Source organism: Pyrus communis, chromosome 8 (genome assembly GCF_963583255.1).
Source record: "Pyrus communis chromosome 8, drPyrComm1.1, whole genome shotgun sequence".
NCBI lineage: Eukaryota > Viridiplantae > Streptophyta > Magnoliopsida > Rosales > Rosaceae > Pyrus > Pyrus communis.
The window spans coordinates 1,623,275-1,763,378 of record NC_084810.1 but is presented as its reverse complement, the minus strand read 5'-3'; the positions used below and the strand labels follow the sequence as shown (position 1 = coordinate 1,763,378).

At 37.3% G+C, this 140,104-nt stretch overlaps 19 protein-coding genes and 4 pseudogenes across 22 annotated transcripts; 7 read left to right on the top strand and 16 right to left on the bottom strand.

Annotated features, from left to right (window-relative positions):
* The first annotated feature begins 8,597 nt into the window (after positions 1-8,597).
* Positions 8,598-9,620, top strand: LOC137741485 (aluminum-activated malate transporter 7-like). The gene is made up of 3 exons (XM_068481191.1): positions 8,598-8,671; positions 8,912-9,055; positions 9,175-9,620. The coding sequence occupies exons 1-3, from the start codon at positions 8,603-8,605 to the stop codon at positions 9,496-9,498; spliced, it is 537 nt and encodes a 178-aa protein (XP_068337292.1). The 5' UTR covers positions 8,598-8,602; the 3' UTR covers positions 9,499-9,620.
* Positions 9,621-11,141: 1,521 nt separating this feature from the next.
* Positions 11,142-11,558, top strand: LOC137741819 (antifungal protein ginkbilobin-like protein). The gene has a single exon (XM_068481534.1). It carries the CDS (start codon positions 11,142-11,144, stop codon positions 11,556-11,558), a length of 417 nt encoding a protein of 138 aa, XP_068337635.1.
* Positions 11,559-14,586: 3,028 nt separating this feature from the next.
* Positions 14,587-18,271, bottom strand: LOC137742199 (protein trichome birefringence-like 11). Its single transcript, XM_068481990.1, has 4 exons — positions 17,512-18,271; positions 16,114-16,503; positions 15,706-15,864; positions 14,587-15,463 (listed from the first exon to the last, which is right to left on the bottom strand). Exons 1-4 carry the CDS (start codon positions 17,925-17,927, stop codon positions 15,124-15,126), a joined length of 1,305 nt encoding a protein of 434 aa, XP_068338091.1. The 5' UTR covers positions 17,928-18,271; the 3' UTR covers positions 14,587-15,123.
* Positions 18,272-19,671: 1,400 nt separating this feature from the next.
* Positions 19,672-20,758, bottom strand: LOC137741635 (probable F-box protein At2g36090; annotated as a pseudogene).
* A 5,881-nt stretch (positions 20,759-26,639) lies between these two features.
* LOC137743700 (outer envelope membrane protein 7-like) lies at positions 26,640-27,150 on the bottom strand. Its single transcript, XM_068483632.1, has one exon. The coding sequence runs from the start codon at positions 27,050-27,052 to the stop codon at positions 26,825-26,827; it is 228 nt and encodes a 75-aa protein (XP_068339733.1). The 5' UTR covers positions 27,053-27,150; the 3' UTR covers positions 26,640-26,824.
* A 1,221-nt stretch (positions 27,151-28,371) lies between these two features.
* On the bottom strand, positions 28,372-30,664 carry LOC137742370 (small nuclear ribonucleoprotein SmD1a). The gene is made up of 4 exons (XM_068482224.1): positions 30,519-30,664; positions 30,332-30,408; positions 28,814-29,005; positions 28,372-28,695 (listed from the first exon to the last, which is right to left on the bottom strand). The coding sequence occupies exons 1-4, from the start codon at positions 30,530-30,532 to the stop codon at positions 28,634-28,636; spliced, it is 345 nt and encodes a 114-aa protein (XP_068338325.1). The 5' UTR covers positions 30,533-30,664; the 3' UTR covers positions 28,372-28,633.
* Positions 30,665-31,644: 980 nt separating this feature from the next.
* On the top strand, positions 31,645-36,920 carry LOC137742718 (uncharacterized). Its single transcript, XM_068482656.1, has 17 exons — positions 31,645-31,777; positions 31,954-32,062; positions 32,174-32,322; positions 32,404-32,487; positions 32,570-32,632; positions 32,731-32,862; positions 32,963-33,142; positions 33,779-33,898; positions 34,033-34,082; positions 34,312-34,474; positions 34,576-34,713; positions 35,125-35,247; positions 35,343-35,441; positions 35,759-35,848; positions 35,998-36,082; positions 36,323-36,453; positions 36,551-36,920. The coding sequence occupies exons 1-17, from the start codon at positions 31,775-31,777 to the stop codon at positions 36,692-36,694; spliced, it is 1,863 nt and encodes a 620-aa protein (XP_068338757.1). The 5' UTR covers positions 31,645-31,774; the 3' UTR covers positions 36,695-36,920.
* Positions 36,921-41,735: 4,815 nt separating this feature from the next.
* Positions 41,736-42,852, top strand: LOC137741818 (uncharacterized). Its single transcript, XM_068481533.1, has 2 exons — positions 41,736-42,402; positions 42,509-42,852. Exons 1-2 carry the CDS (start codon positions 41,736-41,738, stop codon positions 42,850-42,852), a joined length of 1,011 nt encoding a protein of 336 aa, XP_068337634.1.
* Positions 42,853-43,508: 656 nt separating this feature from the next.
* LOC137742529 (probable aspartic proteinase GIP2) lies at positions 43,509-45,017 on the bottom strand. The gene has a single exon (XM_068482420.1). It carries the CDS (start codon positions 44,989-44,991, stop codon positions 43,672-43,674), a length of 1,320 nt encoding a protein of 439 aa, XP_068338521.1. The 5' UTR covers positions 44,992-45,017; the 3' UTR covers positions 43,509-43,671.
* Positions 45,018-52,450: 7,433 nt separating this feature from the next.
* Positions 52,451-54,099, bottom strand: LOC137741817 (uncharacterized; annotated as a pseudogene).
* A 133-nt stretch (positions 54,100-54,232) lies between these two features.
* Positions 54,233-57,011, bottom strand: LOC137742265 (uncharacterized). The gene is made up of 6 exons (XM_068482086.1): positions 56,762-57,011; positions 56,485-56,679; positions 55,280-55,591; positions 54,958-55,122; positions 54,548-54,631; positions 54,233-54,468 (listed from the first exon to the last, which is right to left on the bottom strand). Exons 1-6 carry the CDS (start codon positions 56,789-56,791, stop codon positions 54,361-54,363), a joined length of 894 nt encoding a protein of 297 aa, XP_068338187.1. The 5' UTR covers positions 56,792-57,011; the 3' UTR covers positions 54,233-54,360.
* A 492-nt stretch (positions 57,012-57,503) lies between these two features.
* LOC137741816 (uncharacterized) lies at positions 57,504-58,617 on the bottom strand (annotated as a pseudogene).
* Positions 58,618-58,774: 157 nt separating this feature from the next.
* LOC137742096 (uncharacterized) lies at positions 58,775-61,285 on the bottom strand. The gene is made up of 6 exons (XM_068481842.1): positions 61,178-61,285; positions 60,893-61,087; positions 59,806-60,117; positions 59,484-59,648; positions 59,080-59,163; positions 58,775-58,990 (listed from the first exon to the last, which is right to left on the bottom strand). The coding sequence occupies exons 1-6, from the start codon at positions 61,205-61,207 to the stop codon at positions 58,883-58,885; spliced, it is 894 nt and encodes a 297-aa protein (XP_068337943.1). The 5' UTR covers positions 61,208-61,285; the 3' UTR covers positions 58,775-58,882.
* A 415-nt stretch (positions 61,286-61,700) lies between these two features.
* On the bottom strand, positions 61,701-64,633 carry LOC137742097 (uncharacterized). Its single transcript, XM_068481844.1, has 7 exons — positions 64,366-64,633; positions 64,010-64,080; positions 63,452-63,560; positions 63,002-63,084; positions 62,544-62,702; positions 62,251-62,358; positions 61,701-62,073 (listed from the first exon to the last, which is right to left on the bottom strand). The coding sequence occupies exons 1-7, from the start codon at positions 64,436-64,438 to the stop codon at positions 61,921-61,923; spliced, it is 756 nt and encodes a 251-aa protein (XP_068337945.1). The 5' UTR covers positions 64,439-64,633; the 3' UTR covers positions 61,701-61,920.
* A 3,896-nt stretch (positions 64,634-68,529) lies between these two features.
* On the bottom strand, positions 68,530-71,477 carry LOC137741815 (uncharacterized; annotated as a pseudogene).
* An 8,522-nt stretch (positions 71,478-79,999) lies between these two features.
* Positions 80,000-81,375, top strand: LOC137741358 (adenylate isopentenyltransferase 3, chloroplastic-like). Its single transcript, XM_068481079.1, has 2 exons — positions 80,000-80,180; positions 80,284-81,375. Exon 2 carries the CDS (start codon positions 80,342-80,344, stop codon positions 81,272-81,274), a length of 933 nt encoding a protein of 310 aa, XP_068337180.1. The 5' UTR covers positions 80,000-80,180; positions 80,284-80,341; the 3' UTR covers positions 81,275-81,375.
* A 1,809-nt stretch (positions 81,376-83,184) lies between these two features.
* Positions 83,185-92,305, bottom strand: LOC137741813 (uncharacterized). Its single transcript, XM_068481530.1, has 4 exons — positions 92,209-92,305; positions 84,026-84,952; positions 83,673-83,911; positions 83,185-83,229 (listed from the first exon to the last, which is right to left on the bottom strand). The coding sequence occupies exons 1-4, from the start codon at positions 92,303-92,305 to the stop codon at positions 83,185-83,187; spliced, it is 1,308 nt and encodes a 435-aa protein (XP_068337631.1).
* A 3,724-nt stretch (positions 92,306-96,029) lies between these two features.
* LOC137742723 (protein WHAT'S THIS FACTOR 1 homolog, chloroplastic-like) lies at positions 96,030-99,276 on the bottom strand. 2 transcript variants are annotated; one of them, XM_068482664.1, is made up of 4 exons: positions 98,007-99,276; positions 96,975-97,013; positions 96,751-96,881; positions 96,030-96,508 (listed from the first exon to the last, which is right to left on the bottom strand). In XM_068482664.1, the coding sequence occupies exons 1-2, from the start codon at positions 99,187-99,189 to the stop codon at positions 97,006-97,008; spliced, it is 1,191 nt and encodes a 396-aa protein (XP_068338765.1). In that variant the 5' UTR covers positions 99,190-99,276; the 3' UTR covers positions 96,030-96,508; positions 96,751-96,881; positions 96,975-97,005. The 2 variants fall into 2 exon arrangements, with proteins under 2 accessions (XP_068338765.1, XP_068338766.1); XM_068482665.1 differs by lacking the exon at positions 96,975-97,013.
* Positions 96,051-96,554, bottom strand: LOC137741812 (uncharacterized). Its single transcript, XM_068481529.1, has one exon. It carries the CDS (start codon positions 96,552-96,554, stop codon positions 96,051-96,053), a length of 504 nt encoding a protein of 167 aa, XP_068337630.1.
* A 112-nt stretch (positions 99,277-99,388) lies between the features above and the next one.
* Positions 99,389-103,934, top strand: LOC137742026 (DUF21 domain-containing protein At4g14240-like). Its single transcript, XM_068481758.1, has 13 exons — positions 99,389-99,716; positions 99,833-99,909; positions 100,110-100,193; positions 100,299-100,412; positions 100,715-100,798; positions 100,953-101,024; positions 101,424-101,491; positions 101,767-101,854; positions 101,991-102,064; positions 102,160-102,514; positions 102,671-102,717; positions 102,816-102,885; positions 103,357-103,934. Exons 1-13 carry the CDS (start codon positions 99,503-99,505, stop codon positions 103,465-103,467), a joined length of 1,458 nt encoding a protein of 485 aa, XP_068337859.1. The 5' UTR covers positions 99,389-99,502; the 3' UTR covers positions 103,468-103,934.
* Positions 103,935-104,613: 679 nt separating this feature from the next.
* On the top strand, positions 104,614-110,317 carry LOC137742421 (uncharacterized). Of its 3 annotated transcripts, XM_068482283.1 has the most exons (11): positions 104,614-104,709; positions 105,271-105,335; positions 105,811-105,973; positions 106,168-106,557; positions 106,609-106,823; positions 107,117-107,686; positions 108,180-108,353; positions 108,460-108,576; positions 108,911-109,090; positions 109,175-109,221; positions 109,769-110,317. In XM_068482283.1, the coding sequence occupies exons 2-11, from the start codon at positions 105,288-105,290 to the stop codon at positions 110,088-110,090; spliced, it is 2,226 nt and encodes a 741-aa protein (XP_068338384.1). In that variant the 5' UTR covers positions 104,614-104,709; positions 105,271-105,287; the 3' UTR covers positions 110,091-110,317. The 3 variants fall into 3 exon arrangements, with proteins under 3 accessions (XP_068338384.1, XP_068338382.1, XP_068338383.1); XM_068482281.1 differs by having other exon boundaries at positions 106,168-106,823; XM_068482282.1 differs by having other exon boundaries at positions 104,676-104,817; positions 106,168-106,823.
* Positions 110,318-112,412: 2,095 nt separating this feature from the next.
* LOC137743377 (small polypeptide DEVIL 14-like) lies at positions 112,413-113,119 on the bottom strand. Its single transcript, XM_068483259.1, has one exon. The coding sequence runs from the start codon at positions 112,960-112,962 to the stop codon at positions 112,804-112,806; it is 159 nt and encodes a 52-aa protein (XP_068339360.1). The 5' UTR covers positions 112,963-113,119; the 3' UTR covers positions 112,413-112,803.
* A 12,068-nt stretch (positions 113,120-125,187) lies between these two features.
* On the bottom strand, positions 125,188-138,938 carry LOC137741810 (protein HUA2-LIKE 2-like). The gene is made up of 17 exons (XM_068481528.1): positions 138,508-138,938; positions 137,780-137,856; positions 133,021-135,114; positions 132,300-132,762; positions 131,847-131,955; positions 131,619-131,731; positions 131,255-131,439; positions 130,680-131,172; positions 130,152-130,584; positions 129,875-130,054; positions 129,424-129,568; positions 127,565-127,664; positions 127,366-127,442; positions 127,209-127,270; positions 126,494-126,612; positions 125,528-125,695; positions 125,188-125,427 (listed from the first exon to the last, which is right to left on the bottom strand). The coding sequence occupies exons 1-17, from the start codon at positions 138,628-138,630 to the stop codon at positions 125,395-125,397; spliced, it is 4,974 nt and encodes a 1,657-aa protein (XP_068337629.1). The 5' UTR covers positions 138,631-138,938; the 3' UTR covers positions 125,188-125,394.
* Between the last annotated feature and the right edge of the window lie 1,166 nt (positions 138,939-140,104).

Below are 140,104 nucleotides of genomic sequence, written 5' to 3'. Positions count from 1 at the left end.
ATGGAAAGGATCTCTTTCCATCCGATGACGATGTACCAGTAAGAGGAAATCAGAACAAAAGGCAAAGAAAGAGACAAGAGTTTGACGTACGACTCAAACGAATGTACGGCTGATGGTTTCCGCGGCACGGACTTAAAAGATAAAAAGTTGTTTGCCTAGTGGTAATTTGGCTGGTTCATGTCCCCTGTCGCCACCAAAACTTATTAAAGTACCTTCATCATGTCTCCCAAATCCTAATTGCTTTGTTGACGCATCAGAAGTTATAGATAAAAGAGATTACGGATGGTCATTTTTTAATAGAATTCTGAAACACCAAAGAATTAAGAAAAATTCTCGAATTTTGATTAATCATATAAAAGATGAATGAAAATACCACCCTAAAGGTGTTTGTATAGTTTTAGGGAAAACCCTACAGGCAAATGGATATTACAAAAGGCCTAAAAACACCTTATAACATAAAATCTGTTTTTAACCCTTATACGTTGTTAAAACGTCAAAATTGAATACCGAAAAAGTGAGTCCAAATTAGACACCAAAAATCCAAAAGACTGTACCGCAACTAGCCCGAAATTGTTGTTCGAATAAGCTTTTCCAGCCCCTCCTTATTTGCTCTTTTTGTGTTGTATACAATGTAAGTGATTGAAACATGCCCAAAATAAAAAAGATTAAGGATTCATATTCACTCAATTGAATAGCTTTGAAATAACTTATATTATAAGGTTTATATTCTTATATTACATGAGAGCGATAAACACAAAGATGTATATACCGTAAATTTGATATTCACGAGTATGTATACATAATACATGAAGATATATCTGATGTGTATTCCTTGAAATATATATCAATCTTTGTGATGATTGGAAGCCATACATTTCTTGTTAATTTGAATACAAATTCGGGACATGATTTCAAGAAAAATTATATAACATAGGAATTCAAACTTAAAACTTCTACTAACATTACAATATAAAAATATCACAGAAAGTTCATCAGTGGTTGTGACCATCATCACTCGTCAATCGTCTTCAACCCCGCGTTGGATTCGTGTCCAATTAGCTTATAGATAGTGATTCTTGTGGAAGGTACAACAATCGTACTTGAACAAATATCAAAGGTGCATGCATCATTATTCCAACCAAAGTTCAAACTTTTCCAACAAAACTAGTTTTAAATTAAGAGCGCCAATCGTACTATATATGGTTCCAAAACTTAATTAATTAGAGCTAAATATAGTTTTACCTTTTGTTCACTAGTCAATTCATCTGTGATAATATGTGGTTGGATGTTAAGATTATTTATATGAGTGATAAAAATTTTAGGCCTAGCATATGGTTCACTATCAACATCAATATTGTCTCTAATTTAATCACTTATTACTAGGTGTAGGATTTTAATTATAACAAAAAACTTCGATGATATTAGGAGTGAAATTTCTTATATATGTCATTTTGTTAAATTTTCGATGTGAGATTTTATTATCCAACAGAGAGGATAGTGTGCATTCAAATGACGTTGTAATTTAAAGGCTCTGGTTAGCCAGCTCAATGATGAGAGTGGGTACGTAGAATGATGATTTATGAGTATGAGCATGCTAGTTCTAGAATTTGAAAACCCTCCAACCTTAAAAAAAAAGAAAAATGGACATGATCAATTCAATTTTGAACGCATGGTCATTTCAAATTTTACCCCCATCTTCCCTCTTTCACTCATTACTCTCCTCTAGTGCTGGACAATAACGATTTTAATTAATTTGGTGGAGGTCAAGTCTTTAATGGAAGAGCTCCACGCATTGTCTTGCCATTCTTAGTCAAGAGGTGTCATAGTCCAAAAGGTTAACAAAATATGTTTTGACCCTTGAGAACTCGTACTAGTATAGTTATAATCAAAGAGACACTGAGTGGCTTTATGAATTCAATCCATGCGATTCAAGAAGATATTTCAGTTTTGTCTACAATTGATTAATCAAATTTTTAGGGACGTTTATTAAATGATACAGTTCAAAATAAAGGGTTTCGAAAATTCAAAATTCTTTAATAATCTCATATAAATTTTGGATTACAACTTGAACACTTAATTATTTTCTGTAATAGCCACTTAGTACAACGGTCTAGTGATATTCTTCTTCACTTGTAAGTGAGAGATCTTAAGTTTGATTCTCGCTAAGGGCGAATTTGAATCACATTATTGCTAGCCCATTGTAAGACTAAGGCCATCGCCAACCGAAGGAGGGCCAACACTCCAAGAAATTAATATTTTAATGAACAGTGTAGAGACCATATTTCTTACCATCTCCAACCGAGGGCTAAAGGGCCATAGGGCTAAACATATCCCTGTGACAAAAAACCATCTCCAACCGAGGGCTAAAGGGTCATAGGGCCAAATGTAATTTATTATTTAAATTTAAAAACCACGACAATTTAGATTTAAAACTACAACTTAAATTTAAAAACTATAATTTAAATTTAAAAACTACAACAACTTAAATTTAAAAAGTACAACTTAAATTTAAAAACTATAACTAAAACTTAAATTTAAAAACTACAACAACTTAAATTTAAAAACTACAACAACTTAAATTTATAGGAAAAAATGTTGTTTAAGTTTCATGTTGTTGAATGTTTTTTTTTATGTTGTATAATGTTATTTAATGTTGTTTAACATTGTTTAATGTTGTTTCATATTACTTAATGTTATTTAATGTTGTTTAATGGCTTATGAAGTTATAGGAAAAAAAATATAATTTAATTTTTTTTTAATTTGTAAAAACAAAATTCAAATATAACGGCTAGTTGACGTCAACTAGCCATTGCATTCAAATTTGTGGCCGGCCTCGGGGCTGGCTGGCTAGATGGGTTAGGCCAGCTGGTTGGCTCTTTGGCCCTTTTTTGTCTCGTGGGGCCCACGAGCCCTTTGGTCTAGCCCTCGGTTGGAGACGGCTTTCAGGCTATTTTCGGCCATTTGGCCCTCTAGACCTTTCAGTTGGAGATGGCCTAAGCTTCCCATCTCCCTTAGTTTAGATAATATCATTTGTTAAAAAAACAAAAAAAACAAAAAAAAAAAAAAACTCTTCTTCATAACAAGGTATTTATAAGAATACAACAGAGCAATACGAGACAAGAAAACCTAGACCAAATCAAATTAAATCATATCAAATGTACAATTTGTCGGAACTAATGTCTCTTTTCGAATGCTGAACTGAAACTAGAGCCAATATTTTCGAGAGCCCAACTAAAGCAAACACCTCAAATGCCCCAACTACCAAATCATTTCTTTTTTCTTTATTTTATTTTTTTTATTTTTTTTATCTTCTTCTCGTACAACACCACTTTTTCTTATCATTCTTCTTTTTTTCTTCCTTCGTAGCAACGGTAATCAACAATTCTTCTCTTTTTTTTTTCTTTTTTTTTTTTTTTTTTCCTTTAGATCAATATTCCCTTCCACCATGAGAACACGTGACAAGTTGAAAATAAAGGGCTTCCGGAAAATTTAGAATTCTCTAGAAATTTCACAAACTTAAGAATACAACTTTAAACTTTATTCTTATCCATAAGAAGATATTTATAATAATACAACCAATAATAAGAAATAAATTAAAACAACCATTCGTGCACAAGAGAAAACCTAGACCAAATCATATCAATACTTAATTAACTCATGTCAAACTTAAATCAAATCTCTACAATATTTTCCTTTATATTTTCCGACAAATACTCCATCCTACACACGCTGTTTGTTAAGTGAAAGATCCATTTAACAAGAATTAATTGGACAAGGTGATGCTAATTTAAATAGTGATTAAGTATAAGAACAGATTCATAAATTACAAATTGCGGCTAGTTCAACGTAAGCAAATTGTTGACCATTGAAATGTATGTGTCGAGCTTAGCCATAACTGAATTAGGTAATGTTCATGTTATCTAACTAAAATTAGGTCATTAATTTCTTAATTTAAGTTCCAAGCTTTTTATTCATAGTTTCATCATCCTTTCTTTGTCCAGCCAAATTTATTGGTTTTTGCTTCTCTCTTGTCTTGCTACCTTCTTGAGAATGCATGGGATAGTTTGAGCATGCATGCGTGATGCGTGCAAACCCATGCACTATGTATAACTATTGCTACAAGCCTACAACCTTATGAGAATTAATCGTAGTGATCTTCAATCATGGGGGAATTTTAATTCATATGCTTTGAACATACTGAAATAACTATATGTATAAACAATAAGATAGACCATTGTGGTTATCTAAGTGGTGAAAAGGTATGTAAAATGATACATAAGAGTAGGTTATGTTCAGAATTCAAAACCCACCAATATAACTGAAAATAAAATGAACTATAACATATATAGTGTCCATTAATTTTGAAAGTAAACAAATCATCTTAGAAGAAGCTAGCCAATCATGCAAAGAACGACATTGTACAGGGCCAATATAAATAAAATAAAAGATGTTTACCAAAAAAAAATGCCATAAGAAAACCATAGACAATAGAGGGTGTCATCTCCACTATAACGTGGTCATTTTCTATTTAATCATCACAGGTGACTTAGTTTTTAGCATTTTTTAAATGGTCATTTTGGTTTTGGTCAGCTTAATTGTTAGATTGAAACTTTATTGTTTTTTCAATTTTTTTTATCAAAATCCTTTAACTTTGTACACCTCAACATTTTAGTATTTATTTAATTATATTTCCATGTCATGTTTTTGTTTTAAATTAAAAATTGTTGATTGAGTCCAACATTTAAAACACTTTGTCTTGTTGATTTTTAATTTGAAAGTGGCTCTAATTAAAAATATTTAAGGGATTTAAATCAAATAATTATTGTAACTCATATCTCATGGATTTAAAGGATTTAAATCCAAGATCAGCAACTTAGTACTATGGTTTAATAGTATTCATCTTTACTTGTAAGTTAGAGGTCTTAGGTTTGATTCTCGTCAAAGGTGAGTTTGAATAGCATTATTGCTAGCTCATTGTAAGGCCAAATCCACCCCCTCTCCCTTAATGTAGATAATATCATTTGTTAAAAAAATCCAAGATCAAATCTAAAAAATCATGAAATTTAAAATTCCCAAAATTTACTGGATTATAGATCTATAAATCTTACTGATTATGAGACTAAACAAAATGTCTACAATAAAAAATAGTGCCCATGTTTATGCAAATTTTATCTAGTAGTATTAAGGGAAATAATGTACCCCATTACATTGAGGACATTGTTATTGGCACTCCAAAAATATTATTTCGCACTCCAAACTTTCTATAATTAGTAAGAAAATTACACTTGTGAGGATTGTAGAATGAGAGTTTTGGAGTGTTAATAACAATTCCCTACATTTATTGTGGGTACATACAAAAACAACGTACCCATGAACTTGACAAGAAAAAGTACCAACGAACATAAACAAATGTATGTACCCACAACAATAAATACCAAATGTGTACATATTACTAAATTTACAAAAAAACAAAAAAAAAAAATTATAATTAACACTTGTACCCAAATAAAAATAAATATAAGAGAAAAAAATTCAAGGGTACATGTTTCAACTCAAAGAAAAGAATGTACCACATTATTTAGTAAGTATACATATGGTACATAGAAAATGCAGCAACCACAACCATGTTACCTAATTTTCTCCAAAAAAAATTGTGCCCATATCAATATGTATAACGAAATTGTACTCACAAAATATATTGTACCAATAGATATATTAGAATGAAGTAACATGTAGAATAAAATTGTACCCATGAAATACAAAAGTATAGCCAATCATATATTGAACATAATCTTCAAAAAAAAAAAAAATAATATTCAATAATAAAGGAAAAAAATTAAAAAGAAGAAAAGAGTAGACTACATAAATATACTGGTCTAGGGGCGCTAGCTGCTGCTACGCGCGGAGAGGGAGAGAGTCTAGGTAGGTTTGGCGTCTAGACGATGAACAAGCACGATGAGTTGAGTTTGGAGGTGATGTGTGTGAGGGATGGGATGAAAAAGAATGAAGGAGTTTAAATGGCTGTTTATTTGACTTAAATATAGGAAGGGATAAGATTTCAATTATCAGTCTGGACAAAGCAATTAATATTAATTCCAACAAAAAATGGCTAATACTTTAACCAAAAATTATAAATAATTAGCAAAGTGTAGACGTGAAATTTTTCAAATTCTAAAATATATGATGGTGTGGACAAAGTTAAAGGATCTTGATAAAAAATAAATAATAAAAAAATAATAAAGTTTCAATTAATGTAATATGAAAATGATGATGAAAATCTAATTTTTCCTTCTTTTTTTTCAACCTAATTTTTCCTTTTTTAAATCTAAGATGTTCCAGATTTTCCGGTTTCTCTATCCTGTTTTACTCATTTTCAGACATTTTTTTAAGAATAATTGGTTCATTATTTCTCCCCTTATTTATGATATCCAATTAATATACTTCATCACAAGATCAGCGGCATCAGCCACACGTTTTCTGATTCCAACCTAACTTTCTAAGTATTTTACTGTTCAAATGCATACAAGTATAAATTTTATAAATAAAATAATAATATATGCAATGACAGACACTCATGCATAGAAATAATAACTCTGAAATAATACATGAGTTTTTTCTTTTGTGAAATGAATACATGAATTTTACTGTCAAGTCTACATGTATTCACGATTTGTTGATCAACCCTGCATGATATGGCACTGCAACCATGCATGTTTTTTTTTCTTTGGTAAAGAACCATGCATATATGTTTGTGAGCTGCGAGCACTAAGCTTGGTGATCAACCACCACAATGAAAATGCGATAACAATTCATTTGGCATTGGCACAATATATATTGCATGTAGAAATATGTTGTTGCCAAAAGACAATTCTCCATATATATTATATGCTGAATTGGCATTGCACCTTGCATAGAAGGTACTCTCGTGCCTGCAAGCGTGTTCCACTAAGGTGACTATAATTTTGGCCACAAACATGAGGTAGTAAAGAATTTATAAAGAATCTATTTTTGAGAGAGTCTTCTTAATGTTTCTATTAAATTAAGTGTAAAACCCCTGGTAGCTAGGCCCACTTTAGGTCAATAGGTACCATATATGTTCCCACTTTGGCTACTTTTCATGGGAAAGCCGTTTATATATAAACACGATATCTCCCTTCCAAGTTTCACAACTACAAAGTGAGTGATTTGTATTAATTAGTCTAGCTAAAACAAGAAAAAATAAACTAAGAGAATATTTCTATTAATATTTCTTATTAGTGATTATGGGTTCGACCGTGATAACTATTCCGGCAGATGTGGAGCTTGATCTTCCCAAAAATATTCAAGACAAAGATGAGAGGCAGAAGTTTTCTATTTTTGGAATTATTTCCAATCCTACAGTTAGAGTACTTGATCAGAAAAGCAAGCAAGATATGAGAAAGCTGCTTCACTGCATCAAGGTTGGAGTTGCCCTAGTTTTGGTTTCACTTCTGTATCTTCTCGACCCTCTCTATGAACAAGTTGGAGAGAATGCCATGTGGGCTATCATGACCGTCGTCGTCATTTTTGAGTTCTATGCAGGTTGGCTCTACTTTTCTGGGTTACATTGGAGAGTTTCGCTCTTTTTTATCCAACGAAAAAAAGTTCATTAAGTTATTGTGTATGGTAACATTTTTTTGTTTTCAGGTGCTACACTTAGTAAGGGCTTAAACCGTGGAATGGGTACAATTTTAGGAGGTGTATTGGGGTGTTCAGCTGCAACTTTTGCTCAAGAAGTTGGTGGAATGGGCAAGGGCAACGCCGTAATGATCGGTTGTTGGGTGTTTGTCATGGGTAAGATATATAATGTTAGGCCATCCATTAATTTTGATCTTTCAAGAGTAATGCTCATATATAATTTCGTAAAGAACTTTTATAATGCATATATAGTCTAATATTGTACAAAGTTGGTCCTAGAGAATTTGGAACTTCCATCCCTATAAGTCTAGAAGATTATGGCGCATTATCAACGTGCCGTGCATTATGCGGATTTGAATGGTTGATGATGAATTGTGATCAAATACTACATACACATACATACATATATATTAGAAATTTTGGACAAAATGAACAAAAATTTTATTGAATAAGAAAAATGAAAGAATGAGAGCAAAAAAAGATAAACTGTTTACGAAGTAAATCTTACATTTTATTATATTTCAGGTGCAATTGCGACATATTTTAGATTAGTGCCTAGCATCAAGAAAAGATACGATTATGGAGTCCTGATCTTCATCTTAACCTTCAACTTAGTAATTGTATCGGGTTTACGTGCCGGTAAAGTGTTGGAAATAGCTCGTGATCGTCTTTCAACAATCGCAATGGGATTTGTAGTATGCATATTCGTAAGCTTGCTAGTCTTCCCAACATGGACTAGTGATGAACTTCATGACTCTACAGCTCATAAATTTCAACTCCTTGCTGACTCAATTGAAGGTAATAATTAAAGCATGCACTAAGTTGTGTTAGTGATTAAAGTAAACGCATGACCCATCTAATTAAGTGAATAGTTAACCATCTTAATTTGTTGAATGATTGATTTGCAGGATGCTTAGAGAATTACTTCAGATTGGACAAGGAAAATATGAAGGATGATTCCATTTCTAGTAGTTGCAAGTCGGTATTGAACTCCAAGTCAAAGGATGAGACACTGGTATATATAATACTTCCATACACATTTTAGCGAGAACATTGTTATTTGTACAGCATATAGTTATTGACGGCCTCTCTACTAATGGAATAATATAACTCACATGTATGTAATTCATTTCTTATTAAAAAAAAAAAAAAAAAAAAGTAGTTCATCAAATATGATACGAATAACACTATCCTTGTTAAATTTATAAACAAAAACATGAGCTCACGGTGTTCTATAATTAATTATGTATGACAGGCAAATTTTGCGAAATGGGAACCATGGCATGGAAAGTTTGGTCTCAAGTACCCATGGACAAAATACCTACAAGTTGGAGAGCTTCTTCGAGAGTTAGCTACCATTGTCATTTCCCTCAAAGGTTGTCTTCAATCTCCTAGACAGGTACACATGTACATATGTACATATATAACATGCACACTTGGCCTTTGCTTGAATTAATTTTGGTTCATCTTCTTTCCAAGAAAAATTCTTAAGCTGGTTCAAATTATGTGTGATTTTAGCCGTCGTGGAGTCTGAGGCAGTCTATCGAAGAGCCTAGTGAAGCTGTAGGATTGACACTTGCTTGGAGCCTAAGAGAGCTTGGAGAGAGCCTTGTGAAGATGAGAAGATGCAACCGGGAGGCTGTGATAATTCCCAAATTGAAGTCAATGAGACTAGAACTGAGCTCGATTGTTTCTCCTTCAAAGTTTGGACCAATAGAGAATGTTGATGGACTTGCAATTGCAAGCTTTGTCTTCTTGTTGACAGAGATGATTGAAAAGTTGGAAGAATTGGCGAAGGAGATTGAAGAACTTGGAGAGCTTGCTGGTTTTCATGCTAAATAGCTATAGCTATGCCTATATATAGACTTTAATATTCTTAACTATGGTGCATAAACATTTTCCCATTTTTGGCCTACAAAACTCCACGTATGTTCTGAAATTATGGGAGTTTGGAGAGGATGCGTAGCTAGCTAGATGTATGGTATATATTAATTAACCGAGTAACTGAAACTATGATTACTTTATCATATGATGTGATCTTATGCATGCGAATTGTTAGGACCGGCCTTGAGAATTTAGGAGCTCTATGTGAGCCTTCGAAGTAGGGCTTTAAAGTTCGTTGATCTCCGGTTCTTTGTACATTGGTATGTATAAAAAAGAATTTGCTAAATACATAAAAAATTCTATTTCCACATTAAATATCATTAAAAATTAATATCAAAAGAAGATAAATATAAAAACATTACTTAAACATTACACTCTCAAATTTTTAGACACAAATGTATTAAATGTTTGCAGTCAATAGTCTAAGATTGAGAGTGAAGAACAATAAAACTTGATGAACAAGAGAATAAAGAACAATAAAACTTGATCGACGAGTATAATAAATTCAACAATGCCAATTGTTTCTCTTGTGTGTGTGTGTTTTTTTTTCCTTCTAAAATCAACATCACACTAACGAATTGAATATTAAAATAATCCATTAAATAAAAAATTATTGAAAAGAAAAATATAAATTTAAAGTTTTGATTACCTTAAAGTACAATCTTCAAAATCATGTGATATCGAGTGTAGTGAAGTAAAGGTGCTTATTTGTCAACTTTTTCTGTTATCATCCTAAAAATACAAATTTGCCTTGCCTAAAGTTGTTAAAGCTAGTATGCTTAAGCCCTGGATTTATCCAGTGTAAAATTTCACACCTTATGAATGTGTTCCCGTGTAAACAGCTGCTCCCATATAAAATTTTCTCCTAACTTAGATTTGATCATCACACCATAGCAAAATATATACAAAATAGATCAATAGGCTTGGCCTTAATCTCTACCAAGGTCCCTTCACAAAGCTGCAGGCCAAATAAGATAAAGGACCTTTGTCAGAAGTCATTTGACATAGTTGTCAGAGGCACAAAAGGATCTTTATTTGTGCTTATCTTTTTGAGCACCACATATTTTATTGTGCTCCTTGATCAAAGGGCACGTCCATAGAGGGTGTAAATACCATTTTAGTCACTGCATTGTTACTATTGGTCTATGCGCACATTATATGTTGGTGCTCTTTGGCCTCAAAGGGCACAAATAATTTATTGCGCACATTGTCCATATTTTTTTGTAGTGATAGGATGGAGTGGTCATCATCCTATATATCTTATTTGGCCTGCAGCTTTGTGAAGGGACCTTGGCAGAGATTAAGGCCAAACCCATTGATCTATTTTGTATATATTTTGGATCACCAGCTCAGGCCTTAAATAATATCATGATAATTTCTGTTAAAAGAAGACAAATGTATAAGCCATTGGAATAGGATAATCAACATAAGACCATTCAAGTAAGACAAATAAAAGTATAAAATTAAGGATGCCGACGGAGAAACATACATAATTATAGTGCTCATGATTAAGATAAACCATAAAAAAGAGAATCCAAAGTTAAAAAGCTTCAACTCTGATAAGATCAGGAGACATCACAACAACAAGAAACAGAGAAAAAATGGGCATTCATCTCATGAAAATTGCAGTAACCCTAACCCTAATCGGATTCGCAGGGTTTTTCTTCTGCAGTGTGGTAAGATGCACTCCAGACACAAACGTGACAAACGTTCTATGCAACGGAGGGTTGTACACAGCTGGTGATCCTTTTGCTGTAAGCCTAGCCTATGTTCTTCAAGAATTGGAAACTGCCGCACCAGCTCACAAGAACTATGATTACTACAACATATCTCCTTACCCTAATGCGTTTGCGTACGGCCATGCTTCTTGTGGCAAAAACATCACAGCCCCAGATTGCACTACTTGTCTTGGTGCTGCAAAAACAGACATGTCAGTGACGTGTCAAAATGCGATAGGCGGTCGTGCAGTTCTGGTTGATTGTGCAGTAAGGTATGAGCAATACCCATTTACTGACTGATCAGCCTCCACCCATTAGCTATAGTTTGATTTCCACTAGTTACTAAATGTTGCTGCTGCAATAACATTATATAATTTCAGTGTACTAAAAATCTTCCTTTCGTGAAGCATTATGGGATAGCTAGCTTTTCATGGTTCAGTCTTCACCTTTTGGAGATTTCAATTCTGCGTTTGTGGTTGTTGCACATGAATGCGCTGATTGGTAGAGTTCTACACATCAAGGCACCATTTTTTAGTTCTTTTTTAGGCACATTTATTTCATCAAGAAACCAGAAATGAGATCGGCACTTGCACATGTCTTAGTAGCAGGGTCTAGAATATAGCCAGAACGGATTTTCTGTTGGAATTTTATGGGGCGTTTCAAATTACAAACCATGCTCATTGTGACAATTCATTTTCCTTCAAATCCTTTTTTTTTTTTTTTTTTTTTTTTTTTTTGTCGAACGATAGATTTGTTAGATTAGATGTTAAATTAGAAAGTCAACGCGATTCGTTAGATGTTAAATTAGAAAGTCGACGGGACTCAAACCCACGTCATAGTACAAGGGCAACACTCATCTTCACCACTGTGCTAAAGGGTCACTTGTCTTCAAATAAGGTTGGCATTATTACTCATAATTTCAGAAGAATTGGGACGCTGCGCACTTTTGCAACCTTTTTCCTCTTTATTTGATTATTAATATGACAGTTATTTCTTTAATTCTCCAACGTTATATACATAGTAAATAACCAACGTTGATCCAACGTGTGTCTATATACATCTTTTCTTTCCTATGAACCTTACGGATTTGAAAGGAACTTAACAGATTTGACATTTTCTTTCCTACAAACCTCACCAATTTGGAATAATACTAAAAGGTTAGGGGGGCGGCGTGCAAGAGGCAGAGGCGGAGTGCTGAGAGAGGAGGGTGAGTAGTGTAGGAAAAGAGAGATGAGAATGAGATAGAGTATGAGCATGGCTCCCAATTACTTCATTTGTCTCTACAATGACTCTTTCTTCAACGGTCTCCTATGCGCATACTTGCAGATAAGTACTAGTGGAGCTCATAACATAACCAAAACAGAGTTCCGTCGGCATGCCATCAAACTCTGCCTACTTGCATCCCCAAATCATGGCATGCCTTCTCTAGCTTCAGTGTCTGGCAATCATAAATTTGCTGCAAAGAGTTCCCCTTACCTGTGTTAGCCCTGCGAATCTGTCACCACGACTCCAACAAAAACAACAACAAGGCCTTATGTCATTAAGTGGGGTTGGCTATATGAATCCTAGAACGCTATTGCGCTTGGTTTTGTGCCATGTCTTCTGTTAGATCCAAGTAGTCCAAATATTTTCTTAAAGTCTCTTTCTAAGTCTTCCTAGGTCTTTCTCTATGTCTTTGACCCTGGGCCTCTATCTCGTACTCGCATGTTCTAACCAGAACATTTGTAGGTCTTTGTTTCACATGTTCAAACCACCTTACCGATTATCTCTCATCTTATCTTCAATTTCGACTACTCCTAATTTGCCTCGTATATCCTCATTCCTAATCTTGTCATTTCCCGTGTGCCCACACATCCAACAAAACATTCTCATCTCCACTACACTCATTTTGGGTACGTGTTGATACTTCACCGCCCAACATTCCATGCCATAAAGCATTGCCGACCTTATTGCCATCCTATAAAATTTTCCCTTGATCTTCAGTGTCATATGACGGTCGCACAACACACCCGATGCACTCTTCCATTTCATCCATCCAACTTGTAGCCTATGATTGAGGTCTCCATCTAATTCTCTGTTCTTTTGTAAGATAGATCCAAGATAGCGAAAGGGTTCGCTCTTTGGTACTTTTTGATCTTCAATCCTCACTCTTAACTCATTTGCACCTTTGTTCCCACTGAATATGCGCTCCATATACTATGTCTTTGACCTACTTGGGCGAAATCCTTTAGATTCCAACACTTCCCGCCAAAGGTTGAGCTTCGCACTTACTCCCTCATGAGTTTTATCTATCAATACTATATCATATGCGAAAAGCATACACCAAGCAATATCATCTTGAATATGTCTCGTTAACTCATCCATTACCAATGCAAAAAGTAAGGACTTAAAGATGAGGCTTGGTGTAACCCTACAGTTATAGGCAAACTTTCGGTTTGTCCTTCATGAGTTCTTACAACAGTTTTTGCTCCATCATATATATCTTTTATAGCTTGAATAAATGCTCCTCGTACTCCTTTCTTCTCTAAAATCCTCCAAAGAATCTCTCTTGGGACCCTATCATACGCTTTTTCCAAATCCATAAATGCCATGTGCAAATCCTTTTTCATATCTCTAAATCTTTCCGTTGATCTTTGTAAGAAATAGATTGCCTCCATGGTTGAGTGTCCTGGTATGAATCCGAATCGATTGTCTGAGACCCTATCACCACGACTCGAAGGTCCAAAATTTCAAATCATTTCACCCTCCTTTCTCATGTTCCTCTTGTTAAGAACAATCCCTCCAATTCTCGAGCAGATCATGGTTGAACAAAATGTTCCGTCAAATTTCCCTCCGCAGCCCTTTCCGTGATTATCATGCTAGCGTACTCAGGAAGCTGCACGATGGACTCGTGTTCAAGGAAAAGCGCATAGAGAAGCTCGTTCCATGAATCGGGGACACCCGGTAGGCACCAGTGGCTTCAGTCTGGGACTCTTGATGGTGGATAGAGGCTGGTTTGTTGTCAAATAGGTTCATGTTCATATTCATCTTCACCTCATCTCCTTCTTGGAAGTATCAACCCCTAACAGAGAATGCAAGTCCAAAGATCAATCATCCTATAGGTTATGGGCATATAGTACTCTCCACATGAAAACCTTAAGAATTTTATTAAAATTTCATCGCTAGTCACGAGCTTCGCCAGAAAGCGTCTTTTTTACTCCAAAAGCATTTTAAGTGTTTCCACCAAACCTGTCTAAAAACGGAAGCGTTTTAATCATAGTCAAAATAAAATCCCTTTCATCAACTTTGGATATTATGAGCAACTTCATTTTCTGTTTAAGAACTAAAATGAGAGCTGTAAATTTCAAAAATTTTGCTGTAAACTTGTGTGATTACATTCTGTAAATATAAGTAAAACCATGTGTACATGTATAACTAGTATCACGCTTGCCTCATCATCTCTTTCTACTTGCATCCCGCGAGTTTAGCGTGCTCCGTAAATCAACTTCCGTCCTTCGGGTCCAGAGACGACGCATCTACTGCAAACAATTATCCTACAAAAGCATCCAAAGTGACTTGAATTCTTACCGATCAATGAATCCCAGCTTTACATGTTAGCTTAGCAAACATCCAGTAATCTCGTGTTCTAATCTTCCCCTCGTTAAGCAAAAACCGTCTAATGCTCAAGAAAAATGAAGATGCTAACAGTACCACCGAACTCTCATTGTTACATGCCAGAGTTCTTCCGGTGAACGTGAAAGCAAGAGCGTCAACAAAATGTTCCCATTTTTTCCACCCTTTTGTGTGCTGAAGTACTTATGTGATCATCATCGCAGGAAGTTTTTAATACTACTCACAATGTAAATTCCGAAGATTTGGTTGAGTTTCATGCGCAACTGGATTCCCGTTTAAGGAAGAGTGCATACAGTAGCTCGTTCCATGAATCAGGCACACCTGGGAGGCACCAGTGGCTGCAGTCTTGATGGTGGACGGAGGCTGGTCCAGTCTCAGGCCCTAGATAGTATATAGAGGCATGGCCATCTTTTCTCCACAAAGACATGTTCGTCACATTGAGCAAATCCAGTTTCCTAACATGTGACTCATTTGAACGCTCTGATATGAGATCAAAGACAGTCTTGTAAACACTTTCAGATGAATTGGGCGACAAACTTAATCCAGGTAGTTTCTCCAACTGACAACCACCACCAGTATTCCAATCACCACCACTGTTACATCCACATCCTATTCATCAGTGCTCGGTTATGCATATGCGGTAAAAACTAAAAGCAACATTTCCCTTAACACATTAAGTGAAAATGTGTTAACGTTTACGGTATTGCTATATGTTCTGATGCCTAAAGCGTATACAAGCAAATGAAAAAATACAGAGAACCCTAAAGTGCAAAGTCAAATTGAAAGGAAAAAATGATCTATCAATGAGACTGGCAACAAAAATGACGGAGCAAACCTGAAATGCACGGGAGCATAAGTTCGAAAGAGGACATAAGACTTGCTCATGTTCACTTCATTGCCAATCCAATCAATCACAGTATCTAACGATCTACGAAATGCTGTTTCCACAGTCATATTCATCTTCACCTCCTTCCCTTCTTGGAAGTAGCAACCACTGACAAGTCATGAAATTCCAAAGATCAGACATGACCTTATGAATCATACACATACACTTCTCTCCGCTTGAGAATTATGAATCCTTATTCAACCAAACAATTAAAATTTAAAAGTTCCTTAAATCACAAAATCGTTGTAAACTTTCCACCTCTAGTTTGTGTGAAAAGTTTGCATAGGCTATCAATAAGAACTAGATATGTAATGAAAACTAACAAAAAAGTTGTAGGAGAAAGTATGCAGGATTTACTCTCGTATGGTCTTTTCATAATTCCACCAATGCCCTGCGTTGAGAATCAGCATATCCGCATCTCTCCACTGCCTGGAAGTCCTTTCCAGTTGATCCACCCTTAAGGTCATCTTCACGTTTTCTGGAGCGCCAGCAGGAGGGTGGCCCTGAAAGACTAAAAATGGTGCTCTGTAGTATTCCACAGTGCAGTTGAAGTCCTCAAACTTGAATACCAAGAACCCCGAATGCTTTGTGATTGGATTCCCATTCACTTCATAGATTGAAGTCTTGTTAGTAACTGCAGAGGAGAGCATGCAGAGAAGAGACTCCCATTGGTTCCTTCCAATTGAGTCACCAACAAATACAACACGCCGGTTCCGAAGCTTGTCCAACATCTTCCCTGCATCGAACCTGTTCTTAAGACAAGAGAGAAACCGAACATAAGATCTTGTCCAATCTAATTTGTTAGAAGAGCATTCAAATTACAGACAACCATTAAAAACCCTTTGGTTTGAAGAACCAAGAGGTTGATCATAGTAAGAAACCATTAGTACAGACAACCATTAAAAACCCTTTGGTTTGAAATTGAAGTTGAACCGCAACATTAATGAAACCGAACGGAACAACTACAATGTACTCAGTTAGAGAGTATTCGGTGTACCATCATCATTATCATCATCTTAAATACTAAAGGTCACTCAATTATCGTTGTAGTTATGATTAAACTTCGCGATTATAGACGAAAATATCTAATATAATCTTCTGTAATCTTTTTCGACTCACTCGAATTGTAATCAAATGAAAACAAAACCTCCAAATTGGAAAAGCATAAAATGAAACCAGATGACAAAACAAAAGGGAAAACAGAGAACTTACTCACAAATTGAACAGTTTGAACACTGAAAAAGTTGACAAAGCCGAAAGGCAATAATGGTTCACGGATGAGCAGCTAGTAAACAAAAGAGGCACACCCACCAACCTCCACAAAAAATCAAATTCATTCACACAGAAAATAACAAGAACGTCAATTGAGAATGGTACCAATCCAAGTTCGAATCACCTCCGCGTGGTTTGGATTAATTAGAATATCGCTCGATTAAAAGAAATTAACAAAAAAATAAACAGGGAACCAACCCAAAATTCCAAATTAGTAATGGACAAATGAATAAATTAAATTCCAGTTAGTGATAAAATTTATCTGTTCACCAAATCAATGAACTAAATTCCAATTAGGCTGCTGATTCCAGGAAGCTTCTACGAGCACTGAACCTTTAATCTAAACATCACCAAAACCAACATAGACATGATACTTAATCAATTTTCTTTCTTTATCTTCCGACAACGCGATATTCTAAACTACTCTGATATACGATGAGGCGATTCGGACACGGTTAAAGAAACAGAATGGTAAAGTAGTACCTGGGCAAGGTGCAATCTTTGGGCTGCCAACGCCACTTGGTGTAGAAATTATCAGGCCTGCCATTCTCAGAACATCTGAACCCTTCATCTAAAAAGCTACAGTTCTGTGACTCGTACAACGGATAGCTCTCATCCCAAACCCAATTCCCATCAAACACATCACACCCGTCAGCGCCTTCGTCAAGAAATCCAAACCGTCCATTCCCTTTTGATGGCAGCCCCAAAATCCCACTGAAAACTGTACGGTAATCCAAGTAGGACAAGCAGCCGACGAAGAGAAGAGCGACCAGGAAGAACCCAAGAATTCCCAGAAAAGGTTCCAGAGGGTTGGAGCTTTTGAGTTTCTTTAAGAAGTCCAAGCGAGTCACTGTGTTTTCCTCTGTTTGGTGCGGAGGCGTGGGATTGTTATCCGCCATTTCTGTGCAAAATGGAGCATTGAGAGTTAGTGGGCGTGGTGGGGGTTGGAGAAATGGTCCAATAAGAAAAGGGGTTTTGAAAAGATGGGAACTTTAGACTTCTAGAGAGAGAAAGGAAGAAGAAGTGGGGTCTGAAAGAGAGGAGGAGAGAGAAACTGAGAAGGTATGCATTAGTGGCTAAAGGAAGACATTTTTCGAATTGGTTTTTCTTCTGATCACATCAAAGTTAATATTTTGAGTGTATTGCAGGAAGAATGGGAGGATTGAAGCGTTTGAAATGGTGGCGGTGGTTTTTTACCGGTTGGTTTAGAGAGAGAAAGAAATGGGTAGTTTCAGAAATTCAGATTCTTGGTAACGGTAGTGGGAAACTTTTTAAAATGTCATAAAAATTTATTTATATTTTTTTAATTTATTATATAAATAAAAATTTTAAGCGATTTTGTTATTTTAACGTTGTGACACTAATTCATTAACCCACTCTAATTTTGTTAAATCTTTCATTTAAAGTAAGTAATGATGTTTTGTTCAAAAAAAAAAAAGTAATGACGTATGTTCATGGTTATTTTAGATATTTCAACACCTCATTACTCTGTTAAGCTCAAAATTAATTTGTCGTATCACCCTATTATATTTTATTATCTTTGAAAATTATGGAATTTGATGGAAATCAGTTGAAAATGTTGTGCATTTAAACAAGATTTGCTCATTACTTAGTGCCTTTGATTTTGAACACGATTACGCAATCGACATATTTTTATAAGGTACCAATGAATGAAAAAGATGGCCTTGATTGTTGACGTTTTTTATGGACATGATTGATTATGTTGAATTTTCAAAGTTTACAATTAGCCATAATTTTATATTATTAAGTCTAATATACTTTTTAGTAGTTCACCGTAAGCTTTTTAAACGAACACGACATGTTTTTTAATTAGCTAAAATTTAAGAGTTTGTATTAAAGAAAAGTACATTACTTGTGCAAAGAAGGTCAAAAGTTCGAAATAACCTTAAACACAAATCATGTACGAGACACATGATGTATTTTGGATAAAAAAAAAAATTAAGCAGCATCAGGATGATGATAAATTAATTTCGAAAAATCAATAAGACAAAATTGTTTAAAATTTTAATTCATGAGAAATTAAAAGATAATTTAGCTATGGGGGCCACGTTTAGACATGAATGGAGACTTTTCATTCATGTGAATATGTGATTCTCTTATTGTCTAGGCATCCTTCTACTTTATCAATAATAGTGAATGGACCTGTCTTTCTCAAAAATTGACAAACAAGGACAATGATGACAAATTAGGACACTACAATAAATTTATCTAAATTATCTAAATTATAAAATGATGACAAACAAGGCTACTAGTATTTTCATATACGAGCGATAATCTACAATAAATTTATCTAAATTATAAAATAAATAAAAAATTCAAACTTGAGTGAAGAGTAAAGTACACTACTTTAACCAACTTAGTTATGAACTTTTAATTAAAAAACAAAACTCGGAAATAGTATAAACTAAAAAATAAACCGTATACAAATTGAAGTTCAGTGTCCATTCAATTTATTTTTCGATTATTATCAACAAGTCTATTTATGCTTATTTTTCCTTTGCTCAATCACGAGGTTCGTATGCATAGGAACAATTATAAGAACAAAAACCTTCCATTTTTAGAAACAAAATTTCAATCGAAGAGTACGAACGTGGAATGTTTTCTTAGAGCACTTTTGTTTGTTCACAAAACATAGTAACAGAACGATACCAACGCGGCAATGCCGGTCAAGATACAAAGCCCATCTAACCGGCTCTCGTTCCTCATCTTCTCCTCTTTCAGCTCGTTCTGTACCTTCAGTACAAGTGACAGGACTCGAGAACTTCGCTGTAGTTTTTGTTTCGCGGCAGCTCAGCGCTTCCTTGAGCATATAAGCAAACTGTTTCTTCCGTTGAAGTAGTTGTCTTCCATGTCTTCGAACTGCATGCTTAGTTACGTTAACTTGAGAGTTGTCTGAACACCTTCACCTTCGGTGCAAATCACTCTGAGCTTCAAACTGAGGATGCATTTTACCACTTGGCAAGGAAGGATGTCTATGGCGGGAAGAAGGGATCCAAACAGCATCACGAAATCCTTGTCCGTTGGCCAATGTCTTTGACCGCCAAGAGGGTAACAGCAAGCAAGATTAGCGGCTTGCTTTATTTTTCTATGTGCAACAATCCAACTAAGCCGGAGTCCATCTCGCAGCCCCCTCCATAACTTCCCATCCCTCTTTTCTGTCTCCATTGATGCGATCGGTGGTAGATCCATTAGCAGCGGAGAGGAAAACTTCACCATCGTTGTCATAATCTGTATCTGCATGAGTTAGAAGATCGCAGTTGTAGAAACAACCATTGAAGCCATCTGTATTCGGAATGCCCCAAAGAACATTGAGCCGATTATTTTGTCCTTATACGTGATGTCCACAAGAGAACCAAAATCCGATGGTGAAATACTTTCGAATTCATACAAGTCACCGTAGTGTTCATCATCAGTCCATTCTTCAGGATACTCGAGGTAGCCATTCCGTCGATACTTGGAAACTTCCTCGTTAAAGTAAGGGGGAAAACAATCTGCATAGAACTTTCTGGAATCCACCAATGGATAGAATCAAACTCTTGACGTCTTCCCGATTAGTGGAAGGCCACTTAGAAGAGCAGACATATTCCCACAATCTTTCTTCCTTTGAGATGGAACAGAATGCTGCACAGGCGCATGCTGCACTAGCCAAAGCTGGTCGGTCAAGACGCTTCAATACTTCGTAGGAAAGGTCTGTGTTCAAAGATGCCATATTCTCGACTTATGCAACTGACGTTTGCAACAGATCTCTGATCATCACGGAAACAAAGCAAATGTCAAAATTCAACAAGATCTCTCGAGACAATCACAGTTTATGTGTTATCTGACACGAAGATAATCACAAAATAGTAAGACAAGTTGTATCATCAATTGCCATAAAAATCAAGTGGCAAAACGTAATGTGCTTCACCTGGAGTTTTTGGAAAGTAACAAGAGCTGATCAACAACCGCCATGGGACTTGTTACAGGTTCTATGACTATGAGTAACCTCGTCTAGTTGTAATTGTGTTGGATAATGGCCAAATGTTTCCTTGTTTTGTGGCTTAAATTGCTCCATGTTTTGTGGCTTTTTCAAAGCCATGTTTTGTGGTTTTTTCAAAGCCATGTTTTGTGGCTTTTTCAAAGCCATGTTTTGTGGGAGAAGGCTTGGATTAAGAAAAGCATAAAAAGAGAGCATTTGGCAAAACAAGGATACGATGAGAGAAGGAAAGCATCCAAAAGAGATGGTGTGAGCATTTGGCTCTACCATGGGCATGGGTGAGAGAAATCAAGAGAGTTAGAGTGAAAGATCTCTTGTGAAAGAACTCTTGGGGTAGAGTGAGGCTCTTGGGAAAATTCTGTGAGTGGGTGTACAAGGGTTATGGGATTGGGTTATGTCGATTTAACTCATGTGTAACTTGTACTGTTTTTCTCATAGTGAAGAGCAATATCTCTCCGAGAACATAGGCAGTTTTTTGCCGAACCTCGTAAATTTCTCGGTGTCTTTATTTCTTGTATTTTATTTTGTTCAACTGTGTGTGATTTGGTGAGGTTGTAATCTGAATCTCGGTTCCGCACTAACGAACGGGCCAAGGCACAACAATTGGTATCAGAGCATCGTTGGGGGCTTTGGTTCGTTGGAGGTCTAGATTTGTTGTTCACCATGAAATTTTCAGTTGAGCAGTTTAAAGGGAGAGGCGGTTTTGCTCTTGGTAAAGGAGAGTAATGGAAGCCTGAAGAAATGGAAGCCGTGTTTAGGGATGCTTGGATCAACTGCGAAAGTTGATGTTGAGGAAGAAGACAAAGACCTCTTTCTTCTTACCTCACTTTCAGATTTGTACGAGAACCTTGTGAAACTTTACTGCAAGGAAAGAAACAGTAAGTTTGGAGCAGGTGCAAGCTTCTTTGGTGTGGAATGATACACAAAAGAGACCATGGATGATGGTGGGCACAAGACTGCTTAAGCTATTCAAGGTTGAAATCGTGGAAGAAAATTGGAAAGAGGATTTGAGAGAGACAGCAGGTTCAGATCCTGTTCCGGAGGCAAGGGTCCACAGTGCTACGGGTGCAAGGCCGGGTTAGCAAGTTTGTGGTGGAAGACTTTGAGTATGCCCTGTAGGTACTCGAAGCAACACTTCTCCTGGTGATGTTTAGTCTCAAGTGTTGCAGGGGTTTTGCAGCAGGTGGAGCTATGGGATTCACAGGTGATGAGAAGGTCCTGAGGTAGGAAGAAGTGTGGGAATTTTGTCTGGCTCGATGGGTTGTTGCTGGAAATAGGCGCGCTGACGAGTTTCCAGGTTGCAAACAATGAAGAGGAGGAAAACCTGCTAGAGGAGACGAGGATGTGTTGAGATCCTGTCTGAAGCTAAATGGTGATTTTTAGCTTGCAGCAGCTGCACATGCATTGGCAGTAACTGAATCGGAACATGACCAACGAGGTGGATTCAGAGTGTGCATGCTGGTACGTAAGGCCAATGGACTTTGGTACAATTTGGCCAAGGTGGAGATTGTTGGATAATGGCCAAATGTTTCCTTGTTTTGTGGCTTGTTTTGTGGCTTAAATTGCTCCATGTTTTGTGGCTTTTTCAAAGCCATGTTTTGTGGTTTTTTCAAAGCCATGTTTTGTGGCTTTTTCAAAGCCATGTTTTGTGGGAGAATGCTTGGATTAAGAAAAGCATAAAAAGAGAGCATTTGGCAAAACAAGGATACGGATGAGAGAAGGAAAGCATCCAAAAGAGATGGTGTGAGCATTTGGCTCTACCATGGGCATGGGTGAGAGAAATCAAGAGAGCTAGAGTGAAAGATCTCTTGTGAAAGAACTCTTGGGGTAGAGTGAGGCTCTTGGGAAAATTCTGTGAGTGGGTGTACAAGTTATGGGATTGGGTTATGTCGATTTAACTCATGTGTAACTTGTACTGTTTTTCTCATAGTGAAGAGCAATATCTCTCCGAGGACGTAGGCAGTTTTTTGCCGAACCTCGTAAATTTCTCGATGTCTTTATTTCTTGTATTTTATTTTGTTCAACTGTGGGTGATTTTGGTGAGGTTGTAATCTGAATCTCGGTTCCGCACTAACGAACGGGCCAAGGCACAACAAATTGAAGTGCTGCCGAAGAAAGAAGCATCGAAAAACAAAGAAACTAGACAACAAGAAAAGGAGAAAACAGAAAATCACACAAAAATTCAAATATTCTCTAGAGTTTCAAGCCTGAAAGTTCTTTAAGCAGAAGATTTGTAACCAAGAATTACATTCCTTTCAATATTAAGAACTCCCCGACTAAATCTAATATCCAACCGTTGTTCTCTTCACTATCGAAAGTGAAGTAAAAACGACGGAGATACAAGAGAGGAGCAAAGGCCACTTACATCGTGTTACAAACCGATCATGAAAACAGTAAAGCAACAAGGTTAAGGGGTTATGAGGATAAGTAGATGTTAGTGCCTAAGTTGCCAACGTGCAAGTGATTACAAGAAAACTTTAGGAAAGAAAATACTTGCATATTGAACGAGGGACGTTGTTGTGCGATTAAGTGTAGCCATAAAGTCGCGAAACATTACAAATCCGGATTTAGGGAAGAACAAAAATCACGAAATGTCTCTCTCGAAAATACTGTTCTTCATCACCAAAGCCTCTAAAGATGCACGTACGCATTCACAAACACGACCAGTTGCAATACACTAAAATTTGGATCAAGAAGTAACCCATGAACATTTTGTTCTTTAGCTTTTAAAAGCTCATGACCCAAAATATAAGGAGAAACAAGAACAACATGGATTTGATCATACCTCGGGCACATGAGGGATCTACTTCATCGTTTTGATGCATGAGATATTTTACTTTAAACTAATCTACACTACAAGAAGGTAATTCAAACTCACGTGCATAGGAGAAGCAAATCCGCTATAATCAATGTAGTACGCGCATGCTTGCGACATATATGATCAAGTACTACAACTAGTAAAGACCAAACCCAATTAGAAGGTGGACAGGCTGGAAATCTTGATGGGCAAGAAAACAGCTCTGGTCCTTCGGACAAAGTGCCAAGTTATAATCTCGATGCTTTCTATGCTTTCTCGTGTTTTGATCAGTTATATGCTTTCTTGTTGCTCCCTTTTGTTATATAAGTTAAAATAAGAAACTACTCATTTGCCTAATCAACATTCAGAAACAGGGAGAGGGGAACTGGGTTTTGTTGTACTAACCTCATTGATCAGCCATGAGCTCACACAAACAACAAAGAAGCTCCAAACATAATCAAAGATTCAACCTTTGATTTTTTTGAGGTTTCTAACGTGAGAAAGGCAGGAACCCAGATGGCAGAATCCGACAATATCTTGTTAATCAAATCGAACAGGTTTGTGCGTCACTTTTCATGTTAACAATTTTCATATGTTTTCGGTGGAAGGTTACTGCTGAACTCACTGTGCCATTGTCCACTATCAATTATATTAGTTCATTCCATAAAAAAAAATTTGTTAATTAAGAATCAAAATAATAAAAATATCCTCAATTTAATAAACAATGATACAAAAATACCCTCAATTTTTGTCATTTTATCCTTATTTAAAAGAAATTTAATGCACCGAACATCACCAGTTGGTATAGTGACATCGATCTTTATTTGCTTGAAAATGCCCTAAGCTCAGATTGCACGAAGGATAACGGATGATTACGTTTTCCGTTTTGAGGGTTTAGCGTAGAGATTGTTATGGCCCCTTTCAGCCTTCGCGTAGCTCCATGTAATTGGCTTACCAAATTAAACTTTCATGTAATTATGCCAGAAAATAGTGGTATGAATTGAATAACACTATTGGATTCGATTTTGCGTCAAGTCTTTCGTTAGTTTTTAGTATTTCATATTTTTTTAATTCTTTTTCCCTCCCTTTTGCCCTAAGCCTCTGTCACATAATCAAATTTTCAAACCGGAGCATCTCTAAGTTTTCATTTCATATGTCCAAACCAAATTAATCAATTTTCTTTCATCTCATCATATCCTCACATCTCATTCTTGACATAGGAAAGAAATTTCAATGCGTCTCTTCCTTGCCCTAACTCACTTTTGCAAAAACAATAACCCCCTCTTGCTCTTAAGTAAATCCGACCCCACTCGTGCCAACGTAGTTGTAAGCCTAATTATGTGGCTCTCCTATGTAAGATTCTTCACTTGTGATATCATGCGTTTACTATCACATGTGGCATGGCTCACATTAATATCAGTTATCCTATATCTATATAATCCGGTATCAGATCGTCATAGTAGTTTATTCCATGCATGAACTCATTTCAAGTAAGTAAACATGCTCTTAAGTTAGTTATCAATTCCCACTTGATTTCTTCCTATTTACCTTGAACTTTCAATTTTGTCATGAGCTCCATAATCTTTCAAAATATGTCGATGTGTCCCTATCGTCTAATTTGTCCAGCTATCCTAAAAATAAGGGTTATTCTCGTCATTCCGAATGGCATTGCCAATAGAAACAACTGAAAATTCAACCACTTTAACAATTGATGCGAGGAGGAAGGGAGAAGAGGAATTGACACGTTTTAAAAGATTAGAGGGTTCAGAAGTTGAGTTGTCAAATAGGAATTAGATCATTAGTCTGGGCCAAAGCCAATTTTTCTGATCAATTTCTTATCTACGATAAATTTAGTAACTCAAACATAACTTTTAGACAATAAATTTCAACACCTAAATAGTGAAAGTAAATGTCGTGAAAATAATTGGTTTTGTTCGACAAACTTATAACCCAAGTGACTAAAATCATCTACAATGGAAAGGGCTAAAGAACTATAAGATCAAAATATAACCTGATTTGAACAATATTCATCTCTAACTAAAAGCTGGGCTAAAAATTAATGAAACCCACCAGGCTAAAACTTTGTCTAAGGGCTATCGGGTTGGCCAAAGTTGGCTGGTACCCAACCCATTTTATGGGCCCCACAGCTACAGCTACAAGGAATTGGACAAATCCCACGACCAGGGTTGAGTTTTTGTCATGTACTTTGGGACTGTCGAGCAATTAACCCCCCTTTTTAGCTCCGAATAATTATTCGTAGTTTAATTAAATTAATTAATCAATTTGAAAAATAAATTTAAAATTAATAAATTATTAAAGAATTATGTTTTACCTATTCAATTGACGATGATATATAAATATGATCTGATACTGTTCATTAAAAAACTAATTTTTTGAAAAATTATAATCTAAAAAGAGACTAAACATTGCCGATTCGGTTAGAAAAGGTCTAAAAGATAAATGGAAATGTCGGTGTTCGAGTCCCCTTCCCAACTCGCACAAAACATAAGCGGCAGGCTCCAGGTTCTTATGGGCTTTAGGGATAGTGTGACGAGACGTGGGCCTCAGTACAACAAACCCATCATCACAGAGGGCCCAAACATATACCCAAGTCAACTGAGTCCAAACAACCCAGGGATTTCTGTAAAACCATGGGTTTCTAGAACAATCTACCTCTCTTCCACGAAACGTCGCCCCCGACTCCTCGTTCAGTAAAAATTGCAATTACAGCAACCAAATCCAAAACCCTAAAATCGAAAATTTAGAATCTAATTATAATTAACAAGCACTAATTCATAGTGATTAAACAGAAAGAAAAATTCAAAAGCCAGTAATTCCCTCGATTCTAAAATTCCAACAATTTTCGAATTCACACAGTAAATAGTAACAAAGCTCTTAAAATTTGATTAATATGAGATCGTAATATTCCAAAACCCCCATCGTTATTGCCTATCGATTCGGTGTAGACTGTACTAGTAGTAGTAGTGTTCGAGTCTGCTACCTTACAGATGTGCAGAGGCTTCGTCGACGGCGATCTCTGCAGCTTTAACGGTGGCCTCGGCAGCCGTGACGGCATCGTCTTCGTCGGGATCGCGGGCCGGGTCGGACTTGTTCATGGCGGAGCGGGCTTTGTCGAGGAAGGGCTTGAAGGCGAGCTCGATGGCCAGCCACCCGACGGCCAGGGCTCCGAACACCACCGCCGCTTGCTTCGCTCCCGATGCTTTTCCCATCCCCGGTTTCTTTTTCTTCTGTTGAAAATGTTTGACGAATTTGAAATATTTGTGGCGTTGATCTCTCGGGTCTCGTTGCAGGTGCCTCGGAATATTGATATATATATATATATATATATATATATATATTTATACACATACACGGTTTGTTTGGATTTTGGGGTTAAGGCCCCGTGTTTGGTGACAAGTGGATCAGTAAACCAGGATAGGAATACGATGTCGAGTTACTCCTCCTTTATTTATAAGGGCTTGTTTGGATTGCTTATGGAGTAAAAGTGATTTTTAGGTGCTTCTAAATGCGTTTGACCAAATTGTCAGAATCAGGAGAGTTTTACACAGAAGCACAGGCTTCAAAAAACACTACTATAAAAACAGTCGAAAACATGCCTGAACAAGAAGGTAGTTTACTTGGTCGACTACAGGGAGAGGGAGCTTGCTTACTTAGTGCTTATGTTAGGGAGGAACTATTAGGTTTAGTCACTAACAAATTGCTTATATCTCTACTAATTAATAAAACACTCATTATCAATCAAAATCTTATAAAATTACCAGTTTAACCCTCTAATTAAAACACAACAAGAATAAGAAATATGGAGCATAAATGTAATTTCACACAATCAAATTTTGCTGTTTTTTTCTTCAAAACTTCACTTATATGTAATTCTAGCATATCTTTAATTATAAAAAATAAAAATAAAAAAAACTTATCACTCTCACATTCTATATCACTCTCTTCCTCTCTCCTTCCATTTCAAAAACAAAAAATAAAAAATTTTCTCACACACTTTGTGTGTACCCATATGCTAGTATTTATAAAGAAAAGCCAACTCTAGAGAACACTACTAGCCATTTTGTAAAAAACTTTCGGTTCATTTTGGAATTGCTTCTTGAAAATATACTTATGCTCAGAATCACTATCAGGAAAAGCGCTTCTATTAGAAGCACTTTGAAATTTTGCATAAAAAAGCAAGTGCGCACTGGGCAAATACTTAATTAAGTGCTTACTCAAAGAAGTGTTTTAGGATTAAAACTTTTTGTCACACATGGCAAAAACCACTTCTGGTGATCTAAAAATACATTTAATTGTTTTAAATGTACTTCCAAACATACTCCGAGTCATTGCATATAAATAGCCACCCATTTTCAGACTACAAATGGCTTTTGAGTAGTCCGCTTAACAACTTGTAACTCAAGTAGTTAAAAACAATTCGTCGGTCATCCGAGATTCTACAGTCAAACCCAATCATAACAAAATTAACAGTAGTTTTTACACTACCAGGATTCGTTACGAATTTTAATCCACGCAAAAACAGCACAGCTAAGCCAACATTTTATATTCATATACTATCAAATCTCAGTAAAACATTCATCAACTTCACACAATGCCTCGACAGTCGACACCCAAATTGAAAATGAAGAACTAGATATGAGATGTCAAAAGCATATTTGATCAGCTTCTTAACAAAACTTAAAGAATTCGCTCGGCATAGACAACAAATTAAAGTACCGTACCGCAACAAGATCACAATGACAAGTTCCTTCCTACAGAGGTTGTGTCTAAATAACCAGGTGCCACAAAAATTAACGCCCACGGCCACGTCCGCGACCACGTCCACGGCCACGTCCCCGTCCCATAGGCCTCCCTGTAATTGAAAATAAACAGAGGAAATATATTTACATGATTAATGGCAAGTTCAAGCGTGATAGCAGAGGAATGAATACATTTTGAAAGTTTTTATGACAAACAAAAGTTTGCAGTACCTGCAGTTGGCTTCTTGGGCTTGACCCTAGGTGTCTCTTCAACCAGCAAAGTCTCGAGATTCAGGCTGTCAGGAAGGATATAGTATCGAATGTTGTTACCCCTCACGCTGAGATGATCCAGAGTCACTGGGTTCTTCCCCTTGAGTGTAAGTTTCACCGTCTTCAAATGAGTATTCATACTGATATCCACACCTGTAACAATAAGCAAAGTTACCAATCAGAATAGCTACTTTTTCGTCCCTGTTAAGTAGTTGAAAACAACCCATGTGGAAGTGTGCATCCAAATCAAGATTACAATCTATTTACGAAGTTTAAGTTAAAAACTCTAAATTTATCCCTACAAGGCAGTCCAGTTGCAGAAAGCTGAAGCTTCTTCAACCTTTACTGGATGATATTATTCACTACACAGTGATCTCCTTTGGTGACTAATAACACAACCAGAGCTGTTTCGCCGATGTATTTATACTACGCATGTAAAGAAATGGTCATACTTTTCATTACAAACATTGTCTAATGTTTGAAAAGCCATAATAAGCTTTCAGTGTCTGTAACGTGAGCATCAAACTTAAAAGCATATTCTTGCCAGTCCACATTTTAAACTCAAATGTTGTGCGGATATTCTGAAGCTTCTGCTGAGATAAGGAATTGATTATCATGCAATAAACGGAAGTAATCATGGGTGCTCGTGCAGATTACATGCTGAAAATGGCATCCATAGTTTAGAGATAAAGCAAAACTACATCCCAACTCTCAGGAATCCAATGCTGAGCACACTTCTAAGCCTTGAGTCTCCGGACTCTCTGAGCCAGCAACTTTAAAAGGAAAATAGAAGCATGTTGTAGTACACAACAGATTTTGACATATGTTTGTTCTCAGCATAAAGGATAAGAATTCCCCAGGAATTCTATCCATCAGAAATCACAATGATATAGATGCCCAGAAAATGAACATATATACGATAATAATCAATTGTGGAAACCTGTCAATTTTGTGTGCTACAACTACTTCATAATACCAAGTAAGAAAATCATTCAAGTAGTCTCCAACTCTACCGAGTAATTTAGGCAAGCAGAAAAACTACAATTACTGAATAAGACATTACCAACTCAACAAAATTAGACTTAATTGCATCCCTGGTATACTTTAAACTCGCACCGACTCAATGTTTGAGCAATGCTTCCACACGGTCCATTTATACGAAATGGTAGCACCGGATGAGCAAAACCATATTTCTAGAAATCTCCAGAGGGAACAAAGCTCCCAGCTTCGTTCACTGGAGATGCTCCACAAGGAGAAAAATAAATAAAAAAATTATGCATTCCATATTTCACTATAAAAATCGAAGTCTTCGTGCGCAGTATAACTGATACGAAACCGAAATTAAACCTAAACAAGACCCACTTCTTCTACAAACAAGAAAATCAAAATCCAAACCAAACAAAAACCCTATTATCCAAAAACCTCACCTAATTCAACAAACTAGAAAGAAAGAGAGTACAGCGAGGAAACGAGAAGTACCCGTGATGGTTCCGTTCACAACGGTGCCGTTTTTGAGCTCGATCGACACTGTCTCGTTGTTCAACTTCATCAAAAACCTGGCAAAATTTCCCCCAAAAAAAAAAAAAAAAAAGGCATATCAGTACAAAATCAACTGCGCAGTTAACTGAGGAAGAAGAGGAATTAGGGTTTTAGGAGGAAGACGAACCTTACGAGCTTCATTGTGGCGAGAGAGAGAGAGAGAGAAATGACAGCTAGGGCTTCGAAGCTTCTTCAACCAAACAAACGAAGCGGGAGAGTGAGAGGGGGATCTGTATGTGTGCCGCACAGGAAGATTTAACTTTAGGGCTCGAAATCGGGGCAAGGGTCTTTTAAGTTTTACTGCACACGATACGGTGTGCTTTGTAAGATACCGTCTAACTACTGGACCGGCCAGCAAGATGGGCTTATGTGGACCCATTATTGTTAAGTTGACTCATGAAATTCAAGCCCAAAACATGAATAACTCAAAAGTTGTTTTTTTTTTCTCGTTTATATATAATTCATGTGAATATACATGTATTTAATGAAATTATTATTAAGATATGATTGTATTAAATGCATGTAAGTATTTTTTTTTTTTTAATACTCCTTAAATTTGGTGCAAATACACTTTCACTCTTTTATGGAACAGCATTGATTGATTTTGAGATTGAGTTGTCAAAATGATGAGTTAAGTCAATTTTAGACACTACTTATGATAAAAACTGTACATGAATAATAGTGACGTATTATTCATGTCATGTCACATAAATGATTCATGAGGCCATCTATCCATTTTACTAGTAGTAGAGTATGTTAATTATCTTATCAATGTTTTACTTCTGGTACAAATGAAATTGATTTAACTAATCATTTTGGCAACTCAATCTGAAAAATTGATCAATGTTGTACCAGAAGTAAAACATTAATTAACATACTCTACTATTAGTGAAATGGATGGATGGTCTAACGAGTTATCTATGTGACGTGACGTGAATAATGCGTCACTCTTATTCATACGTATTTTTTATCATACGTTACGTCACATAGATAATTCATGAGGCCATCTATCCATTTCACTAGTAGTAGAGTATGTTAATTATCTTATCAATGTTTTACTTCTAGTACAATTCGATCGATGATTTTTTATTTTTTAAATCATTAAAGTAGTGTGGTCTTCCAAAAAAACCAGAAGTATGAACACAAATTGGTGCAAAGTAGTGGCGGTTCCTCAAGCTTTATAAACGCATCGTTTCATTGTAACCGTTTAATTTGTTGGCTCTCTCTCTCTCTCTCTCTCTCTCTCTCTCTCTCTCTCTCTCCCTCCCTCCTGTTTCCATCTCTCTCAACTTGTCTCTCAAGTCAGTCTGATCCATCCAAACCCAAAACCCTGATTACTGTCTGAGTCCCATCGATTCAGCAGATTGAAGAAACCCTAGTCAAATGGTAACACACACAGATCAACATCGCTCTTTAATTATGCTCTATCTTCAAAATCCCAATCCTAAAAAGTGGGATAAAAATTGAATACAAAAAACGAAAATTGGGATTTAATTGTGTAATCACATCATTTCGATTTGTTAATTGCTTCATTTGTTGGGTTGTGCTTGATTTTTAATTAGGATGGAGAAGAAAGAAAATTGGGATTCAAGAGAAAAAACCCATATCAGGATTCTGGGTTTCAGAACAGAAATCATCATCAAGCTTTTGATCAACACATGCTCCCTGAAGGTAGGCAATGCTAAAACTGACTAGTGATTGGATTACTGTGATTGGTAATCATGGATTAATCATGTGGTATTAGTAGTTAATTGGGTTTTCGGGTTTTCGGTCGCGGTGTAGGTTGGGTTGGTTGCCCTGCAAATGGTGGAGAAATAAGCTGTATAATTCCATCAAAAGTACCTCTTGGTGAGTCTTTCAATGACCATATTGCTGGTGAAACATACACTCCAAAGCAAGTCATTCATCAGCAAAGACTGCTAGGAAGAGAAGTAATTATATTCCTTTTTTCGTAAAGTACTGTACTTTATCTTGTACGAAGTTGTTATGCTGATTGATTTTTACGTTTCCAGCTCGGTTTAGTGATTGATTTAACGAACACTACTCGTTACTATCCCCTTTCGGATTGGACAAAAGAAGGCATTCGGCATGTTAAGGCAAGTGTATTTGTGTTTTCTGGTCCTAGTTAGTGAGGTAAGTTTACTTCTTTACCTATGTCCTCAAATTTGTTTGCGCCAGATACAATGCAGAGGAAGGGATTCCGCACCCGATAATGCAGCTGTAGATAAATTTCTTTATGAGGTGAGCTGCCTGCACTAGTTTTACGATTTCATGGGACCCCCAATTGAAAGTCAAGAAGGAACATGTCTGATTTTGTGATTTTTTTTTTTTTCGCATAGGTATCACAATTTTTCTCCCATAGCACAAACCCAATGAGGTATATACTTGTTCACTGTACGCATGGGCATAACCGCACAGGCTTCATGATTGTTCATTTTCTTGTACGCAACGAATCAATTTCAGTTACCCAGGTAAGTACTTGGTTGTGTGGTAGTTACTTTTGTTCTGATTGAATGTATGCTATGATTCAAGAAATTTCCATTACATCTTTCTGGACTGACAATTCTGCAGGCAATAGATACATTTGCCAGGGCACGTCCTCCAGGGATATACAAACAGGACTATATTGATGAACTGTACAAGTTTTATCAAGAAAGAAAGCCGGAATCAGTTGTTTGCCCTCAAACTCCTGAGTGGAAGAGAGTTTCCCATCTTGATGAAAAAGCAGAAGCTGTGATGCATCAGGACAATGTATGTATTGTTTAACTTATATGCAGATTATTTGTTAGAAACCGCGGTTGTGATATTTTTTGATGATGAAATTCAAACTGCGGTACAGGCAATAATAATACACTAGTAGTTGTGTATGTGTCTGCATGAATTGAGACTGCATTTGCTTGGTAATGCAAAATGGCTTAAGCTTAGGGAATTGTAGTGATACATGACAAATAAATTTGGCAATGATTTTTCCTTTTTCTAAATACTTTAGGATAATGTAATTAGAAGGGAAGCCTACGTAGATTTTTTATGGTTTAATACACACACTTAATTGTCGGGAACTGGAAGCATTACGTTGTTGTTGGCTGTCTTTTTAGTTGTTTATGATTCTTCTGAGTGGTTTTGTTAGTAATGAAGTGAAACATCGGTGCTGCTATTGGCACTCCAATCTATCTATATTTAGAAAGAAAAATACACTTATGAGGAGTGCACAATGAGATTTTTGGAGTGCCAATAATAGTACCCCTTAAAGAACCAGTTGCAGTTAAACACTTCTAAGTTCTTTGCCCGGAAAACAAATTGCACCTGCCACTTTTGCTGATTGTGACTGAAAGTGGATTTTTCCTTTTGTTTATTTATTTTTATTATTATTATTTTTGAATGTATTAGGGGTATCATGCAAGAAATGAAGCAATGACGATTGATGATGTTTTGGGCGAACGAATACCTTATAACCAGCAAAAATCGATGCAAGAAGCTGTTTATGATTTACTCAAGATGGAGAAAAGGGTAGGTACTCAAGTCTAGTTCCTTGTGTTATGATTTGTATATTAAGATGAAACATGAACATTTTATTGCTTCACCTTCTTCATGATGTTGCTGTTATTATATTGTGATGAATTTATTTCTGGCTGTGTTTTCAGGGTAAAGGAAATTTACAATTTCCTGGGTCGCATCCTGTTTCGCTCAACAGGTTTGTTCCAACAATAGCTGTGTCAATGATAGTTCTGTACTTCTAGTGGTTTTGACTCTTTTGCTTTTAGCATTATAAACTGAAGGTGGTATTTTCATTTCAGTACGTAATTTAACTGGACGGATGAAGGTTATAATTGAAAATGTATTAACGTGGATATTTTCAGTTTGTAATTAGGAAGTTCAGTACCAATTTTAGGCGAATGAAGTTATCACTTTGTACTCTGTAGGGACAACCAACAACTATTACGACAGCGCTATTACTATGCCACGTGGAAAGCTGATGGAACACGTTATATGATGCTAATTACGTGGGACGGCTGTTATTTGATTGATAGGAAATTTTTTTTCCGACGGGTCCAGATGCGGTTCCCCTGCAAATTCTCAAATAAGGTGTGTATGTGCTTGCAGTTTTGATACATGGAACACGTCTAGTATCATTTGCAGTTATCTGCAATTGACTCCCTACCATTTTTGTAATTGTTCTTCATAAGGTTATACCTGATAAGACCCACAACTTCACTTTACTTGATGGAGAGATGATAATCGACACTGACCCAAACACTCAAAAGCAAGACCGAAGATACCTCATTTATGACGTCATTGCAATCAACCAAGTCTCTCTTGTAGAGGTTAGATATATGATAATGCTGTGGAAGTCCGTCTTGAAAGGGCCCCCTTCCCACTTCTTTTCGTTTGGATTGTTTATTTTCTACTCCCTGCATTTCCGGGAGTCTCCTGCATTGAACTCCCCTTTTCTGTCTATTTTCCAATCAACCAAGTCTCTCTCGTAGAGGTTAGATATATGATAATCCTGTAGGAATCTGTCTTGAAAGGGCCCCCTCCCACTTTTTTTCGTTTAGATTGTTTATCCTGCATTGAACTCCCCTTTTCTGTTTATTTTCCAATCCCATTAGGCTTTACGTAAATTTTTTGGTTTGTTACAAAATGTGTCTGCTTTAAGTTAAGATTTTCTTTTTTAATGAATTTCGTTATAAGGATACTTCAATATACTGATAAGTTTGTAACCAAAAATGGTTCAGCTGCAATTCCATGAACGGTGGAGGATGCTTGAAAAAGAAGTGATCGAGCCTCGAAATATGGAACGTGATACTCTTTCCAAGAGTGTAGAGCCTTATTACAGATATGACTTTGAACTGTTCAGTGTATGTATACTAACAATTAGAGATTACACCAGACGTTTTTAATTGTGCATGTTCTGTTAAGATTGGTGATTTACTTTGTTATAGATGTTCATCAGGTGAGGAGGAAGGGTTTTTGGTTGCTGTCTACGGTTACCAAGCTTTTGAGGAAATTCATTCCTGGGCTTTCACATGCATCAGACGGTCTGATATTCCAGGTGATTGAGGGGTGATTTTTTGGTTATGTCGTGTTATAAAAAGAAGTTATGTGATTATATGTGGATGAGGAACAAAGGAAACGAGTAATTTGGTAAATTTAGAAAAGCAGAATTGTGTTTGATGCTGAATTGCCTGTTTTGTTTTACAATAACCCTTTGGTTACTGTTTGGGACTAGCTGCGCTGATTTGTGCTCCTGTGAAGTAATTTGTTCGTTCTGCTTTACGTCATAAGTGTTTCAATTCAAAAATTGATTCTCCTATGATGAGATATCACTGGATTCTAGAGAACAATTTGTTGATGATCCGTCTTTTTCAGGGCTGGGACGATGCATATGTACCCCGAACGCATGAAGGTCTTTTGAAGTGGAAGTTTCCTGAAATGAATTCAGTTGATTTTCTCTTTGAGGTTATACGATGACTTTTTTCTTTCAAACTGCACCTTGTCTTATTTTAATTTAGTTTCTCAGTTGCAGCCTTGCAGGTTACGGTTTTCTCTTTCACTCTCATCTGTATGAACTTGCAGACAATAAGCTAAAACGAGTTTTGTGTTGACAGTTAGGAGTTGATGGCCGTGAGCTACTTTTTCTGAATGAGCGCGGAAAGAAGAAGCTAATGGGAGGTTATAGGGTTGTTTTTAAAGGTCGAAATTTTCACACTTCTCTATTTCTTTTATATTTACCATCCGGTTTTGTTTAACGTAATTGTAAAGATTAGACATGCGCGATGGATGACGTTTTAGTTCCAGCTCCAAATGTCGGGTGGTTTGTAGTGAACTGCAGGATTCTGCGTTCTCGACAATCATAATTCCACACTTCAGTAGCTCTCTAGTTGTCAGATTAGCTTGGATCTAATACCTTGGTGTTCCAAATTCAACTTGCAGATGAATTGGACCCTGCTTTTTGTTCGGGGAAGATTGTAGAGTGTGCGTGGGATGCCGAGCAAAATGTATGGGTGTGTATGCGGACTAGGCCGGACAAATCAACCCCGAATGAGTTCAATACCTATAAGAAGGTACTAATATCATGTTGCTATGTTTTGTTTTGTTCTTTTTTCCCCTGAGATCAGTTTTTGTTTAGGACTGGTGAAACTGTGTTCTCATCCCAAACAGGTAATGCGAAGCATAAACGATAATATTACGGAGCAAGTGCTGTTGAAGGAGATTGAGGAGATTGTCCGGCTACCCATGTACGCTGACCGAATACGCAACGACATTAAGGCGCACGAGCACACATCGTCTTCCCGGCGCCGGTGATTTGGGGTGCCAAATAAACATACCACCAAACAAAAGTCACAAGAAAGGGGAATGCAGATTCGGTTGAACCGTAATTTCATCAACCGCCTGATCATGTGGTTTATGTTTTTGCCATCCCATCACATAATTAATTTGTAATCATGATTAGCAAAAGCATCATGGTTTTTGTTGTTATAGATACAATGTACATTAGCAATGTGTTGATCAATCAATTTTATTCTATTGATTACTCGTTTCTAATTAGTGGGTGTAATGTTTATTAGGCGGATTCGATGGACATTATTTTGGGGGTCAAATGTCTCCAAAAAGGCTTGGGTTTTCACTAGCCAACCCTAATTTTTGTCCAAAATGGAACAATAATACTGCAGCAATTGTCCGCTTATTTAGAAGTGTTTTTAAAATGATTAAAACATTTTTAGAGAACATATTTTAGTGTTTCAAAAGGGTAATGTTAGGGAGCCTACATTTGAAGACAAAATTTTGTAAACTAAATGACATAAAAATTAATAATTGAATTATTACTTAAGTGTTAATTAATGTACTTATTTCTTATTAGTGACACATCATTTAATTTGCAAATTCAGTCTTCCTAGCATTACCCATTCCGAAAATATTAAAAGTGCTTTCAAGTGTTTTCAAATGCTTTTTCACGATTCGCGTGCATTTTACTAAACATTGATTTCAAAAATATTTTCATAAAATGTTTTTAACTATTTGAAAAACACTTTCAAACGAGTATTAAACGAGTACAGTATTTTTTACATTTACTAGAATAGATGGAAACTCAACCACCAATAGAATTTAAAAAACAAATGGACAAGTGTTGCAGTACTTTTGATTTTTTTTTTTTTTTTTTTTTTCCAAACTAGTCAAGACCTTTTTCAGCTGCAAACTTTCCCTCTTGAACCACCGCAGCAGTATTGAGTATTTTTTTTCACCTGCTTTTTGATCTCTCTCTTGCAGCGGAACCAGCGTCACCACAACTCCCCATTCTTTCAACTCCGATTGTGGGTGAGCCTTGGGGCACCCAAATCCAGCGAGTCGACGAATTCCAAACCAAATTCTAGCGCCGTAGCGGCCTCCAATTGCGTTGTTTTCCTAAACCCTCTTCACTTAAGGTAAGCAATTAAGAGTTTTGGTCTCGTTATTACAATAGGAGTGCTATTATTTGACATTGTCAATTTCTCAACAAATGACATATTAGGATGTCACATGAGTAGGAAAGAAAAAGAGAGTGATTTTCGAACATCAATCTTTGATTTATTAAATTAAAAAAAATAACTAAATTGTGTAGAGGGAGAAAAATAGAGAAAATCAGTTTGAGGTAAAAATTGGGTGAAAAATATTTAGGTATAAATTGAAAATGTAATGGCAATGTTAAATCTTTAGTTTATTGTGTCATCACCTAGGAAAACCAAAGAAATGAAATTACAAATAAAACCCAATATATTAATTGAAATAGTGGAATTCGGCCACTTAATTATTATTATTTTTTTTTTTTTAACTTTCAGTAAAACGACCGTCCGTAAATTAGAATCGCTTTTACTTCCCTAAAACCACATCCTATTAGCACTAGGAACCGATCCCTATATATATAAACGAGCTAACTGTTTTGTGCTTTTGGCAAAACTTGGCAAGTCTTTCTGTTACTTGAGACTCACGTCTTTGTGTGTTCTTTGTTGTGCACGTTGCGGAAGAAGAAGTATTCGACGACAATGGTGAAGTCAGTTCCAAGCAGGGAGAACGAGGAGCAGAAAAGCCGACCCGAAACTTCTTTGAAGCCGTATCAAAGAACATCGTTCAAGAAGACGAGGGAATCCAGCAAGAGTTTTGAGGGTTTTGAGAACGACAGCGTGGATTTTGAAATAATGTTTAATCTCGAAGAGTTTCTGCCGGAGTTGCGTGAGGGTTTGGAAGAAGAACAACCTGCTCCTAAAGTGATGGATCCAATCGTTGAAGCCGCCGCTGACGATGGTATTGATAAGTTTCTGTCTGACAACATCGATTTCATGGCGGACGACATCTTTAGCCACGTTAGTTTTGACGGGGTTGATGCTGCTACTGCGGACTCATCGTCGCCAAGCTTTGAGGCATTGATGGACAACGTTATTGCTGATTACTTGACGGAATTGTTTGATAATTCCAACAGCAACGAGAGTCCCGATGGAGTGGAAAACCGCGAAGATGTTGGTGAATTGTTGGAAAAATGTTGTTTTTCCTTAATTCCTTTTTTTCCTTATGCATGAGTTGTTTCGAGATGGAAGGGGGAATTTCTTGTGGGGCTTGTGCTTCAAAGATGGAAGGTTTGGAAGCTAGCTAGACATGGTGGCTTTTTGGACCAAAAGCCTGGGAGGGAGAGGACTTTTCTTAGATTGTTTTGGTCCTCCAATTCTTAAATGATACCAGTTCATTCTCAATTCAGTTTCTCCGGTGAAGCTCCAACATGTAAGCTAAACGCGAGGCTAATTAATGGGGTTACTCATAGACTTGCCCGGCATGGATTGACGGTGGATTTGAGGACCCATCCGATTTTATTAGTGATTTGTTATTAGAGGATAGTCATAATCTGTAGTTTTTTATTGGACAAACGAGTCATAATCTGTAGTTTGGTGCATGAAATTCTTTTTTCTTTTCTTCGGGTTGAAATCTTGGAAAAAGTTTTATCTAGACCTACATAAATGCACCATATTCTAGTTGTATTTGCTATGTTGATGACTATAGTACTTTAGAAAGAAAAAAAGGTCCCTCAGTATTACAGTTTAGTGATATTATTCTTCACTTGTAAGTGAGAGGTCTTAGGTTCGAATCTCGTGGATGGCGAATTCGATACCAAATTAGGCTATCCATTGTGTGGCTTAGCCGAACTCCCCCCTCCCTATGGTGTAAAATATATTGTTGTACCATAAAAAAAAAAAAGCGTTTGATAGCTAGTGTAATTGGGGTTCAAAATCTTGGTAAAGTTTTCATTAATTTGTTAATGTATGTACCAATTACCACTTAGTACTACAGTTTAGTAATTCGATTCTCATTAAAGGTGAATTCAAACCAAATTAACATTTCTAGCACATTGTGAGGTTTAGCCCACTCTCAACTGTTAGTGTAGATGATAACATCAAAATGTTAAAAAAAAAAAAAAAAAAAAATCCAAATTAGGTTCTCATCCCTCATTTTACTTTCTCATTATTCAGGTCATTCGACTCTTTTTTCACATCATTACTGGAATATTAAATAATTTATATGTCAACCTATTTCAATTTTAAAATTTAAAACTTATTTAATCACTCTTCTAAATATATTCTTTTAGTATTTTTCATATATTTCTATTTTTAGTTTGTAGCTATTTTTTTTTTAATTTGTACCAATATTCATTTTAGTTTTAATTAGTACCCATTTTGATTTTTTGTGCCCATATTTATTTATTTATTTTTTATTTGTACTCCATAATTTTAATTTTTAATATGTATTAATTTAATTTGTGCTGATATTTATTTTTGTGCTGAATATACTCATACTAATTACATGCATTTGTTTTATGTTCTAAAATATTAACAATTGCATGGGTATATTAATTTTTTGCATGAACTATGTGAAGAAAATATTATCTAATTAATCATTATATTTTCAAAATATTATTTAATTTTATTTGAATTTTTTTTTAAATATCATAATTTGTGAGATACTGAATCCATAAATGCAGGAGTTATAATGATTCTAAGGACTTCAACCAAAATATTATAAGAAAATTTTCAAGTAAAAAAAAACAGATAAAAAGGGGAAATGAATTAGAACCAGCGCGCTCAATTAATAAGAGAAACGAATGCGACAAAATATAAGGGCAAGTGTTGAGGACATGGATCCTCTCCGGATCCATTGGTCTTATAATCCACCAAATCACATTATCCGGAACATTGAAATTTGATCCAAGAACAAAGTTATTATAACTTTTAAAGTGGATCATTGTTTGTAGCCGTTGCATCAAATTTCAATAGCCAAGATGATATGACTTGGTGGATTATGACACATGGATCCGGAGAGGATCCATGTCCCAAGTGTTGATACTTCGGGTTTGGGTTCTATGAATCCGATTAGTTAAATTAACTACTCATCTCTTGCTGCAATGGGAGAGATTTTTTTAGGGGGTGTATTTAATTGGGATTTTAAGGGAGTTTAATTCTTTTAATGAATCTAGGGCCATTCAATTAGGATTTTAAGTGATTATCTGAAATTCAAGGTGTATTCAATTAGAATTTTAAGATAGTTTATTAAAATCCTTAGAAATCGGAGTGTATTCAATTAGAATTTTAAAGAAGTTTATAACATTCCATTTGTATTCAATTAGAAATTGATTTTAAAGAATTTGAGAAAGTTGAGGAATTATAGGGAATTAGAGAGATTTCGTAATGTATTTTAAGCATCCACAAATCTCACCTCTTCCCATGAGATGTCGAGAGAATTGAATCAAAATTTTATATGGAATCTCTACAAATCAATTGAACTCCATAAAAATCCACGGATTTATAAATCTATTAAAGTCTTTCAAATTCTCAATTGAATACACTATCCTTAGTTTGTCAGAAATACAGTTCGGTAAACATAATGTCATAATACAAATGATTGGATGCTTGAAAAAAAAATTTCAAACACTTATTATGACACTTGATGTACCTAGTCGTATTTGGGTGCACAGAAATTTTTTTCCTGTAATGGAGTTCAAAAATTAATATTTTATTCCCTTGTTTTCTTAGACCAAATTAACATCCGAACCATAAGAACAAGCTTAATTAATTTGCGTCAGTCAGTGAAACGACACCCACTGAGATTAGGAGAAAAATAAAATTTTTTTTACTTTTCGCATGAGGAAGATTTAGAGAGATTTTCAAAAGTTCACTAGGAACCCTATCAATCTATATATTTACCATAACCTTCCTTGTTTTTTTCAACAAGCTCTTCAACTATTCAGCTCCTCAAATTTAAATCTCTCTGTTCTCTGTTTTCCTCGGTTTTCGATCACTTTCTCCTCGTTCCATTGCCGGTGAAGTCAATGGCGGGACAGAAGGAGAACCGGAAGCGCAAACAACCCTGCGAAATCAGTTCGCTGTGCCACAGAAGGCACCAGACGCTGCATAAGAAAGCTGAGGAGCTCGAGGAGATCGATGTGAAAGTTTGTATTGTTTCTTATGATACCGATGGTAATTTAGGGCTCTGGCCGGAAGACAAGCGCGAGGCTCGAGCCATCATGATGCAGTTCAAAGAAGCTGATAAGAGAGCAAAGTTATCACGAATGCGTGGATCGGAGGTCAGGATTTCAGATATGTTGGGAGGCAAGATAAATAAGATGAAGGGAAAAAAGAAGGGAAAGATGGAAGGACAAAAGAAGGATTTCGAAGGTTTTGATGATTGCGACGAAAAGGGTTTTGAGGGTTTTGAAGATCGTGGCGAGAAGGGTTTTGCAATGTGGGATGATGAGGATTTAGGGCAGCTGGGTGAGTTGCATAGGGATTCGTTGTGGTGTATAACTAGGCTTATGAAGAGCCGTATACAAACTGCGGATGAGATGGTTCAATCATTACTTAGGGACAAAGCTATTCAGCCTTATAATTTCAACAATGTTATGGCCACCACTCCAAATTTCTCAGTAGATTCTGGACCAGCCGGTCCAAGGTTGCCAATTTCCGGATATAATTATCACAACGAGAATCGTATTGTTAGTACGTGTTGATAATGTCGGATTTTCTTCTGAAGTTGGGAATGATGGTCGCGGCGATCTTGATAATGCTTGTGGTTATAATTCATGGGGGAATTATTTTGATTCAGGGGATGATTTTAATGGGGATTTTGGTGAGATGGGGGAGAAGATTAGCAACGATAATCCTACATTGTTGGGCTCTTTTGCTCAAAGCTCCAATATTTACAGTGAGAATCAATCAGATTTTGAGGCAGCAGACAACCTTGCTGCTAATTTGATGAGATTTGAAAGCTGTGCGGAGAATAATAATGTCAATGTTGGCGGTGTTATTAATCCACCACAAACCCTAATTAGCTCATGGGGTAGGGATTTAACTCACGTTCATCAACGAAAGGTATCCAAACGTCCGGAGGCATTGCCGTTTTCAGTCTGGCCAGAGTCCTTGCAGTATGCTATGTCCAATGTTTTTTAGATACATATATAATTGGTACGTACAAGCATATATATAACTATAGCATTACTCTTTTTGTTTCATCAGGCCTAGGGTGTCTCCTTAATTAGCATTTACTTATATCTAACAATAATTTAACTTTGAACATACAAAACTGACACGTTTGCTGATATACATTCTCTAATATAAATGTGACCGTTTACCATTGTATGTGGAACTGATCACCTATAATAGCAAGTGTTGTGGTCGTACTTTTGAGGCGGTTGTATGTGGTCTTTGCTTGTGAGCAATGAGTTATGCGGTCTCACTCTTCTACGATGATTTTATGTGGCCTCACTATTCAACGGTGACCAATGTGTGCACTTATATAGGTATCTTGCATCTATCATTCGTAACGAAATCTGTAATGGTGCCGATTGGATGGTTGTGCTTGTATAGTTATCATATAGAAGTTTTACTCAATTTGTGTGTATGTGCACATTCACTCCACATCAATTTATTGATCACTAGATCAATTTATTCGTAATTGAAGCAATGTACACAATTGACACCCTTGTAATTGTTTGTTAATGAATGTTGTTTGCACAAAGTTAATTAAGAAATCACATAAAAATGATTTTGGTTTTGGTCAAAACATAAAACCTCTATGTATTCAAGTAAGCATTGCAAGTATAACATTACACCCAAACAAACATTATTTTATCAAACAAACAAAAACTATTTGGGGCCAATAGATATTGGTGCAATCATATCTGGCCACTTAATTATAATAAAAAAGTGTGATACATTATTCAAATTTCAACATAAAATTAAGTAGCTAAACATTAATTAATCAGTTGATTAATTAATGGACGTGAAGTTGAAGTTGGCACACGTAGTTTGCGTAAACAGAAGCGATGAGCTGAACCCTAGCCTTGACGTGGCCAAATCGAACTGCAGCAGATTATCCTCCAGCTGGAGCCCTCCGATCACGATAGAAGTTCTCGGATTCTCGCCGCCGTTCACAATCCCAAGGCACAAAACGTTGTCGTTCACCTGCACCATAGAGTTCGCCCCGAACACCCTCCAGAACGTGCTGTTGTTCTGAAACACAAAGTCAATGCTGGGCACGGACGGCCCAACGCGCGTGCTCAGCACATTTTCTGTGCTGAAGCACACCTCGAACGGGCCAGTAGCGCCTATTTGAGTGATGTTCATGGTTTTAGCTTCGCTGATGAACATCTCAGTCACGGCCTTGAATATGGAGGCCTCGAGGACCGTGTAGGGATTGACAGTGCTGATCTTGGTCCCACCGACGCCCTCACCGTCGATCGACAGGAGCGTCGTATTGATGGCGACGGCTTTCTCGTTGACGTTAATGGCGTTGACTTGGATGAAGTATTCGGACGAGGGATCGCCTTGGGAGAAAGCCGACGCCGTGCTGACTGGATTAATGTACAGCCGGGTGTAGATCAGGGACTGCGAAACGTCGACGTTTCTCGGGTGGAACACGTAGGGACCGTCCCCGAAAAAGACGACGCCGTTTACGTCAGTACGCGTGGAGGACGACAGACAGATGGCGAACTTCCTGTCGAAGCTGAACGCGGATGCGAATTGCGAAGGTAGAGATATTCTGGTGCGGCCGAGTCCAGCCATCCCCGAAACCCCCGTAGCAAGGCCTTGTAATAAGAAAGTCGGCGCGCAAGCGAAAAGGAACCGCGAAACGGTGACGTTTGGTCCCGGGTTGGAACCGGTGGTTGACTGGACTGAAACGACGTCGGATGCGAGCTCACCGCCTGTCGCTGTGTGCGTGACGGTGTTGTCGGGGGTGAGGCCGCAGGTGTTGTTGTTGCATCCGGGTTTCGGGGAGGAGAAGCAATCGCCGCAGCCGGTGGCTTTCGCGAGCGAGCACTGGGCCGAGTGGCAACGCGCGGGGCGGTACGTGGATGACACGTAGTTTTGTTCGCAGTCGACCCATAAGAACTGGCCGCCTAGGTCGAGGACTAGGTTTATGGGGACGAGAGGGGTTCTTTGGGAAATGCGGGTGGTGTATTGGAGGGTAGAAGCGTCTTTTGAGACTGGGACGACGAGGGCTTTTGGCCGGAAAGATTGTTGGGCGAAAGTGGAAGAGGGGTTGAAGAAGAAGAGGAGAAGTGTTGAAAAGACGATATAGGAAGCCATGGCTGAGTTGAAGGAATGTATGAGAACCGCAAGGTGTATTTATAGTTGATGCGGTGGGTATGGTAACTTGTGTGCTTATGTCATGGTGTTTAATTATTAACAAGTAAAAAGGGGGGAATATGCTATTTCAACTTCTCGTTCTATCTTCTTGGCTATGTTTTTTAATTTGTAAGAGCATTTCCATCGGAGGTGGAATAACTCAGCACCTAGTCAAAAAAACAAGCTGGGACTCTGTCAATCCACTCCAGCCCACAAATTTGCCTGGCACCCAACCCGTGTCAATCTCCAGACCAGCCCATTTTTGACTGACCTTAGGACCGGCCCATCTGACGTCAGCATGACATCAGCCACCTTTTTTTTTATTATTTTTTTTTTTCCGCTGCAGATTGCCCAATACCAGATCTCACAAAATGTACGGAAAAGCCACCTTCGCCCTCATCTTCACCTTCCTCCTCCTCCTCACCTACTCAATCTTCATCGGCACCGTCAACATCCGATCCTACTTCCTCCCATTCATCCCCTCATCACCACCACTTTGTCCGGTCCCTCTGCTCCACCACCTCCCCGCCTCTTAAAGTCTACATGTACAATCTCCCGCGCCGCTTCAACGTCAACAGTCGGAGCACCGACTAGACTTCCATCACCACCTGAACTTGGCCTTCGTGGCCAAAGAACTTCGGGTTCAAGAGGCAGCATAGTATTGAGTACTGGATGATGGGCTTGCTTTTGTTCAACGGTAATGGCGGTGATGGCAAGGAAAAAATAAAAATTTTATTTTAGATTTTATAAATTCAGAAATTAAAAATAAAATTATTATTATTTATTATTTTATAATAAAAAATAATAATATTTTAATAAAATGGACTAGGCTATTTTTTTTTAGGGATGGAGATGCTTTGGCCTATTACTGTTTATTGGGGTCTATTACTGTTCACTTGAGTGGATAAATGAGCTGGGCGCTAGCGTAAAGTCTTAGGGGTGGAATTGCTCTAAAGTTTCACGATAAATCATTTATTTTTTTAAGTCGTCATATAAAGATTAATTTTACAAAAAGTTATTAAAATGAAATCATTAGTCATCTAATTGTTTCAATAAATAAACAAATTATGTAGTTCTTGCTTACACACTGAAATTTGACAACATTAATGGAACGGTCAAATAATTTATAATTTAATTAGTTTTGTGCAAGTTAATTTTTAAAAGTGACATATAAATTAGATAGCTTCTATCATAAAAAAATTTAAAAAAAAAGTATAAACGAGAAAGTTGCAAACATTCAATGAAAAAAAAAAACAATTTATATGACTAAAAGTTTTTTATGCCTTAAATTAAGACCGACTAGTCATCATCAAAAATCTCTTTGGATTTATATGTATACGTAAGAGGATAAGGGAGCGAAAAGGTTGATGTCAACGGATGCTGCTGGTTTTATGCATGTATGGTAAGCTCGATCAAGGTGGCAAAGGGAGCTTGTAATATCTGTCTACATTAATTGACTTTGAAGGTTGATTATTGAGGACTTCTCTGTTTATATAGGCATAGTTGTCGGTCTCATGTTTCCGTATAAACTCGTAACAATGCTCATCCACTTAAATTTTATATATATATATATATATATATATAGGGAATTGTTATAGGCATTCTAAAAATCTCATTCTACACTTCAAACTTTATATATTTGGAAAGAAAAATATACTTGTGAGGAGTGTAGAATGTGATTTTTGGAGTGTCAATAACACTTCCATATATATATATATAGTGTTTTGGATTTTATCCGAAATCGATTTTTGTTTGTAGCCAATGGTCTAGTGATTTTGAACAATCGATATTATCTACACTAAGAGGAGGGGGTTGACTTATCACAATGGGCTAGCAATAATGTGATTCAAATTCGCATTTAGCGAGAATCAAACCTAATACCTCTCACTTACAAGTGAAGAGGAATACCACTGGACCTAATACTTTAAAATGAATGAAAGCATTTTTAGAGAAAATATTTTTGAGTTACTAAAAGCACTAAAATGCTTTGCAAGAATAATTAGTTATGTGCTTCTTGTAGGAAGCACTGCAAGTATTTTTTCAAGATTTACTTGCATTTTTACTAAAGGTTGATCCTAAAAAAAATTTCATAAAAAACACTTTCAGTTATTTTAAAAACAGTTTCAAACGAGTTCAGCTTTTCCGCTTCTCAAAAGCTTGTTCGATATTTGAATAAAAATCAACGTTAATATTGTCTTCGAACCTTAGCTTTTACTACATTCATCTTCAAACTGATCTGGATATTGCTGGCATTGCCAAAGAACTGGTCTTCCAAATTCAAATTATTTTTTAATTATTGAGGAATAATATGGTTGTAGCTAGCATGACATTGAAAAGATAATCAAGTTGAATTAATTGACTGTCTAATTAATTAGACAATCTCATACGTTTACCCTTCACATTCTTCGATTAAACTAACCTTCTTAACAGTAATACATATAACTAAAAGATTATTATGACTATGATAAGCTCATATTTATATATATTTTTTACATTAAATTCACTTGTTTTTTTTTAGTTAGTTGTTTATATTTTTGAGCTATTTACTTTGTTTTTGTATTTTGTACGATTTGTCAAGCAAAGAAAAGAAAAATAGTGGGATTTTAAGTAACAAATTCGTCAAAACTGCCTGTGCAGATCAGCTGACTTTGGAAGCAAGTTGCGAACAGCTCAGAATGAATTAGAGAATGAGCCTTATATGCTTGGAAAGCTATAGCTGTCTATTTTTTGGAGAATTTTGCGGATTGTTGATATCATTTTTTTAGAAGAAGTTATGGCCATTTTAACACTGAAAGATTCACAAGAGACTGAGCACTTTGTAACTGCAATGAAAGCAATAAACCCAATAAATCTAGCAGCCAAAAGTGATGCAACCAAGAACAAGCCAGCTGACACCTATTCAAATATCAAAGGAAATGGAATTAAAGATGAGGATTAAGAGGGAGCAATTGGCATAAAGGCTACCTAAAGAGTTACAATTGTTTTACCATTTCCTCTCACTTATTGTCACCACGAAATGGCTATTAGTAGGTGAGTTAAGGAGAAGAAAATGGGACAGCAAGTTAAAAAGGGAAAAAGGCTGCAGCGGCAAGGTCGAAGGATAGAAAAAAATAGAACAAAAATAAAAAGGGAAACAAAAGGGGAGCTGACAGAAGAAGCAATAGAGAAGGAAGGAGGAAATTTTGGCATTCTCTTCTTTCAGTTTTATCTTCTCAAACTCATGTCTTTCTTTTGGTTTTATTTAAGGATTATGTGTAACTAAATTTTTAGTAGTTAGGGGTTGTTTTGAAGCCTCGAATATGATTGCAAGTTTGTTATGACATTTCGTTTGAATTACTTTTATGAATGGATGAAAATTGGTTCACTACTTATGTCAGTGATGAATTTTTTATGTGTTTTTTACGGATGCATACTTAGTAAGCATATCTAGGATTCTAACGCTATGAATATGTGTGTGCCTGCCCTTATCGAATAAGGACCTACATATGTTCTAGAGTAGTACTTGTTAATTGCAATTAACATGTGAACCAATTTCTAGGATAAGTAAGACAACGCTAGCACTTACAATGCCTTGTGATGACTCAAACTCTTTTTGTTCATAATGATTTCTACTTGTTAAATCTATGAACATGTCATTCTAGATTGTATGTTAGGGACTAAGTTAAGTTGAAAATGTCATTCTCTTAATATACTACATAAGAAAGAGTAATAGGTTGAGTTCTAACATTGAGCCAACTTGAGCATCTTCATCCGGAAATAAAAGGAATTTGAATGAAACATAACATGTTTGCATGATTATTTGGTGGTGGATAGGAATTTCCCTAACTCGTTTTCTTAACTTGTGAACTACAATCTATTTTTATTATTTAAAATATGTTTCTGTCCTGTTTTTGTTGGATTTAATTTAAAAAGAAAATCAACTCCAAAAATCCCAAAAATTTGTGTGAGTGTAGCTCTGTGTGTCTAGTGTTTTCATATAAAATTTCATAGACTTTAGATAAGTGTAAGTCGGTCTAATAATTATTTTTCGATGGCTGGTTAGTAGGGACATCAATCCAGTTTTTGTAACATTTTAAGTAGTTGGATAAAACAATATTATGCAGAAAGACTCATATTTTCATATGCTACAATTGATAAATCTTAGTGTTAATATGAAAAATCAATAAGATATTTGTGTGCTATTTTATGGTATGCTTTTAATCCTATAACAGTCTATGTCATAATGATAACAAAGTCAAAGCACGTCTTTGTGTTGACCGCTGAATAATTAAAAGATGGATGATCCATGGTCTGCTGAAAGTGAAAGTCAAAATATGTAAGCTTCTGGATGTACTTTGAGTTGTCAGTTTACCACAGATGGCTGATGCTATCCATCAGCCAAAAGGGAAAATTTCATGTTTTCATTGGGATTGATCCTCATCCGAACTCACGCTCCGAAGTTAAGAATCGAGAAATTCCGACAGTTGAATGTAAATTCTACAATTTTCATTAGCCTATTTCTTTGGCTTACCTTACACAAATTGAAAAATTTAGACCATTCAATTTGAAATTTTTAGTCTGTAAGATTCAGAGTGTGAGATTGGAAGAGGATCAATCGATTTTTTCGGATGCCTTATTTCTTTGGATAAAAATAATAATATATTATATAACATATTCATGTTACTATTGAAGAAAGATCTCAAGTTGAATTACTAAAATAGAATTTTAAGTAGATTTATTTATTAAAATTATGTTATGTGTACATGACATATCTACTAATTTTTGTGTGCAGTACTGTGACTATGAGATTCAAATTTTTTCTTCAAATGCAGTACTTGTTTTGGAGGAACAATTTAGCGACTTTAGGTGTTGGGTGTAAAAAGATAATTGTTGTATTCTCTTCATGAATTATACTTTTGTGTCTTTAATTTTGTACCCAAAGGCCAATTTTTTATTTTTTTAGTGTCAATGCATAACCTTCCTTAATTGTGTGCTTAACTACGACGATTTTCTTAAACTTATTAGGAAGTCAAGTTGCTACGCATGTGACAAGACATTTACTGCACGAAAATAAAAGTGACATGAGAAAACCATGGTGAGGTTTTTGTTTTTGTTTTTGTTTGTAAATTTTGTTGATTACAAACGATGTTACGACTCTTAAGTTACACTAAAAAAAGGCAAAAGATTTAAACTCGAGAAATAATGAGTTGAAAAAGAAGGTCTTATCTACTGTTTGGTTTGTTGTAAATTTGCGGCTCATCATTCCAAGTTTCTGAAAATGGTTGACAAAATCACATTACTTAGGAATGCAAAAAAAATAGGAGTAGGATTATCACCTTTTCAAATTTTCCTCCCCTCCACTCCCCTCCTATTTGAATGGTCATGATTAAATAATATCAGCATTGTTTGCTGACTTTTTTACACATAGAGAAAGAAAGAAAAAATTGAGAGATGAGAAGAGGAAATGAGAGAGAATCCTACTTCCGAAAAAATATTGTCACATTATTTGAGATCACTGACGATAACTTATTAAACAAAAATAAATGAGACAAAAAATCACAAAAAGTACACCTTTAGCTACCTAGCTAGCTAGTGTTTATTTCTCATAGCTGAAAAATCAGAATACAAGCATAGAAACAAGTCAATGATCAGTCATGGCATTTGGCAATGGAGATGTTCGACGGCCGGGATCCATCACAAGATGACGCATCTGTTTGCAATGGTCTCCTCGCACCGGACCGCAGCGTGTTCCACCGTCACACGGTCACCGTACGTCGGAGGCAAATAAGTATCATGTGGCACATGATGATTATTATTATTGCCTGCTGCCTCAGGAGTATGAACGTATTGAAACTCAAAGTTGTGGTGGCTACCACCATCACAACTTGTGGTGCTGCTTCCTTCGCCGCCTTTATGATCTCCACAAACTTTGTCCGCCGGCCAACTATTGCCACCACTTCCTCCCCCATGGGGCTCATTTTGCTCATCATCCTTAACATTAATGACATTAACCCTAGCATGGGGCTGAGGTTGTGGCTGAGGCTGAGGTTTCTTGTCGAAGAATGTGAGTTTGATTCTTCGATTGCTTCCAGATTGAGTCAGCTCCAACTTCTTTAGCCTGTGGATGTTGGGAAGTTTTTGGAGCTCTCCCATTTGAGCCCATCTTATTACCTCAAGCCCTTGATCTTGTGCTCCGTTCAACTCGTGGCTGGCGGTTGCCTTGGGTTGCAAGAAACTGTTGTGGGATGGCGGCAGACTATTATCCTCACACATGAGCCCTGCAGAAAACCTAGCATGCTCTACTGCCTCATTGATCGTGTTCTTGTCTACTGTGGATTCAACTGTTAATCTTCCGGATTCCGGGTCGAACTTAACAGAATAGGTTCCTAGGGAAAAATATGATTAAAAAAAAAGATAAATAAAATACGAAATTCGTATACGTACCCGGAATCAGTTCATCAAAAACACAAAATTATAATAAAAATTTACCCTGAAATTTTGAGAGGAATCTCTTGAGCTTCTCTTGACATTTGTGACATTCTATGTTAATTTTTGTAATCTCTGTCTGCAGTGATATAGTTCAAAGGGTACTTATGTACACAAAGTTCTATACAGCATGCAACAACATATATATATATATGTGTGTGTGTGTGTGTGTGTGTGTGTGTGTGTGTGTGTGTGTGTGTGTGTGTGTGTGTGTGTGTGTGTGTGTGTGTATGTTTATGTGTTGGAATGGTGGGAATGGGAAAGTACCTGAGGAATGTGATTGTGGGCCATTGACGGTGGCTTTGGAATATAGCCCTGGAATCAAGAGTGAGATTTCTGCTCAGATGGTGGAGGTTTCTTGCAGTTTATGAGGAATATGAGAAGGGTATTTATAATTGCAGAGATATATAGTATCCCTTGTCTTAAATTGGATGTAATTATGTCTTGATTTAGTGTATTAATGATTTATTATATGCAGAAAATATTTTGTGAAAGTGCAGATTAAAAGAGAAATATCAAGAATTCATGTGCATAAGATATCTGCGTGAAGAGGGAGGGATTTGAATCCCCCGAATTGAACCAAAATGATTTCCAAATTGGTAACTTAAAAATCCAAGTAAATGGCTATGTACCGGTTAAATTATTTTCAAAATATTTACAAATTTATAAATGATGGTTAACTCGGTCACAATTTTGTACCGAACTTATTACAAATAGATCAACGGCTCATGTGCAAAGATTATTTGCTCTAAAATACAATAATCTGAGTTTATTTCATCCAGACTACACATTTCAGTATGATGCGACATGGTTTATATGAACATGGTGTGCCATTCAATGTTTTATAATCAGGTGGACAAAATGATCGATACGTCTTAATAAATAAAAAACAAATTCACGTGTTATAATTTAAGTGAAATAGTAATACTATGTGAGTTTCATGCACACTAAATAATTGAACGAAAACTACACCTTGAACTAGCAAGTTTCACATACAGCTTGCTTGAATGTGTTCATTTTGGAAACAAGTCCAAAGTTGCACCATTTCATGCCAAATGGAGAACTAACAAATCAGAATACAGATTTTTTGAAGAAAACTGCAGGATAACCAAACACAATAGATTGAATTTGAAACTAAAACAGTTCGTTCCATCACACAGTAACCGCTTTCCCTTGACGCAGCACCCTTTGATTCTGCTTGTCTAGATGAATGCATAATCTTCCTCCTCGATGTGATGCCTAAAGATACGCGATAATGTATCAATATACGGGGTTGTAAGTTTATGATAAGAATGAAGAGAGGGAAAGAGAGCTATAGAGTGCGAGAGAGAGTACCACGTATCCAACAATATCAGATTTTCCAAGTTTTCTGCACAAGTATGATGATACGACACAATGTGCGCTCCCACAAACAGGATCCTGACATAAACAAAGAAGCAGCATACAGATTTTTATCAATTGTAGTTTTCTCACAATACCGGAAAATGATAAGTGAGCAAGCAGCATACCTCATTCACACTGTTTAGGGGCAAAGAATTTAATGTAAAATCATACCCGGACTCTGGGGAAGCAATCGCTGTTGCAAGGACTCCCCCAGACCCCGGACATTTTTTTATTGCATCAGGCTGTGGCTGTAAATCTGCAACCACTTTTGCTGATTGAAGCACAGCCTTGCGGAAAATGAAACAAGAAGGAAACAGAACCATCAGAAAGGAAAAGTTATAAGCTTATATTGATTGAAAGGATAATATGGAACTGAAAATGCAGGTTCCTAGAAGGATTGCATGACTTACAAGTAGATCATCCGTGACAGTTGCCCTCCTTTCATTAATAGAAAAGCGCCATTCAAGGCGTGGAGATAAACCGAAACCTCATCAGAGTTGAATTCATTAGACGGGGCAGCAGGAAAGTGCAGTTCAATGAAATAGGAGGATTCTTGTGCTTCACCATTGGCTGTCTTAACATCTAGAACCTTTTTAGCAGTTAGGATTCCAGACAAAGTTGAAAACGCGATAATGTCGGAATATGTCAAACCAGACTTAAAGAGAGTGTATGAAGCAGCTAATGTTGCATGGCCGCAAAGCTCAACCTGCAAAAAGGAATCAAGTTTTCAAACTAGATGGCTCGATATCAAACTTAGAGAAACCTGAGTTACGTGAAAAGTTTGCTTTTCAAGTAAATCTGTACACTGCAAGAGTGAAGGACCAATTTTACTGAATTCGTGGCTGCCGAAGATTTGGATCTTAGACACTCGAATTGTTGCGTGGATTTTATATTTCAACCTTGTTATTATAAACAGTGATGAGTTTAAAACTTAAAACCAGAGAAACTATAACGATGTTTTATGAGCCGAAATTGGAAGGAAACACCGAACCTAGGAGCTGTGTCCGAGTCAATGAGCTGAGTCAAGTAACATGTATCGGAGAGATAGAGATTGAACTCTGAGGCCGCTGGCTGCAACTACCGGTCGTCTCTGTCTTCCTCCAGCAAGCAAACTGCTGCTGGGTTCCCCTTGACAGCTAAGTCAGTCAGTGAAAGCATCCACCCGCACTCATCCATTTCAGCATTAAATTCAAACACTATTTGCACGCATCATATACACACAGGAAGAATATGTGAGAGAGAGAGAGAGAGAGAGAGAGAGAGAGAGTTCAGCAGCTCAGCTGAGAAGAAAGTTGAACAGCAGTAGCACCTTTCAAGATGCCAAGATGAAGAACTCGGGATACAAATTTCGAAATGAAAAATTAAAGGCACACCTAACTAATTTGCTCAAATTTATTTAATTCAAATATAATGGTTCTTTCCCCGTCAAATTGAGACATTTATTTCAAATGTTTATACTTCAAAATAAAATTAACTCCAACTTCAAGCTAAAACAGTTCCTTCCATCACAATAACAGCTTTTCCTCGCAGCAGTACCCTTTGATTTTGCTCATCTAGATGAACGTTTATTGCTCCCCCTCGAGGTGATGCCTGAAAGTAAACATCAACGTATGAGAGGATTGAGGTTTTTATAATACCAGAGAGAGAGAGAGAGAGAGAGAGAGAGTGCCTGATAAGCAAAAACATCAGACTTTCCAAGTTTTTTGCACCAGTATGATGAAAGAGCACAATGTGCGCTCCCAGTAACGGGATCCTGACATAAACAGTTAGCAGTATTCAGACTTATGTATCAAATGGTTTAAATCCATGTTAGCAGATTAAGTCAGATATATTCCAATACTTTAGCTTGGAATAATGAAACTGACAAAGATCGTGCAGAAAAAGAAAGACACAGGAAAAGGCCAATCAGGTTATTCAAATGTTTTAAATCCACTTTAGCAGGAAAAAAAAAAAATTGAAAAAAGGAAAGGCTTATTGATGCAGATACATAATCTCCTCATCTAACATAGCAACAGCATTTGGCACCAGGTATCAGGCACTTGAGAGAAACTTGCTGAGAGAACAATGCAAGCTGCTTACCTCATCAATCCCATGTTTGGGACAAAAGAATCTACTGTAAAAATCATATCCAGATTCCGGAGGAGCAATCCCTGTAATGATCACTCCACTAGACCCTGGACATTGTCGAATCGCATCTAACTGCGGCTGTAAATCTGTGACAGCTTTTGCTGATGGAAGCACAACCTTGAAAAATGAAACCAGTATCACTTAAGAGTGCATGCTAGACTGCACAGGCAATCCAATAAAATAAAAATTTGTCCGTTGTTTTATACGCTTCTATCAATCGAAAGCATAATAGGGAATTGAAAATGTAGGTTTCTGGAAGGATTGTAGGACTTACAAGTAAATCATCTGTGACAGTTGTCCTCCTTATTTCAACCATAGAAGCACCATCTAAGGCCTTAGAGATTACCGAAACATCGCCAGAGTTAAATTCATTAGACGGGTCGGCAGGAAAATTCAGTTCAACAAAATAGGACTCTTGTGCTTCCCCATTGTGAGTATTCAAACCGTTGGCTGTCTTAACATCTGGAACCTTTTTAGCTTTTAGGATTCCGGATAATGTGGCAAACTCAATAATGTCGGACTTTACCAAACCAGAGTTAAAGAGAGTGTATGCAGCTGCTAATGTTGCGTGACCACAAAGCTCAACCTGAACAAAAGGCAATCAAATTTTCAAGATCAATTAAGAAAGCATATGCTACTTCATACGCTGGTGACAAAATCAAGACATTCGCAATACCACTTCAGTAGAGCCACATAATCACATCAAAATTTAGAGAAACTTGAGTGAGGGCTCGTTTGGAGATGCTTTTCTAGAAAGTACTTATGCTCATAAGCATTATTATTAGAAGCATGTCCAACTTCTTTTAAAAATAAAACCTCTTCCAAGTGTTTTATGTTCAACCCATAGGCAATTTCAAGTTTTCCCATCAAACGTTGTCAGAAAGTGTCTTTAGGAACCAGTTTTAAACAAATCCATATGCCAAAAAGGAACCATTTTTTACTTTCTAATAAATCAAACTTTGGGGTAAATTTAAAATTACAATCTTGTTAGCGTGTGCATTTAAAAGTTAAACACTTGAAACCAAGGAAACTCTAAAGATCAATCATTCCAACTTTCTACTTCATACATTGGTTAAGATTTAAGATTAAGAATTTCTCAATATCTAATTTAGAGAAAATTGAGTTAAAGGCCCGTTTGAAATGCTTATCTAGAAAACACTTCCACTCATAAACCTTTTTGCTCGAAGCGCAATTAGTAGAAGCACGTCCAAATTTTAATAAAATCCAAGTGATTTTACAACCCAGAAGCACTTTTCCAACTGCTTTAACTACCCAGTTACACTTTTAAATAAACCCGTGTGCTAAAAGCCTAAAAGGAACAAATTTAAACTGAATTCCTGGCTGTTTTCTATACACTCAAATCTTTTGGTGGATTCCATATCGACCCAGATGAAAGTTGAACACTTGGAAACTAAGGAACGTGTAAAGATTGATATGATATGAATGAAAGCGTTGAATTGAAGAAAGGTGAGTTCATACCTCATTGGAAGGAGTGAACCATCTGAGACCGAACCGAGGAGCTGAGTCAGACTCAGTGAGCCGAGTCAAGTAACATGTCTCGGAGAGGTTGAACTCGGCGGCCACGGCCTGTAGCCACTGGTCGTCTCTTTCTTCCTCCAGCAAGCAAACCGCTGCTGGGTTCCCTTTGAAAGCCGAGTCTGTGAACGCGTCCACCTGCAACCAGCAAATTCAAACACTCAATTCATACACACAGAAGAGAGAGAGAGAGAGAGAGGGAGAGAGAGAGAGAGAGTACCACTGAGTATTTCACAGCTTTCTTCGCCATGGAATTGGAATGGAAAATCGAAATGATTGTTGAGCAAAGACCTGGAAAGTAGCTCGCTCTCTCTCTCTCTCTCTCTCTCTCTCTCTCTCTCTCTCTCTATACTACTCTTCGCGGCTGGGTAAAGAGTTTTAAAACAAAAGCGCTTTTGGTAAAAGCAAATCACAAAGCACTTTTAAGTAGAAATGCTAAAGCAGTTTCCAACCGCAGCCAACATCAACTGGGAATTCCATGTGGAAAATAGTTGGCATCTTAAGATGTATGGGATTTTTCTTCCTTCATATCATATCCTATGATTTTTTTTATGTGGAAAATAGGAGGCATTTTGCGTGCAAGAACATTTTTTTCCATACCAACAAATCACAGTCCAACACGAGATGAAAATTAAAACCTAGAGATGCAAGAGACAAGAGACAAGATGGCCGATCTCATCTTTTACTAATTTTTTACATTACAGAGTGATTTATAATAGAAACAGTTCCAACCCGTAAGTATGAAATTCCGTGATTCACCCACAAATTACTTTAAGGAGGAACTCATCATCATCCATCGAGGAGCCAAGTTAATTCCTTTTATGATTGTACTGGTTCGTGTGTCGTTTCAAATTCAAACTGTATGAACACTTTAGCTTTCACCAATCAGTTTTGCTGTTGAAAATACAACACGCAAAGCGAAAAATCGAGTTCTTGCAATCAACTTCATTCATTGAGCAACGGAAATAGTACATTCTGACATAATCTTTACAGAGTACAAATCCTAGAGAGATCAATGAACTACTTGTAGTAGATGATCAGGGCAAAGTGAGCTGGTAATTTACATGGTGTAATTCACAAGGTTACATACAACACATGATGCCCCACTTTATTAACACATTAACCAGATGGAAATGGAATCACCACATTCCTTGTTTGTTCATCTTCAATATGGAACCGAAAATGCAGGTTCCTGGAAGGATTGCATGACCTACAAGTAGATCATCCTGTGACAGTTGCCCTCCTTCTTTCAATGATAGAAAAGCGCCATTCAACGTGTGGAGATAAACCGAAACCTCATCAGAGTTGAATTCATTAGACGGGGCAGCAGGAAGGTGCAGTTCAATGAAATAGGAGGATTCTTGTGCTTCACCATTGGCTGTCTTAACATCTAGAACCTTTTTAGCTGTTAGGATTCCAGACAAAGTTGAAAACGCGATCATGTCGGAAAATATCAAACCAGACTTAAAGAGAGTGTACGAAGCAGCTAATGCTGCATGGCCACAAAGCTCAACCTGCAAAAGGGATTCAAGTTTTCAGACTAGATAGCTTGATATCAAACTTAGAGAAACCTGAGTTACACGAAAAGTTTGCTTTTCAAGTAAATATATACACTGCAAGAGTGAAGGACCAATGTTACTGAATTCGTGGCTGCCGAAGATTTGGATCTTAGACACTCGAATTGTTGCGTGGATTTTATATTTCAACCTTGTTATTATAAACTGTGATATGAGTTTAAACCATAAAACCAGAGGAACTACGAAGATCGATCGATTTGTATTACGAGTGGAAATTGGAAGGAAACACTAAACAGAGATGAGCTCCGACCTCACTAGAAGGTGTGAAACTATCTGAGACCGAACCTAGGCGCTGTGTCCGGGTCAGTGAGCTGAGTAAAGTAACATGTCTCGTAGAGATTGAACTCTGAGGCCACTGCCTGCAACTACTGGTCGTCTCTGTCTTCCTCCAGCAAGCAAACTGCTGCTGGGTTCCCCTTTGACAGCTAAGTCAGTCAGTGAACGCGTCCACCCGCACTCATCCATTTCAGCATTAAATTCAAACACTACTTGCACGCATCATATACACACAGGAAGAATATGTGAGAGAGAGAGACAGAGAGACAGAGACTTCAGCAGCTCAGCTGAGAAGAAAGTTGAGCAGCAGTAGCACCTTTCAAGATGCCAAGATGAAGAACTCAGGGATACAAATTTCGAATTGAAAAATAAAGGCGCACCTAACTAATTTGCTCAAATTTATTTAATTCAAATATAATAATTCTTTCCCCTTCAAATTGAGTCATTTATTCAAATGTTTATACTTCAAAATAAAATTAACTCCAACTTCAAGCTAAAACAGTTCCTTCCATCACAATAACAGCTTTTCCTCGCAGCAGTACCCTTTGATTTTGCTCATCTAGATGAACGTTTATTGCTCCCCCTCGAGGTGATGCCTGAAAGTAAACATCAACGTATGAGAGGATTGAGGTTTTTATAATACCAGAGAGAGAGAGAGAGAGAGAGAGAGAGAGAGAGAGAGTGCCTGATAAGCAAAAACATCAGACTTTCCAAGTTTTTTGCACCAGTATGATGCAAGGGCACAATGTGCGCTCCCACAAACGGGATCCTGACATAAACAGTTAGCAGTATTCAGACTTCTGTATCAAATGGTTTAAATCCATGTTAGCAGGTTAAGTCAGATATATTCGAATACTTTAGCTTGGAATAATGAAACTGATAAAGATCGTGCGGAAAAAGAAAGACACAGGAAAAGGCCGATCAGGTTATTCAAATGTTTTAAATCCACTTTAGCAGAAAAAATAAAATAAAAGGAAAGGTTTATTGATGCAGATACATAATCTCCTCATCTAACATAGCAACAGCATTTGGCACCAGGTATCAGGCACTTGAGAGAAGCTTACTGAGAGAATAATGCAAGCTGCTTACCTCATCAATCCCATGTTTGGGACAGAAGAATCTACTGTAAAAATCATATCCAGATTCTGGAGGAGAAATCCCCGTAACGATCACTCCCCTAGACCCTGGACATTGGCGAATTGCATCTAACTGCGGCTGTAAATCTGTGACAGCTTTTGCTGATGGAAGCACAACCTTGAAAAATGAAACCAGTATCACTTAAGAGTGCATGCTATACTGCACAGGCAATCCAATAAAATAAAAATTTGTCCGTTGTTTTATACGCTTCTATCAATTGAAAGCATAATAGGGAATTGAAAATGTAGGTTTCTGGAAGGATTGTAGGACTTACAAGTAAATCATCTGTGACAGTTGTCCTCCTTATTTCAACCATAGAAGCACCATCTAAGGCCTTAGAGATTACCGAAACATCACCAGAGTTGAATTCATTAGAGGGGTCGGCAGGAAAATTGAGTTCAACAAAATAGGACTCTTGTGCTTCCCCATTGTGAGTATTCAAACCGTTGGCTGTCTTAACATCTGGAACCTTTTTAGCTTTTAGGATTCCGGATAATGTGGCAAACTCAATAATGTCGGACTTTACCAAACCAGAGTTAAAGAGAGTGTATGCAGCTGCTAATGTTGCATGACCACAAAGCTCAACCTGCACAAAAGGCAATCAAATTTTCAAGATCAATTAAGAAAGCATATGCTACTTCATACACTGGTGACAAAATCAAGGCATTAGCAATACCACTTCAGTAGAGTGCCACATAATCACATCAAAATTTAGAGAAACCTGAGTGAGGGCTTGTTTGGAGATGCTTTTCTAGAAAGTACTTATGCTCATAAGCATTATTATTAGAAGCACATCCAACTTTTTTTTAAAATAAAACCTCTTCCAAGTGCTTTTTGTTCAACCCATAGGCAATTTCAACTTTTCCCATCAAACGTTGTCGGAAAGCGTCTTTAGGAACCAGTTTTAAATAAATCCATATGCCAAAAAGGAACCATTTTTACTTCCTAATAAATCAAACTTTGGAGTAAATTTAAAATTTCAACCTTGTTAGCGTGTGCATTTAAAAGTTAAACACTTGAAACCAAGGAAACTCTAAAGATCAATCACTTGAAACCTTTTTGCTCGAAGCGCAATCAGTAGAAGCACGTCCAAATTTTAATAAAATCCAAGTGATTTTACAACCCGGAAGCACTTTTCCAACTGCTTTAACTACCCAGTTACACTTTTAAATAAATCCGTATGCTAAAAGCCTAAAGGGAACAAATTTAAACTGAATTCCAGGCTGTTTTCTATACACTCAAATCTTTTGGTGGATTCCATATCGACCCAGATAAAAGTTGAACACTTGGAAACTAAGGAACGTGTAAAGATTGATATGATATGAATGAAAGCGTTGCATTGAAGGGAGGTGAGCTCATACCTCATTGGAAGGAGTGAACCATCTGAGACCCAACCGAGGAGCTGAGTCAGACTCAGTGAGCCGAGTCAAGTAACATGTCTCGGAGAGGTTGAACTCGGCGGCCACGGCCTGTAGCCACTGGTCGTCTCTTTCTTCCTCCAGCAAGCAAACCGCTGCTGGGTTCCCTTTGAAAGCCGAGTCTGCGAACGCGTCAACCTGCAACCAGCAAATTCAAACACTCAATTCATACACACAGAAGAGAGAGAGAGAGAGAGAGAGGGAGAGAGAGAGAGAGAGAGAGAGTACCACAGAGTATTTCACAGCTTTCTTCGCCATGGAATTGGAATGGAAAATCGAAATGATTGTTGAGCAAGGACCTGGAAAGTAGCATTCTTTCTCTCTCTCTCTCGATATATATATATATATATATTACTCTTCGCAGGTGGGTAAAGAGTTTTAAAACAAAAGCGCTTTTGGTAAAAGCAAATCACATAGCACTTTTAAGTAGAAATGCTAAAGCAGTATCAAACACAAGATGAAGATTAAAAACTAGAGAAGCAAGAGACAAGAGACAAGGTGACCGATCTCATCTTTTATTGATTTTTTATATTACAAAATGATTTATAATAGAAACAGTTCCAACGATAAGTATGAAATTCCATGATTCTATCACAAATTACTTTGAGGAGAAACTCATCATCATCCATCAATGAGCCAAGTTAATTCCTTTTATGATTGTACTGGTTCTTGTGTCGTTTCAAATTCAAACCGTATGAACACTTTAGCTTTCGCCAATCAGTTTTGCTGTTGAAAATACGACACACGAAGCTAAAAATCAAGTTCTCGCAATCAACTTCATTCGTTGAGCGACGGAAATAGTACATTCTAACATAATCTTTACAGAGTACAAATCCTAGAGAGATCAATGAACTACTTGTAGGAGACGATCAGGGCAATGTGAGTGAGTAATTTACATGGCGTAATTCACAAGGTTACATACAACACATGATGCCCAACTTTATTAACACATTAACCAGATGGAAATGGAATCACCACATTCCTTGTTTGTTCATCTTCAAGAAATGGGACAGAGTGATCTTTGGAAGTTCGATCGGACGCCCTTTTTTCTTCGTTATCTTTGTCATCTTAGTTGACTCCCCATTCTCCGATTCAGCAACCGTCACCGAGACCAAGTTGTAGAACTGTTTCAAACATCAGTTTATGCATATTAGATTACTTCCAACAGTGATTTTGATGACGTGCAGAACGGATAATCTCGTCGTGCAATACTTTTAGTGGATGTCTCAATGCACAGCTCCATGATCCGGCATGAATTAATAGTTGAAAATACATATGAAAAGATAAATGAGAAAATGTACCTCGCAAACACCATGGAGCAACAATCGACGGAGAGGATCTTGAACCTGCAGGATCAGAACATCTCCATCTCCATCTTCAGTCTCTGTAACAAAGGCCCGTACGCGCTCCTGAAAAGAGAAGGGAATTTATACTCAATGACAATAAAAGATTTTGTCAGGTTGCAATTTGATTTAGAGAAAGATGAATATGGGAAACGGAATGCCAAAGATGCTGAAGAGAAAAGTGTGATGACAAAAAGTGTCTAGACAAATAAAGGAACCAATATGAGATAAACATAAGGAATTGCAATTACCTCATAGAACTCAACAAGTTCTGCGAAAACGCCACGGCGAAGTGCCTCTCTTGTTCGACAATCAACCCTACGCCATGCATTCAAGACGGCCGTTTTATCAGCATCAACAGGACTCTTCTTCTTTGCACTTGGGCCCTTCATGGAATCAATCACATTAGCCTGTCAAACGAAATGAAGGCTAGAGTCAGGGCGTGCGACTCAGAAACCTCTAAAATGATCCTATAACAACATATGCAGATATACAGACTGGTTATAAATAAATAGAGGCACATTATTTGCTACGTAAATGGTATGACACAATTTAAAACGCTAATTTGAATAAAGTCGTGCATTCATATGACTGCTAGGATAATTTTCTTAATTCAAATTCTACCAACACTTAATGGCATCTGAAATCATTGCATTGCAGGAAATTAAAGATTGAAACATGCTTTTGATGAAGAGAGTGGGTGAAGGACCTGCTTATCCATGTCTATATTCCTAAATGTATCCCACTCTCGCACATTAGTCATGCAAAATGCTGACAGCGGTACATCATCACCTGTACATTCAAACCAAAGCCAATTTTGGTATGAGATTTTTCAAAAGGGTAGTGCTATTCACACACACCTCCCAATTTTTGGCCATCGGATAGAATGAATTGAAGAAAAATCAATGGCCACAAAATTAACAAGGGTGTCTGGGAGGTGAAAATGGGTGTGTGAATAGCACTATCCTTTCAAAAAGCAGTAAGCCAGTAACCATAAATATCAAGGTAGAGTAAATGTAGGTGGGTTCAAATAATCACAGAACTTCCAACAGTTTCTTCATATGATAAATACATTTGTACTTGTGGATAAGCAACGCATATAGAATAGAATTTACCACGCATCAAACAGGTATATTAAGAGAAGATTCTATATGAGTACCCCAAGGTGGTGGAGCAAACAAGCCTCTGATTTCTTCTGCATTTAGACGAGGAACAAGTTCCAACAAAATCCGATCATTTACCCATCTTCGAGACCGTCGGTTGCTAACCTGCCAGAAGAAAAGAATTGTCATAACACGAATTGAATTCAAAGAATCATTTATCATGCTTGCAGAAAATTAATCGCTCTTCAAGCTCATACTTTTTTACAAAGTATTAAAGCAAAATAAGATGTGTTGGCTAACCAATACACACTACATTTGTCTAGCTTCACAAAACAGTATTAAGTCCTTATGTAATTAAAAGTAATCAGTTGTCACTTAATACTACCGTCTAATGGTATTCCTTTCACTTGTAAGTAAGACGTCTTCGGTTCGATTCTCGCCAAAGGCGAATTTGAACCACATTATTCCTAGCCCATTGTGAGGTTAAGCCCAACCCCCTCCCCCTGAGGGTAGATAATATTGTTTAACTCTGTATCCAAACCAATTTTTATCACACAATAACAATCACAATTCCATTTAAATCAATGCTCAATAAAAACAAATAACAATAGTACCGTTCCAGCCATGCTCTCAAGCAGCTCAATCTTCTTCTCAATCGACATTCCACGGGATTTGACACTCTCTCCTGTCCAAAAACACCACTTAAAATCCAGCATTCCAACATTAACAATCAATTTACAAAACTAATCAAAGACTAAACAGTAAACTTGAAAGATGATATCATTCCACCATCTGGGTAATCAAACTTACACAAAAACCTAGAAATTTAATCAAATCCCATCAAAACCCCAAATCCCCAAACGGTATTTCACTCCACCCAAATCACCAAAACGGCCAAAGTCTGAAACTTTACACACTATGAGCAAGAAATCGATTCTACAAAATAGGAGAGAGAGAGATAGAGGGTTACCATTTCGAGGTTCGAGGATAGGAGAGTTGAGGAAAAAGCCGTCTTCTCTGTTGAGAACGCCGGGAGTCGCCATGATTGATTGGATGCAAATCTGATCTGAAAGCTTGCGGCTTTGAATCTTCTGCTTCTTCTGGGCTTCTGGGTTTTTTCTGCGGCGATAGATTTTGAGAAAAGAGATGAGAGAGATAAAGGGCGACGAAACGTTCCTTTCAAAGGCGCTGAGAAATAAGAGGAACGCAACCAAACACGGCCTTAGAAATACGGAAGAGAGGGAAGGTGAGACCACCCACACTAGAATATACTTTTACTTTGTGGAGATGCCACACGGCACATAATCAAGGTCCTAAAAAACATTAGGCCTTAGTCGGGCAGCGAGCTAGTTTCTAGTGCCTAGGCAGCTAGCTAGTTTCTAGTGCCTAGGCAGCTAGGAGGATCTAGACGGGTGGTCTAGGCGGATTTAGGTTAATTTTTTGTATATCTTGTAAATAAATGCATATTGACACATAAAAAATTATATTTATATGAAATTCATAGATAAGATAATAAAATAATAATAAAATATAAAAAGAGTATCCAACAAGTCTAAAATTTAAAAACAGATTAAGCATATGTGCCATATAACTTAAGACATTTTGAATGATTATATCTAATTTTTAAAAAATAAAAATAAAAATATGAAGTAATGGGTTGGGTGGTTAATAATAAAACTACTAGGAAGCCATGCCAGTTATCCCTTAATGAAACCACTCCCATTGGTATCATCCCCGAAATCCTCTCTCTTTTATTTATGATTTTATTGGTGTCCTACTTTAAACTTTGGAGCCAAAACTGGTCAGAGCATGGGTCTTTTATTTATGATTTTATCTGGGTTGGTGACACTTTCAACTTTGGGGCACCAAAACTGGTCAGAGCATGCATCCTTCCCCATTTCATATCAACTGGTCTCATCTCTCTCACACCTCTCTCACGACTTTCTCTCACATCTTTTCCCTCTCTCTCTCTCTCTCTAACACACACACACACCCCACGTTCATGTGCACTTTCCACTCCCTCACCTCACTCTCTCCCTCTCTCTCTAAACCTACATGCTCAACCACCAATTCTTATCATCACTCACACATCACCATCATTTTTGTGTTTGAAAACCGGTTCTCTCTCTCTCTCTCTCTTCCCTTTCGAACTCTTTGCCGTCTTTCTAAACCACTATAGCCAAAGAGAGCTCCAAGCACCATCACCACAAATTCCAATTAAATCGAGACCCCAAACCACCAAATACAAGACATGCGCAACTTGGGGATCCCTATGGTACCTTTGCATGTTAAATTCTATGATGGAAAGTAAGAGAATCCAAGCAGGGGTTCTCGGTGAGAGTTGCTCTAATGGAATCGAGCTGCAACCTTTGAAAATTGAGCTTCTGCTGTGGAGCTCCGGCGAGGGACCCGTCGAACTTGGGGTCCCATGAGCTCGAATTAGTCTCGTTCGAAACTCAGGTAGCTTAACCCATGCTCTGCATGTTAATTTCAAGTTAAAATTTGAGTTTGCGATTTTGGGTTTCTGTATGGAATTTCTTCCCAGGAAACCGTTTCACTCCGCCTAGACAGCTGCCTAGACCGCCCAGACAGCTGCCTAGACCGCCCAAGCCACCTAAGAGCGCCTAGGTGGGCGCCTAACAGCTCCCTGATTTTTCTTAACGATTCGGACCTAATCACATATGCATACCTCCACCCAGCGCCTAGGCCGATTTTTAGAACACTGCACATGGTAAAACAATTTTACTCGAAACTCTTGTTAAATTGTCACTGAGCACGTGGTGCCTCAAGGGGTGTGCCGGGTCACTAAAGTGGCGCGTTTTAAACTAATCATGCAATGTTATGTGAAAAATAAAATTATTTTGCGTTGTTCATTGGTTTATGGCTTGTTTAGATTTATTTTTAAAATGACGGAAAACGCTATTAGAGAAAATATTTTTGAGTTCCAGAAGCACTTGAAGTGCTTTCTACAAGAAGCACCAGTTATGTGTTTCTTCCAGGAAGCACTTTAAGTACTTTTCCAGGATTTACTTGCATTTTTACTAAGAATTGGTTTCAAAAATGCTTTCAATCATTTTAAAAGCACATCCAAACGAGTTCTTAAGCTATTAAAGCGGCTTCTCATGGTACACTTGATCTGTTCTAGTTCACGAAAAATTTGAGATCAAACTACTGTCACTTTGGCATCTCCAACCATATAACATGAACACATTACTACCGACGCGTTGGCGAAAGTTTGGATAGAAAATAATTGACAAGGTAGCATCTATTTCAAAGGCAGAGAGACGGAGAGAAGGAGAGTTTGCCTGCTGAGGGATGGCTGGCGGCTAGGCGGGGTTGGGCGTGGGTGGCGAGCATCAACATGACTCTTGTTACTCCAGAGACATTTAGGAGATTCTCTACTCAACTGGAAAAGGAAACTGCAGGGCACCAGATGGAACGTTCGATCCAAGCTTATGGGATCAAAGCAAATTGGTCGAAGCAGAAAAAAGACCGTTCAACTTATATATCCTTGTTGAATTTCATGAGATTTCATTAACCTATGAATTGTGACTTGACGCACGAGATTCTTGATGTGAATGCTTGCAAACTGCAACGAGTTTGGCGAGCTTCGAGAACCTTGTTATTGCTGTGTAAATTTGAAAACAAATCATTTCGGGTGCTGTACAAAGTACATGAATGCTAGAGAAGAAAACCTTCTTTCTCTTATGTGTAAGAATATCCCAAGATCTAACAGCATGGTATTAGTGATTACAAAAGAAAACAATATGCAGACTATACTCACATATGCATGTGGCATGGCATTAATGGCATGCATGCATATGATCGTGAAATTAGGGGTGGGCATAAAAACCGCAAAACCGCAAAACCACATCGAACCGTAAGAAAAAAAACCGTGTTGACCGGAAAAGTCAACTTTGAGTGAAAAACCGAACCGAACTGTTCAAACCGGTTTCGGTTCCGGTTTCGAATGACCAAGAACCCGCCGAACCGAACCGAACCGTTTTATTAATAATAAATAAATAAATTATATATACACACACATGTCATGGTATAATAGGTTGAAAAATAGGTTGAAAAATTGTGTACAGGAGCTGTTGCTTCTTGCTTGCTCTCTGAAGTCTGAAAACTTGCAATTTGTTTCATCATTTTTTTGTTTGTTGACTGATTGACCAGTGCATATGTATTTTAGTTGTCTCTTTTTGTTGACTTGATGCCACTACCAAAGACATTTGCATTAAAAAAGATGTGTTGTATGCAACTTTATGTAATCATTTTAGAAGATGTATTTGAATGCATAATGATTTGGTGTTCAAATAATTTATTATTAGGAACCGTAAACCGGCAAGAACCGAATCGGAACCGGTGTAGACCGAACCGTAATGTTCTAGTCATAAATTTAAGTGGAACCGCACCGAATCGAACCGTTAATATATTTCGGTTCCGGTTCCAATTTAGGAGTGGAACCGCACCGAACCGCACCGTGCCCACCCCTACGTGAAATACTTACTTCTCGCCATGAGTGCTTCTAGTGCAAAGTTGAAGTAGTCTTCTACTTCCAATACCTCTTTATGAATTCTACTAGCGAAATAGGTTTGTAGTTTTGTGAGATTCCGATGGTATGGAAGTAGGGACTGCTTCTTGGTTATATAGCTAGGGTTTCAACCAATTCCACCCTATTAACGGAAAGGATATCCACCCTGATCTTTTCTAATCAATTAGAGTCCCATCATGACTCTTATACCTTGTATTCTCTTAATAAAAGGCCCATAGATTGATTGTAAGTAATTAGGACTCCAATATGTTTATTCCTTTAAGGCTCTGAGAATCATAAAACATTTTATTAACTTGATTACCAAGTCAACTACTCTGTCAAAGATTCTCAGCATAATTCATTGTCATTCACAAATGGTTTTACATTATGCACATTTACACTTCATTCCTAAGCAAAAATATCACATCTATACGTAAACGAGATGAAAATTTTACGTCGAATTTGCAGTTTCTTTTCGTGATACTATCTTACGGGCTCTGAGCTTATCCGGACGATGAGAGTCTTCTGAAGATCCAAGGACGAATCTGCTACGATGCGTAGCGTTGAAGGGGACAAGATGCCTTCTATGTGTCAGCATGTTCAGCCACTGCTTTGTCCAATATATGAAGCCTCTGCAACTTTAGGAATGCAAATCATTAGAATCACCGTGCAAGTAACACCAAGGAACTCGAAATTTCGCAAAGAATACTTGAAAGGAAAAGAAATGATCTCATTCTCAAACAAAATATACTGTTCGAAGAATGAGATATCATGTTAACCACAAGAAAATTATCTATAACACAATTCGAGATAAACACCTGCAACCACGAGCGGATACTGACATCAATTGAAGAAGCGGAAGGGATGCAGTAGTCACGTAGTTCCATGCAGATCAGGAACATTGAGTGTGTTGCTCTAGGCGCTGAACTTTTCGGATTTAAAATTTGGATAGATGAGTAAATTATGAGCTCTGATAAAAAATGATCTTCATGGCTAAATCAGTATTTAAATAAAGCGAGTGAACACCATCATCCCCAACCAAGATGCCAGCACATAGTCCCCTACGTTAACAGGAGTCACCGAGACGAGGTAGTTCAGCATGTTAAATGGAAGCAAAGGAGCAAGCAGAAGTAGCAGAACTGTCTGTTAGACAAACACCAAATGAAGAATGAAAACCACAGAAGCAAAAATATAAGCTCAGATCAGTTTTTGATAAAATGTTTATCTGCAAGATAACATATACATCGACTAGCAGAATTTTAAACTTACTAATACTGCAATCAAGTGTAAGCGGGGCAAAACCCGCTTACACCACATTGGCACATCACTTTAAACTTCATCCTACAGGATGTTAACACTACTTAGAGCATCCCCAGTGAGGTACTTTTATATGGAACTGGAAAAATGGTGAATACAGCCTCTTTTAGAACTCCAAGGAATCTTTCCTAATGAAGGGCTATATCTTTCAGGCTCTATATGGGGTTATATATATATATTTATTTATGTTGTAAATTGATTAAGTGATGATTTTTTTTTTTCTTTTTTTGTGTTAGCTTTTCTTAAGTTGATTTTTGGACGTGATATCTTTTTTTTTTTTTTAATGAACCCTTCAACCTAAAAAGTTCAAATTGTGACAAAGTTAGATTTCATCACTAATGAATTGTTAGTCGGATTAGATTCCCTTATCTCAATCTCATCCGTTGAAAGAAGCAACCCCCCACTTCGCCCTCTGAAATAATTTGATTTTCACGTATAACACAACAATTTACCTAGCATCAATTGATAAATTAGAATCATACAATTTTGAAAGAAAATTATTTGAAAATTTCATCCATCAATGCCCATGAACGTTAAATCAATTTGAAATTTTATTTCTTATGGAATTTAAAACAATTATTAATTAGCCAAATTGCAAGCAAAATAAGTAAGAAAAAAGAACTAAAAAAATAATAAAATGAGAGTATAAGTGTATTCGCAAGTGGAGGGAGAGTGATAAAATTTTGTTCACATGAGTTACTACTTTTTTTGTAGGATCCATTGTTTTTTGGGGCTAGATGTAGCCCGATTTTATGATACCCAAAAAAGAAAGTTGTTAGCCCCAGTGGTGGATCTAGCCCCATTTTCCGGCTTATTGGGGATGAAATTTTTCGCTAAGGCAATAAATGTGGTAATCTCATAGAGGATAAAGCTCTCATTGGGGATGCTTTTAGAAGGTCTCAAGATTCCGGGGGGGGGGGGGGGGGGGGGGGGGGGGGGGGGGGGGAATTTTCTCCTTGATAAACTACTCTAATATATGCAGGGGTTTCTAAGTTCGCATGAGATAAGAACTCTCACATGGTCATATGTGTACAGTTTCATCACCCTTGGTTAACTATTCTGTGCTACGGATATGGCCCTGTCAAATTCTAAAATATAATTTTACTTATCAGAAATCGTCACAATATGTCTATGAATATGTCAATGGTATTGGTATTGGTCACTGTGACTGCAAGAATTTCTTTTCTTCCAACCACACATTATATCACATCCCGGCATACTACGTCCAAAAAGTTCAGAACTCATGCCTTGAAACCAGATCTATGAATTGCAATAGCAACAGCTTGAAACTTCGGATAATTCTTAAGTTTGGAAGTGACATGAGATCTTCCTATCTGCACAAGATAAAATGGTAAGATAAGCTTAAGCGTACAAATTAAGCTGTTAATGACAATATGCTATCAAATCCAAGGTAAAATGACAAAAGCATACGCATCCAAGCACACATACAGAAGAACTGATAAAATCAATGGCCTAAGAGACTCACTGTTCTTCCTAGGAAAAATGAAGCTGTGGCACCTAATGTTGCACTACAGAATCAGCAATGAATCCAACAGGCAAGCCATAAAGACAACCTCCACCAAGCTGGAAACAAAAAACAAGTCATTCATTGAACGGGATCCCTCATCTTTCAACAACAGGGGTTAACACGAAAAATGTCAAAATTAAGATAAGTTCTAAACATTACACAAAAACGAAAAGCGGACACTACATAATGCACTAAATGTTGAATTTGGACGTGCTACAGACTACATACATAACATTCATACCCATGTTTGATTGTTAGCTTTAATAACAAAATTTTAAATGTGAGGCAACAGGAAATTAGAAATTATGGCTTTACTGTAAGAACAGAAGCTGGAACTGATAGGACTGAGTCTGTGAGAGGAATGTATGCAACAGCCCTGCAATTTCCCAAACCAAAATATGAAATAGGTAACTTAGACAAATGTTTGAGGAATGTACTATTTGAATATCATACACATAAATATACATATACACACACACAAAACGGTCCAGATTTCAGATACATTGTACTAATTACCAATTTGGATTATGTAATTAATTATTGTTATCGTAGGTATTGTTTAGTGATTAAGATTAAACAAGATTGGAATTGAGTTCAAGTTAGCTCTATGGAATTTCACTCCCTTAAGATGACAAATTCTGAAGTTCATTCGTCATTCCATGTGATTGTGCGACTATACGTACACTATATACTTGACGGTCATGCTCGAGTGCCACATTTGTCAGGTAAGAGTTGCATGCGACAAGACGTATGAAAAGGTCCAGTAAAACACGTTGTTGGCATTACACTGGGATATAAAACCTTCCATAAGAAAAATAAAATACAAGAAAAGAGAGGGGACATACACCTACCAAGCTTACAAAAGAAAACACATACATGATAATACTAGGGAGATTAATTTTTAAACAAAATTTGCAAACCAAATTATATGTCATCAATAAGAAATAAGCACGTTAATCAACACTTAAGTAATAATCTAATTACCAACATCCACATTATTTGGTTTAGAAATTTAGTTTTCCTAGCATTTCCCATACAAGGAAAAAAAAAAAAAAAAAAAAAAAAAGAGAGGACATAGACCGTACCTAGCTCTCTTGAAAAAGAAAATACAAGAAAAAGATTGTTTGCACATAGGACTAAACTCCTCTATAAAACTTATAAGGTAAGAACCAGCAAGACAAATTACAAAACAAAAAGAAAAATCTAAAAAAAATTAAATAAAAAAGAAAATCACACATCAAGAAGAGAAGACAAACTTATAAACCCTCAAGTTCTTTATCATTCGAGTCCCATTGGGACTAAAAGCTCGAAACTAATGAGATAAATGGTCACAAAGAGTTTTTAACTCAGGTGACTAAAAGTGTTCAACTGTATGCTCACAGCTCCGAATACATTGTATAAATCTCCAACCTTAATATCACTAGTTCAAATAAAAAAGGGTTCCAATTGCCAAACCGGTTTTATGTAGATCAGATCCCTTATGCTGTACCCATAGGGCCATACCCAACCTGGTGGCAAGAGTGGGCATTATCTTTTGGACATTTTCTTTAGTCTGGGTTGAAAATTCCTACCCAAGTGCCGTCGCTAAACAAAGTTTTGGGCACTTCCATCAATCCACGGCCCTAATCTTAACCCACTGGACCTAAAACAAACTATGAAAAGAAAGCTGGTGCATTGAGAGGTTTTTCGCAGCCGCTCTGGCACACAAGCGAGAAGACCCTTCCAATGCACTCTGGAAAATCTGATTCATAGCTCAACATACTCTGTTAATAAGGGCTAGCTTCTTCATCACCTCCGCTCGAAAACAATCCTCATCACTGAGCCTGGCTTACATTTTTTTTTTTTAAATTTATTTTAAATTGACCAAATAACTAGTAAAGCAACGCTGGACCTTGAGAACAATTTTTCAGTTTTCAAGCATAAAGGGTACCTGGTACTAAATTGCAGGAGGAATAGTAATAGGCATGGTCAAGGGCGAGACAGATAGTTGGCCAGCAAAATGTGGTCCTCCAAATAAAAGGTTCATACGACAAAATACCAAGCACTTCTTGATGCCTCCTTAGGAATTTTAACAAAAAGTTCCCGGTACTGTTCATTTTAACGAAAAACCACATTTTTACACTAAAAAACCAATCCTGGTATTATTTATTTTACCTTTTATTTTGTTTTTATCTTTAAAACTCAAAGTTTTCAAATCATTTTCACTAGTTTTCCTTTGAATTTTAACATACAGGTGTAGGATCATGTGGTCCTCTGCAACAATTAAGCCCATTTTCATAGAACTAAGGTATTTTCAATTGACTATAGTAAGTTCATCTCCCAGCAAGAAAGAACAATGCCGAAATGGGTTTTCATTGTGGCAATATCTCAATTATATGAGAAAAACTCTAGGTAGGTAGGGACACTCGTTATTCATAAGGCATTTCCCACAAAAATATGAGAACCTCCCTCAATGTTGGTCTCACTAGATGACAAGTTCATCCCATCCGATATGCCTCATAGGGTAGCCCACTGAAGTTTCTTTTCAAGCTGTTCACCCGTCACGCGAGCCATGCATTGAGCATCATCTCCCCAAAGACTTGGATCCACTTCTGAGCAGAGGGTCCGAATCTCTCCCGAAAATCCTATTTGCGTTACTGACTTGAAGTACTCTCAAGTATAATCCTAAAACTTATTGTGTGATTGATTTAAACTATCTTCGTGAAACGTGGCAGCTAAGGCTATATATATCTCTGCAAAGGGTATAAAATGAAGCTTTATTTGACGTTTGAGCACGTCCAGCTAGCTAGTCATACTCCAATAATGACGCCTTTACTTACACGGGTACGAATTGTCTGCCTTCCATTTCTAGTGTTCTTTCGTACTCTTCAATTTTTACGTGTTTACGATTAAATCACGTTAATATTTATATTATTTTTTTATAAAAATAATAAAATAAAAATGAATAGTAATATAAATTAGTAACGTGGTTTAACCGTAACCATACAAATAAAAAGACACCGAGCCATACAAATAAAAAGACACCGAGCACATCGAAAGTAGGAAAACAAACAATCCTTGTCCTACTTACGCACTGCTTCAACAGTATCATTGCAGTCCTTTTTATTGGTATTTGACCGAGCTGGCAAGCTAGCTGTGACGTTGGTAGGAGCCAGCCACCACCCGCAGCAAATAATTTGCAGTTACGTAGGCTATTTTTGTAGAATTTTTTAGGTCGACGAACCGATAACACACTTCAACAACACTAATTTTATCTTTACTTTATCATTTGTTCAATTAATCAGGTGCGATATTTTATCATAAAAGGCCTTGGATTTTAGTTAGATTGGGGTAATCCTATATGAATTGCTTTATCTCCTTCCCTCTGACCAATGTGGGATAAATGGGATTCCAACACGCCCCTGCACTCCCTATTTTGTGGGTCACACGTGGAGATGCATACATCGGCAACCACGTGGATCCAAGTCAGGGCTTACCCAACACACGGGACCAAACGGGGGACCCACCCACATGGCAACTTTGACCTACGTGGAGCTATGTAGAGACTCACTCATCGCGGGCCCAAAGGGGACCCACCCAATCACGTGGCAGTACAAACCCTTTCCCTGGCTCTGATACTATGTAGAATTTTTCAGGTCGACATGCCGAGGGCCTACTTCAACAACATCGATATTGTCTGATGAAATTGAAGTTCCACCATAAAACTAGTTGGCAATATATAAAGTAACCTAAGATTATATAAGCACATAGCAAATATTGTCCCTCATCGATGTGGGACAACTCTCAACACGCCCTACACGTGTGGCCAGTTTTCAAACTTACACGTGGATAACAAGTGGGTGACGCGTGAGCATCTGTGGTCCTTGGGCTATAACAAGTGGGTGACGCGTAAGTACGTGTGGTTCTTGGGCTTTCACAAGAGGGACAACCTACTCTGATGTCATGATGAAATTGAGATTCTACTGTAAAATTAATTGGCAATATAAAAAGTAGTCCAAAACCATATAAGCAAGTAATAAATCTTATTCATTACCGATGTGTAACCACTCTTAACAATTTTCAACTCGATATCTCGCCACTCATAAACTGATCGGTCGATTGGGTGTCAATGAATTAATGGTCGATGCAACAATATCCGTATGGAATGGAACGAATACAGTATATATAGAAAGGTTTCTCATCCATGATGATTAAAAAGCTTTGCTTTTTTTTTGTTTTCAACTTCATCCCACCATCCCTCAAGTCCCGGGCGGACGCGTGATCTGACTTAAACCAGGTGGTCTCGATCGATGTGAAATCAGTACAAGACATGAAAGATGTTCACAACCCTATATATTTATCAGTATAAGTTTGTGATTGACCATTTATATCTCAAAATAATGAGTGGGAGAGTCTAGGTGAAAGTAAATGACTTTCAACCGTTAATGCATGTATAACTCATATGGTTGTGAGTCGGCCTCTACATTAAACTTCAAACTGAGTTCATATTATATGCATGTGAATGATTACTATTGACAATATGTCTCATAATTTATTTAGTGCATATAATTGACCTATTTATCTTATATAATAATGAGTTGAGAATCCATATGCATGCGCGAGTGAACTTCTAATTGTTAATGCATGTGTAACATACATGACTGGTTTTCATAAAACTTAAATCAACTGTGAACCCAATTCACATCAATTGCGTTCCTGTGAGAATATTTCTGTATATTGGACTATTAGTCGATCTCTATTGATTTGAACTGTTATTAGCATGTACTAATCAAGCATGACATAACCCAAAATGGTAAAAATCCCATACCAAATCGTTCAGTTTCTCTTAGTGGAAACCAAGCTAGCAAACCCTATCCTATATACTGATCATATATATTATATGATTAGACAAAATCATTTCAAATGCATGCCAAAGATCTGTTCATATCACCAATCTGATATACTTATCCGCACTATCCTGCATTCTGTTTACACACACACACACACACACACACACGCACATATATGTTACATCATAACTAGAAAGTTCTACGAATAAAAAACCCTAGACAAAATTATTTAATGGAATCTAATGATGAATTAGTTACCCGTGTTATAAATTATATTAAACTTTTACAAGTTACTTTGTGATCATATATAGGACCAAGCTAAGTAGATTCAGTGGAGTCCCAAGAAATTTTTTACAGAATAAAGTGGGTTATTCTTTTAATCCCGAATGGGAAAAGTGACCATTGATTTGACCATCACCAAAACGACACTCTGATGTTGGAACACTTTATTTAATCTAATTTGTTTGCTTTTAATTTTATAGAGGAGGACCTCAAACCAAACCAACGAAACTTATCGCTTTACAAGGATTGGAAAAAAAATTAATCGTATGTAACTTTACTTTTATGTTGCAAATAAACTGTTTTCATGATTTTTTTATCACAAAAAACAATATTTCTATTGCGCTAAAGACTCGTCCTCTTCTTTTTAATTGTTATGTCTAATGAAAATTCTCCCATTATTTCTGTATATAATATATATATATATATATATATATATATATAATTAACTTTAGGTGCCATATAAACCTAGTTAGTTAAGCCTTTGGGATTAATCACATCGACATTCATATTGGGTTTCGGATTCAGGGCCAGGCATTGGTTTTGTTAAATCCACTTGTATGCGAGGAATCAGATCTTGCTTACTAAAATGCAAGCATTTACAGAAGAGTCCAATTAGATTAACAATCACATGTCGTTTTAAGAATCATAATCTTTCTGCAACTGCAATGTCATGCAAGAACATTTTCAACTTGAGGTTGAAATCTGAAGTGGTACGTACTTACAGTACTGCTACTACTCATGCATAAAACCACCGATCATGTTTTGTCTTGTTTTTCATTTTGACACGACCTATTCTAATCTATAAGAGCATCAAACTCGGGTATAAATGGAGCGTTCACATTACTTTGTTCAACTGGTTAACTAGTCTTTGCAACTCTTATCATGCTATTGTTTATTGTTTTTGTTCATGAATTTTGTAAGCTATATTATTTATGGAGCTAGTGATGCAGTGCATGGGAAACATATATATTTAAGGTTGCAGTGACTTCTCATCTCTCAAAACCTTTGTCATCTTCTCTTTTAATTGAGTTGCCTAGTAACATGTGGCGGATTCAGGATTCTAACATAGGGTGGTCCCAATGTAAGATATCCAAAAACAAATGAGAGACTTTGGATGTGGTCCTTAGCTATGAATATTCTTTGATTGAAACCTTGTTAGTTTTTAATTTTTGATCGAGGTCCTTGAAATCAATGTGATAATTTATTTCTAGGTACGTTACTATATTTTTTAAATTAAAAATTAGAAATTTTAGTTGTTTATATAAATGAGATTTTAAACAATAAAAAAACCATAATTTGTGGGATTAAAAATATAAAAATATAAAAATACTATTGTGTGTGTGTGTGTGTGTGTGTGTGTGTGTGTATAAACATGGGTACATTCATCAAAATTAACCAAAAAAATTATTGTATCAAAACATGGGTACATTCTTCAAAATCACAAAAAAAAAAAAAAAAAAAAAGATATTAGGCTTAATAACATTAGTAAATTTCTTCAATTAAACTTGACATGGATACATTTTAAAATCAAAGAAAAAAGAATGTACCCATATAAGTTTAAAAATGGATTAAAAAAAATTTTGAATAGATTTTATATAATAAAAAAATGGTACATTTTACATATAACAAATTGGTATATTTAAGAATGAGTAGATTTTAAGATTAAAAAGTTTTACATGAATGGGTACATATAATTAGCATGGGTACATTTAGCAAAAATAAAAAAATAAATTATGTGTACAAATACAAATAAACTTTAAAAAATATGGGCACAAAAGAAATTAATATATGGGTACAACTTAAAACTGAGAAGAAAATTGGTACAAATTAAAAAAAAATTATAAATTAAAAATGAGTACAAACTAAAACTAAAAATATATGATAAAAAATTTAGTCATAAATATAAATATAATAATTGTAACATTTTTAACATTAAATGAATATATTTAGAAATAAAAAAATATTTTATTATTGAAATAATTAATGATATTATTAATACCCAAGGACCTTGATCAAAAATTGAAAATGAATAGGATTTTAATCAATGGAATATCAAAAGGAAGGAAGGATGAGAACCTAATTTATCCTAAAATTAAGGGAAAATAACATTAAAAAGTTAAACATTAACTTTTCATCCATAAATCATGGTAAAAACAACACAAGAAGTTACAAAATCTAAACACTTTTTTTTTTTTTTTGAACAAACGATATGTACACCAAGGGAGGAGAGGGTGGGCTTAGCCTCACAATGGGTTAGTAATAATATGGTTTAAATTCGCATTTGGCGAGAATTGAACCTAAAACCTCTCACTTACAAGTGAAAATGAATATCACTTGTGACATCCCACATCGCCCAGGGGAGTGATCCTTATATGTATATTCCCATCCTTACCTAGCATGAGGCCTTTTGGGAGTTCACTGGCTTCGGGTTCTATGGGAACTCCGAAGTTAAGCGAGTAGCGCGCGAGAGCATTCCCAAGATGGGTGACCCATCGGGAAGTTCTCGTGTGAGTTCCCAGAAACAAAACCGTGAGGGCGTGGTTGGGGCCCAAAGCGGACAATATCGTGCTACGGTGGTGGAGCGGGCCCGGGAAGTGGTCCCCCCCGGGCCGGGATGTGACAATTTGGTATCAGAGCCTAACCCTGGTCGTGGTGTGCCGACGAGGATGTCGGGCCCCTAAGGGGGGTGGATTGTGACATCCCACATCGCCCAGGGGAGTGATCCTTATATGTATATTCCCATCCTTACCTAGCACGAGGCCTTTTGGGAGCTCACTGGCTTCGGGTTCCATGGGAACTCCGAAGTTAAGCGAGTAGCGCGCGAGAGCATTCCCAGGATGGGTGACCCATCGGGAAGTTCTCGTGTGAGTTCCCAGAAACAAAACCGTGAGGGCGTGGTTGGGGCCCAAAGCGGACAATATCGTGCTACGGTGGTGGAGCGGGCCCGGGAAGTGGTCCCCCCCGGGCCGGGATGTGACATCACTAGACTATAGTACTAAGTAACCTTAATTCCCTTGTTCTCTTACATTGATAGTTTTCTATCTTTTACGAAATAAATGAAAAATAAATAGTCTTTTCTTTGGCAAGAAAAGAAGATAACAGTTCTCTAAACTTAGTTATTTTTTCTTTTAAATTATCTAAAAAATGGGCAACTTCCAGAAGAAAAAAAAAAAACAAATTAAAGGTCTTTAAAGTTAGTGGGCTTTTATCACTCTTAAATTCGATAGCCCATAAAGAGGTTGATTGAGACGTCCAAAACGACAACGTAGAAGGAAAAAAAATAAAAGAGTCAATGTCTCTTTCATCTTCCTCGCGAGAAAGCTGTTGCAGCCCTGCAATTCCTTCACCTCCTCCATGGATGGACCAGGTTTTGAATGGACTATAACATTATTTGACATTGCCTTGGCTTAGGCTATATAGTCTTAGGAGTAGATCTCTCCCCCTTGCCGAAACATTTGGAGGGTCCCCGGAGGACCTTCATGGGCGTTTTTCCAGCTTTCGGGTGGTCCTGGGACCACTTTGATCCCTCTATGGATCCGCCCATGCTAGTAACTATCCTACTATTAAATATTTACCCTACCAATGCTTTGTAATCTCTCTATTTAAAGGGATCCTTATGTACTCAAAAGGAAGCCAATTGAGTAAACTAAAAGTATTCTAAGAAGAGAGTTTTCTTCTTTCTTAAATCAAGTTTGAGGCTTGGTCATGTGAGTGAATCCACGATTAACAACGTGAGTGATTCCGTTGCCCTTTGGTCGAGTGATTCCGTTGCCCATTGGTCAAGTGATTCCAGGTTCTATCCTGTAAAGACGTGAGTAATTTCGTTCCTCTTGGTTGAGCAATTCACAGATTATCATCCCGCGTCTCCTCGAGACTCCTTTGGATTTTCTTCCCTGCATCAAGTGGTAATCAAATCAAATCAATAAATAATCAAACTTTTGTGGAGGGAATATATTGCAAGACCATTTCTTTTAATTTCCTTTTTCTCTTCCCCCACAAATATATAGTTGACTACTTCTAATTCCAAGTACATAGCCAATTGACCAAATTGCCAATTTCCCCGGTATATAAACAATGAAAACCTCCCCTTTCATACACGAGGTGTAAAGGAGTTGCTTCAACTTTTTGAGAATATTTTTTGTTTGCTCAGAACTCTGATTACTAGTGACATCAATTCTCTCTCTATCTCGCTAGTTACATCAAAAAGGTAAATACGCGTGTGCCGTGCCGTGCCGCCTGTCAACTTCTCTCTCTAGCTTCTTTGGCTCGTTGTGTCTCATAAACCAATTTAAAAGGTAATTATTAAAACCAAATCCAAAATTTGGAACAAATTTGATTTGTTTTAAAGTTTTGATTTCATAATTTTATGTTTTGCTTATGTTTCTTAACTTTTTGCAGATAAAGTATTTGATCATCACCAACATGATGCAAATGTGCAAACAAATACAAACATTACATGTTCCTTTCTAGTGGTCATAATCATAAAATGGATGTGTTCAATCCCCGCCGGCAGAAGGAGAAGGTGGTGATCGTAATGGGGGCAACGGGGACCGGAAAATCAAGGCTCTCCATCGACCTAGCCACCTGTTTCCCGGCAGAAATCATAAACTCCGACAAAATGCAAGTCTACGAAGGCCTTGATATAGTCACCAACAAAATAACCAAAGAAGAGCAACGTGGTGTACGGCACCATTTGCTAGGGATACTAGATCCTAATGAAGATTTTACGGCCAGGGATTTTTGTGACCTAACCTCACTTGCCATTGAATCCGTTTTAGGCCGTGATCGGCTTCCAATCATCGTCGGAGGCTCCAACTCCTACATCGAGGCGTTAGTCGATGGCCATGACTATAAATTTCGGTCCAAGTACGAATGCTGCTTTTTATGGGTAGATGTGTCTGTACCCGTTATGCACTCGTTTGTGTCAGGACGGGTTGACCGCATGGTTCAAAACGGAATGGTGGATGAGGCGAGAGAGTTCTTTGATCCCAATGCAGATTACATGAAAGGGATTCGAAGGGCAATTGGGGTCCCTGAATTCGATAAGTACTTCAGGTATGGGCCACTTTTGGATGAAGAAACTCGTGCCAGGTTACTACAACAAGCAGTGGACGAAATTAAGGACAATACGTGCAAATTGGCATGCCGACAATTGGAGAAGATTCATAGACTTAGAAATATCAAAGGGTGGAATCTGCACCCGTTGGATGCCACAGAGGTGTTCCGAAAGCGCGGCAAGGAGGCCGATGAGGCCTGGGAGAAGCTTGTGTCGGGGCCAGGTGCTATGATCGTTGGCCAGTTTCTTTACAATATGACAGCTGAGGTTCCTCCACATATTGGAAGTCTTAGGGTTCCTGCAGCACTTGCTGCTGCAAGTGCAACTCACTAGAGGCTTAGACATTATAATTTTCTTATGCAATATAACTTTTGGTTAATCTAATTTCTTCATTGCAAAATAAAGAAAATAATATTGTCAGTGTCATGGACATTTCTTAAGCATTAATTTATTGTATCGTATCATTCTATATCATGCATGATATGATTATAGTTTCAATTTTTGCTTTCTTAATGATATTATTAAAGTGAGGGATGAGCAAAACTCTAAATCTTTAGTGAAATAAATACCATAGCTTTGATCTTTTAATTTCAACAAAATCATCACGTAGTAAATCAACAAAGTCTAAAGTAATCTCTCTTTTCCCTCAAGTTTAATACCAATTGGCTCTTATTTAGAACTTCTTGTAACCGGAACACAAAGTAAAAAAAAAAAGTAGGTTCATGGGTTCATTGATTAGTATACTTCAGGTGCTGGAAAGGTCGAGAGCATATTTGAAATGAACTTTGGCTATTCTCATCTCTCAACTCCTCTAGACTATATTCTTTCTTTTTCATCGAATTTATCCTTTCGAATGTGTATACAGTATTAACGTCCTTTTTTAGCAAGAAGAATTTGTCTTTAACTACATGTTAGAGGTATTTGATCATGAAAAAGTAGGGTCAATTATGATGATTTTTCAGGTACAACCTAAGTATGTGCTCCGTACACATGTCATACCCTCATATCACTTTAGTTTTTGTCATGCATTGCTTTATAGAATCAGAATAAGGGTGGATAATAACATGGCTTACGATAATAAAGTTGTTAATGATACTATTTTATTAATAAATAAAATTAAAATTAACGTGTCACCAATAGTATTCCGATGCTCGTCAAACTAAGATAATTAAGTTAATATAATTGGTTTTTGGATATGATTTCTTGATAAGAAATCAAAAGCATAGCTAATTGGATGCGAATAGACGATATTTCTTCTCATAAAAAGCAACCACAGAAAATAGTTGAAACACTTAGGACTTTGCTTTCTTTTCACGCATCACACACACAAAACCCTTCGTCGATTAGTTTGCACGAATGAAGATTCTTTCCGAATCTTTTTTGTGAAGATTTTGAAGATCCTTCAATCATATTCGTTCATCGTGTATCGTGTAATAAAAAATTATTGTAAATTTTTTTTATTTAAAATTGAATATAAACAGTATTTGACGAAAACTAACCGCACGATATACAATGAACATACGTGATTTGAAGATCTTCGAAATCCGTACAAAGAGGATCCGGAGGGTTCCTCATTCAGTTGCAAGTATGCAGTGTGGAGCATGATATATAAGGAACAAGGATATTCTCTAAATCAGGGACGAAGCCAGAGCTTTGTGTGAATGGGGGCATCCTCAAACAACAAAGTCATAATTAAAAAACTCAAGAATTTACTAAACACAATACTTATATATTAATCCAAAAAGTTTTTCATACAACAATCCCTTACAATATCCCTCAACACGTTTTCATGTTCTGAAAGCGTTGCATGACAACATCATTACCAATACCATCAAATATCTCTCTCTCTATAAAAATAATCATGTTATCATTCATCCATTGATCTCCCATCTGATTTCTCAATCGATTCTTCAGAATTTTCATGGCCGAAAATGCTCTTTCAACGGTTGCAGTAGCAACTGAAAGAGTTAGTACTAATGTCACAAGCAAGTAAACTAGCGAATACACCTTGTGTTTTTTGCATTGAACCATTTTTTTTTTTTTTGCAAGATCTCAAATCTCTTTTAAACCTGAAAACTCAATGCTAGACCGCATATCCACAATGTAAGTCTCAAGTTGAATCTTAAGTATCACCATCTCATTCATAGAGAAGTCTTTAGGATAAAATTGGGCAAGACGCAATAGCTTTTGGCTTCAAAAGCAGAGAAGGAGTCGGCTGGACATAAACATGCCAAACAAAGAAGTTACTCAGTGTTGGTCTCATTGAAACGATTATTTAGTACTTGAAGCTGCCAATCCAAAACAACATAAAATATCCCAACATAATAATGATGCATATTTGTGACTGCTTGTGCTTTTCGTTGCCCTCGCCTTCGAGAAAGAAACATATCATCCATATTAGGCACATCAATATCATGTTCAAGACAAAATTCTGAGACTTCACTAAGTAAAGAACCCAACCACTTTTCCTCATTATCTCCAACCTTTGCTTACAAACTCCAACCAACTTCATGGCATTTACAATATCTTGATCCTTCCTTTGCAATGCTTGTGACAATTCATTGGTTATTCCTAGTATATCTTTCATCAATTGTAGATTAAACACAAAATCAAATGATAGCATGGAATCCAATAAATTATTCGCTTCACATCTTTGTTGAGAGCTTACTCCATCATCTGCTATTACTTCAAGTACATCAAGTATGGATGAAAACATAATCATAATACTTACTAAAGTACCAAAGTGTGAATCCCAATGTGATTCTCCAGCACGTTTCAAAATAGTTTCTTGATTTTTGCCTTTCCCACTTGTAAACTCACCACTGTTAAGTGCTTCAATAACTGCAATAGATTGCTTCTCTTGAAGAAGATCACAACGCTTTGATGAAGCTCCAACAACATTTACCAAAATAGTAACTATACTAAAGAGAGACTCAATTTGGATGTTCTTCTTTGCCACAACTACAAGAGCTAATTGAAGTTGATGTGCAAAGCAATGAATATAATAGGCACACCCACTTTCTTTCATAATAAGAGATTTAAGACCATTGAACTCACCTTGCATATTGCTGGCCCCATCTTAACCTTGCCCACGTAACCCAGACATGCTTAATTTATGCCTAGAAAATACCTCATAAATGGTTTCCTTGAGTGAAAGAGCAACGGTACTAATAACATGCTCAATGCCAATAAAACGCTCAATGACATGCCCATTCTTGTCCACATAACGCAATACAATAGCCATTTGTTCCTTCGTTGATACGTCGCGAGATTCATCAATCAAAATAGAGAACAACGAAGTGCCAATGTCTTTAATAAGAGTCTTAATGGTCTCAGTTGCACAAGCATTTACAATGTCTTTTTGAATATCTGGTGATGTCAATTTGTGATTCTCCGGAGCATTTTTCAAAGTAACGGCTTTCACATCCTCATTGTGGTCGGCAAGAAACTGTAGAAGCTCAAGAAAGTTTCCATCGTTGCTTGAATGTTCAAATTCATCATTACCACGAAATGCAAGCCCTTGTCTCAAAAGAAATCGACAACAATCAATTGATGCATTCAACCGAGCTCTATATTGAATTCGAGCTTCATCATGAGTTTTAGAGAAAAAAGATTGGATATGTTGCTTTTGACTCCTTAAAGCTTCAAAATTACTCCATGCTTGATTGTGTGCACTATTGACGCCTCCAATATGAGTTAGAAGTCTTTCTTTCTTCTTCCAGTTAGAAAATCCTTCACCAACAAAGAAATCACCACTTGCTTGTTCTCCAATGTTTGGTTTAAAAAGGCAGCAACACAGACAAAAGGCAGCATCTTTTTCTACACTATATTCCAACCAAGTAGGAAAATCATCAAACCAAGCAGGGTTGAATCGTCTTTGCGTGTCTCCATATTTCTTGTAAGGAAAATTATGGGTTTTAGGTTGTTGAGGACCAGCTAGCACATACGCTCTTCGTACTTGATCTCGAATATTAGGATTGTAATCCAAAATTTGAATTCGCTTACTAGGATCTGATGGAAGATTTGATAAGATAAATTATGTACTATCTTGTCCCCGAGTATCATTATTTTTCTCAATAACTGGGGATGGCGGCACTGATATTTTTTTGAAAAACCTCTCCATGATGTTTCAGTCTGCCAAGTTAATCATATTGATACCAATGACATATAAGGTTCATACGTAATTTGTAGAATTTATACAATAAAATTCTCAATAAAATTCTTAGACTCTTAATCCTAGAGTATACTATACTAATATGCCTAATAACTAATCCATATCCAACCAAGGCAACAATTCAATTAACCAATATGGCAATACCAATAAGCATACAAATTATTTAACAAATAAACATTTAATTCAACTAATCATATGAATAAATGTATACCCATATTCATAGAATTCGTAATTTCATAATTTCATTCATCAGTAATCATAGAATCCATATCAATAATCAATAACCAATAACCAATAACCATTTACCATATGATTCTATATTTCTATACCAATTAAACAAAAATTCTTCATAAATAATTAATTAGGGTTAAGGATTATAGATTTAGGAATTAAATTTTACCTAAATATATATATGTCATCTAGAGAGTGGCTGGCTGGAGTGGCTGGTTGCTGGCATGGTTGGGAACATCACATTTCTCTTGTTCCGTTTCGTTTCAAGATGTTGGGAATTTGGGGGAAGAGAGCAGCACCTCGCTTGACACACCCCGACCGAGATCAGGGCGTGCTGGCCGTCACACGGAGGTGACGTAACCATGTGCACGTGCGGAAGCTAATGAGATAGTAATATAAAAGTACGAATAATTAAAAACTAGCATACAAAGTACTAAAACAAGTGCTAGTGTAATTGAGACACAAGTTCAGAGCAAGTCTACAGCAGTCCAAAAGAAAAGATGCGACAATAGTACACCCGAAGGTGACCCTACGCTGGTGAGTGTCTGTCAGAAAAGCCGGGAGAACCTTCTGGGAAACCACCGAAACTGCTAAGCAACTAGAACCTGGAGGGGCGCAAAACAAAAGCGTGAGTGGGCAAAAACAAATCTTTTCTAAAACCATTTAGTAAAACACAATCTAACCCCTCGCCGTAAAACCTGTATACTTCTTAGAAAATAACATATGTACGTATGTATAGATATGCCAATCATGCTCAAGAATATGCCATGTCAGAATCTCATAATGGAAATGCAAGTGCTCAGGTATAAATCATATCAATAATATATAATCTGGCAGCCGGAGTCACCTAACGTGACCTGTACGGCTGCATATAGAGCTCAAATCTCAAACTCAATAACTGAACTTGCCCACGAGTCGGAACCACCTAAAGTGGTCTGTACGACAGGCCTGGGTGTAATACATATATACGCTCTAGTGCTACGATCACGTGAAGGCTGTGCGAATAATCGCGGGTCACCTACGAGTCGGAACCACCTAATGTGGTCTGTACGACAGGACTGTGCACCTAACTTGGATCCAAGCTGAGTGTGTGGTGCGGGAGGTGAACATCACGTGAAGGATTGTGCCCTACTCTGGGCGGAAGCACTAACACCGGGGGTGCAGGTTATGAGCTCTCTAAGCATCTCAAACTACTACTGAATATAAACATGAATACCATTTACCTGGTACTTACCTGTGCGTCCACAGCACCAAATACGCATATATATATGTATGCCACTACTAATGCATGTGATGATGCATAAACGATAATAATATGGTGCATGGCATAAAATAAATAACCCTTTTTAATCAATTTCTGGGAATATAATGTATATAGGTATATACGGAAAACCAAAAGCCCACTCACTGGTAAGTGGAAGGGTCGTAGCCCCCCTGCCTCGAGTGACCACGCTCGTCCTTGGGGTACGTATCACCTATACGCGAAACAACTACAAAAACGTTAATTTTAAAGCACATAACCAACTTCTCGTAATAACTTCTCACACATTACTCAAATTGGACAAATGAATATACCAACGTGCTCTACACAACCTCAGGATCACAACCATATTTTTAGAAAAATTTTCCACCGCCGCACGCGCCCTCACGCGCCGGCCACGCGCAGGCACGTGCTTGGCACGCTGACGGCGTCAACTGACGCCGTGAGGAATATTCCGTTAGTTCTAACGGATTCCGTCAACGGCGTCAGGAATATTCCGTCAGATTTGACGGAATATTCTGTCACCTTCTCCGGCGAGCCTCTGGCGACGTTGCCGGCGTCGGAAACTGGAAAAATTTTCTAACTTCGTTTTCTCACTCGTTTCTCAACCATTTTTCACGTTTCTTGAACCAAATTGAAGCCCTAGACTAGTAGAACAACGTTAGACCACTTTTAAAGCCTAAAAATCACGAGATCATACCTGTCTCCAAACTCAAAAACCGGCCAACTTCAAACCAGGCGATTCCGACGTCCACTTCCGTCAAACGAAGCACTCCGAGGCTCCTTGGGACTCCACCAAGCTACCCACGAGCTTCAAAATCCCAAAAACGTGATGAATAATTTTTGCATGAATAGTACCCCAAACTGTCTTCGTGAAAATGGTGAAGTTCTTACCTGAAAATGGTACGATCGTGCTCCTCTCAACCTCACGAGTTCGACAGTGTCCTTGGTTCCCTCGATCTACTAAGATTTGATGGGTTTGGTGTGTGTCCGTACGTTTACAGAAGGAAGAAGAAGAAAGAAGGGAGCTCGGGAGAGAGAGAGAGAGACAGGGAAAGAGACAGAGAGAGACAGTGAAGGTGAGAGTGTGTGTGTGTGTGGCCCAACACCTGCCAACACCACACCAAGCAACCAAAAACATGACAAAAACGAACTAGGGGCAAAGTTGTAATTTCACACGTACGTTAACATGAATTTTGGGACGGGATGTCACATCGCTGCTCTCTGATTGGCAAGGGAAATAAAAAGGAAACGGAGAGATGGGAATCAGGGAATGGGGGTGGACCGTGGGGACAAGCGGTCCCCCTATAACCTTTCCTTTTTCTTTTTTTTTTTTTAACTAGAACCAAAACGACGTCGTTTTGCCCTGGATTTAAATAAATAAATAAATATATATATATATATATATATAAGACCCAACTTTGCTTCTGCAGAACCAAATCAGTTCAGTGGGGGCTCTGCTACTGCAAAACCAGATCAGTTTGAGCAGCATGCCAGCATCAGAAAAATCTCAGTGGGGGCATCTGCCCCTTAGGCCCATGGTAGCTCCGCCCTTGCTCTGAATCCTTTTTGTGGGAATCCGGATGATTAATTAATCATGTATGTTCATCGTATATCGTGCAGTCAGAAATCATTTTAAATTAAAATTAAATATAAATAGTACCTAACGAAAACTAACTGCACGATATACGATGAATGAACATGATTGATTGATCCTTCGAATCCCCACAAAGAGGATATGGAGAGGAACCTTGTTCACATACAGGGTCCAAATGATAAGACAGATGCAACGCCCCACCCTTGTCCCAGACTCCAAAATAATAAATGAGAAAGGTGCTAGCAACTTTCTACTTAGATTTTTTCGGTCTATATTTTTGACAATCCTGAACAATACTTAGCTACTTAAAGATGAGTATGAACTCTTATTCAAAATTTCTCAAAATGATTTGTTGTCAATTTATAGAACTTCGTGTTTATAATCAGAATCGTTCAAATTATAAATCACCCCTTAAAGATCGTCTCTACAAAAAAAAAAAATTAAAAATAAGGTCATTTAGTCATCAAATTTTTTGAAAACAAATGAATGGTATTGGTAAAAGCATTACGAACCGTCTATGTATTTGCTACAATAGATTGACTAAACGACCTTAGTTTTAATTTATTTTTTGCATAGATGATCTTTACAGTGTGATTTATAGTATGAACGGTTCTGATCATTAGCACAAATCTCTGTGATTAAAATACTAAGAGTTTTGAGTAGGAGTTCCTACTCATCTTTGAGTAGCCAAGTCTTGTTCATTTTTTATTTAAAATGTTGTTTCATGATCGAAAATATATAGGTCATTTTTTAAGATGAATTATTAAAAAAAAATCATCAAAATTAGAAATTACTTTACTGCTCGATTAACATTGTTAAAATTTGATGTAGAGCAAATGACTGAAACGATCAAAAAACATATGAGAAGGCGTAATGGCGGCAAGACCCAAACATTGCATGTTGGAGCTACGTTCGATTTGAGCCCACAACTCGCTGTAACAACAAGATGAGCGCTTTGTCCTGACGCATGGCCATTTTTTTGCCAAGTTCGCTGGTTTAATGGGAGTTTTTAGGACATGTAGCTATTTTGTTATTTGTTTAATTCGTTTTTTATTTGTACTCCTAGATAACCTAGGATTGATCTCTAAAGGTGCAGGGTTGTAATCTTTCATATCGTTCATAAGTTAACTATGAGGCTTTTCCCACTTTATGATGAATTCTAATTTGGTAGCGTAGTGGATTCTAACTTAAGGCATTTCATTCAATTTTCTATTAATTATATCATGTTGCTGCATCAAAATTCATTGTTTTAAGGAAAATATATAGTTCGTTTATTAATAATTGAATAATCGTTATTCGATTAAGAGATTTCAGATTTAGTTAATATTTTGTAAAGATTGTCTTTAAAGATTGATTTAGAAATAAACTGTTCGAATCACAGCGTGAAATTGCAAGATCGAGAAGATAACATGAAAAAGTTCAAACTACGAAGATCTCTAACATTCCCTAATAAGTATATAAAAACCTTGTGCTGCAAACTAGTTGTTCAAGTCCAATTTAATTAGACAAAATTCATGGTCGATGTTTGGTGCTCAGGGATACTTTGTCTCAAGCTCGTACGTACATAGATCATAATATACATGACTCAAAGCTCATTCTTGTCACCTGTCCATTTTGTCCACTACTCAAAACCCAAATGCATCACCTTGGGTAGGCTCACCATTTTTGTCTAACACTCAAAACCCTAATCTAGTTTGTTCTCATTAATTACTTACTGTTTTATGGTAAACTTGCCCAGATGGGCGGGCCTCTTGTGTTCTGTATTGTAGTTGTAGAGGTACAAGAAGCATGAGAACATAGTCCCACAAGTGGCTTTGGGTTTTTTACCTTTTGTTTTTGTGTGCCTATAGATATTATACAAAAGTAATAGATTGTTGACGGTATGAATTTCACATTGTCGAGAATGTAAAATTTTACATAGTTCATATTTGTAATAAATTTTATAATGAGATTTCAATTTTCTTCATTAATATAACACGTGTATTATTGTAATCATTTATATATCAATGATACAATCACAAATGAAGAGAAACATTTGATTAGCATGAAAGATTCTCATAACTTGCTGCCCTGTCATGTCGTTTGTTTTTCTTGGATTTCTGACCCAAAAAGGAAAATACTAAAACCACAAAAATGGAAACAAATTATAGATATTCGGAAACCACTCACTAGCTGTTGTCATTTTTATGCACGATGCACGATGCACGATGCATCATTATTCTGGTTCTTATTCATCAAGCACACCCGGCTGGAAAATGAAATGCTTAGGACCCACTTAGGAAAATACCCACAGCACAACAAGAAGACAAAATGGACCGATCGATTACTTAAAGAGAAAACATGCCTTATTTCACCTGTATGCAATCATGTGTTTATCTATTTCATATATCTGTGACATCTATTGTCTCTCAAATTTCGACCAAAATAACTAGCTCGGTTCCAACAAAGTCAAAACGCTCTCTCACCAGATTTAAACAATCATGTATTATGTCTCTTATCACATGAATGTTCATCGGTGACATCTAAAAATTTCTTCTATTTGAGCTATAATATGTCCAAACAAAGTGAATTTATACCTATATGTAGATGTAAGATTCTATTCTTGTTAGCCTTTTTACAAGGAAAAAATAATGGTTATGTCCTTTCATACACAAAAAGCTATATCTTTGTGTTTGGACCCAAAATTACACTATCGATCCGAGTAATCGAGGTCGTTAAATGAGTATAATTTTAAACCGTTGAATGACAAAGAGGTTGAAATGATTTTCAATTATTAATGAGAAATAATATTATGATTTTAATTATGATATTATCTCTTAATATATATATATATATATATATATATTAGGATATCTCAACCTAATATTAGGTATATCCAGTTGGTTGTTTTTTTTTTTGGAAGGAATCCAGTTGGTTGTTTTGAAAAGAGATTATATGATCCGTCTTCAAAGGATTGCACAAAGACATTCGAATGGGCTCATCGTATCAAAAGCCCCAGGTGCATGCAATCTTCTACGTGGCTAATTATTATCAAAACCAAGTCTTATCCCTTCAAATCCTATCTCTTGTATTGAAGTGGGTGGTACAATTCAAATTGGTTTGGAATTCATGGACGTGTTGGAGTGAATGGGGTTGTAGCACGTGACTTTATCTTGAGATATGGTGATTATATTTCATCAATTACAGTTAATTTTCAGAGTTTAATTTGTTGAAGGAACCACCATGCATGTACATGGTCTTCGTCATGGGAAATGTGCATGATGGATTCAATTGGTGAAGTGATTTGATGGAATTATGATGATGAGATTGTTGGAAAATAATAGATTTAGGATTTGCGCTCAGCCCGTTAGAATTAGGTTTTGTTAGAGATTAGGATTAGTTTATTATAAATAGAGTGCTTTGTTATTCATTAAAGAATAAGTTAGTCATGATGTAACCTCTTACGATTTTTGTAGCCGTTTCGGCATTTTCATTTGTTTAATAATATTCTTATTATTTTGTAGTTTTGTTTGTTTCGCACTTTAATATTCAACTTAGTATTAGAGCAAGTTCAATCCTTCGGGATTTGATCTACTTTGGTTGTTATCAGTTTCATCTAGTATGTTGCTTCTGTCATGTTGTTGTCGTCATTTGGGTTTAGTTTAATATTAGAAAAGAAAAAACTTGATGAAGCGTTGTTGTGCTTCGCCGTTTCCCGCATCAGATCACCACCAAGTCGCGCCTGCAAGCACGCCGTCACAACACCATCCACTATTGCTAAATCATCACCGTTGCACTACTGACCCGTAGCCATTCCTGCTTGATCACCCTGCACTTGCTCGCACCCACAAGCCACCACTAACCTAGGAATCCGATGAATCTACCACATTTGCACTGCCTCCTGGACTCACTGCCGCACAAAACCAAGAAACATGCTGCTGTTACTACACTCGCATCAACCCCACACCATGCCGCCAGCAACCTGAAGAATATTGAACCCGTAGGTTACCCCCGCTGATTCGCACCATCGTTCGAACTGCCGCCAGCCTGAACCACATCTCCACGATCTCGCATCATACCACCATAGTCTAGCGTCTGCCTGAAGTTCCCAGTACCTGACATGATTGTCGGTACGACCCATGCTAGTACAAGACCATCGTTGCTTCACCATATCTGACTATGTCAGGGTTTGACAGCTCTATAACTTAATAAGTTGGGCCATTGTTTGTCTATTGGGCTACTTTGTTGGATTGGACCGATAAAATGGGCTAAGAAGATAAGGGTGCCTATATTGGGTTGTTAGATTTTTTGTATGAAGTATGCGATTTGTTTGAAGTATGATGTTGCCTGCTTGGTAGTCACTCAAGTGCTTGGATTAGTGACTACCTGAGTGATTATTGTCGAAGTCTCTGTTTTCTTGTTTGTTGTTGTTGGGTTATAGGAATCTCATCGTTACGTGACGGGCTCCATACTTCCAACATATGTTTACTGAAATCTGTATTTGTTAGCATTAGTGGCTGTCCACTTGTAGCGGATCTTGTTTGCATACCTACCTATCCGCTTGTAGAGGAGCTTGTCTGTCTGTCCGTGTTGCGAAGCCTGCCTGCCTGTCTGTTTGTCACCGTTGTGAAGCCTGCTTGTCTGTCAGCATTGCCGAGCCTGCCTATCTGTCTGACTAATGAAACATGCATCCACATCTACTTGTTGGCAAACTCATGTTGTTTACCGCTATGAGTTTGATGGGAGGGTGTTGGAAAATCTTAGATTTAGGATTTGGGCTCAGCCCATTAGAATTAGGTTTAGTTAAAGATTAGGGTTATTTTATTATAAATAGAGTGTTTTGTTATTCATTAGAGAATAAGTTAGTCACAATGTAGCTTCTTAAGGTTTTTGTAGTCGTTCCAGCATTCTTGTTTGTTTAATAATATTCTTATTATTTTGTAGTCTTGTTTGTTCCGCACTCTGATATTCAACTGAGATAAGAAACCTAGGTAAGCTAGGCTTTTGGTCATGATGGGATAAGCCTAGATAGGTTTTTATTTTGATTGAAAAGTCAGCCATCTGGAAGATAGGCTTTAGTCTATGCCACGAATCAGTCTTTCATTTTATGAGTTTGAGTTTCAATTGGTTTCTACGAAATTATCAGGTTGTGCTAAGCAAAAAATATAGATGCTATAAATACAGAGTCGTAGGCAACATTGAAACCCCCTCCAATTCAACAACTTGAGATTTTATCCTTCTCCCCTTTCTTCCCGCCAACACATCTTCAGTTTGGATAAACAACACTGTCAAGGCAACCAGTGACATCTTCAGTTTGGATAAACAACACTGGAAGTACTGCTTCGAGACTGGTTGGTTATTTATTCAAGTCTCGGTTGATAAGGATTTTCGAGTCCTAGTTGGTATAGGTCATCTCATCAGCCTTCTCGGCAAAGTGAGGTGTTACAGGTTACTAGGCTTGGCATGTTAAGCGCCGAGTTGTTTTATGATTGGATATTCACAAGTACACTTTAGAGTTCGACGTTCCGACAACTAAACCACATTTACCATCAAAACATACATCTCTTTCTAGTATTTGTGTCCATATAGTCTGGTGCCAGTTCGACATGTTTATACTCTCACGAATATAATCATTGTGATCGAACTCGACGCCGATGATTTGTAAACTTCACATAACTAGCAACCTTGTCTTCAGGCTCTAGAACCCAAAGACCGAGACGTGTTCCTTCCTCGGCTGCAGTCACAAGATCAAAAAGTCAGCAGCGCGCTCAACACGACATCAGCATATTTTACTCCCTGACCGAGCTTGACCGTCGAGTTGGCATGCCCCTCACATAACCAAAAAACGTAGTTAGCTCATTAGTTACTCGGCATGCGCGCCTCGTAGACTTGGTAGTTTTTAAAATCAACACGTTGATAACAATTTCAACTTTTTAATTATAAGATCGCATATACGTACACGTTTTGGCTCACAATGGTCCCCCTCGTACGGAAGTTTTAAAGTTTGTAAGTGTGGTATCTGGTCAATGTAGATTTCAATATTTAAATGCAGAGCATATTGTTGCATAAAATTCATAGAAGAAACAAAAAAAAGCAAGGAATGAAGTTTTGGGTGAAAAGGGAGGAAGAACTGTCACATATTCAGAGAGACGACTCATTGATCCATTCCTAATCATACCGATAATATCAAAATTTAACCACCTACTACTAGGTGTTGAGTTTTATCATAAAAGATCTATATATATTAGAAGTGAAACTATACACATATATCTTGTATTTTATTTTCTCAGTTTTCTGACGTGGAACTTATATTCAACAAGAACGAGTATATTGATACCCTCCAATACAACCAGTTTGTATATATAGTCAATTATTCTTTCTGGAAAATAAAGTTAAATTTCAAATAAACTCTCTTCAACCAAGTCACCATCTTTTAGATTGGAATATTTTATTATTGGGGTTGTTATCAGCATATATACAATCTCCATTTTCTATTCTTGTCGCATTTGCAGACACTTGGAAACTTTTCATTCATAGAGCCTAAGATATATCATATATTATCTTAGATTCTACAATTGTATGAGCAAGAAGAAAACCCTAATTTATATCTCAGGACAAGAGAACCCCAGTGGTTGGGGTAAATTTTAAACCCGTATTTCGCATAGCTGATTTTGGATTCGATTCCTGATGTTGGTAAACCACACGATAGCATTCATGAGAAGGTGAAATGTGTCTATGAGTTTTTCCGGCCTCCAAAAGGGTCAACTGATGTGGCTTTGCCACTAATTGATCCTTTAAAAATATAAAAATAAAATTTATACCTCATTTCTTGTTTGATTTATGAACTCCTGGATTCATGACTATATTACTTTATCTTGAGATAAATGAATCTCTCTTGCAACAAAAATAAAAATAAAGTAAAAAATAATCATATTCATATCTTATGCAACGTATAAACGTGTGGTGAGTAAGTTGGATCTAATATCATGTTAATTAGATCAGGTCATTAGAGTAAACGAAAAATTGTTTGATAGTGTACGAAAAGACTCGAGATCGCATCAACTTGTATGTGAGAAGCTTTACTTTTCTGACGTGGGATTCATTTCACAACATGAAAACCGTTGCATCACTTCCCGTACAAAAACTAAAGCAGCTAGGGGTGGTTTTTTTTTTATTTTTTTATTTTTATTTTAAAGATTAAAAAGAAGAAGAGGAACAAGCGATGGTTAACCATGATTATCCATCCCTTCCGAACCTAAAGAAGGCTAGTTGAAAATTGCACTCTACTCGTGACGTGACCACAATCAAGCAGATTCACAACTTACAAGATATTGGAATCCTATACCTCCCGTTTTTTCCTTTAGGTAGTGTGTCCTACTTTCCACTCAGTCACTTGTTGTGGTTAAACAACTAGGGGTGCTTGTCTGCCCACAAAAACGTAGCCAGCCCGCATCTAAATGTAAAGCTTTAGTTCTGTGAGATTCATATTCTCAACGGTAAAATTGTTGCATCACATCCGACACGAAAACTGAATCAATTAGGGGTGCTCGTCGGTTCAAAAAATCTAGCCAATCCACATTTGATCGATCCAAGATAGATCGGATTGTGGATTTTCAATCCAAACCAATCCAATCCATTTCATATAATTGGATTGGTTTGGATTGGCCGTCGAGTTTTAATAGTGGAAAATATATTTCATCAAATGTGAAACTGTAGTAAAGTCTAATTCAACCGCAAGTTTTATGAATTGGAACGAAAACATAATAAGCAGTTAAATAAACAACACCAAACCTCATGTAACACCAAATATAAACAAGGAGTGTAAATAAATTTTTTCGTACGCTGATAAGTAAATACGCTTTATTCTTCATATCTTTATCCTGATCGGGGTTCCGCACGTGTAGGTAACGGTGCAAGTTTCTCCGATAACCACGGAGTACACATGAGCAGGCCTAACGAGGAAGTTAGGCAGGTGAACCAGCAGCTCACACACACATTGATTATCCAGCTGGGTTAACCACCTACAACAATTATCTTCTGCAGGTATGGATTCATGCACATGATGCCTGTGCCTATGATGGACATGTCTATGCCCGTGATTATGTCCATGTCCATGTCCATGGCCATGGCCATGGTCATGTTGCTCTTCCTGTCCATCATCATTGGGAGAAGGGGGAGGAGGGGAGGGGGGTGTTGGAGGGGGCATCGGAGCAAAGGGGAGTATCGAGCAAGCATAGTTAGCAAGGGCAAACTGTGATGCACAGAAAGGGCGGACAGGTGGGAATAGAAGCTGCGCCTCCATCTTCGGCAGGAAGAGTAGGGAAGCTGCAAACAAGGTTAAAGTAAGAATCTTGACTCTCCCCATGACCATTTCAGCTATCTTCTTCTTCTGCTATCACATGTGATGTGAAAGAGAAGAAATATGGATGGGTTTTAGGTGTTTCTGCTAATCCGTCTATTTATACACTGTCGTGGTTTCGTAAGGTTCTTGTTTTCTTAGTTGTTAGGCTCTCTTTGTGGGTAATAATTATAACAATTATACTAATTAAAAAAGTAATGGAGATTACCAAGGGAATGAGCTTCAGGTTCTGAATGGTTTACTGATTCCCATTCATTTGGTGTGAAGACTCTGTTTGTGTTAGGTGACGTGCAAACTCTCCCAAATGGTGTTTCCACAACCGACCTTGCTCCTACCAAACTGCAAGAACAGAAATTACATTATTTGAAAATTGTTAAAGATTTATCTTTTAGTCGTAATTCAATCTGACGTTTGCCCTGTCATTGCTCCGACCTTTCTACCATTGCCAAGACAATCTGACGTGTCATTGCCCTGTAAATTTAGCAGACATCAGTAATATAAACACTACCATCCTATTTGATCACAACATAGAGATCATGAAATATGTAAGAATCCAATACAAGGCCATCATGCCCCCGGTTTGCAGAATCATTTCAAAGAAATGAAACGGTTTCAGCTAAAGCTCAAATTGAACCTCCAGTTCATTACGGAAGGCCATCCGAAAGCAATGCAGAATAGGAAAGCTCAAAAGTATATCAATTCAATTACGATTGGTAAACGGAGTAGCATTCATTTGAAATGGGGTATAAACTAACCGATGCTCTGAACAGAAGCAAATTCATCATAACCATTTTCAGTGGATATTCCCTTTAAAAGTTACTTGTCAGAAGGTGTTCATTGTCTAAGAAATCAATCACCAGCATTAAATACACCGATACTATAGTTGCACTTTGACTGCACAATAATAAGGTCACCTTTTGCTAAAATTGTGTCATATTGTGAATATGATAAGTTGGGACGGAACTGAATGTGAGAAACACATTAAGCATGAGTCCAACTGTCCATGAAAGTCACATAATTATCACCATCGTTTTTATGTTATATCAATCATGCACTTTACGAGCAAGCATCACAAATTGTCATAGTGACAGTCACATAGGCGAACTTCAAAAATGGGGATGCTAAAAAGATGAATATTTTCACCGTTAACTATCACCGTTTTATAATTTATCAATTACACAAATCACCAAGAAGCATCACAACGGTCTTAGGATTCCGTATATAATTTCAACTTCATGAATTGTTGTAAAGTCCAATAAAAAGAAACTTGAATACAATATGGAACCAAAAAAACTAGTTTCATCCTCCATTAAAGATATTCAGGTACACCAAGAATCGCTACAAAATTTGAGATGAATGTGGTGGATTACAAATTCAATAATCCCACACAACCAAGATCATCCGATACTTTCAACACTACTTGCAGCTCAACATCAATACAAATTATTGATTAAGAATCATTACCTGTCATCATTTCCTTGTCCTTCTCAACCTCTTCCCTTTGCAACCGCAACTGCTCTCGTCTCTCCCTCCATCCCTCCTCCAATAGCTCTGCAAACTTGTCCTTTATCTCTAGCAATGGATCCCGGTCAATCAACTGTTCATCCTTGTACGCTTCCCTCAGCACAGCCGTCTTAATCCCTCCCTTCAATGACAGATAGAATATCCCCGCATGCCTTGTGAACACATTCGAGAAAGCATTCGAAAATCTATACTCGTCACTAAATTTCCCCAATATCGGCACAGGAATCCTCTTAAATAAAGACAATGACAACAACTCATGAAAAACTCCAACCGTCCTCTTCTCCATTTCCTGCGAAGCTTGATCCAATTTCGATACATCCTCATACGGAGAAATGTAATCCATTTCCACCCAATCCCTAACCCACTCCCTCATTTCCTTCTTCAAGAAAAATCCTGAAGGCAGCCTATAGTTAAAATTAGGCCGAACCCGAATCCCTGTCAAATTCGACTCCTCTTCTGCCCTCCTCTCAATCACTGATTTCGCAAACTCGGGGTTCCACGAAACCAATTCCAGATAACAATTCTCCTCTCCGGGGCACCCAAGTATCCGAAAATACTGCGGATACCTGGGCACCAAGCTAACCAAGAAATCGTTCGGAAACCCGAATTCCCTCTTCACATGAACCAATTTATCAACACTAACAACCCTATCCTTACACATCATCAGCAATTTACACAATTTAGACACAATCAACGGCTCATTTTCCTTAAAAATCCTCTCCTCCTCCTCGAGAAACATCCTTAACCTATCGCTAAATCGAAGAAACTGAACCGGTTCCGATTTGGGTTTAATCCTATCATAGTAAACATCGAACAAACCTGGGTTTCTGCTAAGAAAGGTCTTGACTTTGATGTTGAGCCGCAGCCTCTCGCGCCGTTTTTCGAGGTACCGGAGCGGGATTACCCGACCCGGTTCGTTGAGGACCTCCTTGACGACGCGGGCGCAGAGCTTGTAGGGTTTGTCGTTTTCGATTGCCTGGTCGAGCTTCCGGTCCTTGCGCCATACGACTTTGAGGCTCGAGATTGATCGCGGTTGGAGGTGGGTTGCTGGGTGGGTGCTGGGTGTGAGAGTGGGTTTGCGGGTGTGCAGATAGGAACAGAGTGTTCGGGTTTTGGAGAGCATAGCTGCAATCGGACACCGAGCTGACTCAGTCACCGGACACAGTGAGAGAGGGAGGGGCAAATTTCAGGGTTTCTGTAGCAATGACGAGGAAAGAGATGAGAGCGGGGCATTTCCGTCCGCGTGTCAAAAATGTAATAATGCAAACATAGCAGGGGTAAAGCAGGAACCACACTGTGCTTATGACCAGTCGCGCTTAAAGCAGCAAGTCAAAGACCGATAGTCCGATTCGATTCGGACTCTCTGACTCCCTCCCGATGCCGCTTCCGCCGATCGCCCTAGCAACCTAATCTAGCCGCCGAATACGACGGCGAAAATGATGTCGTGGAACGGCACCAGGGACCTGGTGATGACTTTGGACGACATCCCGTTCGGGACGGGGTCGTGGTATCTCTACGCCGGCGTCTCGTGCCTGCTCGTCCTCTTCGCCGGGATCATGTCCGGCCTCACCTTGGGATTGATGTCGCTCAACCTCGTCGACCTCGAAATCCTCCAGCGCAGCGGTAGCTCCACCGAGAAGAAGCAAGCCGGTCGGTTTTTTTGAAAATTTAGATTGGATTAACGAATTGGTGTTTAATTATACTTAATTGAGCTTAATTATGTGATTAGTTTTGGTGGTTTGATGTTGATCCGTCACTGTACGCAGCTAAGATACTGCCCGTTGTGCAAAAGCAGCATCAGCTTTTGGTCACTCTGCTTCTCTGCAATGCTTGTGCCATGGAGGTACTTTAATGGTTTAATTTAATGATAATTTATGCGTTTTGGGTTTAGCAACGAACATTGATTTCCGTTAAGTTTAAATTTCGAGATTTGTGTAATAGATAAAACATTGATTTCCGTTAGATAAGTTTAAATTTCGAGATTTGTATGATTGGTAGATTAAGTCCCACTAATTTAACCGCAATCGAATTTTGCTTGTGCAGGCGCTTCCTTTATACCTTGATAAAATCTTTCACCCAGTTGTTGCTGTTGTGCTGTCTGTAACTTTTGTTCTGTTATTCGGGGAGGTACGGGCCTTTCCGGGTTGTTATTAATTATTGGACTGCAGATGGATAGAGTGTTTAGTGTTATATGGGACTGTGACTGACTTATGCCTTTTCATGTTGGACTAGGTTATTCCACAATCTATATGCTCAAGATATGGACTTTCGGTTGGTGCCAATTTTGTTTGGCTTGTTCGCATTCTTATGGTCATCTGTTATCCGATTGCATACCCAATTGCAAAGGTATGTAATTATAGTTTCTACTGGATCGAATTTCATTTTGTTTTCAAGTTACTAACTTTTATAGTCATCTGCTTAATTAAATTGCTTTTTGCGGTTATGCGACACAGTTAAGATATCACATCAACACTGAGACGAGTTCTTATTAGGCAATGATGTTTTAATACCATACTCGTTATAATTTTCATATTTGGATCACAAATTATGTTTCCTGTTTTAGTAAAAACATAGTATGAACGGAAGTTCAATATGTTTCAGATTCGAATATTGATATTATAGCTTTTATGTGTGATCCATTGTTTCAGGTTCTTGATAAAGTACTTGGACATAGTGATGATTTGTTTAGGCGAGCTCAGTTGAAGGCCCTCGTCTCTATTCATGGCCAAGAGGTAAGCTGTTTAGGTTGTAAGTGCGTACGACATCGCTTGCATTTGTCCACAGTTTGTTCCTGGCTACTAGCTGCTGAATTTCCACAACAGTTACAGTTTTCCAGATTCAAATTGTTTTCTGTTTTTCTTGACTTGTTATTTCTATCCATTTTAGGCTGGTAAGGGAGGTGAACTCACGCATGATGAGACAACGATCATCAGTGGAGCCCTGGATTTAACTGAAAAGGTACCCAATGTCTTCAGATGTATTTAAGCTTTGATTTGTCATTGTACCATATGACATGGAAAATTTATGGGACGTTGCAGAGCAATTTGAGGGAAGATAATTTGACTGTATATGGCATTTCCAATCTTTTATATTGTTATTTCATGTACATGTTCCTGAGTTCTCTATTATTTACCAATTTTCTCGCTTTCTATGTGCATTTTTTATCTTGTTGCTGTATTTCTGATACTTGTTCCCAAACTATTTTGATGCTTCCTGGTTGTTTTATTTTTAGTTACAATTTTCAGTCTTCTGCATGCCTTTTAAGTAATTGAGATAGCACCAAAAACCACGTCTGCGTGTTGCATTTTCTCCAATCTGCAAAGGATTCATAATACTGAAGTTTCTTTTGTTGTCCAGACCGCAGAGGAAGCTATGACACCTATTGAATCAACATTTTCCTTGGATGTTAATTCAAACTTTGACTGGTGTGTTTGCCTTCAGACTCTTCTACATATTCTTTATATTCTTTATTTGGTGCATTTTTTTGTGACATTGAAATTGCAGTGACATCTCTTGATCGTACTTTTTTTTCTTCTTCTTGTATTTCTGCTATTTTGGGCTGAATAGAGTAGAAACTAGGTATTGAGAAGGAATTGTGAGGATCATCTGGTAGTAATAGAGATGGGGCTTGGTCTTCTTTGTGTTTTTTGTTGTAGAGGGAAAGATTCATTTTTAAACTGATGTCTGTCTCCTAATGCAGGGAAGCAATTGGGAAAATTCTTGCACGAGGCCATAGTCGAGTCCCTGTCTATTATGAAAATCCGAAAAACATTATCGGCCTCCTTCTGGTGAGTGTGAAAACTTCTGCCTGTTGATTCCTACCATTGATGACAGCTAATTATAGAATTGGTATGTCACAGCTGATTGTAGGACTCGCAAGTCATTTGTAGACTTATTTATTTATTTATTCTGTAATGGACTTAGGTGAAAAGTCTTCTCACAGTACGAGCTGAAGCAGAGATTCCAGTCAGTGCCGTTTCAATTCGAAGAATGCCTAGGTTTGTCATTTTTTTTCTCCATATTATCTTTTATGCATATATCTACGTCTGTTGTATGTGGGAAAACTTTAAATACGTATGCATGGATATCCCAGGGTTCCTGCAGATATGCCGCTGTATGATATACTTAATGAGTTTCAAAAAGGAAGCAGTCACCTGGCAGCTGTAGTGAAGAGCAAAGGAAAGAGCAACCTTCTGGCAATTCCTGACATAGAGAATTTCGAGGATAAACTGGCAAAGTTAAAATCTCAACCAGCTGCCTCCTTGCCGACCAAGCAAGATGAAAAATCAGGGAGTGTTTCTCTTGACATAGATAAAGCTCCAAGGTCTCTGACAAACAAGCCAACCATTCAGCCAAATGGTACAATTCCAAATTCATCAGAGGACATTGAAGCCGGGGAGGTCATAGGAATCATCACCCTGGAGGATGTTTTTGAAGAACTTCTGCAAGTATGCTCTGCTTCTATCCAATCTCCTTCCTTAATTTAATCAGTCAGTGGCTCAGTCAGTGTGATATTATGTGTTCTGCTACGAGTATTCCCATTCTATTTCCTTTCATGTGCCCACTGTTTTATGACGATTTTCCTGGTCCCCTTTTCAACGCAGGAGGAAATTGTAGATGAGACAGATGTATATATCGATGTACATAGGAGGTATGATGGGAACTGAACTCTCTCTCTCTCTCTCTCTCTCTCTCTCTCTCTCTCATGGTCAAGTTCCTTGATTAAATTGGAATGTGTGATTTGTATAGGATACGTGTGGCTGCTGCAGCAGCTGCTTCATCCATGGCACGAGCTCCATCAACTCGGAAGTTGCTTGTAGTAAGTTAACATCATTTACTTGTCAGTCTTTTGCTAAGTCATATGAACATGAAGTCATAAACCAATATATCTGATAAAGCACAAGGTTTCCAGTAACCGTAGCTTTCACCAAATCTGTGATTTTCAAACTTGTATCTCGCTGCAGGTCAACAGAATTTATCTAAAAGTATCCCCAAAAGTCCTTGTTCTCTTGATGTGCATTCCTCATGCTTTAAAATATGTTTGTGACTCAGAAGGAGTAATTCACACAAAAGTTTTGAAGAGTATAGTAACTATATACAGCTGAATGATATAAGAAGGAAATCATACAGTAACTTTATACCCAGTAGCCAAAAGCAGCTGAAATATCAAACTTTTGTGCTTCTTTTCCCGAATGCGTATTTTGGATTGAATAACAAGCTGTGTGTCATTTGTATGTCTGTTCTGAAGATAGAAGTTGTTTTGTCTAATTATATACTTGTTATCCTTCAGGGAGCTCTAAGCAAGCATGCGCAAACCCCAAAGAAGTCTGCCGAAGATGATGGGCATTCGACGAGGTTTTCAGGGTCTCCACGAGAGCCTCTTCTAGGCAGTAGGAGATGACAGACTTCAAAGTAGCTCCAGACTTCCGGTTGGAAAAATTGGGTACGAAGTTGCGGCCAGCAAGCTCTGAGTCCTTTGTTACTTGTCATGCCACGAAGTTGCGATCAGCCGCGTGCGAATATTACAGTTTTATCTATAAGCTAGGTTTGTAGATTATAGTGCGTGCATGTAATTTCTGTCCAAGTTTTGGGAGTCTGTCCATTTCTAGGGCTAGAAAACTAGATGTGTCCTACTACTACATTAAACCTATTTGGGTTCCAAAAAATCATGAGGATTTAGATTGAATAATGACGGCCGGAAATTGAGAGAGGTGTATGAGAGGTAAAAATGAGTGTTTGGATAACATAACCCTAAATATTCTATGTTCATTTTCCCCACAAACTCTCAAGAGTTGTCTTTTTACGTTTGATTATTTGGAGGCTCTTGCATTTTATTGAAGGAAAAAAACAAAGGAAAGAAATCATTCATATTCGTTTTTGACAAACGCAATATTCTGTACTCCAAAACTTTTGACATATCATTCATATTATCGATATTGTTCACTTCAAAAATTGTTCGTCGAAATTGTGTCAATATGCTTGTCGGTGAAGTCCAAGTGGAAGGTAACTGATGATGTGGCATTATCTTGTTGGCTAGTTAGGCTATAAGACCCAAGTCTTTTTCATTTTTCAAAACTTACCTACACCTCTAAAACACCACCGTGACATTTAAACTAATAATACAATTACAGTTACATTTACGTAAATATATACACATAATATCACATCATTAGTTTAAGACGTTGCGATAGTGCACTGTGTAGGTAACACTCTCTCTCTCCATTTTCAGACGTTGATTGGGGGCCAGGTTCCAGGGTGCCAAACAAGTCGGCAAGTAAACTGGAAAAGCAGCGGGAAACTGCCCAAGTACCACGTCAGCTAACCGTTCCCGGGCCCATCACAACGAGTAAAAACTCGTGTACCAAGATTACCCCTGGCTAGGATAGCGGCCCAACAGTAAAAAAAACAAAAATCTGAAATTGACGAAATCACCCTCGCACACCAGCCCAATTAACGAGTGTACCCGTTTCCTTAGCTGCACCACGCATGGGTCAAGTCAACTCGGCCGAGTCCGGCCCATCCCAGGCTAAACCGAGTTATTATTTCCCGAGAATCGAACACTAACAACTAAAAACCACAAACCTTTTTCTCCTCCTCCTTCCGCCTTTTCCCACTCAACTTTCCCTTCTCCCCTGCCTGAACGGTCAGTCTTTTCATCTTCCTCTTCTTATTTTTTCTGTTTGGCTGCCGAGAAAAGGACGAGAAACGCCGAGAAAGTGTTCAATTTTCGCAAATTTCGATCTTCTGAATTGTATGACAAAAATCATCTTTCGTTTTTAGTTTTTGTTATTGTTTTTGTTTTTCTTATTTTCTCGGCAGCCAAACGGAGCGATTGTGATTTTTAATTTCATCGCTTGTGTGTTTTTTGCATTGTGATTGATTTTGTATCATTGACTCTGAATTTCTCTGAGTTTTGGATGAAAATTCTGATTTTTTGAGTTTAATCCCGCAGATTATTGGGTTTCGATTGTGATTGATTTTGTATCATTGGCTCTGAATTTCTCTTGAGTTTTGGATGAAAATTCTGATTTTTTAAGTTTAATCCCGCAGATTATTGGGTTTCGAAAGTGAAGAAAAAAAAAAAAAATCTTGGATCTTGACCTAATTCTTGTTTAGAATTTTTATAAGATAAATATATTTGCAGCTTTGGGGCTGTCAAGTGGATGAATTTTGTTGTAATTTTGTATTGTGTTTAAATATGCAGAATCGTAGCTCTTGGAGATGGGTTTCAATGCGGTTTTTGGCTGCTTAAAGGAAGTTTTTCCACAGGTATGATTCTTTGCCCCAAAATGTATTTTGGGATTGAATTATAAATTGTTATGTTGTGTAATTATGTTTTCCATTTAAATATTTCGGCTTTATAAATTTTCGTATGTATAAATCTTGTCAAACTTGCATGGTATTAAGCTTCACAATTTGGAAAATGATTTCAGGAATTTAATCTGAATAATTGGGTGGAACACCTATTCTGATTTTTTCGCCTTTGTATCTTTGTTAAGTTTATATTGTTCCAGCAGATTCTAATGATTTTGAGACTTATAGTTTGATTTTATGGAATATACATCAATTGTGTTGCCTAAGATCATAGGTGAAAAAATAGCTTTCTTTGATTTTTTTTGTTCAGGTAAAAGCTGTAACTTAAGTGATTCTGTATGTTCTAGGATGCTTGGGTTGTCTATTTGGTTAAAATGTTTACTTTTGACTCTAACTGACCGTCCATATTATTTCTTCTGATTCGGCTCAGGTTGATTTTCGTATTCTGAGGGCTATTGCTATTGAACATCCCTTCGATGCCGATGCAGCTGTCCTTGATGTTCTTAGTGAGTTCCCTAACTTGGCTACACAGTCGTTTTTGGCTGTCAGTCCTGTGCAGGTTCAGAGTCCTGGGACTCCACCGCTCCGAGCAGGTATTCTGTAGCTTCTCAAGAGAACCTTCTTTCGTTCCTGGATTTGTTCTGTTATTGATGCCACATTCTTTTCCTCTTTCATGTCATTCCATAATTATTGATAATTACTTGCAACACAAAAGTGTTCCATTTTTTCTTTTAAATTGGTATTTCATCTAAGGTATTTATTTGTATGTTGCATGCTGAACTTGCAGCTCAACAGAAGGGGAAGGGTAAACTATTGATGCACCAGCAGGTAATTAAGGAATCAGGGGTTCCAGAACCTGGACCGGCAGCTGGTGATGATCATACAAGTGGTGTCTCTCATGGCAACCCCACGCTGGTGAAGCAAGTGGACTCATTGCAGAATGGTCCTGTTCCATCAGATGCTGATACAAGTACCAGAAGTGAAGCAGTGATTTCTGATGTAAAGGGTATGAATTTTGATGTCCAAGTTGGGCTGCAGCAGTCTGCATCTGGCATGACGAGTCCTTCAATGCCTGAAAAAGATTCAGCAAACGGCACCTTGGTTGATGTGCTTCCTAAGTGGAAAAGTTTTTATTTCCCTGTGAATTGTGATTCCAATTCGGTGCTCCATGAAACACATGATAAAGTAGAATCATTTGCAGTTGATTCTTCTTTCAGAGAACATGCACCCAATGCTCCACAGTGTGACATTCCTCCAGAGTTTAGTTCAGGCCCTCTTTTTGCTGATGACAACTTACAGGCAACTGGTCCTTCGGATCATACTTCCGAGAAAGACTGTTCTCCAAGGGAAATGGTTGATAATGATAATGAGGAGACCGCCACAAACAGTGTATGCAATATTGATGTTCTGGAAGAGATCATTGAAGATGCTAAACATAACAAGGTACTAATGGGTTTATGACTTGGTAGATTGAGGGTTGCAATTCAGAAGTTGATTCTCTTGCTATAAACATAAAACTTAACTGTTGGTTTGTTCAATTCTCTCAGACTCTAAATAAACCTGGCCCTATTTGGTCAGAGTAGTTATATAATCTTAATCTTTTATGTGTGATGATGTTCTGTATTTTGTTGGGTTCTTTTAAGCGTCTTTTAATTCCTCTGTGTGATACAAGTACTATCTGATTTCGGGTTAGGATCCAATGATAACATGTTCATGGATTTGGACTTTTGATTTAGGATCCAATGACAAGTGGTGCCTATCATGACAACCCCACGCTGGTGAAGCAAGTGGACTCATTGCAGAATGGTCCTGTGCCATCAGATGCTGATACAAGTACTGGAAGTGAAGCAGTGATTTCCGATGTCAAGGGTATGAATTTTGATGTCCAAGTTGGGCTGCAGCAGTCTGCATCTGGCATGACTAGTCTTTCAATGCCTGAAAAAGATGCAGTAAATGGCACCTTGGGTGATGTGCTTCCTAAGTGGAAAAGTTTTTATTTCCCTGTGAACTGTGATTCCAATTTGGTTCTTCATGAAACACGTGATAAAGTAGAATCATTTGCAGTTGATTCTTCCTTCCCAGAACATGTACCCAATGCTCCACAGTGTGACATTCCTCCAGAGTTTCGTTCAGGCCCTCTTCTTGCTGATGACAACTTACAGGCAACTGGTCCTTCGGATCATACTTCCGAGAAAGACTGTACTTCAAGGGAAATGGTTGATAATGACATTGAGGAGACTGCCACTAACAGCGTATGCAATATTGATGTTCTGGAAGAGATCATTGAAGATGCTAAACATAACAAGGTACTAATGGGTTTATGACTTGGTAGATTTAGGGTTGCAATTCAGAAGTTGATTCGCTTGCTATAAACTTAAAACTTAACTGTTAGTTTGTTCAATTCTCTCAGACTCTAAATAAACCTTGCCCTATTTGGTCAGAGTAGTTATATAATCTTAATCTTTTCTATGTGATGATGTTCTGTATTTCGTTGGATTTTTTTAAGCGTCTTTTAATTCCTCTGTGTGATACAAGTACTATCTGATTTCGGGTTAGGATCCAAGGATAACGTGTTCATGGATTTGGACTTTTGGTTTATGTGCTTCATTTCAGTTTTTTTACCAATGATATGTATTATCTTGGGATAATAAATCTTGTTTTGATATTTGAAAGCGTATGCTTAATGTTTTGTTTGTGTTATTTTGCTGACCCACCATTGTCATGGAGTTAGTTTTCGGCGGCACCATTTTTTCTCTCCTCCTTGATGATAGAGTTCCTAATCGTTTAACAATGTTGCAGAAAACCCTGTTTTCAGCCATGGAATCGGTCATCAGCATGATGAGAGAAGTGGAGGTCCAGGAGAAAGCAGTGGATATTGTTCAAGAGGAAGCTTCTAGGGGAGGTTTGGATATCATGGTCAAGGTGGAGGACCTTAAACAGATGTTGGCACATGCAAAAGACGCAAATGACATGGTTGTATTTTGTGAAATGTGATTAAAGTTTGAAGTTAATGGATTCTGAGTTCTGCTAATTTTAAGTAAGGGTGCATCATAACTGAGGTTATATTCTTTCTGTGCAGCATGCTGGAGAAGTCTTTGGGGAGAAAGCAATTTTAGCAACTGAAGCGAGGGAGCTTCAGTCTCGATTGCTCAATTTATCAGATGATAGAGATAAATCACTTGCGATTCTTAATGAGGTTGACTTCACTTCATTGAGTTGCTTATTGCACTGCATTACTGTTGGTGCATGCTCTATTTCACTAATTTATCCATTTATCTTTAGTTTGCCTGATTTTTATGCTGTCTTTTTCATATCGTATTCTTCAAAAACAACAATTGTATGATCTGTTTCATTATATTTATTTATCAAACAATATCATCACAAAAGATGTTAAGTATTTGCACAGTAAAGATATTGGAAAATCTTATTTGTGACTACTTGCAACAATTATATTTGTCTTCGATTGATATGGGGCAGTTGATACAAACACAATCCTTTTTCTTAGTTCATTATTTGTTTTGTCATTGCAGATGTGTGGAACCCTTGAGGAACGGCTAGATGCGGCAGCGGAGGCAAGGAGACTGGCCGAGCAGGACAAGCTAGAAAAGGAAGAATGTGCCTGGAAAGCTCTTGCTGAACAAGAAGCGGAGGTGGAGAAAGTTGTTCAGGAGTCCAAAATATTGCAACAACAGGCGGAGGAAAATTCGAAGGTAACAACTATTTCCAGTGGTGACCATGGACATATTAAAGTAAGATAACCGATAATATAATTACTCAAATTTTGCTTTTTGCAGTTACGGGAGTTTCTGATGGATCGTGGCCGCATTGTTGATATGCTACAGTAAGTGATTTTGTCTCCATTACTTTAATATTATAAACTCTAAAGTTTGGTTTACAGTTTAGACCATCGAGGTCTTTATTACCTATCTAAAGTGGCTGACGGCAAGCAAATTGCAAGTATAGTACGTATTGCTCTTGATTTCGGAGAACTCCATTACCAATTTTTCATCCTCTCCTGCTTTATATTAGACTTGATATATGCGTATGAGGAACTTTAGCTACGCTGAGACCGTTTTTGCAGTTAACCTTAGATATAGTAAAGTTACCCTTTTAATTTCATCTCGTCTCCTCCAGCAATTTTTAAATCATCCACATCTAAATGAATTAGGTTACTTTTTAAGCATTATCAATATAATCTCATCTACTAGTTGTCTGTTATGTCACAATCTAGTCCGATACCTCAAATTCTTCGCTATCTGGTAATATTTTGTTGTTCTATTACAATTTATTTCTTCCTCGAGAATTTTGTTTCTGTTCAATGCTTTTATTTGCGGCATGCATTTTTATGTGTTTGAGGAGACGATAATAGTCTTCCCATACATGTGCAGAGGAGAAATTTCTGTTATTTGTCAGGATGTCAGGTTTCTGAAAGAGAAGTTTGATGAGCGGGTTCCGCTAAGCGAGTCAGTATCCTCGAGCCAGACGAGCTGTATCCTAGCTTCTTCAGGCTCATCCATGAAAAGCGTGGCATTCGATTTAGTTCCAGAACGACTTGAGTTACCAAAGTCGCCAGAGAAGGCAAGCCCCGCTCCTTCAGTTAACGGCCTATCACCAAAAAGCATACTCGAACAGGAAAGAACCAAGGCCGATCAAAAGGAACTTATCGACGATGGATGGGATGTTGTCTTCGACAAAGAATTGGACGTCTAAACCTTCTACTGCATATCATATGCTGTGAATATGAACAGGATCAACTTCGAAGACGGATGCAATTTTTGTTTCAAATCAAGGAGGATTTATATATTTTGATATAGCCTGCAAGTATTTCTATGATTTTGTATAGTGGAGATTCAAAACAACCATAATTTAGACTTGCTACGTTTTGAATATTATGTACACTTACATTTTGTTCTATCATATTATATATATTCCTGACAGTGAAATGTTCCTGGGCCTGTTGACGGCCAATACTGAAACGATTTTATCCTTAAAAGTGAAATCACGTGCTGGTCACGTGTTAATATTTGACGACAAAGTAAATGAAATTTCATCACATTTGACGGTGAGGCGGTAAGCGGCTATTTTCAAATGGTTCAAGGGGTAAGTTACCAAAAAAATAGTTCAAGGGCTAAGTTATCAAAAAATAGTTCAAGGGTTAATTAAGTGGACTATTAGTTCAGGCACTCAAAACGGCATATTATTCTAGATAAAATGTTATAGGCCAAATGTGGAAATTTGTGAGTCACAAAAGTATTTTTTGTTTATTTTTAAGAGTATTTATTAACTATAGCTAGAATTTGACCTTGAATTTCAAAAATGTCAGTTTTTATAAAAAAAAAAATATCATATATAGCCAAAAATGAACTTCAAAAGACGCATATGAGCTTCTGGGAATTTTTCTTTCCATACCTAGTAATTGTTCGATTCACATATACAGATGGGATTTCTTCTACTCTTTTTTTGTTTTTTGTTTTTTTTTTTTTTAGGGGTTTTGATTATTTCCATATATTCCAATCCAATAAGTGGAAAAAACAAAAAGAGAATGAGCAATCAACTTGTCTAATTCATTTATTAATTGACAAACACCTACAACTATATATTTTTGCATGATAATCATTTGATATTTTTTTCTGTAAATTTCACAGACCTAGAACTTCTGCAGATTTTCAAAATAGAATTTTTCATGTCTTCGTTTGGATGGAAATCTCTAGTATACGGTTCCACGGTATTATGCATATATAATATTAATTTGAGGAACACATTTTTGTATCGATCTAATTGTTGTTTCGATTGCTCCCCATATATTCTAATATATCAATTCTACTTCAATTTTTATACTTATAATGCATTTTGATTTCACAATGGTGCAGCCGACATACATTCATGGTGTTCATCTTGTTCGACAAGGCCTTCAATATCCCCGTTTCCCACTCCCCTCCTCATGAACAAAGATGAATACAATTTAAAAGACTATTGGCTTTTAGTTGTAATTAGGTTTTAATTTTGAGGGCAAATGGGTATATTTAAGTAGAATTTTGGATATATCTGAAATCATTTATAAAAATTGATATTTATAAATTTAAAGACTAAATTTTGATTAATAATGATAAAAACTCAAATTTTAAGTTGTGCTAGAATGGAGTACTATTGTTGATGCGTACATATCCAAAATTGCTTGTATGAATTTTAAGAAGCTTATAGTGCGACGCGAAAGTGACATGAAAAAAATCTGTCCAGTTCCATTGACTAATCTTGTCATTGTGATTTTGGCGAACTCAATTCAGCCAAAAAGTGCATGATGATTGTGTGCTGGTGGAGAAATTTTTAAGTGTACTTAAGACATGGATGTGTGATAAAAGTATGGGATCCTTGAATAAAAAAAACTCGCCTCTACTTATCTTATGGCACGTGATGTACAGAAATATATTTCTTGAACACTGTTGGTGGTTCAAAAATATGAGAGCTAGAAATTAAAATGTCCAGAGGGTTATAGACTAATGAATGTACATCCGATTAATCTTAAGAAAAAGTGAAAGTCAAATGGCTTTTTGGGATAAGCAAATCATTTTCTTACACATTCAGCAATTAGAAACACTGCCAGATTGGTCAGTTTTAACTCCAGTCAATGGTACCAAAGTTTAACATTTCAATTTGGGCACGTAAATAATAAATGGTCCAACGGTTTCATTCTTTGAAAAGTTTGAGGTTCAATTTAGATGAATGACTAGTTTGATACCAAATATATTTTTTCTGAAGAAAAAAATTTCGGGCATCATGACTTATGCTTTTTGTGACACTCTTGAATTTGGACTCAAATATTTGTGCTAGTCGTGGAAATTAAAGTAGAACATTTGTTTGTCTCTCAATCCTTACATTTAAATGATTCGAATTTAGATCGAATCTCATGAATAATGAGATCGGAACCAATTTAATCTCTCACCATCATAGTGCAAATATATTTTTGTATCAAAAAGATAAAGAGCCAAGTATTTTTCACGCAAATATATAGAATGATCATTACTATCAACAAGCTACAAAAACAAGAGTACATTAAATTATCATATATTTACAATGTCAGATATAAGAGATTTTTCAGTATGTTTGAAACACGAAGTGGTACAACACATGTCATTATATAAGTAGAAAAACACTTGAAAAATAAAACTTTTCTCCACTTATATAATGACATATAATGTATCACCCTGTATTCCGAGCATCCTAAAAATTTCTGTTCACAAGACATTTGGAGCTTTAATTGTTTACATACTAATTAAACCTACCATCTATCCAAAAAGTGGTATCCTTTGCCTAATTATTATACAGAGAAAAGCACAATATCCGTATGGTTAATTAGTCACCCGAACACTGATTAATCTCAAACTTGACCAACCATTGCTAATTATGATTATAATTAACCTCTTAATTACTCATGCCAGCATAACAGCATCACACTACATCTCCATATGATGTAAAGCCGCGCCCGCTGCTCTCGTATCTGCTTCGAACACCGTCCCCATGGCCGAACCTTCGAACTAGAACTCCTCGACGTCCTTGTTGGAATCGCTTTGGCTTCCATGTCCATGCAGAAAACAAGGAATATTTGAATAGTTATCAACTAAATTCTTAAAGCGGTTGAGACTGAGAGAGTGGGAGTGATTGAAATTGGAAGAGACTTTGAAGAAGTTTGGAAGACTTGTGATGGTAGCGGGTTTTAACTTGGTGGTGGTTTTCAGGGACAAAGGGGGTTTAAATAGAGAAAATGGAGAGGAGGAGGGAGGAGGAAGAAGAAGATATGAGAGCAAGAGGGGAACAAAAATATGTGGTGGTGGTTGACAAATGTTGGCCCCTGGTTGGGCCAACGAGACAGGGGTGGGGCCCTCCGATTAGCTTGTCTGCTCGTTGCTTACACTCTCAAAAGGGACCTCTCATCGGCTCTTCCTTCCATTGGAGGGGTCATCCGACTCATCCCGTCTCCGTCTGACCTTAATAAACCAACCAGCATGCATGCCTGTTCTTTTCAATGACCCAAGAGAATTATCAGAATCGTGATTAAGATAATTAAAATATTAGAGAAAATTAATACAAAATTGAAAACACAAAGAAAGAGATTTGATTTGGGATTATATTGTTTTAAGACTATTAATTGTCTGTTATACCCGAAGATAATACACAAATAATAGTCGAGGGGGGCATACTCGACCCTAACCTTTCATTCATCTCTCGTTTCTTCTGTAAACAAATTGAAGAACATAATGGATCGAATAAATGAAAAAATCTAATGTGCTATGTAGCTGAGGTTTACTGTAAATTACGGTTCCGATTGTTAAGGCTAAATATAGATTTCTATAGTTTTATAGTGTAAAAGTCAACTAATAGAGAATTAGATATAAACATCTAAAGTCCAATCAAGCTTAAAAAGCCTTGTCCTGTTTGCTCTTCGTATCAATATTTTTTACAATTGATCTATTTATGTGTTCTCATATTTTATTACCTGAGCACTATAATTCTTTTACAATTAATATTATATGGTTTTCTTCAAGAAAAATTAGCAAAGGATGTGAGGAACTAATAGTGCAAATAGACATTTATTATAAAAAAAGATTGTACACGTATTATACCTTGGTTAGTGGCATAAGAACTAATTAATCTATATATTAGTTATCATTACTTGATCATATCACAATAATAATTCAGTTTTTTAGTCGAAACGACAATATTTTTATTCATATGGAGATTTAAATGTCAAGGTAAGATGTTTTGTTTTGTTTTTTTTTTTTTGTCAAGGTAAGATGTTTAACATCATTGTGAAAAGCTTGTTTTCTTAAATGCTTACGTATTGGTAAATAGACTTTACATACTTAATACACAGTACCATATATATGCCTTTTCAATTATAATTTATCTTAATACACCCCACATTTTTTCCCATAGTACACTCACACTCCACACTTTCAACATACATCCCACATTTTGTCCATACACTCCACACTCTTCACGTCTTAGATAAAAATTCTCCATTTGTTTTTGTACCAAAATGCATACAAGTGTCAATCTACGCAGCCACAAATTTTTCTTTGAGCTCATTCAATCATGTAGTTTTCAAGAATATCTTCATCAAATGAACTAAATTTGGATTCAAAGGCATCCAATTATTTAGTTCTCCTTTTTCTGTTGATGAACTTACAAAGGTTTGCCAATCTTTAAGTACTCCTCCGCACTAGAAGTGCCAACACAATAGCCGGAGTTCTGTGATCAGATATGGGCTAGGGCTTATTAACTGTGTGATACTCATCATCAACCATGCTTTTTACAAGGGATATCATTCGTAGTGCAACTACAAGAATGCCGATGTTATTGAAATCACTAAAATAATGAAAAACATGATGTCTCACCTCATGCAAAACTTTCAAAATGTAGTTTCATGTTCCATTCGTCAAAAATATATATTTTTTTTCAATCAACATGTTTGTAGTTTCATTGGTTAGGGTTTTGTTCTACAATGGAGGGTGAGAGTGGTTTTGAGAGTTAAAGAAGATAAATAATCTTGGGATATGGATACTAAAAGTGATGTGGGGTGTATTTTTTGATTTTTTTTTTTTTAAACCTTACGATGTCGAAATTGTCATTATATATTAGAATATATAAGTTATTTAATATTAATTTAATATGAAGAGTATTCAACATTACGTGGAGTAAATAAAAAAAGTATGTTCAAATTATAAAGTTTAAGGAAGTTTTTGTACGTTCGAATAATTCAAATTCCTTAGTTATGCTTTCTTTTTCTTTCTTTTTTTTACGACAATAAATCCCACTGTAACTCCACACTCTCAAATAACTCTTAAGGTTCATTTGAATGTACTTTCAAAATAACTGAAAGTACTTTCAAAACTGAGAACACTTTTGGTGATAATACTTTTGGAACACAAATAAGTTCTCTCTAAAAGTGCTATCAGCCATAAAATCACTTCCAAACTAATGTTAGCTTTGAACACGAAAGTAACTAGAAATACGATTGAAATGCTCAAAAATCACGCTTTTCTAACTTTAATTCTTCAAGAATATTGAAATTTAAAATAAACCTAGTGTTAGATTACATATTGATTATAATTCCCTTGATGTGTCCTTAATTCAAAATAATTAATGTGCATTTTATTTAATGTCTCCCCATTAAATATTTAAATTTATTAATATACAAATTTTAATTTATTTTTTGACAAAAAAAAAAAGAAGAGTTTTTTAATTTATTAATTTTATTTAAGATTCTTCAAACTTGAAAGACTCAATTAATGTACCTAAATGTTGGTACCGAAATGTATTATGTTGAACTAATGTATTCAAATGTTAGTACCGAAATGTATGTACCGAAATGTATTATATTAAATTAATGTACCTAAATGTGTGTACCAAAATTTATGCCCCGAAATGTATTATATTGAATTAATGTACCTCAATATTTGTATCAAAATGCATGTACCGAAATGTGTGTACCTAAATGTATGCACCGAAATGTATTATGATGAATTTGATTTACCTAAATGAAGAAGACAAAGTACATCAAAATATATTGTATAACAAAAATTAGTTTATCTAAATGTTTACAACAAAATATATTACGATAAATGAAATGAAAATTATAATTATAATGAAATAAAATTAATACATTAAAAATTAGGAAGAAAAAGAGAAATAATTAAAAATCAAAATATAATTAATAAATGAGGTTATTAATGTATAAAGGGACTAAAATTAGATTTTGATCTTGCTCATGGTTTTAATTTAAAGATCATTTTTATCAAGGATTAAAATGAAGTTTTCTATAAAGAGGGGACTTTTCTTTTTCCGTTATGATTCACACACTCAACAAACACTTGTGTGCACCAAAATAGAAAGAAGACAAAAGCTCGATCACACAAACTGACTCCAGAATTAATACGAGTAAATCAACAACCCCCTAATCTATAGATTTACAGTTCATTTCCGATCCTCCTACCAACAAAACTCCAATCGAACAATAAGTACTTAACAGTATGGAGGGTGAGAATCGAACGTTAAGTATCTTCTATTTCAACACTTCCAAGTTGCCAACCCAACCCACCATAACTAAGCTTTTTAACCCAAAACCAGCTCTATATCATTGTGAATATGATTAAAGAATCTGCATGTACTAAACCATATCTTCAAGTTCAGACTGGCCAGTAACTACATTTTGCAACCACTACCAAGAGTCCACGTCTCGGATAAGGACAAGTACAATGGGGCCAGCCACACCCTCCCACGGCTAAAATATCATGTGCAACATGTCGTGTTATGTTCGACTCCAAATTGTGTTGGTCAAACTGACTTGCCATCCACTTTATCTTTAGCAAAAACCAAATACAATCACATGTAAACATAATCTTCAATGACTTCATCTCGTGAAACAAGTTTTTAACTTTTTACGAATATCGTTTCTCACATATTATTTTTAGAGGCTAACATGATAACGGATGCACGTTAGTATTAGATTTGACAAATAAATCGTGTTTGTTTGTGTTATTTTCATGTCATATTTGTTGTCTTAATAGATTATGTCATGCTAAATCTGTTGTCTTAAGAGGTTCTTAACAGATGGCCGGATAACAACCTGACTCGTTAGAGTCATGTCGTTTCGTGTCAGGTAAATTAGTTAAAGAAATTGCCGTTTATAATGTCTAGACCTTGCAAATAGGTCACGTTCATGTCATTTACGTATCATACCCGTTGGTCAAAGGGTATTTCAATGGGTGACCTGATAACGATCCGATTCGTTAACATGTTCTTAATGGGTGATCCGATAACGATCTGATTTGCTAACGTGTTTTGAACAGGTGACCTGATAATAATCCAAATAGTTAACAGGTTCATCCAAAACCTATTATTTCTGTGTCGTTTTGTGTTAGGTTAACAGGCCGTGCAAGAAATTGGTAAGCATAATCAGTACCGTAATAATTATTTATAGTTTTCATAAAAGTTTAAGTTTATCATAAAATCCATGTATTATGATTACACGTACATTAAGACCCTTAAATCTTAAAAGATTGTCGGTGTAATAACAATAGTTGTATTTGTTTTTTTTTAAATTCTAGTTTTGTCACAAGATACATGTACTATATGCTTGTTAAGATTCGTAAACCTTAGGAATTCAAAAAGATTATCTTCAATGACTTGAAGCAGAAGTTGAAGCCCTACTTGTATGGACTTTAAGGCGACAGTGAGGACGATCATTCGCCTTCAACAACAACGACCTTACAAAACCTGCACTCCGCGTGCGAATGTGAACCCTACGAATGGACAACTTGGGGGGCACCCCTTTAAGATAGTGGCTTTGGCGCACCACACGTTGGTCTGAGAGAGATACCTAATTGTCTCAGGGGACACTTCTGCAGTGAGAGCTGGCAAATCTACTGCCATAAAGCACTTGCAACCTTATCTCTCAATGGATGAAAACATTCAAGAGATAATTATTGATACTTGGCAAAATTCCACATCAGATAGCATGTTTTACTCAATTGAAACGAAAAAATCATGAGTCAAGAAAGCGACAGAAGGGATCGTTGTGGGATCAATTAAGGAGGTTAACTGATTTGATTCCTGATTTTTTTTTTTTAAGTATTAGATTAAAACGAATTTTAATGTAGGACTCAAAGTCGTTTTTTGATTTAAATGATTAGTAAATAGAAGGGGAGTCGCGAATTAAAACAGTCATGATACTTAAGTTTTCGTAAACCCTAGTCAAGAATCGATTGATTCTAGTACCCATCGCAAACACGTCATACACAGAGGTTGAGGGGTTCTTTTATGTCACTAAGATATATGATCGGATAATATACCACCCAACTACATTTGGACTGATTCTTACATGACACAGGCAGTATATCAATGCACGAGTGCTAATATGTACACGTGTATATTAGCACTTGCACTCAGATACCGCCGGGTGACACCCAAGTCCTTCTTCCATAATATGATAATTAGGAGACGCTCGGATGAAGGGGGCCTCAGAACCATTGTACAAAAACCAATGAGAATATTTTTGCTTCCACAGAGTCTTAATAAAAATCCAACTTGTCGGATGAAGAAACGAAGGAAGAGCGCAAGTACATTATCAGCATTGGATATTTTCCGACCAAACAAACCAGACTCACACTTCCATTCTGCACACTTGATGGAACAACTATTATTTTTCGTCTGGATACTGAGAGCGAGCCTTGGAGCAACGGAAATGTTGCTCCTTTGTAACCAAAATGTCACAGATTCGAGTTGTGATAACAACCTCTTTACAAAGTAAGGGTAAGGTTGTGTATAAGCTCTCAGAAATAATGGGTTTTGTGGGTCAATTTTCTTGTTTCATTGTATTACATTGGCTCCGTAAGCGTAAGGAGCTCTTTATATTACAAACTATACAACTAATATCTAATACCATTAACTACATGTTCCCACATCAATTGACAACGTTTAATGTGAGGAGTAATTAACATTGACAATTGCCATGTCCATGTTGACAGACAATATCTTTTGTTGACAATAGCAGCTCTAGCAACTCTTGTTGACACTTTCTCTCAAGTTGGTGCATAGATGTCGTGAATGCCCAACTTGCTTAGTGAGTTGTGAAATATTGTACTTGTGACTGCTTTGGTGGGTATGTCTGCTAATTGATCTTCAGATTTTACGAATGGAACTTCAATGAGTCTTGCCTCAAGTTTTTATTTAATAAAATGTTTATCCACCTCTGATAGGAGCATATTTATGCGACTTTGTTAGCCTATTTCCTTGCATTTACTTAGCTAGTTTCTATTTATTATAGTGATTTAAGCTATTTTCATGTGTTTGTAGGTTCAATTGGCTAAAGTGGCAAGAAAAGACAATTTGGAGCATTTTAGAGCAGTTTTGGGCTTGGAATGGATAACACATGCATGGAGCAAGATGGATGGATGAAATTGAAGTTCAAGAAGGGCTAAGAATATGCTAAAGAGATGGAAGAATTAATTCAAGACAAAGAAGATATGAAGCTCAGCAAGAAAGAAGGAAACATAAGTCAAATTACCTTATTTTGTCTTAGCTCAATCCTAATATTTCACTACTTAAGTTCCAGCTGCAAGGAGGATCCCTAATTATATTAGGACATTTAAATAAATGATTCTAGCAGGCCTAATCCAACTCCTAAAGGGAGCCGCACCATTTCCTTCTAGAAAACCCATTCCCTTACCGTGCAAGGCATTTCTTTTTCCCTCTAGGTCCTGCCGCATATCCCTTTCCGTTTTCCTCTTGGATTCTGACATTTATTTACCCTTTGCCCTTGAGGATTTGGAGTGCAAATCTTTCCCAAAATTAATTTATTAATGCCTTGCCTTTTCGCTTTATTTTTATATGTTTCTGCCGCACAAAAGACTCATTCATTCATCCATTCAGCCATCCTTCACCACAATTTACACCAATCATCCACAATAACCTAATTTCATACAAAAACACCTTGTGCCGCAACCTTGCAAGGAGAAAAGGAGAGGAGATCCTTGGAGTCGTGCCTGCCATTCAAGTTTGGATTGTTGGAACGTTTCTAGGCGTATTCAATCTTTTGTTTTCAATGTTTAACTTTAATTATCTTTGTTTGATTGTGAACATGAGGAGCGAAACTCGTTTTGGCTAGAGGAGAATTCAAAGCCATGAGCATATATGTGATATGAATTGATTTCATCCAATTATTGTTTCGTAAAACATGAATGTGATTTGCTTAACTGCTTGATTGATAACTTATTCTTGCATGTTGATTGAGGGTGCACACTTAGTTTGCAGGCATGAATTTGATGCTAAAATATAAGGGATTTTCACCTAATCGTTATGAACTTATATTTGCAAGTAGTGGAGGTTGCTAGTCACGATCGTGTTAAGTAAATCCATGGCAGGAGTATCATGCTTTTCATAGTTACGAATGCCTTGTCAATGCTGATGATTTCCATAGAACTTAATGATCTTTGATATGTATCTCTATCATGCTGTTCATATAGAGAACTTGATAAAATAATTTGATTGTGTTGCTGAGTCCAATTCAATGAAATTAGGGAAATGTAAGAGTTAATTAGTGTTGTTCACGATTAATTTGGGGCATTGTCATTCATGCTTATTGGAATAATAATTGGAAATCGATTTGTATGCATATTTGTCATGTGTGGAGAAGAACCCTCTAGTTAGCCTATCACCCATTAAAACACCCAATTTCGTCCAAAGTTGTTTAGAGTCTTTGAATCTGTCTGTTTAAGCTTTAAATTCGTCAAAACCAATCCCCCCTTTAATATTTCGTGTTTACTTAGTTAGAACTTGTTTAAATTTGTTTCCTTTAGTGTTTTGAGTCAAAGTCATATCAAAATTCATCCAAAATCACCCTTAGTTTATGTTTTGAGTCAATTTGCTTGTTTTGTGTTGTTTTGAGTCATTCTAGTTTTCTGTTTTGAGTCATTAGAGTCTAGTTTTTTTGTTTTTGGTTTGATCATGTTGAACCAGATTGTGAGCAATGTCAATCAGAGCCTTGTTGTCACAATGTAGACGCATATCATGCTTGGGTCTAAATCCCAAATCTCTTAGTAAATTCCTCACCCAAAGCAGTTCACATACTCCATGTGCCATGCTCCGGTATTTTGCTTCAGCACTTGATCTAGCAACGACCTTTTGTTTCTTACTATGCCAAGAGACTAGATTTCCTTCAACAATAACAATATCCTGATGTTGATCGTCTGTTAGTTACATCACCAGCCAGTAGCATCAGTGTAGCCTTTAACATCCAGATGATCATGTTTTGAAAACATTAATCATTTCCTAGGAGTTGACTTTAAATGTCTCAAGATACGGTTTACAGCATCCATGTGTGTTTCGCTTGGTGCATGCATAAACTAGCTCACTATGCTAATTGCATATGCTATATTTGGTCTAGTATGTGCAAGATATATTAGTTTACCAACAAGTCGCTAATATCTCTCTTTGTTGGTAGGTATCTGATTAGGATATTCACCAAGGTTGCGATTTAACTCAATTGGGGTATCTATTGGTTTGCATGATAACATCCCGATTTCCATCAAAATATCAAGAACATATTTCCGTTGTGATACAAATATTCCTTGTTGTGAGCGGGCCACCTCAATGCCCAAGAAATACTTTAAGGCACCGAGATCTTTCATCTCAAATTCACTTGCTATATACTTTTGTAGTGCTGTCTTCTCTTTTGGATCATTTCCTGTAACCACCATGTCATCCAAGAGCAGTAATTTTACCTTTCTTATGCTTTAAGAAAAGAGTATGATCTGAGTTGCTTTGCTTGTATCAGAAAATTTTTATCGACTTGGTAAATCTCCCAAACCAAGCTCTCGGTGATTGCTTTAAACCATACAACGACTTTTTTAGTTTACAAACGTTGTTGGTCTGATTGGGATCCAACTTGCGTCCTGGGGGAAATCCCATGTAAACTTCTTCTTCTAAATCTCCATGCAGGAAAACATTTTTGACATCTAACTGTTGCAAAGGCCAGTCAAGGTGTACTGCTAGGGATAAGAGTACACGAATAGTGCTGATCTTAGCTACATGGGCAAAAGTCTCTCCGTTGTCAATGTCGTATGTTTGCGTGTAGCCTTTTGCTACTAATCTTGCTTTGTATCGCTCAATAGTGCCATTTGCATTGAATTTTACAGTGTATATCCACCTACAACCAATTGCTATCTTCCCATTGGGTAGGTTAGTTAACTCCCAACTAGAATTTTTCTGGAGTGCCTCCATTTCTTCATTCATTGCACGAGTCCACCTGGGATCATTCATAGCATCCTCTACACTAAAAGGAATAGATACAATGGATAATTGATTTACAAATGCCTCACATGATGTAGATAGCTTATGGAAGGACACATGGTTAACAGTTGGGTATATAACCTTGGCTCTAGGATCAGGATCATATAACTGTTTAGGAATCCCTCAAGATTTTCGAGGGGGAAGTTGATATTTAGTGGACTCAATTTGACATGACTTGGGTATGATCTCATTAGAAATAGAATTAGATTGATCAATTACCTGTTGATTGTGTTCAGGGGCTGATTAATCGTGTGGTATTGTCGAAAAAGGCAATTGCAAGCATTCTGGACTTAATGTTGCTGGATGTACTTCTGTGTCTATTGTTGGAGTCGATGATTCTATTTCTACTTGCATCGTTTGATTACAGTCGTCTGCTGACTTATCAACATTTTTCTCAGTTTCTGAAATTTCTACAACAATTTAATGTTGCTAATGTCTTGGGTATCCTCTTCAAACATATTATTCTCCCCTGAAAGGAATACTCAGTGTCTCCCATTGAAAAATATGTTTCTCCCTCTTGAAACTGGACATCCGCAGTGATATACAAAGTTTGGGTAGAAGGATGAAAACATTTGTGTCCCTTTTTTGTATCAGAATAACCCAAGAATACACAATGGAGGGCACATGGATCAAACTTCCCTCGTTGATGTGGATAAACCTGTACATAAGCCACACACCCTAAGACACGTGGTTCTAAGGTTGGGATAGATGGAGTGGTGAGAAGGTGGTTAAGTGGTTGGAATGGTGTTTGATATTGGAGAGTGCTGGATGGTGTCTGATTTATGAGATATGTTGCCCTAAAACTTATGATGCATGTTGGCACCATATAAAGATGCACGAACCACTTCTAAGAGATGTCGATTCTTCCTTTCTGCTACACCGTTTTATTAAGGTGTATAGGCACATATGGTTTGATGAACAATACCATGCTCTTGCAAATAGTTATGTAAAGCATGATTGACATATTCTCCTCCACTATCAGACCTGAGTGTCTGAATTTTCTTGTCAAACTAAGTTGCAACATATTGATGAAAAATATTGAACTTGGTAGGAACTTCACTCTTGTGCTTCATGGGAAACACCCAGGTCATTCTAGTACAATCATCTATAAATGTCACAAACCATCTAAAGCAAGAAGTGGTAGGAATTCTGGCAGGACCCCAAACGTCAGAATGAACAACCATGAATGGCACAAAACTTTTATTTAATCTTAATGGATAAGAAACACGATGACTTTTGGCCAAAATGAAAATTTCGCAATGAAAATCGGATTCTTTGAAATGGGAAAAAAGTTCAGGAAATAAAAGTTTAAGATAACCAAATGAGGGCTGTCCTAATCGTCTATGCCATAACCAAATCTTCTTCATTCGGGTTGATTCGTCTCTGCTTACATGATGTACTTGACTCAATCTATTGTTGCATTCTTCTATTAAGTCCAAATAATATAGTTTGCCCCTTCTAGTACCACAACCAATCACGGCCCTGGTGAGCAGATCCTGGAAAAGACAATATAGTGGCCAAAAAGAAACAGAGCAATTAAGGGAGTCAATAATTTGAGAAATAGATCAAAGATCGTAATCTAGGGATGGTACAACCAAGACATGATCAAGATTGAGTGAGGAAGTTAGTGAAAGAGATCCCTCTTCGGTAACCGGAGAGATTGAACCATTGGCACTGGTAATAAATGTCTGGTTAGCATCATACGTCATGTGATCTGTGGCACCTATATCAATAATCCGCGATCTATTACAAGTATTAGCGGATGTAGAATTAGATATACCTGAGGTGTTCAAGGCTTTTGGGACATGGTCAGATGAGCTAACATCTTGAGAAGACTCAAAGGTGGTGAATGATGCTCTGCTGGATTCCTTCTTTCATCCTTTGTGAACCCATCCTTCTGGATAGCCAATAATCTCGTAATAGCCTTGAATAGTATGATTTTTCAATCCGCATTTGCTGCATGGTCGATTACGAAATCGATTAGCTGTTGAGGAGCTTATGTTTTGAAGTCGAGGTCCTTGTGGAGATCGAGAATTTGTGGTAAAGAGCACAGTAGCTTCAGGAATGGTGGCACTTTCTGACATGGTTCCTTGTCGGTTGCTTTCACGTTTGACATGAGAGTAGGCTCCTTCAAGACCAGGTTTGGGCTCCATCCTCAAAATCTCACCACGAATTTGATCAAACTTGCTGTCTAATCCTGCAAGAAAAATATAGACTCGAAGTCACTCGATTTCTTGTTGCCTTGATGATATATCATCTGGGTCCTTCATGCTAGTGGGACTAAATTGATCAAGTTCTTGAAAAAATCTCAGTGAGATTGCTGTAATAGTTAGCAATAGGAGCTCCATTTTGCTTCATGGTGAATGACCTTTTATGGCATCCCATACCTGCATGGCGGTGTCGTAACGGATGAACCGCTTCATTTGATTGGGCGTCATAGCATCAAATAACTAATACCATCTCAGAAATCATGGGTTTGTGGGTCAATTTTCTTGTTTCATTGTATTACATTGGCTCCGTAAGGAGCTCTTTATATTACAAACCATACAACTAATATCTAATACCATTAGAGTGCATTTTTGCTCACCACCATTTAGTGTGGTGTATGCTCACCACCCCATTTATCACCGTTAGATAGTTTGAATTTTGAGATTTGTGCTTGTCCACTATACGAATCTCGAAATTCAAACTCATCTAACGGTGATAAATGAGATGGTGAGCATACACCACACTAAATGGTGGTTAGCAAAAATGCTCCCAATACCATTAACTACATGGTCCCACCTCACTTGACAACATTTAATGTGAGGAGTAATTAACATGGACAATAGCAGCTCTAGCAGCTCTTGTTGACATAACCCTCATAAAACGGAGAGCCATGTTGGCTTGGTGTCGCCCTTTATAGTTTTGGATACTACCGATTCCATATCCTCTCTACATAAATGTGAATTATACGAAAGAATAAACAGAAACGTGACTCCATTAAATCACCGATAAGTACTAAAAGAGAAGGGTTCCCATCGAAAACAAAAAACGGAGAATGGTTACACAGACGGGAATGGGGAGAACTAGCCAAGACACCGGGAGGAAAGATAACGAACAGAGAAGAGAGACACTAAGAACTGCTATGCTCTTTCACCATTGTCTGAAGATGAACTGCCTGATAACATCATGCCTCCCCTAGCGCTTTCTTGATATCGGCCTGTGCCAAAGATAAGTTTTAAGTCATGATCAGAGTAATGCTTCCCCGTGAATACACAGAGAGAGAGAGAGAGAGAGAGAGAGAGAGAGAGAGAGAGTACCTCAATGCTCAAGGGGGAGGTGGTTGGGGCGTACCGTTCAATTACATGTCCATCCTTGTCAACTAAGAACTTGGTGAAGTTCCACTTTATGCTATTCCCCAGAAATCCAGATTTACTTGCTTTGAGGAATTTGTACACAGGTTCTGTATCCGGCCCATTGACACGTACCTACATACAGAAAGGAGTACGGAATTTCTCTTAAAATAAGATACACTGCTCGGTGCTCAGACAGCAATCAACTGGATTAACACTCATTACGGAGATAGCATGAAGATAAGATAAGAGTATCTTAAACTGATTGTGAGACATCAACAGTCAATTAGCTTGTTTGATTTCATGGTTTGTTTCCTGTCAAGGGTTGTACTTAACTTTTGCACTCAGCTTGAAGCGCATCATCTTAGGAATCGAGAAGTGAAAGGTTTCCGAGTTCCACAGAAAAAGAAAATTGTTTCAGAGGTTGTGAGCTTGAAGGGTGGCAAGGTTTGTTGTTTGTTTTTGTTTTCTAAAACATGTTTTAGTGGGGAAGGAACCCCATAATCTTATGAGCAGAGGATAGCATTAGGCTTAGCCAGCCCCTGCAGCCCGGCCTACGACTTATGTGAAAAGGCCGAATTTACTTGGGATTTCCTTTTCTCAGAAATCAAAACAAACGAGGATTGGTATCCAGCAAGAGTAAGAGAATTCTATATCAGTATCAAGTTGTTGATCATGCCTTCCTCGAAAAGCTGTTTGAGAGAAAACGTTCTCTAACAGCTCGGGATAAATAGGCAGAAGGTAGCACTGAGCAGTATTTTTCTGTCCAGAATTTCAACATGGAAGAGCGATTAATGCCAAAATCCATGAGCCACTAATAATATCACATCAGTGGTCGTCTTTTTCAAAGATCAGAACAGTACAAGCACCTTATACGGTTAAGATAATCTGATTGATTAGCAGATAGTAATGGGGTAAAAGTTACTCAGTTACCTTCTTGAATATTGGATATTCAGCCTTGTATCTTGTACATGCAAATTGTTCAGCATCCTGACTTGTCCCGGGCTCTTGCTTTAGAAACTGATTGCACGGAAATGCCAAGATCTCAAAACCTGCAATCACTCATGTCCAAACCAAATCAAAGACAAAACTAAACAAATATTCGCTCGATGTCTCAACGAGCAGATGGCATCACCTGAACTTAGAAGTACAAGGGTAGAATGGCGAGGGATAAATCACATGAACAATTTCAATACAAGGATTTCTACAAGAACTTGGAAACCAGCAACACAAACAAAATATAACATTTGGATTACAAAACAGAAATAAAACCCAGAACCTCATTCAAGAATTACAGCTACGTCCCAGAAACTCAATTCTAAAATGATACAACAACAAGAACAAAGCTTATCCCACTAAGTGGGGCCGGCTGTATGAATCCTAGAACGCCACTGCACTCGGTTTTGCACTCAATTCTAAAATGACAATCCCAACAATTTCGATAAACGGATTTCACACCAGAAGTTGGAAATTAGCAATGAAATCATAACATTTGGTTTATGGAAAATGAAAACAAAACACAGAGTTTCTAAATGGGATAATATCATTTACTATTTAACCATAACTCAAACTCAATTCTGAATAACAGGTTCATACATATGGAGCTGCAGCAGTGAAAAAAAGTAATTAAATAGGAAAAAAAATTAACCTTTCTCTTTGTATTTGCTGTAAATCTCAGTCAACTGGGTATAATTCGTATCAGTAAACCCACTGAATAACAAAAATACAAGAATTAATCAATAGAAATTAAACCAAATGTAAAAATATAATAAAAAAGTACAGGAAAAAAGTGGAAGAAGAAGAACCATTTGGAAGCAACGTTGACGACGAGGACGACCTTCCCCTTGTAAACGCTGAGGTCCACCTCCTTCCCTCTGCTATCCTGCCACCACCACCCAAAGAAAATTCAGAAAGAACACAAAAAACCAAACTTTATCAAGATTTTCTGAACCAAATAATATACTTGGAGAAGAAAAGCCACCATCTTTGAGATGGGTTTTCTACCTTCACTGTGAATTCATGGATGGATTGCTCAGAGACAGATTGGAAGCCACCCATTTTCTCTGTTTCTCTCTCTAGACTCCCTGTTTCTCTCTCCAGATGACTTTACAAGGAAAAACAGTAAACTGAGAAACTGTGGGAGGAAGGAGGAGGAGGAAAGGGTTGGACAGTTGGTCATCAATCAATCCCATGGCAGACAAGAGTTTCTAAAGTTTCTAAATTTAGAGGCAATTGGGTTTAAATTTTCAGTTTCCAGTTTCTTGTTGAGTGATGAATCATTGAGGCGTCTGTTTGCTGGCCCAGCCAGTAATGCGTTGTCTTTCTACAATTCCAGTTCTAACCGGTTTCTCTTCTCTACGGGTCAACTCCTACTCATGTCATGAGTGTAATAAAGCGTTTCAGTTATTTAAAAGCATTTATAGCTCGTTTAAAGTGTTTTTTTTGTAAGAATTGTCTTGACTGGTAATATTTTTGAAGTTCTTTGATTAGGAAAATTGATTTTTATTTTTTTAAATGTTGAATTTTATTAAAAATTGGGCAACTAATCAAAACTAAATATAGATTATATGTAAATCAAATATCAATTATTAACGACACATGATCAAACATCGACGACATACTAAAAATCAATAATTTTAACAATTGAGATTTAAAAACTGATTTGATAAAAATATTCAGAAAATGTTTTTATTAGTAACAAGCATTTTTAAAATTTATTTTGTCAAACGCATTCAGAAACGTTAACCCTTCCCCAAGAAATCACAAACCCTTATTTTGAAACCAGTTTGGTATCTTATATTTGCATATCTACCCAACAAAGAACTAGTCTTTTTCTTCATTTTTAAAGACAACAGGGCATGAGACCTAAAAAGAAAAACAGCTCACGTACGTTGGTGAGGGTCACGCTTTGAACAAAGTAATTGAGAATTAAAGCCGCATTCACTTGCATGATTGAGATTCTCAACAACTTCCCTCATCAATCACACCAAAAATTGTTAATTAAGAGCTCGTTTGGAAATGTTTTTAAAATAACTGAATACGTTTTTAGAAAAAATGTTTTTAAGTTCCAAAAGCACTTAAAGGATTTCCTACAAGAAGCACCAATTATGCACTTCTCGTAGGAAGCTTCAAGTGTTCTTTTTTCAGGATTCACTTGCATGTCTACGAATGATTGATTCTAAAAACATTTTCATTAAAAACGCCTTTAATAATTTTAAAAGAACTTTCAAATGAACCCTAAACTACTCTAAATTGAAAACCTGGTGCAAACTTAGGGTGATGGGGGAGGTTTTCAAACCAGACTAGGATTCTCTGCCCTTTTTCCATTCCCTTCCATCCCCTCCTCTCACATTCTCTATTTTGTCCATCACTTTCTATAAAAAATTAATAAAGTTGTTGACGTAACTTAACCGTAACCGTTCAAATAAGAAGGGAGGGAATGGGAGGGAAAAAAAGAGAGGAGAATCCTTCTCCTTTCGAACCCGGGTGGCGTGAGCTTAAATGAAGGCTCCAACAGCAAGGGCAATCAACCACACGCAAACATACAAAGTCACTTCAAGCTTTCTAATTGTTACATCATTTTGGTACTTGTATAAAAAGAACAATGGAGCACATAAAAGTTACTCCGAACCGACGAGTTTATGGGAACAAATGTCACAAAATTCCTATGAAGAGCCTTCAAGAAATAAATTACTCTAAAAATTTTGAGATAAAATTGGCTAAAAAAGAGAGGATAGAAATGATACAATGCCAACCCTAGAGTTAGTCACTGACGGCCTCTCATCAATTCAATCGTCTCTGCAAATGATCGTCTTCCCTGATCTGCGTTTGCAGGAGGAAGGATGATAGAATTACATATATACAAGACCGAAAGCATAATATTCCAACGCTCGGTCTGTGGTGCCTTGTAGCCTCCTCCTCTTTCTAAACGTCCGTGCCTCGCGGTGTCAGGATGACTGACGCTCTTGAATAAGCGGGGCAGGAGCAAGATCAAAAATGGATCATTACCTAAAATTCATGAACCGTTATAGAATTAGCATGAGTGTTTAGTGTTAACTAACAACTATTAGAAAAGGGTAAATTAAAGTACATTGTAGCTGCAACACACCAGTCCTGACGACAATTTGCTACATTTCGGTCATCTTGGCCGCCAATAGCTTGGACCTGAAGCATAAACAAGAGTCGCTTAGCCTACGATTTTAATGTCCCTATATATTATCATGAAAATCTAAAGCAGCAATTTTTCATGAACACGAATATATTAGGGGAGAATTTTCTCCCGGCACAAAGCGAGTTATTACAGAAAATTCACACCTCTGCCTGTGACGGGTATGGGACCTTCAAAAGGTGGTCTAAAGGGCAAAGAGTCTCTGTGGCTCATCGAGCGGGGAGGATATCTCCAACCTTGGCCAGGTCCTCTTGTTGTTTCACATGGAGGGCCAGAATATGGGTCGGTTCCATAAGAAGTTTTGCCTTTATCAGGATATCGAGGACCTATTGCAAAAAGAGGGCCAACAATTCTGAAATCAAAATATTGCAATTAAATACAGAGCGTTGCTATCATAAAATTATTTGTACTCTAAAAACTTACCTGAAAAAGAATGTGAATGAAATCTCCAGCTATCGCGGGGCTCATACGGGCCAGGTTTCATTCTTTCATGGTTATTGTAACAGTTTTCCCTGTCCCCATAGTCAAATCTGTTGTGATGATAAGGAGGCGGAGCCTCGCGTCGAGGCTTTACCTGTTGGTCTCCTTGAACATAAGAGAACTGGCTGGATGGTGGAGCACAAGGTGGTCGTAAAGGGTAACCTTTATTGTGGAAGGTAGCACCATCAGAGTGCGGCACATTTCTATCTGAATATGTAGGAAAACTACTATAAGAGCACGATGTAGAATCAGGCATCTGTCTCTGATGATCTCTGCATTCAGAGGCACAATAATGCATGGCATCGGGAATTGTTTGGTTGACTCTTGGTGCATTCAACTGCTGAGGTGGAGGTTGAACTCTGTTGTCATGCACATTCTGCAAATGCACATCCAAAAGTTAGAAGAAAAGCAATATCATGACAATTTTTATACAGATTTAAAGAAAACAAGAGAAGTCAAGCAAATACGCACATGTGTGACAGTGTAGAACTTTGAATCAACACCACTCATATAGGCATCAGGCATAGCGCATGGAGGATGGATCACATGAGGTGGAGACAGTGGTGGTGGAGGCGGCGGAGGCGGTGGAGGCGGAGGAGAAGATGGTAGTGGAGGAGATGACGGTGGCACATCTCGAGGTAATGGAGGGGCAAGGGACGGTTGATAATTCTGTTCAAACTGATTATGCGAAGCCTGCACACCATTGGCTCCAGCAACACCACAAGATGAACTCATGTCAACATCACAAGAAGGTGCCACATCCTCCATTTCAAGCTCTCCATCCACATCTTCCAAGATATGCCTATGTCTTTCAGTGGCAGGTGTGGTTTCTTGTTCTTCATGGGCCTGAGGATTGTGCTCAGGAGTGACAGCCTCGAAACTTTCCCCATCAGAATCACATCCATCATCTTCATCCTTGAGCATACGGGGCATACAAAATCCAGGAAGTTGAAAACTTGAATTGCTGTAGCAAAAAAAAGAACTCAATAAACAATTTGATATGAGAATATGAGAAAATCTAGTAGTAAGGTCCAGCCAATTCAAACCTTCCATATTCGTCAACAAGCATACCCTCCATTTCTCTAAGAGGATCATCCAAAGACCTTTCCGTTCTCGCAGAGCGCCTGCCATATGCACCAGAAGAAGACACACCATGAGTATCTAGTTCTCGCATATGGCGATGAATTATGGACTCTGGAACAATCCTTCTCTCTGACCAAAGTTTCAAAACCTTATACAAAAGAAGAGAAACAGGCAAGGCATTTAGCACAACGCATATGACATTATAAGGTCCAAAATTTACGGAATATTAAGCAATAATGAAGAGTGGGCAAGAGGATGCTATTACAACATGCTATTAATGGGAAACAAAAAAAAAAAAAACCCTAAAAGGAAAAGTACTTGGCTTACCTTTAAACACTGTCTACGATTTTCAAGTGCAGAACTTCCAGGAGGAGCAGCAGCTGACAATAACCGTGGCAGGATTGCTTGGATTGCAGAAGGGTACATACCACAGCCATCACCTGTTATTCAAAATCAATATCAAGACAACGAAATCCAACACATAGTATATTCGTAATTCCCTTAATTCTATTTGTGCGAGAGGATTAGCTATGATAAACAAAATAGATGTATTACCCTTCAACCCTCGGGTGCATTGAGCAATTGAATCCACCAGGAAGAATAAGTCCACCCTTCGGTGTAAGCTTGACTCAGTTTCCAAATAATGGGCAAGAATTTCCAAGACCTGAGTTTTAAATAAGAGAAATTATAAATGGATGCATATTTTTCCTCCGCCAATATTTCAACATTATTTTAAGTACAACAAGAAATAGCCAAAAGAAGTTTTATGTATCCTATACAACTACAAGGAGTGATGTTCCTGGTCTCCATCTAATCATCAAGAAAGCATTCATATACAACTACAACGACGAGTTATTACCGGTCTCCACTTAGTTATCGTGAAAGCATTCATATATCTAAAATGTTATACAAAAATTTGACATGGAAAATTGAACTTAAAAAAGAAAGCCCGGTGGGGAAATAAGGTACAATGTTTTGAACCTACGTTAGAGATTAGATTTCACCTACCTTAGCAGCTACACCAAGCTTTCCACAGTCCATAGCAACACGAGTTGCTCGACCAATGCTCTCCTTGGTCCTTGTCAATGTTCCAAGCATTGTCTCAAATGATAAGAGGGTTGCATGTACTTCTGCATACCTGCCCACAGATTTTGGTCTTTGACTAACAACTGATTCAGACTTTCCGTCCTCACCAAGTATAGTAGATGAAGTTCTCTTGTTCTGCAAATCACCATCTGGACTACAACTGCCATTGTTCTGAAGAATATTACTACCATCTGAAGTCGACATGTGACAGCTTGAGGTATTGGGAGGTGATGCATGTGCGAGAGAATCTCCTCCATCTGTTAGGGATGGACTTGACCGGATACCAGAGGCATTTTTTTCACCCAAGTATTCATTTGGATAGGAAATTGAACTTGGATCATTCTCTGTTTTTTTATTTTCAACCTCTTTCACCACCAAATCAAACCTAAGACAGAAATACAGAGCAATAGAGATTATGAAAAGTACTTGCCTAAAAGTCCATCAGGTAAAGGATAACACTGAGTGCAAAAATCAGTACCAAAACGCCTCTATAATAATGGAAGTAAAAAAAAGAAGATACAAATTAAGAAACAAGGCATTAACTTACAAAATAGGAAAAGGTGGAGGGGACTCGTGAAATATGAACAAGAAACATGAACTATCAAATTCTATGGCAAAACTATACTACTGAACAAAAGCTTACATGTCATTGATTTCTCTAGTATCTTGAACACGGGGTTCCAAAGCCTCAACTTTCTCACTGCAGCCCTCTCCACCATAATGAAGTGGACTAGCCTCGTTTAAAGGTGAAACTTCAGAAATATCATGGATAGTGCCCGATACAAGAGGATTTATGCTCTTCAAAGTATGCTCCGAAGTATCACATTCAATATCAGGATTTTCTGCTTCACAGTGGCTCAATTCATCTTTGTCTTTGCTTTTGTCCTTCGTAGGCAACTCATCAATTGAACTTTCAATAAGCCGAATACCAGCCTCTCCTCTGTCAATATTAGGCGATAAATGCTCTGGACTTCCCATAATGTGACAACCAGAAGCACCACCACTAAGATCTTTACCAGCAACATGGTCTCCAAAATCTGGTGATTCATCAATAGAACATTCATGATTTTGGGTGTTCAGACTCTCAGTTTTTTCATCAGCAACCACTTCCACAACCGATTTAGCATTTTCCTCCAAGACTACAGGATTTAAACTGGTAGATAATCCAGAAGCATCAACCCCTGAAGCATTATTGCCCAAAGAGTCTTCACTCTGCAGTACCAATCCAGTCCCTTTATTATTTTCTACAGTCATAGCAGGGCATGTGCTTGTGGAAGAATGATGACAACCAACAGTAGACGTCTTGGCGACTGAAGATTCATAATTACATCTATCATCTTCAGCAACATTAGCTGACATGGCTTCTAGAGCGCGATGAAGACGCTTAGATGGAGGTAAAACAGCTTCGCCACCAACTGAGCAACCAAATGATTGGTCTTTCTTGGTGTTCCAAAGCTGAGGTCTGTTTCCCAAAATGCGAGTGCAACCTCCAGAAGGTGAAATATTATCCAAAACTTCATTTACCACAGATGAGTCCCTACCAGAAGGACAATTTTCCTCACAATTTGATGATGTGCTGACTGGACCCAGTGGATTGAGTACAACTTCCTTCTGACTTTCTTCAGTGTGTGCAAAGCTATCTACTTCCTCGTGAGCAGAACATGGTTTGCCCATTCGCACCCTGGCTCGTTTCACTAATGGCAGGTGCTCATCTCCATCTTCCTTGGAGGAATTTCCATTCATCTTCCCACAATCATTCTGCATAGTTTGATTACTACTTTGCTTTACCTCCAAAACTGTTTCCTTGTCCACCATAGCAATAGGGTCAGCTGCATCATTAGTAATTCGCTTTCTGTTTGGCTTCCTTTTCTTCTTGATAACGACTGCCTTTATTTGGAGATCAAGTCCTTTGACCAACTCAGCATCGCCATCCAAGAATTTGGCAACAGCCTCTGAGTGTTCACCTTTACAACCAGAATCAATAGCACTGCCTTCATTTAGACTAAATGCGTCAGAATCAACTGTCACAACTTCAGAACCATTATATTCAATACAACCATTTGAAACAAAAGCAGCTGAATTCACATCATCACACTCAGAGGCATCAGGTGATTTCCGTATTCGTTTATTCCTTCTTAGACATCTATCCCGAATTAAATTACCAGATACTTGCCCAGCATTCTTGTCATCATCATCACATGACATTCTTGAGTTGCGTACTCTACGTGATTCCATCCTGGATGAACGTCTCGACCTACGAGCTGGTCCTTCCTTTTTCAGTGAGACACAACTCCGTGATCGCAAGTCTCTTGATCTCTTTCTTGAAGAGTAGGTCACTGGAAGAGGTGCTTCAGTAACCATTGCTGTTGCAGCAGGTTCCTCGATTAAGGCTTCCTTATCGTGCATAGCATCTACTTGTTCAGTTGCTGAAGCATCCTCTACAGAAACACTTGGCTCATTTCTATTTGTTGACTGTGAAGATTTAGAATGTGAATCCAGAATTGCTTCAGGAGCTTCTGACTGATCCTTTGCACCCAAGTTCGACAAAGAGTCCACTGTGTTCCTTCCATTTGCAGTGGATTTGAAGTCATCAACTTGGTCCTCTTTCTTCATTTTATCATAACTATCAATAATCTCTTGGACTGCACGAACAAAATCAGCTCCGTGACGCTTGCCCAGAAGAGACTGTTTCTTCTCATCGGTAAATGCCTCGACGTCTGCAGGGTTGCAGAACGCTCTGCATAACAAAAACACTCAAAAGAATAAGACAAACAGCAAGCTAATACCAAATCGGACTCATAGTGCACAGGTACAGAATGAGTTGGATTAGTTAGGTCAACATCAACACAATCAAAAGGGCATGTGATGCAACATATATTGATATATATTGGTGAGCAACCTTATATTAACCAAGAATGTACTAGTTTATGATATTCACATTTCATTATTGATTGGTTTAGCATTTATTAAGCCTCACAAATTCCATGTTTTTAAGATAATTTCCATAATTTCGATAATCTTTACTAGTATTCCCATTTGTATGTAACCAGAGCATATGGAGTTCTCAGGATCCACAACTTTAAAGGCCAGAATCTGAGCTTACAATCCTTCACCCACAATCCACAAAGCCCTCTGGGATGAAAAAAATATGCACACACGCACAGAAATGCAAGGATACTCCTGTGTACATCCACATGAACAATACAAGTAAAGGGAAAGAAGAGATACTATCCTAGTGTATCAAATATAATTCTATGCAACAAGTAGATAAATTAACTCATCCTTCATCAACAAAGGCTATGGAAACATATTTATGCAAGTCTTGCATGTTACAACACAATTAAGATAGGAACAAATACAGCCAGTATCAAACATGCTTTACAATTTATTACCCGAAGTCCAAGAGTGAACCCTGGATAGAGTATATTACATTCCAGTCTTACCCAAAAGGAACAGCATTCATCCCTAACATCTAACGTAGCTCAACCCACCCAAGTTAAATACCTCTAAACATATATATAGGGAAATGTCCTCTTTCCAGAATGTCCAGCATGTTTGCTGCTAGATTGTCAACAGGGATAATTGATCAGGTTGTTACTTGATTGTGCAATTCAGACTAAAAGTCTTGCAACATAGGATATTTGACAAGAGAACATTACCCTATATATGATATAAATTAAAATAGAAATTCTTCCTCCTTTCAAAAGCTTCACCTCAAAGCAAGGAGAGGAAAAAATAAAAACAATAAGGTCCCAAACAAATCCTCACTTATCACTCTAACAAAGGGTACAGAAAAATCACACCCACCTTACATCATTCAGTGCCAAACAATAAAATTTACTACAGATTTAAAAACCAATCACAAACTAACAAGCATTCATTATGGAAAACATCTTGCCCTATTACCATCATAATGTAATAATTACTAGCAGATTCGTTATGTTATTTTTATTTCAAAGGCAGATTTTTCCAAGCATAATTCAAAGGTGTGGACAGCAATTTCAAGTGTGGTCATTGCAAGTTTGCAACTGCTATTCAGCCAATTCTACATGCATATTTCTACATTTGTGGAAAAATATGAAACAGAATGAAATATTCTCAGCGGGAGAACTAAATCCAGGAAGGTAGATTGCACAGTATTTACATGTATCAAAAACAGTTGATGCAATATATACTGGAGTCCATCCAATAAAATATCACAATCAAATCTAGAATTCAACTCACGGCCTCAAACTATTCTCATAGGAACTATGCTACTCAAAACTGACAAGATATACCGTAACCCACAATATCAGTAAACAATAGTCCTCCAAAAGCTTTGTTTTCCCCAATGTGAAACTATTGAATAAAGGTTTCTATCCTTGGAGGGTGAATATGAAACTTTTTCATTTTAGTCCAATAATTGCAAGTTTTACCAACTATTTGTATCATTAGACATAGGGTATAAAAGACAAAGAGACTAGTAAGATTCAGAAACTCTTCAACTTACTGGTGACTAAACCAGTATAAGCAACCCATCTTTGAATTTTGGCATAACAATAAAACCTCAGATCGTGAATTAAACCAACCACTAAATCCATCCCCATTTCTATTGATAAATGTTAAATAATTCTTATTTTAAGGTTTAATTATGATATGAAACCAATTAAATAAACCAACTGAAAACAAGAGAAAGAAACTACATGCTAAAGAAAGTAAGAGAAAAAAATTGAATCAATTAAACCACTTTACGTATCAAGCGTCAGCTTGATTAAATAATTAATTATACTCTTGTCTTTTGCAGAACATTGTTGCTGCATTCAAAGGAATGACGAATTAAAAGTTACTTATTGACCTTGTCACTGTACCTATCCAAATGACCATGTTTTATCCCGACTTAATGGAATAGGATAAGGTCCATAACTAATAACAATAAATCCCAAGTAACAGACAGGTTTTGGCTGTTATTACATGCCATTTTCTAGTGCCATCCCCTTTTATTCAGAGGCAGTCTATAGAAAAATATCCACAACTAGAGTCTAGTACACCATATTCATGTACTACTAATTGAACAAGGAGGACCAAAATGAAGGACAGGCACAATAACAGTGGTAGTGATTTTAAATACACCAAATACATATATACAGTCTCGTCTAGCAACACAAGTTAGGGTACCAATTACCAATTTTAAAAGACAAGAACGATGTAATCAGCTTCATTCTTAAAAACACAGTACAAACATAGTAATCATACCTTACTCAAACAACATGACATCATATTATCATAAAGTACAAAGTTAACTTCCATCAGTCAGTCTGATCTGAAAGGACAGTCATAACCAATCAATTATAGACTTGCACAACAGTGGAAACAACCACCATTGATGTTAGTTAAAGTTAATCAAGAAAGCATTAAGTACTTACATCTGTTGGGTTCCAAAGAAGAAGACTAGTACCTTCTTCCAATCAGCAGAGTAGCCCCACTTCTCCGGTTCACTTACCTGCAATCAGAAACTAAATTGATAAGCACTCGCACTGAACATAAAAACAGACACCATTCTCCGCATTCCCATTTGGAATCACGGAAAGCAAGTCCAGTGACCAAAGCATGCGAAGAACCAAAACCAATGCAAAGGCTACACTTTCATAGCCACTGTGCAGAAGAATCACAGTATATATATAGGATGAAGGGAGCTTCAAACTCCGGATAGTAAATAAATTAACTTTTCCCCAATCTAATTGCAGAAAATTGATGCTAATCATCGAACCCCCATTTCCACATGCATCGAAAAAGAATACAAGACTCCTAATTTCATAAGGATGTACAGAAATCCGAAGCACGTATGCATTTCCTCTTTCAATTAACACTTCCAAATACCAAAAATAAGGAAAAATAACAAAATCCCAAACAATAGAATTGCCAAACCGAAATTTTTACTCAATGAAATTAACCATAGAAATTGAAACTGAAATTTTCAGATCCAGAGAACCACCCATCCAAGAAGTATTCAATACAGTATCAAACTAACTAAGCTTGCACAAAGCACAAAAACCCTAACCAGAGCATATTCATCTACTGGGTAGTCGCCTTACCTCGGCATATGGCATAAATAAAGCGAGAAATAGTTCAATTTTTTTGGAAAAAGACTTACGGTAGCCGGCCAAGCAGGGAAGCCTTTGACTTTAGCAAGAACAAGATCGCCGACCTTCCATTGGCGGCGAGCAGCGGCGGCCTGAGCGGCCTTGCTAGCTCCTTTCCTCCGGCTGGGCGCCATTGAAGAACTACCGCACGCCGCTCCAATCAAATCGGGAAACCGCTATTTGAACTGAAATGACCACACGACGAACTGCGGGACGGCGGCGTGCCGCAATCGCCCAAGGAATTGAACAATCTGGCACTTCGCGGAAAATCTCCGGCGGAGATTCGCAGGCATTGAAGCACGAAGATCGATCGGCAACAGAGAGATAGAAGGAGTGACTCAGTCGAAACCCTAATTCTAGAGAGAGAGGGAGGGACGAGGGGGAGGAGGGAGAAACAGTATGATAGAAGAAAGAGTTTTTATGTGGAAGAAGCGCAAACAGAGAGATGATGAGTTGGCTAGGTGAAGGGGTGACTAATGTGCGCATGGGGTGCGTAGTGTAAGTTTTGTTTTGGGCCTAGTGGTGGAGTGTGCTAACGTACGCTGGGGGACTAAGATTTCGGGTATCGGCAAGCACAGTGACGTGCGCATAACACGTGACTCACCGACTGACAATGTTCTGTTGGAAATGGGCCATGCTTTCCAAGTGTTCTGTTGGAAATGGGCGGACCCGAATATGTATGCATAGAAGGCCCAATACATATTTTTCTTTAAAACAAGTATTCTATTTTTATTTTACGATGAAGCCCTATCACTATGTGTGTAGATATTAGAAAAAATATGGAAAAGAGAGATGCGCGAGAGAGAGAGAGAATGTAATTTTTTTTTTTAAATTACATATATTATGAGGACATATTTGTGAGGTTTGAGAAAAGAAACAGTAAAATTGGTGTGTGCGAAATTATATTACTGCTCATAATTTTATTTTGATGAAAAAGACCAAATAATTTTTCTTACTCTCTTTTAATTGACAATAAAATTTTATTAATCGGCAGTCTAGATTTTGTATTAGCATATAAGAGCTAGTTAGTTATGACCAAATCTTGTACTTATCATAATTCTATGTTAATAATGGAACCGAAGTAAGAAGAATGAACAAAGAGAAGGAGAGGGAGCAAAGAATATATGGGTATTTTCTCACAGTTATTGGTGACTATTTTGTCACCTATATTTGTGATAGTTGGTGACAAATGATGTGACATCCCACATCGCTCAAGGGAGTGATCCTTATATGTATATTCTCATCTCTACCTAGCACAAGGTCTTTTTGGAGCTTATTGGCTTCGGGTTCCATCGGAACTCCGAATTTAAGCGAGTAGCGCGCGAGGTCACTCCTAGGATGGGTGACCCATCGGGAAGTTCTCATGTGAGTTCCCAGAAACAAAACCGTGGTCCGTGAGGGTGTGGTCGAGGCCCAAAGCGGACAATATCATGCTATGGTGGTGGAGCGAGCCCGGGAAGTGGTCCCCCTGGGTCGGGATGTGACAATTTGGTATCAGAGCCTAACCCTGGCCGCGTGTGTGTCGATGAGGACGACGGGCCCTTGATTGTGACATCCCACATCGCCCAAGGGAGTGATCTTTATATGTATATTCTCATCTCTACCTAG

Excerpts from the sequence above, each read along its gene's own strand:
- LOC137741358 (XM_068481079.1), top strand. The coding sequence starts at position 80,342 with ATGTTCCTTTCTAGTGGTCATAATCATAAAATGGATGTGTTCAATCCC.
- LOC137742723 (XM_068482664.1), bottom strand. The coding sequence starts at position 99,189 with ATGCTCTCCAAAACCCGAACACTCTGTTCCTATCTGCACACCCGCAAA.
- LOC137743377 (XM_068483259.1), bottom strand. The coding sequence starts at position 112,962 with ATGGACATGGAAGCCAAAGCGATTCCAACAAGGACGTCGAGGAGTTCT.
- LOC137742096 (XM_068481842.1), bottom strand. The coding sequence starts at position 61,207 with ATGGCGAAGAAAGCTGTGAAATACTCTGTG. Across the intron at positions 61,088-61,177 it reads AAGCTGTGAAATACTCTGTG|GTTGACGCGTTCGCAGACTC; the intron begins GTACTCTCTCTC and ends TGCTGGTTGCAG. Across the intron at positions 58,991-59,079 it reads CTGATGTTTTTGCTTATCAG|GCATCACCTCGAGGGGGAGC; the intron begins GCACTCTCTCTC and ends GTTTACTTTCAG.
- LOC137741819 (XM_068481534.1), top strand. The coding sequence starts at position 11,142 with ATGGGCATTCATCTCATGAAAATTGCAGTAACCCTAACCCTAATCGGA.
- LOC137742026 (XM_068481758.1), top strand. The coding sequence starts at position 99,503 with ATGATGTCGTGGAACGGCACCAGGGACCTGGTGATGACTTTGGACGAC. Across the intron at positions 101,855-101,990 it reads ACATTATCGGCCTCCTTCTG|GTGAAAAGTCTTCTCACAGT; the intron begins GTGAGTGTGAAA and ends TAATGGACTTAG. Across the intron at positions 102,886-103,356 it reads CAACTCGGAAGTTGCTTGTA|GGAGCTCTAAGCAAGCATGC; the intron begins GTAAGTTAACAT and ends GTTATCCTTCAG.
- LOC137742421 (XM_068482281.1), top strand. The coding sequence starts at position 105,288 with ATGGGTTTCAATGCGGTTTTTGGCTGCTTAAAGGAAGTTTTTCCACAG. Across the intron at positions 105,336-105,810 it reads TAAAGGAAGTTTTTCCACAG|GTTGATTTTCGTATTCTGAG; the intron begins GTATGATTCTTT and ends GATTCGGCTCAG. Across the intron at positions 108,354-108,459 it reads CAAAAGACGCAAATGACATG|CATGCTGGAGAAGTCTTTGG; the intron begins GTTGTATTTTGT and ends CTTTCTGTGCAG.
- LOC137741810 (XM_068481528.1), bottom strand. The coding sequence starts at position 138,630 with ATGGCGCCCAGCCGGAGGAAAGGAGCTAGCAAGGCCGCTCAGGCCGCC. Across the intron at positions 132,763-133,020 it reads ACTAGAGAAATCAATGACAT|GTTTGATTTGGTGGTGAAAG; the intron begins GTAAGCTTTTGT and ends TTTCTGTCTTAG. Across the intron at positions 129,569-129,874 it reads CATACCCGTCACAGGCAGAG|GTAATGATCCATTTTTGATC; the intron begins GTGTGAATTTTC and ends CATGAATTTTAG.
- LOC137742718 (XM_068482656.1), top strand. Across the intron at positions 32,863-32,962 it reads AATCAATTTCAGTTACCCAG|GCAATAGATACATTTGCCAG; the intron begins GTAAGTACTTGG and ends ACAATTCTGCAG. Across the intron at positions 35,849-35,997 it reads CAGTTGATTTTCTCTTTGAG|TTAGGAGTTGATGGCCGTGA; the intron begins GTTATACGATGA and ends TTGTGTTGACAG.
- LOC137741813 (XM_068481530.1), bottom strand. The coding sequence starts at position 92,305 with ATGTCAGGTACTGGGAACTTCAGGCAGACGCTAGACTATGGTGGTATG. Across the intron at positions 84,953-92,208 it reads TGGCGGCAGTTCGAACGATG|ATCCTAGTAAGCGAATTCAA; the intron begins GTGCGAATCAGC and ends ATCTTCCATCAG. Across the intron at positions 83,912-84,025 it reads GTCTGGGTTACGTGGGCAAG|CTCTTGTAGTTGTGGCAAAG; the intron begins GTTAAGATGGGG and ends AACTTCAATTAG.
- LOC137743700 (XM_068483632.1), bottom strand. The coding sequence starts at position 27,052 with ATGGGAAAAGCATCGGGAGCGAAGCAAGCGGCGGTGGTGTTCGGAGCC.
- LOC137741818 (XM_068481533.1), top strand. The coding sequence starts at position 41,736 with ATGGCGGGACAGAAGGAGAACCGGAAGCGCAAACAACCCTGCGAAATC. Across the intron at positions 42,403-42,508 it reads CAACGAGAATCGTATTGTTA|GGGATGATTTTAATGGGGAT; the intron begins GTACGTGTTGAT and ends ATTTTGATTCAG.
- LOC137742265 (XM_068482086.1), bottom strand. The coding sequence starts at position 56,791 with ATGGCGAAGAAAGCTGTGAAATACTCAGTG. Across the intron at positions 55,123-55,279 it reads CTGTCACAGATGATTTACTT|GTTGTGCTTCCATCAGCAAA; the intron begins GTAAGTCCTACA and ends TCATTTTTCAAG. Across the intron at positions 54,469-54,547 it reads CTGATGTTTTTGCTTATCAG|GCATCACCTCGAGGGGGAGC; the intron begins GCACTCTCTCTC and ends GTTTACTTTCAG.
- LOC137741812 (XM_068481529.1), bottom strand. The coding sequence starts at position 96,554 with ATGGTCATGGGGAGAGTCAAGATTCTTACTTTAACCTTGTTTGCAGCT.
- LOC137741485 (XM_068481191.1), top strand. The coding sequence starts at position 8,603 with ATGAAGGATGATTCCATTTCTAGTAGTTGCAAGTCGGTATTGAACTCC. Across the intron at positions 8,672-8,911 it reads AGTCAAAGGATGAGACACTG|GCAAATTTTGCGAAATGGGA; the intron begins GTATATATAATA and ends TATGTATGACAG. Across the intron at positions 9,056-9,174 it reads GTCTTCAATCTCCTAGACAG|CCGTCGTGGAGTCTGAGGCA; the intron begins GTACACATGTAC and ends GTGTGATTTTAG.
- LOC137742370 (XM_068482224.1), bottom strand. Across the intron at positions 29,006-30,331 it reads TGTGAACGGAACCATCACGG|GTGTGGATATCAGTATGAAT; the intron begins GTACTTCTCGTT and ends TTATTGTTACAG. Across the intron at positions 28,696-28,813 it reads GCCCAAGAAGCCAACTGCAG|GGAGGCCTATGGGACGGGGA; the intron begins GTACTGCAAACT and ends TTTCAATTACAG.
- LOC137742529 (XM_068482420.1), bottom strand. The coding sequence starts at position 44,991 with ATGGCTTCCTATATCGTCTTTTCAACACTTCTCCTCTTCTTCTTCAAC.
- LOC137742199 (XM_068481990.1), bottom strand. The coding sequence starts at position 17,927 with ATGGCGGATAACAATCCCACGCCTCCGCACCAAACAGAGGAAAACACA. Across the intron at positions 15,865-16,113 it reads TATGAAAAGACCATACGAGA|TGGTTGCTACTTCCAAGAAG; the intron begins GTAAATCCTGCA and ends ATGACTTGTCAG. Across the intron at positions 15,464-15,705 it reads TATGCTCCCGTGCATTTCAG|TGGTGGTGATTGGAATACTG; the intron begins GTTTGCTCCGTC and ends TGGATGTAACAG.
- LOC137742097 (XM_068481844.1), bottom strand. The coding sequence starts at position 64,438 with ATGGCGACTCCCGGCGTTCTCAACAGAGAAGACGGCTTTTTCCTCAAC. Across the intron at positions 63,085-63,451 it reads GTTTGCTCCACCACCTTGGG|GTGATGATGTACCGCTGTCA; the intron begins GTACTCATATAG and ends TTGAATGTACAG. Across the intron at positions 62,703-63,001 it reads ATATAGACATGGATAAGCAG|GCTAATGTGATTGATTCCAT; the intron begins GTCCTTCACCCA and ends TTCGTTTGACAG.